This window comes from Meriones unguiculatus, chromosome 5, assembly GCF_030254825.1.
Source record: "Meriones unguiculatus strain TT.TT164.6M chromosome 5, Bangor_MerUng_6.1, whole genome shotgun sequence".
Taxonomy (NCBI): Eukaryota; Metazoa; Chordata; class Mammalia; order Rodentia; family Muridae; genus Meriones; species Meriones unguiculatus.
The window spans coordinates 130,440,644-130,572,142 of NC_083353.1; the positions used below are offsets into that span (position 1 = coordinate 130,440,644).

At 48.9% G+C, this 131,499-nt stretch overlaps 1 protein-coding gene across 9 annotated transcripts; it reads right to left on the bottom strand.

Annotated features, from left to right (window-relative positions):
- Positions 1-43,988: 43,988 nt before the first annotated feature.
- On the bottom strand, positions 43,989-114,532 carry Bcat1 (branched chain amino acid transaminase 1). Of its 9 annotated transcripts, XM_060384470.1 has the most exons (13): positions 94,054-94,442; positions 93,908-93,976; positions 93,533-93,585; positions 89,522-89,681; positions 87,678-87,878; positions 75,827-75,937; positions 73,877-73,996; positions 66,191-66,354; positions 63,702-63,844; positions 58,500-58,585; positions 56,983-57,123; positions 55,020-55,094; positions 43,989-51,126 (listed from the first exon to the last, which is right to left on the bottom strand). In XM_060384470.1, the coding sequence occupies exons 4-13, from the start codon at positions 89,546-89,548 to the stop codon at positions 51,085-51,087; spliced, it is 1,110 nt and encodes a 369-aa protein (XP_060240453.1). In that variant the 5' UTR covers positions 89,549-89,681; positions 93,533-93,585; positions 93,908-93,976; positions 94,054-94,442; the 3' UTR covers positions 43,989-51,084. The 9 variants fall into 9 exon arrangements, with proteins under 9 accessions (XP_060240453.1, XP_060240455.1, XP_060240454.1 ...); XM_060384472.1 differs by lacking the exons at positions 89,522-89,681; positions 94,054-94,442 and adding an exon at positions 94,461-94,475; XM_060384471.1 differs by lacking the exon at positions 89,522-89,681.
- Between the last annotated feature and the right edge of the window lie 16,967 nt (positions 114,533-131,499).

The window sequence follows — 131,499 nt, forward strand, 5'->3', positions numbered from 1 at the left end:
AATCATAACGGCCCTCTTTGGCCCTTCTGGGGCCATCAGGCTGTTGCCTCTCCACCACGCACAAGTTTAACAGGTCACAAGAATTGTACCCTGGAAATCTTAAGCAGTTTTCTCATTATGTTTTTACCTTTCATGGCTATCAAAGTATCTTTTGGGTACCTATTCATCCTGCTACAAAATCGTACCCAAATGCAAGCTCCCCAGCTCTAAGAAAAATATAATATAATGGGGAAAAGCACACATATGGGGTAATATCTGCAGATTAGACATTACTGTGGAAGCGGTGTCCCAGAAGCCCCTAATACCCAACGCTTTCTGTAGATTAAGCTGCTCTAACGGCCCTGCTGCTCCTATCTGCAATTATCCACCCCCTCACAGAGGCCTGAAAGCCGGCGTGAGGCATCTTCCAGGCCCAGATCTGCATACCTTAATTACGGAACCAATTCGGGACACGGTTTGTTCCAACGCTTTTAAAGGCCTTCCCTAGATTATAAGAACACGTCTAATTCAGGATTGTTTTCTCCTGTGCTTGGAGACTCGCAGACTTGAATGCAGGCTGCCGCAATGGCTCCCGGGAGAGCCCAGTTACACCACAGTCTGCTGGGGGCCTTGAGGGTTTTGTTACAGACTGACCTAAAACCAGAATTATTAGTCCCCGGAGCTGGGCTTGTGGCAGAAGCACAGCCTCTATGAGCCCCAGCTCTGACGAGGCGACTATAGTGATTTAGCAGCGGGGAACTGAAAACCAGCGATTTGTGGAATGCCCGTCAATCTCAGGCCAGAGTGCCTTAAAGAACTGCAGCGGGTTCTGTGAGACCACCTTGGCATTCCAGAGAGCTCAGTGGACATCCCTGAACCAAATGAGGGAAAGGGGGACCCACCTGTATGGGCCGCCCATGCCAGCCACAGCTGACGCTAAAGTTATCAAATCCCCCTGGGTCCCAGCCTTGGTAGAGGCCTTAATCTGATCCAGTTGTAAGAGATTGTCCCAAGCAAGAAGCTATTGCTTTCCCAAGGAGGCCATGGCTGAGCTGAGAATCCATCAGGGTCCGGTGCACTCCCGTGACAGGGTTAGTGCCTTCATAGCTGCAGAAAACCCAGGCATCATCTTTACACACCTGCTACGTCAGACCAGTTAGCATTCTGGGAAGTCAGTAGTGTCCATTGTAGCGAACATCAAAAGGGTAGCGTCCGCATGAAGGCAGCCATAGGACTGCTCTTGATAATCACGGCGCTTGTTTTGGTGAAGTACCCAGTCAGCTTCAAGAACAAAGGATGGAGAGCCAGAATGGAGTAGGGACTTACCTGAGGAAACAGGTGATGGAGGCAGAAGGTGGCAGATGTCCCAAACGGGCTTCCGTGGCTCCAGCGCCCATCCTTCTGTTCTGTGGAACAAGTGCGCAGACTCTCCCGAAGTTAATCCCTTCAGTCTATATGACTTCGAGGCCTCAGTTAACTTCTTCTTCACCCATAGAGCTTAATCAACATCTTTCTCCCGTGTATAGTCCACACCTGACGTTCTCATAGGAGAAGGATTCGCACTGAGCACGGTGGCCGCACCAGCCGGGGTCTCTAAGGGACCTTACATTGTTGACTGGGTCCAACGATGGCTGTTTTCACCCCTGTGAGGCTATGAACCCGACAGCTCTGCCGTCCACAAACAGGAGGGCACAGCCGGCCCAAGCTGAGGCTGAAGGTTTTCCCGGGAGCCACTGCTCTTCAGTCAGAGGCCGGAAGCAGCTGGGTTCTGCTCTCAGCAAAGGAATGTGGCAACAGAGGCAGAAGCAGTTACAGAGTGAAGAAACTCAGGAGGACACTGAAGAACAAGGCAAAAGCAAGGCTTTTGTTTCCGGCTGCCTAGAAGCTGCTGCCCACGTTTAGGGTGGGTCTGCCCACTTCAAATCACCTTTACAGGTGTAGCCAGTATCTGAGCTTTGAGCTAATGACAGATTCAGTCAAGTGGATAGTCAAGAGCGACCATCACAGTGGCTTACACCTGTTATTCCAGCACGGGGGAGGCTGAGGCAGGAGAATTGCCATGGGTTACATAGCATGCACCAAGTTAGTCAGAGCTATAAGACAAGAACAAGCGCACACAATCAGTGTCTACTAAGATCAGCTGTGGACGCCCACGTGCCTGTGAATCCATTCGTGTAAGGGAAGGTCGACTCTGACTTCACATCAGCCTGTTGAGACTCAGCAGATCTTAACTGCGTTCTCACAGCACTGTCCTGCAGTGTGTCCAGGATTCCCCTTCCTAAGCTCCTTAGAATGAATTCTTTCCCACGATAGATAAGAGACTCATGTAACCTTTAAAAATGGGAGAAGGGGCTGGAGAGATGGCTCAGCCATTAAGAGCACTTTCTGCTCTTCCAGAAGACCTGGATGAAGTTCACAGCACCCACATGAGGAGGCCCACAGCTGCCAGTAACACCAGTCCCAGGGTATCCGACACTGCTCTCTGGCCATTCGCAATCATCTGTAGTTGTGTGCACATCCCCACACACAAAGACAAACAGTTAAAGATACCCATACCCACACACCCATACACTCAGTCTCCAAGTGAGGTCCCTGGCAAAGGAAGCAAGGACTCTCTCTGGCATAAACTTAGTGGCAGGCTCTCTGATCACCTCCCCCCGTGGGGTGCAGCCTTGCCAGGCCACAGAGGAAGAAGATGCAACCAATCCTGATGAGGCCTGATAGGCTAGGTTCATATAGAAGGGGAGGAAGACCTCCCTTATCAGGGGACTAGGGGAGGGACATAGAAGAAGAGGAAGGGAGGGTGAGATTGGGAGGGGCCGAGGGAGGGACCACAGCCAAGATACAAGTTGAATAAATTGTAATAAATGATAATAATTAAAAAAAAATCCGAGATGGAGGCATGTGGTGAGTTCCTGCCACAGAAACCAGAGTTCAGCATTCAGACTCCCCCTTGGGACTGAGGCTCCTGTTCTGTTGCCCATCTCCATGGCGAGCTTTGGTTACCCTTGCGTATTGGTAGAGACCTTCTCCACCAGTCATTATGAGCCACAGTAACTGCCGAGGTTACACACCTTCCAGAAAGCACCCGTTTGCCAGGGCACATCTGTGCGCCTTGCCTCACTTAGACTTGACATCCTGGGCCTCCTGGGGAACTCCCACTGTAGTTCAGCCTGCCCTTTGCTGACTCCTCCCTCCCCTTCTTGCAGCTCAGCGTCCAGAGAAGCATCTACAGTGGGAGACATTTCCTGAGGAAGTGCCTCCGAGTGGGCATCACGTTGAACCAAGGAGCCTATTGTACTTGGGTGCAATTTAGCAAACCAGTGGGTTTACTGGGGTTGCTTACAAAGTGGAGAGGGGGATAACAGGGGTGTGGGTGAGGGGTTGTAAGAATGACTTGAAGGCAGCTCAACAGGGTGGGCTGCCCCCCTCCTTCGTAGTCCTCTATAGCTCTATGGATTAGAAGCATCAGAGAGAGAGCATCTGCAGCTAGAGAGATGGATCAGCAGTCAAGGGCACCAGCTGCTCTTGTAGAGGATCAAGGTTTGGTCCCAGCAGCCACATGGAGGCTCACAACTGTCCATAACTCCAGTTCCAGGGGATCCCACACCCTGTTCTTGTGAGGGAGCCTTAAAGTAGGCACAGAACACACCCAGACACCAAACCATCAGCACAAAGGAGATTTGTTACCCTGGAAGTGGGGGGACAGGGCTGCCTCTGGGTTGGTAAAGGCAGACAGCAGGTGGTTTTGTTGGGTTTTTAAGGAGAGGAAGGAGAAGTGCATGTTAGGCTGGTAAGTCCTGACGGGACCCGTCAGCCAGGGTAGCCAAACATGAATTTCAATTGCTGGGTCCTGTTAGAGAGCCCTTCACTTCTGACCTCCAAGGGCACTGAGCACACGTGATGCACACACATACAAGCACGCGAAACACCCATGCACATAAAATAAGTAACTATTTAAAAACAGAGACACATAAGCTTAGTGATCTTGACTTGAACAAACCAACTATAACATTTTTTCCTGTAAAACAATTGAACAAATTCATTTTATTGGTATGATGTAGCACATTTATTGATTTGAATCTAATGAACCATCATTGAATTCCTGGGGGAAATCCTATTTGAATGTGAATGATTTGTCAATGTGCTACTGGATTTGATTCCTGAATGAAGATTTTCACGTCAACTTCCATCAAGTACACTGAGCTATAAATTTCTATAGGTCCTTTTTTTTTTTTTCCTTTTGGTTGTTTGTCTGTGTAGCTTTGGTTGTCTTGGACTCACTTTGTAGAGCAGGTTGGCCTCAAACTCACAAAGATCTGGCTGCCTCTGCCCCCCGAGTGCTGGGATTAAAGGTGTGTGCCACCAATATCTGTTTTATGCTATCCCCTTAACCTTGTTTTGGCATGAAGGAGAAAGTGGCTGTCCAGAGTTTGGAGGAATTTTACCCTCTTTTGTTGTTCGGAATAACATAAGGAGAAATGTTGTTAGGGAATGCTTTAGCTGTTCTTCAGCACTCAACATTGACACCACCTGGTTCTAAACTTTCCTTAATAAGAAAATTTTTGTTACTTTTTCGATTTCATACCACACAGTTCTGTTAGATGATTCGTTCTTGGTGAGGTGTGTGTGTGTGTGTGTGTGTGTGTGTGTGTGTGTGTGTGTTTATAATTTCTGTTTTTCTCGATTATGAAACTTGTGCTGCAGCTGTTTCAGGTGGCAGCTAACTGTCCTGCCGGTTTCTGTGTGAGCTGTTATGCCTGCACTCACCGCTGCTTCTGTGTGGCTAAGGTTTCTCTCCCTTCAGCTATTCTAGCTAAGGGTGCTCTCTGTTTTCTCTAACCTTGCTGAATAACCAATGCTTCGGCTCACTCATGTTTAAGCTGTAGTTCCCATTCCACTGACTTATGTGATTATCTTTCTTTTTCCCCCTCTACTAGTTTTTGAGTTCAACTGACAGTTTAGTTGCTTCAAAATGTTCTATATTTTTATACAGCCATTGATTCATATAAACTTTTTTTAAACCTTAGCTGTATCCAATAGCATTGGTAGATAGAGTATTTTCTAGAAAATGCTGTTTCTTTTTTTTTTTCTTCCTTGGTCCATTGAGTGTTCAAAAACCAGTGGTTTCATTACAGTGTTTTCCTCATTGCTTATTTCCAACTGTATCACATTCTAAGTGGAAAGATACTTGACATGATTTAGGTTTTGTCCCCTCTATGGATGTACCCTGTAGAATGTTCCGTGTGATGATTAGAAGAATGTACACTGGATAGCTCTCAGCTGGGAGGCTCTGTGCCTGTTTAAGATCTATTTTGTGTAAGATGAAATTTCACTCTGCTGTTTCTTTGTGGCCTGTCCGTCTAGATAATCTGTCATTGTCTAAAGGGTGTGTTAAGATTCTTAGCTGTTCTAGTATAGGGCATATCTATCTCTTTGGGTCTGTTATTACTTTGCCCTATGTATTTAGTTCCTCAAATATTGGGTTCATATATGCTTAGAATTGCTATTTCTTGCTAACTATTTCTTACTAAATTGGTAACTTTGTTATTATATTGCAACCTCTTATCTGTTTTTACTCTTTAGACACACAATCTATTTTATTGATGTTAATATGATAATCATGCGTTCTTTACTTTCATGTTATATATCTTTAAAGGTCCAGGAAGTTTTTTGTAACATATAGTTGGGTGTTATTATTTATACATTTAGTCATTCTATGTTTTTTAATTGAGGAATTTGATCCATTTATGTTTAAGGTAATTATTGACAGTAAAGGTCTTATAATCAACCTATGTAACTTGGTTTTCTAATAGTGTTTCTCCCCTTCTCTTACAGTTTTTCTTAGTGGGTGTTTGTTCTCTTCATACTCTTTCCTGTGCTGTTCCCTTATGCACTGATGTCTGCCTTTTTTAGTTCACGGTCATTCTTCAGCATTGCTGGGGAAAAGACGGAATAGAGGCATGCTTTCTCAGCTTTCATATTTTCTGGGGAAGTCTCTGTCTTGCCTTCCTTTCTAAGGGATTTTTTTTTTTAATACAATGCTTTTGGCCAATTTTTGCAATTCTTTGTCCTGAAAATGATCTCTGACTCCTTCTCTGCCCATCATGTTTCTCCCGAGGGTGTGGTTATGTGTGCCCACAGGCTGCCTTTTTTCCATTGAAGCCTTGAAGCCTTTCTTCATATTACTCACCCATGAGAGCTTGATTAGAAGATGACTTAGGACAGACTTAACTGAGTTGAAACTGTCTGGTGACCTTTGACCATCCTCTACTTGGATATGTATGTATGTTTTTGTTGTTTTGGTTTTGGTTTTGGTTTTGGGTTTTTTTTTTTTTTGTATCATTTCTTTGGAAATGCATACTAGCCCTTGGGAATCCTCAAGTCAATCCTAAACCCTAATAACCTCAGTATTTGCTTCTTGGATAGTGTTTCCCCATTCCCATAAGCTTCCTTCACACCTTTTCAGTTTTTTCCTAACCTGTGTATTTTCAAAGCCTGCACTAATTCTCATGTTTGCTTTATCTTACATATATACCATAGAGGCCATTCTTAAATTCACTGAGAAAATTTTCAGCTCAAGAATTTACATTCCATTGTTTTTATTATTGTTTTCATGTCTTCACTGACTTTTTCTGTTCGATTCATGAAACAGTGGGAATTTTTCTCATAGAGGAGAGACTGCACACTCTCCAGCCTTGAGGCTGGGAACAACAATTACATCCCTTAGAAAATGACCATTAGGGCCACCAGGAAAGTTTGGGGGCGGGGCCTGGCTGCTGGAGCTCCACAGGTGGGGGCCTGACCACTTCCTTCCTTGAGGGTTTACAAAGGGAACAAAGTTTACAAAGGGAGCACATGGCAGGGAAATAACTTGAGAGTGAAAAATGTAGGAATGATTTTATTTTACTAATCCTTTCTACCCACTCCCAGGACTACATAGAAGCTGACCACAGTGGAGGCCACACTACAGGCTCCGTAGAAGTCCACAACAGCAGGTGGGCCTGGGGAGAGTTTGCCCAGTTCAGTTCATTTCCTCACTTATTTTGAGACTCATCAGGACGTATGCTGCCAGAAGGGTCAGCCCAGCTCTCAGGGTAAACACCATGGCAGATTGATTTAGCCACCTGGGTAGCTGTGGCTCTCTTGAGTTGTCATTAATTAACATTAAGCTAATTTCCTTTGAAAGGGAATATTCTGACTGCAGAGACATCCATGTGGCACAGAATGCCTCTGCCCTGCTCTGAAGAAGCTCAGTGGTCTCTGTCTAATGACTGGCCTGAGGATGAAAACTGTGTTATGGGTGTGGGGCTGCAGACGGAGCTCGGTTGGTCCAGTGCTTGCCTGGCATGAATGAAGGCCTGGGCTCATCTCAACACTGCATAAAGCAGACATGGTGCACAGACCTGAGGTCCTAGTACCTGATAGGTAGAGGCAAGAAGATCAGGAGTCCAAACCCAAGGTCATTCTCAGCCGCATCGTAAGTCCGAGTCTTGCCTGTCCAAAAGGAAGAAAGAGTGTGGTATATGAGCTGAACCCAAATCAGGCAAATCTACTGCTTTTTTGGTCTTTCCCAGGCTGCTCCCAGGCCCTCGGGAAACATGAGGTTATAGTCAGCATTTACTCACTGTGATCACTGTTTCCAAGGTGGAACTCAAGAAAGGGGGCAAAGCCATGGCCAGGCTGTCAGCCTTCCACCATGGAAGTGGGAGGGGATCATGTGGCCCTGGCAGAACGCTTTAAGAGTCCACTTGCTGTGGGAGAGAGGCACGGTCCTCAGTGGTGTGAGCCCTGGTCGGTTAGACGTTCTTGCTCAAGTCAATAACCCTTACTGGTGCCAGTGTGAGCACCCGAATTAAATGCAGTGGCCACAGTCAACAAAAGACATGAAACAGAGGAGGGCGTGGTGGGAATACAGCAGAAGGAGCAAGGGGAAAGGGGGGGGTGAATGGAAGGGGCGTGATCAAAGTACTCTGTGTGTGGATCTGCGTGTATAATTGTGAAAGAATAATTTTAATGGGCTAGAAAATAAAATCAAAGAGTAATAAAAATAGGAAGAAAAAAGGGAAGGGAAGAGATGAGGAGGAGGGAGAAGAAGAGTGTCTAGGGAGGGGAGGGGAGGAAGGGGAGACAACTGGTTGCTGGTTTCTGACTCCTCTTTTCCATTGGCAGGTAAAATGTGTGCATTTGCCCCGGGCAGCACAGTGTTCATATGTGCATAAGGACGTGACCGAGCAGCACAGGCCTCACCTCACGGGGTTTTCATTTCCATGGTGAGAACACTCTGCCACTCTTCTGAGCATTTTCCAAGAGAATGTGCTATAAGCTATGGTCGCCATTTTGCACAGTAAGCCTTTCAATTCCCATGTTCAGCTTTCACCATGCGATAGAAAAATCATCCCACACCTATGTGCTAGATTCTGAATGGCCACTCCCCCGTGAGTACAGTAATGTATATTTGTAAGTGAAGGCCTCCTCCAAGTTAAGGAGACAGGAATGAGGGCCACCAAGCATGAGGGTGTAGGTTGTCACACACACACACACAGAGAGAGAGAGAGAGAGAGAGAGAGAGAGAAACTGCACAACAGCTGTGCTATTTAGACAAGGTTCCCACACTCATCCTCCCTGGCTCAGATTTCGTTTTGTTTGAAGATGGAAGACAAATAAACAACCCCCTCTATCAAAAGCAATGAGGAAGTCACAGTTTACAGTGTTTTCTCTTTAAAGATCTGGTATCATCATTTTTATCCTGTCTATGGCCTGCAATGCCCCCACTGCCCATGTCCTCTGCCTGTGGAGGACTTTGGTGACCTAGATCCATTCTTTTATTCTGGGGTCACAGAAGCAGCTAAAGGAACAGTGTATGAGCACATGGCCTAAGCTCTGTGGTGAACTAGTGCTGGGGGGAAGAGGAGCTCCCCACTCCCCTGGGCCCAAATAGTATGATTTCATAACAAGAAAAAGCATGACCTTATAGGCATTCTTATCTCCCTGTTCCTTCTAGCCATCCCTGGGTTTGCTGGAAGAGAGGTAGAAATACAGGAAATGCCACTGACTCCCACCCTGCTTTATAGTCTGCTGTTTTTAGCTTATACATAAAAACATAAAAATTATTTGTATAAAATGTATATATGAAACATAAAAATGCAGAGCCAGGTGCCAGTTTGAAATGCGCGCACCTCTGTTCTCACTTCATCTTTGTTACCATAAATGCCCCGAGAAAAGCAACGTACTAGAGGAAGGGCAGGTTTGCTTTATCATTCCGGTTACAACCCATGTTTCAAGTCAAGATTACAAGCAGCCAGTCACCTCACACCCACAGCCAAGAACAGTAAGAAACCGATGCACGCACACGGCCTGCCGATTGCCACCCCAGCTTTCTCCTGTCCTCTGTACTTCAGGACCCAGGCCTTGTCCAGGAAATGGTGCTTGCATAATAGCCTGGATTTTCCTGTATCAATTAACAACCAATACCATCCCCTACAGGCGTGCCTGGCACAGGCCAAGCCAATCTAGGTAGTCCCTCATTCAGGCTCTTCCTATATGACTCTAAGTTGTAGCAAGCAGACATATAAAACTAGCTACCACCCTGTATAATTCTTAATTAGGTTGAGCAGATCACATCCTTCTCTTTAGTTATCATTTCCTTGTGAGAAAAGCTTTTACACTCCTTTCTTCCAGCTCACTGAAATACACATTACAATCTTTTCATCTGTAGTCACCCTAGTGTGCTCAAGCATACCCAGACTTCTGCCTCCTGTGTGACTATAAGGTGATACTTGTAGCTTGCCTTCTCCCTAGCCCTCCCTCCTATTCTCCCGCCTTCTGGTGACCACCAGTCCACTCTCAGAGTCTGTGAGAGCATCCTCTTCAGATTCCACAGGCCACACCATGTGGTACATGTCTGTATTGTTCTTTGCTTGGATTTTTTCACTTATTGTGATGACCTTCTCTTCCAGCCATGTTGTAAGATCTTTTTTGTGGCTGAACAGTATTCACATACACACACACACATACATACACATCACATTCTATAGATGTTAATCAGTTAATGGACACTTGGATAGTTTCCATTTCTTTGCATCTATCAACATACTGGATGATGAGGCAGGCGGTTGTATTTTATGCAGATCTGTGGGGAAATTATTTTGATATGTCTTTCCAATAAAAATTTTAAATCAATAAAACTCTACCTTTCTAGGCTCCTATAGCTTGGGGTGGGGTTGGGGGACTGGTTAATCTTTACCTTTGTGGCCACATGGCAGGGCTTCCTCGAGTCCAGAGTCAAGTTCACAGCATAACACAGCAGTCTTGTCTCTGTGGCTGCACACTAACTGTGAATGTGCATACAAGAAGCTAGAGCAATGGGAATCTTCCAAATAGAAATATAGGAAAGTGCAAGAAAAGGTGGAAAGAGGGAAAGGGGTAGAAAAAAAGCAGGAAGGAAGAAGGAAGGGAATGGCAAGGGAGGAAGGAGGAAGGGAAGAGGAGGAGGCACTATGGAAGGAAGGAGAGGAAATGGACGGGAAAAGGACAGAGGAAGGACAGAAGAAAAGGTAGGAAGGAGAAAATGATACAAAGCAAAGGGAAAAAAGAAGGACAGAAGAAAGAAAGAAGGAAAGAAGGAAGGATGGCAGGAAGGCAGGCTATGGTAGCTGGAATAAAAATTTCATTTGCTGTGAAGATTACATGCCGCCACTTAGCCCGGAAAGTATGGCAATGCTGGGTGGGCACTAGCCCACAGGCCCCACAGGTCTGAGGCCTGTCCAGTAGCCTACCAGGTACACTGGGTCAGTTTTTACCTTGACAACCTAGCAAAAGCTCAAGGTCAATTTTTTTCTCTCTGACAAATTCTGGTGTGTGGAGCATTCTAATGCTGTGAGCAAATGTCTACGCACCCTAAAGGATCCAACAACACCAAAACCCAACCCACATAAGTCCAGCTTGGTGTGCCCGTGAGTTTATCAGGCTTATGTGCAGGAGCAAGGGTGAGGCTGACTCAGAGCTGTGTGGTTGACTCAAAAGTAGCTCACCTTCAAACGCTCCACCTTGTCACCATGACGGCTTTAGAGGACCTGGGTAAATGGGGTTCCCTTCCATCCATCTTGTACTTCCTGTATCCTTTATTATCTCCCGACGTCCTTCAGGGCTGGGGAAAGAATGGTTGACTCCCAAATATGGGTACTGTCATCACTCCTCTTCCTTCCACTAGGAAGTGCCAAAGCTCCCTCACCGTCATTCAAGGCCCAGTCATCAATCCACCCCTGTCACCATCACTGGAGATCCACTCATTACTGCATCCCTTCATCATCTCTCCAGACCCAGTCATCACTGCATCCCTTCATCATCTCTCCAGACCCAGTCATCACTGCATCCCTTCATCATCTCTCCAGACCCAGTCATCACTGCATCTCTTCACCGTCACTAGAGACACATTCATCACTGCAGCCCTCACCATCACTCAGACCCAGTCATCACTGCATCTCTTCACCATCACTGAAGACACATTCATCATTGCATCCTCTCACCATCACTGCATCCCTCACCATCACTGGAGACCCAGGTTTCACTGCATCTCTTCACCATCACTAGAGACACATTCATCACTGCATCCCTTACCATCACTGGAGACCCAGGCTTCACTGCATCTCTTCACCATCACTAGAGACACATTCATCACTGCAGCCCTCACCATCACTCCAGACCCAGTCATCACTACGTCCCCTCATCACTGGAGACCCAGTCTTTACTTCATCTCTTCAACATCACTAAAGACACATTTATCACTGCATCCCCTCACCATCACTCTAGAACTGCTCATCATTGCATCCCATAACCATCACTTGAAGCTCAGTCATCACTGCATCCTCTCACCATCACTGGAGACCCAGTCTTCACTGCATTCCCTCACCATCACTGGAGACCCAGTCTTCACTGCATCACCTAATTGAGACACTTGGCAAAAACAAATGTGTTTCTGGATGGTGAAAGAGCATCCAGCTATGTCTTGGGCTTAGGCTCTAAGAACCTTTCTCTCACAATCTCTTAAATCAGAAAAGAGAGAGAGAGAGAGAGAGAGAGGCAGACTTTGGCCAGCTCGAGTGTGGCAAGCATGGCTGAGGCAGGCCTTGCCTTTCTCCCCATTCCCGCTGCCTTTCTAAACGCTGTTAGGTTACATTCCTAAAGCTAGCCACCAAGGTCTGTTCCTTTATTGGCCTCCTCCTCCCCTTGACAATGACTATCAAGGTCCAGCTGTCAAACTATTTAAGTCCAGTGATCAAAGGCCCCCTTTGGCTCACCTAATTAACATGCCCGATTACACACCTCATCCTAACATGGGGTTTCCCCTCGTAGCTTTATAAACTGCCATTTTACTTGTGCCCCATCTGTCCCTTCTCTATCCAGTCCTTTGTCCTCCAAGACAAATGCCCCTCCTCCCTTCCCCCTCTCCCTCGTCCTGTATCTTACTCTCTGCCCTCTGTCGCTCTGAGGGGAACAAATCTCCTTTGTGCTGAGAACTTGGTCTTGGAAGTTGTGAGGCAGCCAACACTTTTCCTTTCATGGTAAGCTTCTCCCGTATGTCACAGTAATGAATGTATACTGTCACTAAGCGCATCAAACAAGGTTTCTCTCCTGGTGGAAGCCTGAGGAGGAGAATTGATAAGAAGACCATCGAAGGGACTTACACTGAGTTAGAAGTATTCACACTTGATACACACTGTTACATGACAAAAATGAAAACAACGGTTTGTCAGTACATCTTTAAAATTAACGGGTTCTTTCAAAGTACTTTTCAATATATTCAAAATGGGGACAACAATGGTAGTCAGTATTTCACCCAGCAGATATTTCTCGAGAACCAGCTATGAACAGGTGCTGTCCAAGGCTGGAGAGGGTACTGAGCAACACAGAGTCCCTCCCCTCCTATAAGGAGCGTGTATTTTTGCGTAGGAAGACAGTCACAGTACACAGAGACTCGGTGGTCATGGAAGGTTTCAAACATAACAGCAGTTCCAAGAAAATAACACAGTCATGGGAGGTAAGAGATGATGTTGGTGTGGAAGGTTTATGGGGTTACTATGGTCAAAGATGAACCGCTCTGGGCAGAGACAAGAGAAAAGTAGGAAAATGTGTCATGAAGCAAAGCAAAGGGGACTCGGGCAGCGATCACGGGGCCTGGTGGCAAACAGAAGTGAGCAGAGTACGCTTTCTGTGGCTCTTTATGTGTTTCTGGTTGGGGAGCACTTTTTGGCCAGTAGTTCCCCCTCTGTCCCACAGTGGACACATCCTAGGACCTGGGGAGCCCCTGAAATCATGGAGACACAGCGGTCTGCCTGCTATTTCTATTCCTCAGATAGAAACAAGGTACAGGAAGAGAACAACATGGTCTTTCCCAGCTTGGCAACAAAGTACAGGGTTTATTCTCCTACTGAGAACTTTAACCTTTTCAATTAACTGAGCACTTTACAACTTTTCTTTGGCTTCCCCAAATTCCCAGTTAATTCTTGTACTTTGAGCCTCTATTGAGTAAATAATGTTAAACATTATTTACATGGCACTTATATAGCGGTTTGAGATAAAGCAGTTATTTTGAGGCAAGCTGTTTTTTTTAATTTTTCATCAATTACACTTTATTCATTTTGTATCCCCCATAAGCCCCTCCCTCCTCCCTTCCTGATCCCACCCTCCCTCCCCTTTCTGCATGCATGCGACTCCCCAAGTCCACTGATAGGGGAGGTTCTCCTCTCCTTTCTGATCTTAGTCTATCAGTTCTCATCAAAAGTGGCTGTATTGTTTGAGGCAAGCTTTTTAAGGGAGGTAAAAGCTTTGCATTCTACAGGGAAGCTTGGTAAACTCAGGAAGTAAACAATTCAAGGGTTTCAGGAAGTCCCTGAAACTGAATGGACACACTAGGTTCCTCCCACCTCAAGCAAATACAAGCAGTGAGGAATGATAAGAGACAATCTTAGATCAATCAAAAATGCCTGGAAGAGGCTCAAGCAAGCTGAGCCTGAAATAAACACCCTCCAACTTGTTGAGCTGCGTGCAGATTGTACATTGCACTCAGCTTTTGTGGGATGCCACTAATGCTAGGGTGGGCTTCAGTAACACAGATGTCTTTGAGCCAATTCTCTTCTGCAAGTAGCTCCACACCCACATTCCTTTGTGTGGCCCTCATGATTCTCATTGCTTCACCAAGTTGCATTTGTGAATTATCCTTACTTGGGGCTGCCATTGTTTCATTATCGGGGGTGAAAGGTTGTCTATTTATGTCTCCCCAGAACAGGGTCCCACAACAGCCCTACAATGGTGCCTCTGATAATTCACGTGGCCACTAAATGACTCGTGAGCGTGCAGCATACACAGCATGGAAGCCTTGAAGGGTGCGGTGCACTCACATGAGGCTTCATCACACTGCTCAGAACAGGACCTCATTTAAAACTTAAGAATGGGCGCTGGAGAGACGGCCAGTGGTTAAGAGCACCAGCTGCTTTCCCAGAGGACCCGGGTTCAATCCTCAGCACCCACGAGGCAGCTCACAGCCTTCTGTAACTGCAGTTCTGACCTCATCCGATGCCCTCTTCCAGCAACCACAGGCACCAGGCGTGCGCGAGGCGCACAGACACACATGCAGGCAAAACAACGCACACATGAAATAAAAATAAATATTTTTTAAGAACAAAACTTAGAAATTGCTTGTGCCTAGAATTCTTCATCCAATATTTTCAGGTAGCCATTGGCCACAGACAGCAGAAACTATGGAAACGGAAACCACAGCTAGGGGAATGCTGGTAACTTGGTGTGGCAACCTGAACACCTGAGAGAAAAACGTAGAGGAAGGGTTCACCTTGGCTCGGCGCATCAGAGACTTCAGTCCACAGTCCCAGCTGGAGGAGGCAGCATCATGGTGGTGGGAGCTGGCAGAGGACGGGCTCCTGGCAGACAGGAAGTCAAGGCCAGGCTGCTTATACTTGCAATGACCCTGCTTTTCCCAGCTAGACCCCCAAGGGCCCAGAACCTGCCCCAGTTCCCCCACACCCTTAGGGTGCCCAGAACCTCCCCAAATGGCACAACCACTGGAGACAGAAAGGAACCTTTCACTCCCAGACTATGAGGAATGCTGTTGGTGCACAGGTTCTTTTAGTGCTCAGGACAAGCCCTAAACTTCTGCAGGTAACACAGCCGCCGGTTCGTAATGACAAACCACATACTCCATCGAGCATCAGAGGAGACCTCTACAGGTTCTGCTATGGTCCATCATCCTCTCTGCTTGATTAAGAATGGCCATAAACCATCTGAGTTTGTGGTTCGGTGCCATGATTACCTCGCTGTTGTCCTTTGGTGGAACACAGGAGAGACAGCCTGAGGCCTGCATTCAGCAGATCTTCCCACCAGCTTCCACAGATGAACTTATCTGCCTACTAAAGCCAGACCCTGCACTTGAAGCTTGGATCCAGGGGCCCTGCAAGCAACATTCCTGCAGGATTCTCCCTCCCTCCTCCTCCTCCTTTACGTTTTCCTCTCAAGTGGATCATCTCACCAGCTGTCTCTGACCCTGTATCTTCTGAGGGTCAGATGCCCCTTTGCTCTTCTTCTGGCACATTTCAGAGAGTTGTTTACACCAGTGGTCACTGACCCCTTCCTTCCTGTCCCCCACTGTCACCTGATCAGGGTGAAGCTTTTGGGTTGCCCTAGCTATCTCTATCTCAGGACCCTTTGCTGCTCTGGCAAAAAGCCTTCTTGACTCTGCCCAAGCACTTCCTACTGTTTCCACCTAGAGCAAGCCACTATCACCCCTCATCTGAATTGCCAAGGCCTGCCACCGGGACTTCCTGCTGTTTCACTGAAGACACTCAATACAAAAGCAACAGAGATCCTTTTCAAGGGCAAAGCGAATGGCACCTGCCCTCTGCTCAGAGCCGCTCTGCAGCTCGTGTCCTGCTGAATGTTCAAGCTCTCATCGTGTCCCATGAGGACCGCACCATCTACTCTGCTCACACCCCTTCTGTCTCCTTTCTGGTTCTCTCCACCACCCCTTACCCCTGCTTTAGCCATGGTTCTACCCATCCCCTCCCCCTGCTGCTGCAGCGCAGTGTCCTCTAAGGCAGGAGATTGTTTTGTCCCTGCAGATCCCAAGGGCCTAGAGCCACGCACGCCCTGACATGGTTTGAACATGTAGTTGTTGAGTAAAGGCACCAAACCTGTGACTATAAAGTTAACTCACGAACACTTTTCTCACAAATAGACTCAAGCCTACTGTTGAATTTCTTTTTGACCACCCTGAATAGGACATCTGCTTAACCCTCTCCGACACCCAGGGAATATGACAGAAGAGGGGACAAAAGGAGTAAGAACCAGAAGATGGGGAAGAATGCTGAGGGACACTGTCTTGTGGATATAATGTGGCTGTTGCAGTGACCGACTCACCAGCAGCTCTGGCTTCCTGCCCAGGAGACACACACACTCACACACTCACACACACAGTCACACACACAGTCACACACACACACACACACACTCACACACTCACACACACACTCACACACTCTCTCACACACTCACACTCACACACACACACTCACACACACACACGCTCACACACTCACACGCTCACACACTCACACACACACACGCTCACACACTCACACACTCACACACTCACACACACACTCACACACACACACACACGAGGCTGGAGAGATAGCTCGATTGTTAGGAACACACACTACCTCACCATAGGACCATCGTTCGCTCTCCTCACCATGTCAGAAAGGTCCAAGGGAACCGAAACTCTTCTAGCCTCTGCAGCAACCTCACTCATGTGCACATGCTTACCATGTACATGCATAATTAAAGATAATTGTTTTTAAAAGCTATGAAAGAATCCTTTGAGTCAGTGCAAGCTGCCATCAGATTAAATAAGAGTTTTTAACTCTATATATCAGAGAAAATGGTTGTTTATGAAATATACAGAAATGCTTCCTTTTGAAATGTTTTGTGATTTAGTCACTGGACCAGAGGTTTCTGGGTAAATCAGGAATCTGGTGACAGAAAGATGAAGGCACACCTTGAGCCATAGGTTTGTGATAAAAACAGAGAAAGTGAAGTATTTAAAGGCCAGCCAGCCTGGGTGTAGTAGCGCACACCACTAATCCCCGCACTTCAGAAGCAGATGCTAGTGGATCTCTGTGGGTTTGAGGGCAGTCTGGTCTACAAAGCCAGTCCAGACCAGCCAGGGCTACAGAGAAGCATTCAAGGCCCAGCTACACAGCAAGTTTTACAACCAGGTCCTCATGACACACACACACACACACACACACACACACACACTTCTTTGACTTTGATTTGAAAAAAACATATGTTGTGCTAAAGTCTCATAAAAATTCTAAACTGATAATGGCAAATTTACAAGGGTTTTGCCTGGTGTTTCTTGGACTTAAAAATAGAAGTATTTCCCTTATCCTCACATAACTAAACGTCAAACATACATATTCTCAGAGACATCACACATGTCCACATGGTTTCCCCAAAACCATGAGGACGGACAAGTCTGGCTGACAGGCTATTCATCCTCCACTGAAGAAGAAACTCCCGGAGACTCCAGCCCTGGAATCGCCCTTCCTCACCTGAGCAGCCATGTGGTTGCCAGTTCAGGAGTCAAAGCCCACAGCTCTTCTGCAGTCAGCCCTTCCTTTCCTAAGCGCTTCCTAAGGCTTGCTTCCTTACCAGGAGCAAGAGTCTCCTGAGTCTTTCCACTGAGTCTGGCAAAAGGAAACCACCTGAGGCCTAACTGAAACCCCACACCTGCTTTGACCATGTTTCTAGTAAATGGAGTAAGTTCCCCTCAGGGTTAGGCATTTACTGCCCTCTAGAACAAAAGAGGTCTTCTGTGTGTCTGTGTCTCTGCCTCTCTCTGTCTCTCTCCCTCTTTCTGTCCCTCTCTCCTTCTTCTCCCTGTCTCCTCCTCACTCCCTTTTTTCTCTCACCCTCCTCCTCTTTCTTCCTTTTCCTCTCTTTCTCCCTCTCTTCCTCTCCATCTTTCCTCTCTCTCCCTCCCTCTCTCCCTCTATCTTCCCCCTTTCTCCATCTTTCTTTCCCTCTCCCTCCTCTATCTCTTCCTTTCTCCTTCTCTTTCTCTCCCTCTCTTTCTCCCTCTCCCTATCTCTCTCCTTTTCTCCCTCTCTCTCCTCTCAGTTTTTTTTTTTTCTTTTTAAGACAGCATCTCTTACAGCCCAGGCTGACCTTGAACCTCTGATCTTCCTGCCTCTCCCTTCCTCATGCTGAGAAAATGAGCATGAGCTGGTGCAGCTGGGCAAGTGTGGCAGTAAAGGGGCTCCCACAAATCCACTCTTTCATTTTAAAAAATGCAGCAGCAGAAGGTTGGTAAGCAGGGTGCAAAAGGGCTCTGGGCTATTGGGCCCCTGGGCGCCTTAGTCTATTCTTGGTTGGTTTGCTGCCTTAACTAGGGGTAAGCAGCAATCCCATATTAAAAATGCTTGATGCAGTTTGCTTCCTGTGGTAGAGAAATCTTCACTTTAAAAAACAAAAAAAGTTACCCTGGCCTAAGTTTTGAAAGTAAAATGAGTAATTGTGAATACAATTCCGCTTCAGCTCAGTTTAAAGATGCTCTTTTTATAACTGGTTTAACATTTTGAGTGATGGTGTGACATCTTTGAGAGAAGTATTTGTTTGAGTGTTGTTTGCCACCATCAGAAGAAATCCCAAGTTTCTGAACACGCGGCCGCGCTCTGCTCTGATCCTTTGTTAGCCCCGCTGCAGTCGCCGCGGTCTCCCTGTAACATATGGGATTTTATACAGTAAAGCAAAGCTGTGTTTGTTAAAAATAAAAATAAAAGTCTGCTGATTTTACGTTCTAGTTTTTATTCCATGTACGCTACACCCTGTTAGGAAAAAAAAATAACTTTACAGATCATTCTATGTTGCCCCAAATTCACAGTACAGAAGCCTCTGTATCAAGAAAGGAGCGTTAATGAGAAGGAAAGTCAGGCTACTGTTTACGCGGCCATGAATATCACAAGGCAGGACTCCATGGTTACATTTAGCTGTTTATGGAGGTGCACGCTACAGCAAAGCCCTCCTCTCCCTTCATAATGGACAGCTTTGTGCCTGGATTCTTACAGGACACAGTTGACATCTTTATCCCTCTCGGTGCCGGTTATTTCTGCATTATTTTGTGCTCTCTGGCTCACTGTATCAGAGCAGCACCTTCTGGCCAAAGAGAGACAAGGAAAATCTGTAAGGATAAATCAGCATCCCGGCACAGGGTTGTACCCAGCAGGAAAGGCAGACACGAGGAGCTGGTGGGCAAAGCTCACCAGCGATGAGAGCCTTCCCTCCCCTCCCCCGTGGATTGTTGAGAGCACTCAGTTTTAAGTGAGTTTCTTTCTCTGCAATAATGGGCAGCACCTGTATCTCTATTTTATTTATATCTTCACTAATTAGCATCTTCTGAGTGTTCTAAAGTTGTTCTTGTAGAAACAGTGGTACCAGTGAGTGAACTTGGGAGTCCCTCTTGTGGTCGTGGGCATGAGTTTCAAGCGCAGCCGTTTTCTTCCTGCCTTTCATAGCCACAGCCTTACTCCCTAAGGCCACCAGCCTTCTTCACTTTGTCCCCCCGCCACACACGGTTCCCTACCCCATATCAATGTGCTCCAGGATCAGAAAGAGACCCTGTCTCAAAAGATAGGATGGAGAGCAACGGAGGACGGCACGCAGTATCAGCCTGTGGCCTCCGCATGTACGCGTCTGTCTGTGCCTCTCTCTCTCCGCAGATACACACACACACACACACACACACACACACACACACACATACATATATACTTACATATGTAATTTCTATGCATTACTAATATCCAGTTTGGGATACTCTGACCATGACCTTGGACTTGTAATGAAGTTCTCTCACTTGCTGTGACAGTGACAAAGTTTAAAAACTGTTAGCAGCCCTTGGTTCCACAGCTCCTTGCGTAAATATTCGAGAGCATCTTGGCTCTGCAAAGGATGTCTTTCTGCACAGCCGAGGCCCTTCTTAGTTCGTCTTTCTTTTGTGTTGCATGACTTCCTCTCTTTTAGTGTTTAATTACACTAATTCAAGAAAATAGAAAACAATTAATTGTGCTCAGCTTGGCATTCTGACTCCTACCTGTACCCCAGCACTGGGAAGGCTGAGATGGGAAAATTTTATGCACTCTAGGCTAGCCTGGGCCACAGAGGAAGACCTGGCCTCAAAAGAAGAAGGTTGGAGAGAAGAAAAAAAAAAAAAAAACAGTCAGGATCAAGCGACTTGGGGTGATTCCTGAGCAATACCTCGTCTGTCCTTGTTTTCTTCTCCTCCACACAGGAGAAGGTCTCCCTCATGTTGGTCCTTTAGTGTCAGAGCAAACTTTCAAACAAGTCTTGGCTTGTGTTTCCAGGAGACAAGCTCTTTACCTGAAAGGAAGTCACATAAGGAGACAGGATGCTTCCAGAACGTGGTCTCAGAACAGAGCCTTCAGCCTTCGACCCTGAGAGCCTGTGCCTGCTCAGAGTGGAGATGTTTCCAGCTAAGACACACTCACCCTTCAGAGGTGTCCCCTTTGACTCAGGACCCAGTACGCTGGGGCTGGAGAGACGGCTCTGTGGTTAAGAGCATCCACTGATGTTCCCAAAACCACGTGGTGGCTCACAACAGCCTGTGACTTCAGCCCCATGAAATCCAACACCCTCTTCTGGCCTCCACAGGCACTGTACTACCAAACACACACACACACACACACACACACACGTTTTCAAGAGAAAATGAGTACATGAGATGCTCTTTCTGAAACGTCGGTGAGCAGAGGCAGTCATCACGTCGATGCTCACATCTCCATGGTCACCTCTTCCTCTGTCACACTGAGTTCCAGAGTAATAAGTGCTATATTATACAAAAATCCACAAATCTGAGCGATCGGCAACCCACGAAACGCGGTGAAGAGAAGAGAGTGCACACCCATGGCTCGTGTTCTTCAGCAGCAAACATAAAAACCCTTGACACACACTATTAAAACAGCATCAAGTCGCCTGTGCTAGCCCACACCTTTCATCCCAGCGCTCTGCAGGCAGAGATGTGAGGATCTCAGTGAGTTCAAGGGCAGCCTGGGCTACATCGTGAGAACCGATCTCACACCAAGAAGGAGGAGGTACCGCCTGTCCACCAGGGTCATACAAATGATGCGGCCTTTCTTGCTATCCAACACTAATGGGAATAGAGCAAATAACTTTACAGAGAAGACCTGAAGCAGCCTTTGCTGCCTTTTCTTAAACACCAAAACACACTGTTTGCACTGATCGCTCAGTCCCACTCATTTTCTGGTGCTCTGTGGCTTCATGGAGCTCAGGGATTCTGACGGCATGCAGGTCTTCACATTGTCGTATTTTGGAGAGATACAGGTGCTCTACACAGCAGACAGAAAATGAGTTTAATCCCCGAGTCTTTCATTGGTAGAGACTGTTGGGTCTCCAATGTGCTGTCAATCATCGCTACTGTCAGGCAGGTTTTCTGTGTCTCAAACAGTGGGATTTACACTCTCCCAAACAACTATTTCAACAATTTCAATGACTATCATGTGGTTCTAATTATTTTAAATTAGAAGAGCTGGCTGACAACATCAGAAACGTGGAGGCTTAGCACCATCTAATGTTCAAGAATGAAACAGCTACACGGTCAATACCAGGGCAGGGACTTCTTTCTGCATGGGTGTTTTGCCTGCATGGACATGCACACAGCATTTGTGTGCAGTGTGCATGGAAACCAAAAGATGGTGTTGGATCCCCAGAACTGCCATTACAGATGGTTGAACCCCTATGTGAGTGCTGGGAATCAAACTTTGGTCCACAGTGAAAGTATTTTTAAGAGAAGGTTTGTATTGGTTTCCTGCTACTGATATAACGAAAGTGCCATACTTTTGTGGCTTAAAACAAAACAAACTTTTTCTCTAGGTTCTGTGGATTATAAGTCTGTAAAGGGTCTCCCTGGGCTACGTTCAGGGCGTCAGCAAGATGTTCCCTCCGGGGAAGAATCTCCTTCCTCCTGAGGACACCACATTCTTCTTCACCTAAGAGCTCACATGACTGGACAGAACTGGTCCACCCAACTGGCCTGAAACTCCCCCTCATCAAGGACCTGTTTACCTATGCACCGTTTTCCTTTTCCACAAGAAATAAGCTAGCCATGGGACCCAGGGGTCAGGACACGAGTGTAGAACAGGGGCAGTGTTCTGCCTGGAGCAGAGTTTGGGAGTTACAGCAGTAATTCAAACCCCCAACCTGAGTTTGCTGGGTCCATACACGGCACTGGCGTGTTGACTTTTATGTTGTGGGGTGGGAGAGAAGATGGCTACATTTATGTTGGGGGTGGGGAAGAAGATGGCTATGCCAGTGCAATTGCAACCTTTATCATTTTGGTCACTTTAATGCTTACCCACCTAGGCTTCAGTTCGTCCCCTGTGCCTTCACTATCACCAGCGCTAGAAAGCACTTGAATGATGGTGAAGAGCTAGTGTTCTTTAAACGTCTCTTAAGACCCTCCCAGTCCAGTGGTCCATTCCAAGGGGGACAGGTCAGATCTTATCACTTTGTAGATTTAGTCATCCAGCCTCTGCCTTTGACCAACATCCATCCATCTTTGACCAACACACACACACACACACACACACACACACACGGATATACAGTCACAGTTTAATGTAATTTATTTCATTTCTGCTCTACAGAAACGCTCCCTGCCCACCTCCCACTGCCGAAAGCCCACACGGACTGAGTTATTCTTCTGTCTTTTCTTTAGTAATGCTATTTGTATATTAGCAATGGGCAATCTTCATGTTCGATACTAAATTGTAACACTGATAACAGAACATTTGTGTGTAAGCTGCTAGCTTTTGACTGCTGACTGACCACACTAGAAAGGACAGGACAGGGCTTGCTTCATTCTGTCTTCCTTCTGGTTGGCAGCTCCTAGCTGACATCGCCGATGGCTCTTACTGGTGAATTGATAACCAGCGTTCATTGCTGGGAAGTAACTAAAGAGAGAGGGTCTCTGGAGAATAGATTCCTTCTCCACATTGACTCACGGATGGGTTTAATGTTTATTTGTGAGCAAGAGGGATGGGAAAGAACAAATATTTTGGAAACTAGCAACCTTTTTTTATAATTTCTTAAAATGACTAATGAAACAAAGTTTTGAAAATACTTAAAAATTAATGTCAGGCACTCAAGATTTTCCCAAACTTCCTTTTCAAAATAACAGCCAGGGCTGGCCAGATGGCTCAGCAGGTAAACGTGCTTGCCATCCAAGCTTGACAACCTGAGTCCCGTTCTTAAAACCAGTTCTTTGTCGTTTCCTGTCTGTTGTTGTGGCAACACTGCAAACAACAGCAACTTGCAGAGGGGGAGGTCTGTCATGAGTAAACTCAGGGCAGGAACTTGAAGCAGAAGCCATGGAGGAACGCTGCCTCACAGGTTCGTGCTTGGCTGGCTTCCTTATACAGCCCAGGACTCACCTTCCCCAGGGAATGGGGCCGCCCACAGTGGGCTGGGACCTCTAATCAGTTAGCAATCAAGATAACCCAAATCTGACCTGGGTGATCCCTCCTCAGGTGACTCTAGGCTGCATTAAGGAGAAATGGGCTGGAGAGATGGCTCGTTGGCTAAGATAAATTACTGCTCTTCCAAAGGACTCAAGTTCTGTGCCTGGCACCCATGCCATGAAGCTTACCACCACATGTAACTCCAGCTCCAGAGTCTTGGCAGCCTTTTCTGACTTCCACAGGCACCAAGAACACATGAGACACACATATATATACGCAGACAAAATATCATATGCAAAGAATATCTTTTTTAATTTTAGAAGGATATGGAGAAATTATTATAGTTATATTAACAGTGACAGAGGACTTGATTCAACTCTCCAGCAAAGGCAATTTTATAAAGTTCAGCCTTTGACCCCAAATTCACTGTAGTAGTGTATTCTAAGGAAAATAATGTGAACAAAGATTGAAATAAAGCAGTGTTCATCTCGGAGCTGTTTATCATAGCAATAAAACTGGAAATAATCTATGGAATAAACTACTAGCATTCAAAATATGTTTCCTCTGTCTAATGACATTTCCTGGCCTTTCCGGTCTTAGATTTGGTTGCAGGACTGTGTTTTGGATCACTGAATAGAAACAGCAGTGACGCACACAGTTCAAGTTCCAATCCACCCAGACCCCTGAGCTAGCCTCTGTGCTTTCTGGCGCTGATGATAGTGAAGAGCAGAGGATCAGATAAAGAAACCCAGAGGCTATACTGCATGTTGTCAAAGCTAGTGAAAAGGAGTATGGCTGCCCTGCACCCAGCATGTGCAGAATGAACCCTGAACTCATTGCATGTTGTGTGAGCAAAAGATCCAGTCTTACTGGATTAAGACACTGAGCTCTGAGTGTTTGCCCAGTGCACTGCTAATGCCAACACTAAGACAGCGCTTAAATATCCAATGATGGAGAAATCAGTCCAATAAACTTAAGTGATTTTCTTGCAACTTAGATTCTCTTTGAATGAATTATTGATCAGAATCTGGGCAGTCGCCAAGCCAGAAGAAGGAAAGATCAAAGCTGTCTTTCTACCTGCTGGATCATCTTCAGCTTCAACTGCTGCTCTTGAACAAATGCAGAAGGCGTACGCGCTGCCAGCCTTGCGTGGTTTGCGCGGGGTCACGCTACCTCACACCTTTAGTTTCTCACACTACGAGAGGCAGCAGAAAAATAAACAATAATTTAAATAAGAACATGGAAATTCACCTCTGGTTAAATCATTTGAAAGTAAAATGAAGGGTTTTTTTTTTTTTTTCACTTTCATTTTTTGGGGACACACCTCCATGACATCATGTGGCCATCAGAGGACAACTGCCAGATGTCCCCTCTCTCCTTCTACCATGTGGATCCCAGAAATCAAATGTAGGTGATCAAGAGTGGCAGGAAGTGCCTTGACCCACTGAGCCGTCCCACCCGCCGCTAAGATGGGTGACTGACCACACTAGAAAGGACAAGGACAGGGCTTGCTTCATTCTGTCTTCCTTCTGGTTGACAATCGTAACATTGTCACGATTTTGCTGTGAAATCATAGAAGTGTTAAGGACTGAGTAGCTCAATCACTCCATGGCCTTCTGTCCCAGCCCTGTCCCTCAGAGGTCACTTTTCTATTTAGACACACTGGATTGTGAGCACTCAATGAATCTAGGATAAGAAGCCACTTAGAGTTCTTGTGTCTTCTTGTCTGTCTTGACTGGCTTATGACACATAAATGGAGAGAAAGCTGGCAGGATGTTGGGCTGAGAGGTGCCAACTGCCCAATGGCTAGGCCCTGTGCACAGCACATTAGTGACTGATTGTCACAACAGCCCCACTGGGAGGATTTGTCAAGAGACAAGTTGAATGTGCTGCCATGCACACTCAGGGTGGTGAGGAATCAGACTCGGGCTCTCTGCACACTGGTCAAGCATCTAGAAATGACCTTCATTCCCAGCACACAGAACCTGTCTTGCTGGGTTGTTTCTGGGCATAGAGAAAGCTCTCAACAAACTCAACCACGTCCGCATCGGCTGGGTGTCCGAGCTGGAGACCCCACACACCTACGTTAGCCTGTAACCATGGATAGGCTCTGATGCTTCCAGCTCTTCTCTGACCAATGGGCATCAAATGATGCGTTAAAGCTGGGCGCGACCACACATGGCTGCAATCCCAGTGCTTGGGAGGTGGAGGCAGGAGAACTCGGAGTCCAAGGCCATCCTCAGCTACCCAGCAAGTCTAAAGCCATCACGGCCTACATGAGAACCTATCAGGAATAAAACAAAACAATCACAAAAAATAAGTTCTAATGCATCCCTCCAAAATTATAACACAAACATTCCTCAGCAAACTTATCCACTGTGTTTGTCGTAGATATAATACTGGAAAATGAGTTTGCACTTTCTGTGAGGAGAAAACATAAAATAGCAGTATCATTCTAGTAAACGAGAGCTTGGCCTTCATTGTGTTAAGTCTGAGTAATGGATGAGCCATGATTGGGTGGCAGAGTGTGTGGTTAAAATGTTGGTGAGGGTAGCTGTGCGTGCTGGCTGGATTGGGCTGCTCCCACCAGTGCAACAACATCCCAGAAGCTGGGCAGTTTATAAGAAGGAAAGAGGTTTATCTGGTAAAGGTTTCAGAGGCTGACATCCTCCAGAATCATACGTGAGCTCTTCTGAAAGGTTTGCCAAGCGGGCCAAAGCCCTCGTGGTGGCCAGGGCAGATCAGAACTGCAAAGATAGGGTGTGTTGCTCGGATCTTGTGCAGGAATTTGCAGCTGAATTGCTCGAAGTGAAGTTTCCAGAGAATTTCCCCAGCTCTGTTAGACGTCTGACAAGGCCGATTTAACCAGTTGTGAAAAGCTGGAATGTTGCATATTGTGAGCCCAAACTACCTTGTGCTCACCGCCCCTCTGTGAGCCTCCTTGTGCCTCCCAGGGGACCCCTTTACACACTTCTAGCTTCTGCAGACCGAAGGCTGCTGGACTCTCGAGACCTGCAGCAGAGATTGCCTTATTGGGCTGTACTGCGCCTACCTAAGGTTTCTGCCATCATGTTTAAAAAGAGGCTAGAGAGATGGCTCAGTGGTTCAGAGCTTGCATTGCTCTGCAGAGCACCATGGTTCTGTTCACACACACACACACACACACACACACACACTTAAAAATAAAATAAGAAACCTTTAAAAAATAGATGAAAGTGTCTTTGTTAATGTTACATAACTTAATGAAACTGTTACGACGCTGAACGAACAGGGTGTTTGGGGTTGTCTGAGTCTGTGTTCTGGACTGCGGTCCCTGCTATTTGACTCCAAACAATATCTTATTCCCTTTGAGGTACAAGCTGTGTTTTCATGTCAGCGACTACAAAGAGCATATATATATGACAGCCACCCCCAACCCCAGCACCTGCGATGTCATCTCCCCCTTCTGAGACCAGGCCAGCCTCTTCCTGGAACAAGCCCAGGAAAAGAAGGGTCATCCTGGCCCGGGATGGCCTCTGTTTCCCACAAGAAGTGTTGCGTGATCGTTTTCAGTCACTCTCCTTCCCTTACACAGCTTACCCCCAGCAAACCACAAATGTCCCTAAACCCAGCTCAGCACCCGCTTCCTGGAAACTGCACATAAATCACTTCGCAGCGTTCTTAACTAACTGGCAGAAATTAGGTCAGGGGCTATTTATTAAATTAGTCCCTTATAAAAATGAAATTGAACAATTCAACGTGACGGTGTGCCTTCCTCAAACTTTAAATGTAAGATCGCCCTACAGATAATTCCTCACTTCTCTGCTAAGCAGACACTACGATGAGCACATAAATCAGTGTTCCGGGATCCGCTATGAAATGTCAGCAAAGAAGCTGCACAGCTCCTGTGCACAGACACAAACTGAAATTGATGGCAGTGTGGCTCATCCCTCTGCTTCAACCACTGATTCTTACAGATGATCTTCAGGTAGGTTCAGTCACAAAGCTGGGCGGCTTCGGGGGCTGGAAGGGTGCTCAGTGGTTATGGCTGTGGAAAGTTGTTGTAGAGGCCCCGTTCCCTTCTCAGAACCGAAGCTGAGCTGCTCTAACTTCCTCTCACTGCAGAGCTGGGGGAGCTGGTGCCCGCTTCTGACCTCTGCACTCACACACACACACACACACACACACACACACACACACACACAACTTTAAAAAAAACAGGGGCTGGAGAGATGGTTCAGAGGCTGAGGTGCTCTTCCAGAGGGCCCAAGTTCTGTTCCCAGCATCCATGTAACATGACTCACAACCACCAGTTCCAGGGCATCTGTTGCTGCCAGTGTCTCAAATCTATGAACACCTGCAAACACAGACATGGCCCACACTCACATACAGACACACACACACACACACACACACACACACACAGTCACACACCTAAGCATAATTTAAAATAATAAAAATAAATATTCAAAATAAAAAAATAATTCACAAAGACCAGCAGCTTCCTCCACACAAGAAAGGAAGGATGCAGAAGTCAAGATTGGTCTGTCAATGGAGGCTGTTGGGATATTGTTTTCATACTGATATAGACTCATTGAAGGAAACTGGATAATATTTGCATGGCATTTGGGGGAGTTGTTTTGTTTTTTAAACGTCTGATTGATTCTTTGTGAGTTTCACATCATGTGCTTCAGTCCTGCTCGTCTTCCTGTCCCTCACATCCACCCATTGTTTCTGCAACCTCCCCCACAAAATACACACACACACGCGCGCGCGCACACACACACACACACAGACAAAGCATAAAAAAACATCCCATCTCAGAAGCTGTAGTGTGTCAGTGCGTCCCACAGTATACCCCTCTGTGCACACATCTTCCTCTGTTGACATCTTTGCAAACCTTCACTTGCAAAAGTTCATAACAATGAGTCATTGGCCTGGATCGAGGTCTCTGGCTTGTGTGATAGCATCAATATTGGATTCTCATTGTGACTCCTCCTGGTTAGCCTGTTGTTGGCTTGTGCCATGGAGATCCCGCAGCTTTGGACTTTTACACATCCCAACTGTTAGCAGATGATACAGATGTTGGGGTGGGCCAGCTCAGAGCTCTGGATCTAGGCCTGTATGGCAGCTGAGCTGCTCAGCCTGCTGGCTCTCCTGTGTACTGCCAAGGTGAGTTCTCCATCTCTGCTCAGGCTAGTCCACCCAATGCCTCGATGGGCAAGAGGCAGGGTCAGCGCTTCTGCTCTCATGCCCTAGGGGCAGGCTCACCCACACCCAAGCCTCCAGAGCCAGCTCCACTGTTCTGTCCAAGTGCTGCAGCCTGAGAGGGGCTGGACCGGCTCTCCTCCTCTCACACCCTTGGGTCTGGTTCACCCATGCCTTTTCCATCCCTGCCAGCTCCACTGTGTTGCCCAGGCAAGTTGCAGGGCCCACTCTCCCAAATATTACAGACAGTGAGTGGGCAGGGCTAGCTCTCCTGCTCTCATGCCCTCGAAGCCAGCTCTCCTAACTGCTGGAGGTGGCAAGGGGAGAGGGCATCACCCCTACACTGAGGCTACCTCTAAGTGTTGGGGCCAGGTATCTTGTATTCTCTCTCTTGGGGCCAGTTCACTGCGCCATCTCCAGTATGGCCCACTCCACTATGCTGTCCAGATGAGGTGCAGGGTTGCTCTCCTGGGTGCTGCAGCGAGTGAGGGACAGGGATAGCTAGCTCTCCTGCTCTCAGGACCCTGTGGGCAGCTCTCCCACACTCCAGCTCTGTGGGTTGGATCACCCACACTCCTACCACCAGGGCCGCCTCCACTGTGCTGCATAGGCGAGACACAGGGCCTGCTCTTCACAGGTGAAAGGTGGAGCCAGTTCTGCAGAGCCCCCGGACATCCATATGTCCTGGTGGGACATCCTGGTGGCTTCCCCAATCAGGGGTATCCCCATGTTCTCTGTGGTAACACAAGCCTTGGACATTGGCCTCTGCCACTGTGTAGCCACAGACCCAGGCATGGCCCTCAATGGCAGCTCAGGCAGAGATCTCACCATGGCCCTGCCTGCTGGGACTGGCCACTCTCTCTACTCTCCACTCTCATGTTCCATCTCTCTTCATAATGCTTAAGCTGCTCTATCTCTCTTTATCCCCCATCTGTCCACCACACTTTCACACACTGTGTGGCTTCTGATGAAGGCTGGCCACATGGCTGGCAGGCCCCTGGGTCTTCCCACCATGCTGTGTGGTATGGCAATAGGCAGGTGCCTACAGCCTGCCTGTGCTGTGTCTGTGGGTGCAGTGGCTATCTGCAGGTCTCTGTGTGGTGGTAAAGTGGCTCTGTGTGTCTACAGCCTGCTGTGCTATGGGGCAGAGGGCAGCTCTGTGGGCATCTTTCCCTGCCTGCACTGCCCAGCATGGCGAAGCACAGGTCTCTGTCTTTGACCTCCTGTGCTGTGCTGACTGGATTTGATTTTTATATGTCCTATGCATAAAGTAGCCAAGCCAGGCATTAAGCTAGGATAAACAACAGACTGCCATCTGCTCTGCCCCTGGCTGATGTAAGAACAAGGTGTCTCTTTGCCCACTGGTGGGGGGGGAGCTTAATTAAGTATATTGGAACCGTTCGTATTGTCTCAAACAGAAAGATGTAGCAGAGTTCATTCGGAGCTTACAATACCTGTAAGGGTCAAAAGAACAAAGGCCGAAAGTGCAGCCGTCGGGGCAGAAGGAAGCATTAGCACCGCAGGATGGCGCCTACCATCCCAGGGGCCAGCAGAAGTACCACATGCCCACGGAAGCCCCGTGAGCCACCTCAGCTGCCACCGGAGAGTGCTGGCTCTCCCCGTGGACCATCCAGGGCTCACGGAAATGAAGGAAGGCCATCGGTCAGACTCAGACTCGGAAAGAGGTTGCAATCCCAAAGACTTTCTTCTCTCCTTACAAAAGGTGGGAGGAGAGGGGACAGGGGCAGCACGGAACTGTCAACAGACAGTCCAGGATGCCGGGGTGTGGGTGTGGAGGCCAGGGGAGACATCAGCTCCCCGGGAGCTAGAGTTACAGGTGGTTGTGAGCCGCCAGCATGAGTTCTGGGGACAGAAAATGGGTCCTCTGCAAGTGGTGAGTGCGCTCCCACACTGAGCTCTCTCTCTAAAGCTCTTAATTTTTAAACTTTTGTAACAACTTGAAAGTCAACGAAGCAATAAAAAGTGTACATGAGGATGAGATTCTAGGTTGGGGATCAAAGTGCCTAACTCGTACCTACAGGGGAAAGTGTGTGTCGGTGCTCAAATCTTTGACTCCCCACACAAGAAAAACTGCAGAGTTTCTAAGCAGACTGGAGAAGCATAGTGTTAGGTCCAAGAGTCACTGAAGAGAGACCCCAGACTCAAGTAGTATGCCAAAGCAAGGAGCATTTATTCTGCAGAAATTTACCAGCATGCCGGGGCCACCACTCCTTAGAATGGGGCCCTGCAATGAGCACATAGGCTCAATTTAAAGGCAATTGGGGAGATTTCCAGAAGGAGTGAGGTAGCCTTTCATTTGATTGGTTGACTAAGGAGATATGGGGGATTTCGGATTGGCTAAACATTTAGAAACTTTCCAGAGCTGCTGAGGTCTTTTCCTTACGTTTGCTGTAACATTGTACTCAGCTCAAGCCCATGTGTTAACCTTTAACCTGATTGGCTGCCTGCGACCTGCAGGTTTTAGTCAGATTAGGCAAACAGATTGGGGCCTTCTGGGCGTCTCTCAGAGACTTTGGAGTTATCAGACCGCTCACACAGCTCCTTTGCACTTGATCGTTGCTTCTTTCCAAGGAGATGGGTGATGTTACTGTCCTTAGTCACGCTGCCCTTGCTTCTGCTCTAAATGTGAAGTATTTTTGAATCAATGAGAAGTGTGTGTGGGCCTGTCAGTCACCTGTACAGAAAAGTACTCCTGCAGATGCTGTGACTTCAAGAAACACAATACACCCAAATGCTTGTTCAGCGGCTGAGAGGGAGGTTCTCGACAGGACATGGAATAGAGTAAAGGCCCCTGCTCCCCCACGCATCAGATTCTCACAGCTGAGCCCCAGTTTCTGAGTTCTGCTTCAGTGCCGTAACTATTTTCCCGTCTTTCCTACTTTCTTTTCTCTCACGTTGACCTAAATTCTGGTCAGGAAAACATCTTGAGAGAGAAGAGCACACATTACTTCTTCCAGGCCGTTAGGCTGGTCTAATAGGTGACCATTCATTCCCTAGACACTCAGAAATGCACCCATCATCTGAAAGAGCTAGAAGGCTGGACAATCGGGATATTTCCAAGCAGACCCGAGTACGTGGGCAAACGTTCACAAACGGGGTCACTGACTGCCTCTGCTGAAGTGGATGGAAAAGGAGGTGGCCATCGCATTCACTATTTGGTCACCCAGCTCTAACCATGGCTTTTTTTCTTGCTGAGACTCCATCAGTGACCTTTATAACCCAAGGATGCCCAACCTCCATGGAGCCTGGAGCTCTACTTTATATTGGGGTTGTTAGTTCACAGAGAGAGCCCACATGTGGGCCCCCAACCATGACTAGCTGTGCACCAGGGGTCCCAGGATGCTGAGACGCTGAGACGAACGTACAGCTGGGATGAACAACCAGAGAGACTGTTTCAGAGGACAGCTTTTTTGAAATGGCGGGGCCAGCTTATGTAGCTCAAGTCAGGAGAGAGGAAGAAAAGGTCAAGGTAGGAAACCCTGTACTCACACTTGGATTCTCACTCTACCTTGGGAAGTACAGACACCTTGCTTGAGCAGGACTTCCTTCCTTCTGAGCAGGACTTCCTTTCTTCTGAGTGCCCCTTTCTCCTTGACCCTCACCCTTAAGCCCATATTAGCATATCTTCAAAACTTCCAACCCTGCTTTGTCCTAAACTGGCTAGTCCTGAAATTCTCTGTCTTAAAACCCTGAATCCTGACTTGTCCTGAGTCAATGTCCCTAAAAGTCCCAGGGGGGAGGGACACAACTCCTCAACTCCACTGGCTTCAGGTGCCAGTGTAGAGCTGTCCCCTCAGTTCTGACAATCTATAAAATTGCCCCCGATAAAAAGGAGAAATTAAGCCCTCAAGTACTCTAAATTCCCACTCCATAGTTTCCCAGAATCTTCTCCCAAAGGCTATGACATTAAATTCCTATTCCAAAGGCCGGTGTGGAGGAGGCTATCACACTGAAGCAGAGCTCTGAGTTGGCCCATCCCAAAATCTGTATCAGCTATGAATAGTTGGTGGTTGTAATATGTGAAAGGCCAGTCATGAGGATCCAAAGCTGCAGGATCTCCATGACTCAGGACAACAACAGGATAACCAGGAGAAGTCCTAGTGAAGATCCAGTACTGATGGTGTCACAGAACCCAGAGGCCTCAAGCCAGACCAATGACTAACCACAATGAACATTTGCAAGTGAAGCAATGCCAGCAATGTCTTTCAGCTCATCCTTGTAACTCTCAGACAAGCTCTCCCTCTAAGCCTGCTGGCCAAAGGTGCATCTCCCTATATCCCTTCACATACAATTATAACAGCTAATAAAGAGAAACCCCGTGATGCACTTTCACTCAGTGGAATAATTTTAGTAAATCTTGAGCCTATTGCATCAACCTGAATGTTGATATTGGTACAAACTACTTATTTGAGTAGCTTGACTTGTATTTTTATGGGTCTGAGTCTAGTCTACATATTTTTGAGAAGCTGCATATGTGATTTTAGTTCCATCACCCATAAACAGGCATGGTGGCTCACATCTGAGAAGATCAAGGAAGAAGTTCCAAGGCGGTCCTTCCCGCAAACAAACAAAACACCCAATAACATACAATATGAAAATTGAGTCCTAATGTCCTGGTGCTGAGTTCCTAATAACTTTAGTTAGTAATACTCATCAATATTGGCTCACCAGCAAATAATAATAATACAATGGGATTGCATTATGCCAATAATAAGGAATTTGAAGGGCAGGGAGGTTGCAGAATTAGCATGTACCTTCTTTTTTTTTTTTTTTTTAACTTAAAACAGCTTTGAAAATAAAATTATATTTATTTTAAACTGCTTAAGACATAGGCTCCTTGAGCTGGACCTAGCATTGACCAGCCAACATTGCCAGCTTGGGAAATCTGCAAATTTTGGTGGCAGTGTTGGCCACAGGGCTGCCTGGTATGGCAGGAGAAGAGCCGCAGAAGTCAGGCACCCAGAGGGCCGTGGGGCTGTGTGCTTCCTCCTGCATCTTCCCTGGCAGATCCATAGCAGCTGGACAGAATTAGGGCTGAACGTGGGAAGTGTCCACCAATCTGATCCACCCACAGGCCCTGTGGCATCAACCCGTGTGCTCACCTTACTGTCCCATAGACATGAATCCTTCAATGTCAAAACAACCTTCAAGGCATAGAAAGGATTTCAACAGAGCTTTTTTCTGTGTCCTTTTTGATATCTCTGGACTGGTTTAATAAATATATAAATGTGAATGTGTATGTGTCTATGTGTGTTCTCCTGTGAGAAAGCCACAAAACGAATGTTGTCTTTAATTTTCATCACAAGCAACAATAATTATTTCCAGGGGAAATAGTAGCCATGAATAGCATGGAAAATATTATGTAAACTTTTATGCTGGGCAAAAAAATAAACATTTCTTCCTGCACTTTAGAAATATTTTGTAGCTCAGGCTATCAGTGGAACCTCTGGGGACAGTGTACTCTCAGTAACAAACATATGTGTGGGGGTGGGGTGATGCCCTCTCCCCACTCCTCCCTCTCCACCTGCAGTCATTGAGAGTTGGCCCCAAGGCAGGAGAGCAGGAGAGCTAGCCCTGACCCTTTCCTGGCTGTGGCACTTGGGAGAGCGAGACCCACGCTTCGTCTGAGCAACACAGTGTATCTGGCTCTGATGAAGGCTCAGGTGAGCCAGGCCGGAGGGTGTAGGGGCAGGAGAGCTGGCCCAGCCCCTCCCAGGCTGCAGTACTTGGGAGAGTGGGCAGCACAGTGTATCTGGCTCTGATGAAGGCTCAGGTGAGCCAGGCCGGAGGGTGTAGGGGCAGGAGAGCTGGCCCAGCCCCTCCCAGGCTGCAGCACTTGGGAGAGTGGGCAGCACAGTGGAGCTGGCTCTGAAGGCTTGGGTGCAGGTAAACCTTCCCCTAGGGCATGAGAACAGGAGCACTGACCTTGCTTCCTAGCTGTGGTGGCACCGGGTGGCCTTGCCTGAGCAGTTCTGGAGAACTCCACCTGGTTGTGCCAACAAGGGACAACATGTGAACCAGGCCTGCCCCCCCCAAAAAAGTCACCAGAAACTAGTAACCCCACCCCAGGGTCACCAGGAACTAGGCCATAGGTCAACAATGACAGAAACAAAGTCATAGAATTCACTACCCAAGGAACAGCCTGAGGATAACCACAAGAATGGGACGGCATCTGTGCTGGGCAGCTCACCAACCTTGTAGTAGAACAAGTACAGGTAATTAAAAAGATGGGGTACACACACCTTGTGCTCCTTCTCTTCCTAATGGGGTGTGGTAAGGAAGGGCACATTAGTGATTGGGCTAGTTTCAGGAGACTCTGTTGGAGTTTCAGCAGAGAGCATTTCTGCCAGTTATCTGGTCCTTACTGTTTTGTCTTGAGCTATCCCAGAGTTCTGTTGCTCCACTCCTCAGCTCCATTTGGTGAACCTGGGTGGATTGTTTTTTAAGCATTATGGAGCAAAACCTACATATGGATAACTGGGCAGGAAGATCCATTTACAGATACTCTGATCCATTCTGTGCATGGCTGTATCTCTAGTCCAGGGGACCTAAGGCCAGCTCCTGGCCCCCTTAGTCACTGTGTGCCTGAGGGACTCTTTGATGCAGTCAAAATGATCATGCACATGAAATAAAAATAAAAACAATACAAATAAATAAGAGGGCAAGGATGTATCTGACCTAGAATGTGCAAGGCCCCCATCCTGTTGTAATACCTTAACCAACGCAACTTTTAGAAGAGTTTATTAGGCTTACAGTTCCTGAGGGTTCGAGTCCCAGATGGCAGAGTGGAGGTTGGAGGTGGCAGACACTGAGGCTGGAGCTGGAAGCTCGGGCTCACACCTTGAACCTCAAGCATAAAGCAGAGAGCCTTGGCTGAGAGGAGGTCGAAGCCTTCCATTCTCATAGCCCACCGCCACTGACACACTTCCTCCAGCAAGGCCACACCTCCCGAGACTCCCCCAGCAGCACAACTGCTGACCAATGTGTCGAAACTTCAGACTCTCTATGTATATATCTAGATGCATATATATACATAGATAGATAGACAGACAGACAGATAGTGGTGAGGAAGGGAAGAAGAGGAAAGAAACACAGAGAGACAGGGACAGAGAGAGACTATCTCAAGGAAGCTTTCAAAACGGAGATGAGAATTCTGAATTTGAGCTTTTGTCTCCAATATGTGAACAGAGCAACAATTTTGAGAAAGGAGCCTCACTAAGCTGACTCGTGACCCCTGACCCTGAAGCTCCTTTCTGTTTCAAACACAACTCAGAGATGTCTGCAGGTCTGCCCTGGACTCACCTTGCCTCTCTCTCTCTCTCTCTATGTGTGTGTGTGTGTCTCATGTTGACTATCTATGGTGGTTTGAATGAGATGTCTCTGCCTCAAAAACCAGGAAGACAGACTCCCAGCATTGTCTTCTGGCTTCCGTATGCACAAGTACATGCCTGCACCCTCACCCACACATGGCCCCCTTCTCCCAACAAACATGCACATTCTCTCTCTCTGCCTCAGTTTAGGTTCTAAGAAAGGTACGACACTGTAGCTGGAGAAAGGCAGCTGCGGGTTGTCCTGGCCCTGGGACGGCTCAAGCCCCTTGCTAGGTTCTCAGCCACCCAGCTGCTGCTGGCAGAGCCCTTGCACCAGCACAAGACCATGGGAGGGAGTACTAGTGAGGGATGCATGCCAACAGACGGCCTGGCTGCTGCTTGGCTGAGCATCCTGTTGATCTTTCTAATTGTGCAGCTCTGCCCTGAGGGATACAGTGGGGGAAATGACTGCACAGTATGCAAGAATTCTCTAATTGAGAGCTCCTATAATTTTCTAGGGTAATTTTTATGGACCACCATGATGCCCAGATCCTCACAGGAGACCCAAGCAGAAGGGAAGTGCCGGGAAAATGCTCAGGACAAAAGGTTACCCACTTAGGGGGACATTTCACAACCCAAACCCGAGGGTCCTCTGAGCACTGCACTGTGACCCTTTTGACAACAGAGCTGATCATTTTATCACTATGGCGTGTGCTATATACATACGTGCGCACATGCACGAGCATTTGAAAGCCAGACGCCAGCTTTTGATGTCCCCTTGATCACTCTCCACTGTATTTTTGGGACAAGGTCTCTCACTGGACCTGGTGCTTACAGATTGGCCCCAAGTTCTCCCTGCACTGGCTGGCTCTACAGATACGTGCACTGTGGCTCCATCTTCACGTGGGTCTGAACTCAGGCCATCACGCTAGTACAGCGTGTGCTCTGCCCACGGGCCATCTGCCCTGTCCCAAGTACCTTTATTCCTATCCTCATTTCTGCTTTGCAAATGATCTGGCTGCTGGGTGAGCTGTGGCTCTGTGAGGCTGAGCAGGTTCAAGTCAGTGCTTTGGGACTGACTATTCCGAGAAGTCATCATGAAAACGAGGACCATGATTTGGTCTGCCTGGGAAGGGTCTTAGAGAGAGTGTTCATCTCCAAGAGCATGAGGGAGCTTCTACTGTTGCTACTGATCTGCTAGCAAAGCTTCGCAGGGCAAGGTTTTAAATCACCTCAAAACTAATCCAGCAGGCACAGTTTTAGATTGTAGAAGAAACTCTCTAAAACAAAGATTAAATTAAATTAAACCCACACACCAGGAAACTAGTGTGACTTTCAAAGCTAAGTGGTTCTATCTCCTTAGGCCAAGTCTGAGCTCTTGCAAGCTGAGGCTTCGAGAGGAAGTTGGCAGGACAAAGCAGCGAACACCAGAGCCAGGGCAGCCCAGAGGAGGCAGGAGGCAGCCCAAATCACCACGGGCAAAGTGCTGTGGTAAATCCAGGTCGAATCAAGGCCATTTTCAGAACCTGAATTAAAGACTGGCTGGCGGGTCCAAGGCAATCATAATCAGGCAGGAGGCGGTGCTCTTGTTCCAAAGTGTCAATCGGGAGAGGAACTGGAGCCATAAAATCTGTGTGGGAATTGAAACATCCAGACTTGAAAAGGTGGGGAGTTCTGGCCCAACAGGCTGTAGTTCTGGGCATGGCATCCGTTATGAAGACCTGGGCCAGGGTGGAAATCCTGTCCGCAAGCATGGATGGACCCACATGAAGGGCCAATGAGGAGGCTCCCATTCAGCGAGATCCAGGGATTAGTCCAAGGAGATGTCAGATGCTGGATTAGCACCTCAAGGCTAACCTCATGCTCTGACACTCAGCGGTTCCTTTCCTATCAGGCAGGCCTGTCTCCAGTGAACTCTCTCACAGGGAGCAATGGAACCTGCCAGCAAGGGCTGCACTACTCCACCTGGGTAGTTCTGAGAGCACAAAGGCACAGACCAAGTGCCACATTAGCTGGCTCTATGCTGGGTGCTTAAAAGGAACGCTTGTCTGTGATTGAAAGTGTGGTGGTTTGAGTGGAAACGGCCCCCACAGTCTCATAGAGAGTGTGTCACTGGGGGAGGGCCTTGAGGTTTCAAATGCTCAAGCTAGGCCCAGTGCCTCTCTTCCTGCTGCCTGAGGAACCGAATGTAGAACTCTCAGCTCCTTCTCCAGCACTGTGTCTGCCTGCATGCCACCAAGCTTTCACCGTGGTGATAATGGACTAAGCCTCTGAGCTGTGAGCCAGCCCCAGTTAAATGCTTTCCTTTGCAGGGGTTGCTCATGGTGTCTCTTCACAGCAATAAAAAACCCTAAGACAGAGGCTTTTTTTTTTTCTGTGAAGATAGGAAACTAAATTAGACAAATTGCTAGTCTAGTGGGAGGGGCAAAGAATGGCATAAATGATTACCAATGCACACAGTAGTGGCTAACCACCACCAGAAATGGAAAGATTATCAACAGAAGGGAAATATAAAAACAAAACTGTAGGGGAATTTTAATTCAGAACATGGCTGCACTGGCAAGTGATCACATCCAAAGACCTTCTAGGTCTGTGTGATCCAGCTGGAATACAAATAGGCCTTTAATCCAGGAGGCAAGCAGTCAAGGCCAGCCTGGTATAGAGCAAGTTTCAGGTAAAGAAAAGCTTACGTCCAGGGCTGGTAAAGTTAATTTGTAGAAGGAAACACAAATGTTTAAAAGTAATGTTTAATTGAGTGGCAGAAAAAGTGACAAATCTGAGAAAGATTTGACAGAATAGGACATGCCCAATTCTCAAAAGAACAGAGAGGAAAGGAAAGCTACGTAAGGGAGCAACGCAGAAAATAAGGAAGAGGGGAGGCAGTTTTATCAGGAGAGTTTTACAGAGAGAGGTTGGTGAGAGAACAAGCTAGACACAGGGGAAGACAAGATGAGCCAGAGAATGAGAAGGAGCCAGAAGATTGGGTAAGATTGCTGGAATTAGTTTGAGGCCAAGGAGAGCAATTCAGAGGCTGAGAGAAAAGCCAGACTGAATCAGCGTGGAGAGGAGTTTGAGCCAGGACAGCTGAGTTGAGCCAGCCAGAGTTCATAAAAAGCTAGAAAGGGCGAGCATATTCAGGAGTAAGTCCCAGAGGCTGCAAACATTGCAGGCCTAGGTTAGCAGACAAAGGCAGTAAGCCTCGGGGACAACAACAGGCAAATGATCCCTTTACACAAACCCACCTGCAGACTCTGCACATCTGGCTCTAGACATTTAAATAGATCAGCAAGAAGGAACCGGGGGACAGGTGGCTCATTTGGTAGAGTCCCTGCCCAGCTCCTAAGTGCAACATAGACAGGGCATGGTGGTTCACACCTGTAATCCCAGCACTTGGGAGGGGGAGGCAGAAAGATCAGAATGTTAAGGTCACCATCAGCTTCGCATGTGAGGCCAGCTTGGGCTACATGAGACAGTAACAGTTGGTCAAGTGGGTACAGGATTCGAAAAGATGTCTCAGTGGTCAGGAGCACTTGCGGGAGACCCTCATTCAGTTCCTAGCACCCACCTGGCAGTCCACAGCCAGTAACCCCATTTCCTGGGGACCTGATGCCTTCTTCTGGCCTCCACAGTCACCTAATGCACATACATGCACATACATGTGCTGTATACATGCATACATATGTGCATGCATGCACACGTACTTACATAGGTGAGTAAATGGGTAGCACATAGAAAGGCAAGTTCAAATAATGATGGATGCTACCTAAGCTGACCTGGCAGGCACCTGGGCTGTGCACAGTGTGGATTCAGCAGGTTCCAGAACACCATAATAGTAACTATGTCTGTGGATACAGTTAAGCCATGAGAGCTTATCACCAAGATGGCTGCTTACTTGATAAAGTCCTCCTACCTCTCAGTTACACATACACACACACACACACACACACACACACACACACACACACACACCAAAACCTTTCCATCCAACTTTAAAAATTTGGGGGATGCATGTACATTCTGAAGGCATGGTATGCAGACCAGAAGAAAGACTAATAGTGTAAGAAGCTTTTCCTGACGCGGCCCTCATGAGCACTTCCCTCCTGGACACTTGAGCTTGTGGGTATGATGGCGGTGACCGTCTTTGGGGGCAGTGCAACACTAAGAGCCTTAGAACTCCCATGTCTTTTAGGTAATATTTGCCAGGAGTAAACTAGCTGAGGTACAATTTCCTGAACTGCCGAGCATGAATCAGAAGAGAATGCTCGTGTGTGGTTCTTCCTGAGGAGAAAAAATAAGTCTCAGCACAGGTGACAATGTCATCAGTCCCTGGCTCAGCCTGGGTTCCTAAGAGAAAGGTGGAAGGGATGCAGTCTGTGGCGTGCTTATCTATAATCGTTTAGACACTGAGGGTCTAAGGAGTTCAAGCAGCTCATGACTGGGAATTAAAGAGAGGCTAGTAAGTCCAGTACTCACAAAGTTCCTTTTCATTCTCCCTCCCTCTCTCTCCCTGCCTCCCTTCCTCTCTCTCCCTCTGTCTATGCCTCATGTAACCCAGCACAGCTTCAAACTTGCTGAGTAGCCAAGGGTAACGTTGAGCTCTGATCTTCCTGCCGTCACCTCCTAGTGTCAGGACCAAAGGCGAGCCCGAATTAGTTTACTTTCTATTGCTATAATAAACACCATGATAAACACCGTGACCGAAAACAATCTGAGGAGGACAGGGTGTGTTTCAGCCTACAGGTTACAATCCACCATCAAGAGGAGCCAAGGCTGGACCTCACTCAAAGCAGGAGTTGGAAACAGACGCTACAGAGGAACTCTGCCTAGGTTTGCATTCACCTTTCCTATACAGCCCCGGTCCACCAGCCTAGCATAGGCCCCCACAGGGGGCTGGGCCCACCTACATCTATTAGCAATTTTTCCAAAGGCCACTCTTCAATTCCAGCCAATTCTTCAGTTGTCAAGTTCACAGCTGAGGCTAACTGTAAAGGAAGCCCACAATCAAAATCAGCCATCATCAGACAGAGGAATCTAACAAGTGGGGGAAGCAGTTGTTTGATTCTGATGCCTCGAGTCTGTGAGCCGCAGAGGAAACCGCGCAGGCTGGAAGCTTGAGGCAGGATTTCTGTTCCCATCTAAAGGCTAAGATCATCGGACACCTGGCTGTGGTCTTAGGTCCTCCACTGGTGGGGAGAGGCCTGCCAAGCAGAGGGCCATCTGCTGTGGGCAGAGCTCACTGATCCAAACAGTAACCAAAGACCCGCCACCCCTCAACAGCCAAGGTCTTTGCCGTTACGGCCTCACAGACACACAAAGTGCCCATGACGGCTCTGCTCACGTGAGACACAGTTGACCCAGGACTGTTTCCCACTGCGATTTCTATCTCCCCTCCTCACCAATTAAGGAATGAACTCATGACCGCAAGGTCAGCCAACAGCTCTCAGCCATGCTCTTCATTATTAGCCATCAGCATGTTAGGATGCTTCCTTCTAGCTCAGAAGATGCCAGAGATTAAAGCATGAATCACCTGTTTCCCACGGTGAAGGAATCTTTAATGAGAAATGTTGACTAGATTATATAACTACCTTTAAACAAACACAGTCTAGTCCTCTTTAAACAGTTGAGCTTTGAAAATCAGTGTAGGAAACAGAGTCAGCACAGATCTGTTAAGAATGGGACAGCAAGGGGCTGGAGAGATGGCTCAACGGTTAGCACCTGCTGCTCTTGCAGAGGACCCAGGTGGGATTCTGAACATCCAAATGGCTGCTCACCACTCCAGGGGCGGAGGGCCCAATACACCTCTCAGGCCTGTGGTCCCTGCACACGCATGGTGAACAGACATACATGCAAGCAAGACACCCAGAAACCTAAAATAAAAATATTTTTTCAGTGAAAAATCAGAAAGATTATTTTTATTGCATCTTCAAAATCTCCAGCAACCATGACTTTGGGGGAGAATATCCATGGGTGTTCTAGACACAGCTAGAAAGCCAAGCAGTGCCTACATTGTAGAAAAGTGCCTACATTGTACCTACCTGACCACGAGGCTCCCGGCTCCAGGGTGCAAGTCTCCCTCTTGTCAACATCCGGTACGGAGTCAGGCTGCACAAGAAGTTGTCATGACAGGAGGCAGAGGTCTCATGTCTTAGGTAGAACCGTTGACTAGAAGACTGTGATTCAGATCATGTTGAGTCAGGCTCGCAGAGAAGTCATTACAGAAACTGGAGACTCCCTGTTTATTTTCTGTTACTTCCTTCCAGTCAATAGAGACACTTTCAGCCCCGCAGGAGACATCTGCCTCTTCTCATCTGTCACATCAGCACCTGCAAATCTGTCCCCACCCTCAGCAATGTGGGGTGTCCCTTGTCATTCTGGCGGGAGTTCGGCATTGACAGTGTCAGGGGGACAATGACCTTCCCAACTCTGGGTTGTTTCTTCTCCCTTCTTTCTTATTCCTCTCTTCCTTCAATGCTGGGGGGTTAAACCGAGGGCCCTGCCATTCCAGTCAAGTGTTCTACCACTAGGCTATGCCCCAACACGTGCAAGCAACTCTCTGACAGAGACCTTAGCAAGGGGCAAGATCTTCACAGGTCGACATGTGGAGAGGTCACTGAATGCTCAGACACATTTAAGTTCAATTTTTCAATTCATGGCAATTCTTTAAAAAAAAAAAAAGGTTTTGGCTACACCTACCTTAATTTGAATAAACCACAAAAATGCATATGTAGGGTTGGAGAGATGGCTCCCTGGTTAAGAGCGCTGGCTTCCTTTCCAGGGGACCTGGGTTTAATTCCCAGAACCCACATCACAGCTCGCAACCGCGTCACACTCCAGTCCCAGGAGTCTCGGCACCGTCTTCTCCGTGGGCGCCAGGCACACATGGTGCACAGACATGCACACAGGAAAAGCAGCCATGCACGTAAAATATTTAAAATGTACGTGTAATGGGTACATTTAGTTTTATTCTCTAAAAGGCAAGTGTTTCTGAGGGCAGTTTACTCAAGGCCTAATACAGTTAGTCATAAAGACGTGTTTATGCTCTCAGGGTCTTGACAAAACCTCTCTCCCTTTGTGAAGGTTTTGTTTGTATAGTCTGTAGCCACACGCTGGTATACTGATGGTCAGGGAGGTGCACTCACCATGGCAGTAAATGTAAAAACACCACCGACTCTGACTTCACTGCTACATACCAAACAAAAGCAAAGGCAGGGAAAGAGGGATCGGTTTTGACTCAGTCTGAGGAGACCCACTCTTTGAGGCGGGAAGTCTTCGTGGCCAGCCAATGGCTGCAGGCGGCTCCATGATGGCAAGATGTCCAGGCTGGAGTCCACATGCTGGCAGGACAGTAAGCAAAGCAATGGGAATGCCTTCCTTCAGCAGGCGTCATCCATTTTGTGTCCAGGAGTCTCAGGCACGAGGCGCTGCCCCCAGATTTCACTCAGGTCGACATGTGAAACTGACCACCACAGCAGCCATCTTCAGGTCTAACACTGAGAAGACAGGAACAAAATGCCACAGCCGGGGGGAGGGGGGATGGCTGCTTTACTCATTTATCCGTGCGTGTGCTTGGCGTGCTGAGAGCATCCTATGGCGCACGCAGAGGTCAGAGGAAAGCTTGTGGGGGTCAGCTCTGTCCTTCAGCCAGGTCGTCCGGCTGGGTGGCCAGCTGCGCTTTCACCCCGAGCCGTCTCAGCAGCCCGGGATGGCTTTCAAGTACCCATTTTACCTCCACTTGAGGTGGAAACGTCTAGACTCCCTCTGGTTGTGTGGTTTCAGGTCTCCAGGGCCCTTAACCCTCAGCTCTTGGCGCTGCTGTGGATTAAAGGCACCTGCTCCATTAACCGTAACCACTGACCAAGAACCTTGAGACACGACAAAAATGCTAACAAGGCGGCACAGATTCACGACACTAGACAATTGGTATGCCCTTCGGTTGCTTTATTGGTGACAGAAAAGTGTACATAGTCACAGATGTGAAGAACTGCCAACAGTGAAGAACTTATCTATTGCCAGCAGAACACAACCACCCACAGTGGGTCCTTCGCACACACAGCCTGCCTCACGCCAGACAGCTGCGGAGCAGCAAAGCCACTTCTGAGTGCTTGTGCTTCTACAAACCCTCAGAAGAATGAGGTAGTTTCCTTTACCCAGGGACCTCCCACATGGCCGTCTTTACACTGCAGTCCTTCCCACCATCTTCCCCAAGCTCCAGCCTCCATTGCAGCATCTTTCCTTCGGCCTACTCAAGGACTGAGGAAGCTGGGCCTTGCAGTTATGTGGCTCCCCAATACAGATACAGGAGGGCTGGCTAAGACACTATTGTTCACGCATAACCTCTGACGTCAAGACGTACTTACTTATCTGCTCTCAGCCAACAAGCCAAAGGGCACAGACTCTGTGCCTGTGTGGCTCAGGCCTCCTCTCGTAGTTGCAGCTGCAGATATGCTGTGGGAGCATTGCCTGCGGGACAGCAGCAAAGATCTGCCAGCGTGCAGCTGTTGGCAAGGTTAATCTTGAGATGGTCTGGCTATGCTTCTAAGTCCGAAGACTGAATTCGCAGCCTCCGCCCCAGCGATCTTAGTGTTTGCAGCTCATTCATTAAGTTGGAAAGCGAGTACCAATCTGTCATCCAGGCTATACTGGATCTCAGGCTGTACCTCAGGCAGGCCTCGAAATCATAGGAAGCCTCCTGCCTCGTCTGCCCTTTGAGAGACCTGATTTTTAGCCTGTGGAGAACTGGAGGAAGCTCTGAGGTCCTAGGGATTGAAGAGCTGTCTCTACCTTGTTCCTGCCCCTGAGACTACCAACCACACCCATGAGTCCAGCCGGCAGGAGCAGCAGCCTGGCACATATCGTGGTTGTAAGCTACATGATTTCCAAGCTGTTGCTCTTCACCTAGGAAAGGGAGCAGTGGTGTACCGTTCTCCCAAGGAGGAAAAGCCACAGACCCCATCTCACTGATCACCTCGCCTTAAGGCTTCTGAATCTGAGAGTATAAGGACTGAGGACCAGATGCAACAGAGCTCACACTGTGGCACTCTTCCAGACTGGACATAGTACTAAAGGGCAACATGACCCTTAAGTGATAGACTCAAAACTTAGTGCCAGCCTCTGGTGGGACCGGCCACTGGAGCGGCTCCCTGGTCACCCCAACTGTGCCTGGCACTGACCCTGAAGGCTGAAGGTCCCAGGGCCCAGCAGAATGAGGAGGCTCCTGGGAACGACATAAAGATAGTCTGTGCCCCCAGGAGACTCCCCTATTCTCCTCACCATCTCCGTTTGCCTTTCTCTTGTTTTTGTTCAGTGCCAGCTGCTGGGTATCATTACCACGTGGCAGAGGCCATGCAGCTGTGTCTGTCTGCGCACCAGGCCTTAACTCATCCCCACGCCCCGGCTTCCACCAACCCCTGGGATCTCTGTGGGCTTCCACCAACTCCTGGGATCAACAGTTTCGGTTGAAACTGAACGCTAACTGCTGTAGTTTAAGAGCTCGGACATCAGCGCCACCACCGTATGAAATGGGCATCTTCAGGTGAGTGGCCTGGAATCTTAAAACTCAGTAGTTCTAAAGCCTGTGCTGGTTTCTATGACTGAATTTCATGCTTTCCTTTTTATTCCCTCCACAAACAAACAAACAGAACAAAAAAAACTGGGTCTTCCTATGCAGCCCTGGCTAGCCCAGATCTCACTATGTAGTCCAGGCTGGCCTCAAATGCAGAGCTCCACCTGGGTCTGCCTTCTGAGTGCTGGGACTGAAAGCATGTGACATGCCCACCACACCTGGCCTAAATTTCAAATTTTTGTCACTTATTAAAGCAAGTAGGACCCCATGGAAATATTACCCACAAACACTACCACAGTTCTGCTAAGCTTCATGACCAACCTTTCCAACTTGCACAGCTTTCCTTTACTAAGGATGAAAGGCCCTTGATTCTACCCTGGCCTTTAAAAGGAGCTTTTCAACAATGATTAAAATAAGAAGAAAAAAACCCTTTTATATTATTGTAGATGGCTTTTTTTCTTGTATTCAAATCTTCAAACTGAAACTGGGCCTGGTGCCTATCACCCCAGCTATTTGAGAAACTGAGGCAGGAAAACTGAAAAATCAAAGGCCAGCCTTGGTTATAGAGTGCACATTTGGGCATCCAAGTGAGATGATGCAAGCAAATCAAATGGAAAGGAAAGAGGGAGACGCAGCTCAGAGGCTCCGTTCAACTGCAGCACTGGGGGAAACAAACCTCCAACTGAAAATAGTGGCTATGTGAAAATCTCTCAAGCGGCTGGCCTGCCTCTTTAAGCTAGGAGTTTCACCAGCTCCCTCCACAGCACATAACCATACAGTATAAATGTTTCTCTGTCTTTGCGTCTTTCAAGTTCATCGTGCTTTGAGCTGATCGAGATGAGCAGACTCAGATGTTATCCTAGATACAGCTGATAACCCAACACTGCCTCAGAAGAAAGTGCGGCTGACAGACTCGCTGGCGAGTGACAGCGAGCCTGGGAATCCACACAGGATGGGAAGTCTTCAGGTCTAACTTCCGGAGCAGCCGAGGAAAACAAAACCAGCAAGGACTTCCTTAGAAGGAATGAGGGAATGTGACTGCAGAGAGCTGTGCTCTCCTGAGCCTACGTCACTTGTCTAAAGTCCGTTCCGGTTATCAGCCCCCACACCCCGCGAGGTAAGGTCTATGCTGCTTATTGTCTGTGAGTGCTCTGTCCTTGTGGGCTGTGTGGGGTGTGCATTTCGGATGTTCGATCAGGTGTACCAAACAAACAATAATCCTCATGACCTCTGTCCAGTCACAAAAGAAACCTGAAGCCCTTTGCTTCTTTAGGGGTGGAGACACGTGGAACACAGAAAGCCGAACAAATTCTACCTGTGCCAAAACAGTGACAGTTGCCATCATGTGTCCGTGAAATTGCTCACTGGCACCACTGTCACATCTGCCTACTCAAAAGAAACCCGCTTAACAAGGAACAGTTCGTTGATCTTATTTGGGTCAGGGCATGAAACACAGGGTCTCTCAAAGTCTTGGGCCTTGATGTTGAGAGGACCAGGCCTGAACAGCACCCCCCCCCCAAAAAAGTCACTAGTCCCAGGAACTATGCCATAGGTCACCAATTCCATAAACAAGACCATAAAATCCACTACCCAAGGAAGAGCCTGGAGGTAACCCCAAAAATGGGAAGGCATCTTATCTCAGGGTGGGGCATCTGGGCTGGGCAGCCCACTGACCTAACATTCCTGTGGTCTACAGATGGCTCCCTCAATGTTAGTTCATTAGCCAATCACTTTGTAACAAGCTTGCCCTTGCTGAATGCCACCCAATCGTGTAATTGCTAAGCTGGAATTTCCAGAACCTTGCTGAAACCCTAAATAAAAAACCCTCTCTCCCTGACCTCAGGGATCTACACTCCAGAACCGCTGTGTCAGTAATAGTGTGGGCCAGAGCTCAAGCTTGTAATAAAAACCTGCTGTGTTTGCCTTGGATCAGCTCCCTGGTGGTCTTCAGGATAAAGACCCTACTGTGTTTGCCTTGGATCTCCCTGGTGGTCTTCAGGATAAAGACCCTACTGTGTTTGCATTGGGCCGGCTCCCTGGTAGTCTTCAGGATAAAAACCCTACTGTGTTTGCCTTGGACCGGCTCCCTGGTGGTCTTCAGGATAAAGACCCTACTGTGTTTGCATTGGGCCGGCTCCCTGGTGGTCCTCGGGTCGAAACTTGGGCATTACAATGTGAGCAGTGTTGCTCTCAACAGTTTAGAAAGCACAGTCCAATGGAAATGAGCAACTGTTGTCTTCCGAGAAGCTATCTGCCTCAGTCACAGGATTAAACTGAACAACACAATTTTAAAGGAAGGACATGGGACTCTATGAAGAGCACAGAGCTAGAAAGGCCAAGAAAGGAACCCACAGGGCAGCTTCGTACTTCAGTTGACTTTCCTAAAGCAAACTGAAAGCACGGAATTGACACAAAGTCTTCCCCATGCTACTGCCTAGCCTGTGCTCAAAACTGTCTTCATGAGCCCCGGAGTGCTCAGCACAGGGAAGACACCTTGTTTAGATGTGTTGTTACCAAGCAACAGCCTAATGCAGGAAGGGTTTTGTGCCAGAGCTAACACTGCCTCCCCACACGATTTGTTTCTTTTAAGATGATTTCATGTCTCTGTGTGTGTGTGTGTGTGTGTGTAGGGGGGCCTGAGTATGTCTGTGCACCACATGCACACAGCCACCCCTAAAGGCCAGAAGGTATCAAACCCTCTGGAACTGGAATTAAGACAGTGTGAGCTGCCGGGGGGCGGGGGGGGGTACGAGGAACTGAACCACAGAGTGGCTACCAGAGCAGCAGTGCCCTGACCACCGAACCATGTCCCCAGCCCTGCTCGAGCTTGGTTCCTACATCAGGAAAGAGTATGGCTCCCTGACAGCGTTTTTCAGCCCCTTCCTCCACGGCTTTGTGATTTTGCAAACGCAGGCTGTCGCTTACATGTGTCCTGCCTGCTTGGCTGGACAGCTCCAGACCAAGGCTGCTTCGCATGTGCCCTTAGTAGGACCCTTGATAAAGTGACTCTGACAACCACATTTCCATCGGCAAACAGCCAGGGCTCAGACTCTCTCTACCTTTTGAACTCCTGGCCTTCGCAAGTGTTCTGGGGAGATCTGACAAACGAGGGAAAAGAGAAAATATACAAAATAAGTTCCTCATCTTAAGCTCCCAGCTGTTTAGTTCCGTTTACACTGACTCGCGTGTGACTTGCTGAATCTCATTTGATCAACCCAATTACACATTAAATAATTGCAGTCAATTATGCAAATATCAGCAATAATATTAATTTGTTGATTGTGCGCAGCAGATTAGCTTTACATGTTCCTAACGCTACACCGTCTTGTGCTTTAAATGATCAATTAGTGTTAGGATAAGTGAATCTTGAAGAGCGGGTAATTGCCTGGTGACAATCCAACCCTCATGCCGTGTTACGCTGCTGCAATTAAACAAGTAACGGACAAGGAAAGAACAACCAAAGATGCTTCTTTTATGCCTATAAATAAGTCATTGCAAAGGTCAATTTCCTGTTCTGTTACTTCAGTACGAATGGCAGCTGGGGCTCTGGGTCAGGCTTCCGGTTTTCACAAACCATGTGTCCCTCCTTCCTTCCCTCTTAACTGAGCCTGCTGGAAAGCTTAACAGGTTTTGAGGTGAGAGGTCATGTGTGCTTTCTAACCATCACAAAGTGGCTCTCAGTTTAATAATCCATCTTAGGTAGACTCAGGGCAGTCAAGGCATCTCCCTTCTCATAGGCCTCAGCCTGGCCATTCTGTGCTTGACAGCTGATACACCTGAAGGTCTACCCCAGACCTGTGCTGAACGTGAGATCAAAGGGCATAGGGAAGACACAAGCATCCGAGGCCACTCGCAGGGGGGCTCCGGAGGAGCTGGAGACACCTCCACCCAAGATTTCAATCAGCAAGGAGAGCGCCCTTGGACATATTCTACCATCTCTGCTCATATCCTCCAATTTTCTTACTGTCTCTGTCTAAAAAAACCAGCTAAAACTTTTGGAATGGAATGGAAGTGCCGTGGGCATGGCTGTCTTGAGGGCTGTCCCTGTGGGGTGGAGTTTGTACAACCCTCTCCCACAGGACTGTGAAGAGACACGTTTCCTCAGTTAAGATGAAAGCTACTGCAACCGAGGAACCAAAGCACAAAGTACAGTGGCAGAGAGGTGGCCGTCCAAGGCTGAGTGCTTCCTGTCAAGACAGGGCTTTTCCCTGGATAAACTGGGAAAGGAAAGGGCTTCTCACTCACAGCTCCTAGACAAGAAAAACACTGTCTGGAATTATTCTGTTACCTAGCCAGGTGCTCATTCATTGCTCACTCAAGAGAAGGGTACACAGTGCAGATTAAGATCAAAATCCAGAGTTCATCTCCCTCGCTCCCCTTTATTTGGCATTTAATGCATAGTGTCTGCCATTTTCATGTGGTTGGTATTTTATCAATTCTTCCCGAGACAATCATTTCAATTCCAAGATAATCTTAACACACAAGAGCATTTTTCCAACTGACCGTGCTGTAGAGTCCATGACAAGAAAGATGGCATGAGAAAGACTGCCAGAATCAGGCAGGGTCTCAAAAGAGTGGAGGGTCTTCCAGAAGGGTCTCAGTGTGGAGGGACACACTTCTATTTCACTCCTACAGTAAACAAATACTGGATACTACTATATGCTGGGCTTCGAGAAGATGAAGATCTAGAAGGCACAGGACCCCTAGACTCATAGCAGCCAGTTCAGTGTGTAAGAAGGGCGGGGAGACAACACGCTTGAGCCTCAGACAGCACTAGGCGAGACTGGGAGAGAACATGACCCCAGGAGGGGACAGGTTCACCTTAGCATGGACTCGGGGACCCACAAGAGCATGGAGAAAAGAAATCCAGGTGACCAAAGGTTTGATTCAAAGACAAAAATAAATCAAGGTAGACAGTGCACTTCTGTCATCCCAGCATTCAGAAGGATGAGTGAGACAAGACTGCCTTGAGTCTGAGACCAGCCTGGGCAGACTTAAGGGAATACCAGGCTAGCCAGGGCTACACAGGAAACCCAAATCTGCCCCCCCCAAAGAAACCTCACCAGCAACAGTGACAAAGAGCATAGCTCTGAGGATACCAATGACCACAGGGACACTGCCCAGGGCATCTCCTGTGGCCCTTCCAGCGGGTACAGGCATCTCATCAGCTGGGGAACTGCTTCTCCTGCTATGGAGCAGACATGTGGATCTGGTATAGGGTTAGGGAAGGCGTTCTTCATCACTATCTTTCCGGGAAAGGTACAGTAAGCAAATTACCATGTTGACAGGTGACATTTGACATTGGCAATTTTCTGTGGCTCAAGGAGAAACCTCAACTTGGTAACACGTGAACAATGCAACTGCAATAGGCAAAATCACTAACAGGCGGTCGGTCGCGGGTCACGGGCTGAAGTCTGTCTTCTGGGGCACACCACCGACACCCTGAGCTTTTCCATCAGGGCAACTCGACTGTCCAGTCGCTCTCAACCCTTCCATACTACAACAAAGGCAGAAACACACATTTCAGTCTCAGACTTCAGCAGACCCTCACAGACCCCACCTCTGCCGAAGCACAAGCGGCTCGGCAGCTAAGAGCGCGCACTGACCTTCCAGAGGACCTGGGTTCAGTCAGCTCTGGCGTCTGCTCACAAGCGCACATACCCTCACTCCTGTCAAGCAAGTGTGTCAACACATCCCTGTAGTCCCAGCACTTGGGAGGTGAAGGCAGGAGGGAGCTACAGGAGTTTAAGGCTAGCCTGGGCTACATCAAGGAAGTGGAAGTGCCCTTAGTATGAACCAGTAGCTGCCTTTTCCTATTCCATGGACAAGAGCTCACCCTTCACAGTGGTGCCCGAGGCCGGGTCCCAGCCGCCGTGAGCTGGCATAGTGGTGTCAGTACCCATCTTGTTAGGAACACATGGAAGGTGGCCTTGGGAGAATTTGAGGATGGCAGCGATGTATTGTCAGTTGAGTTTCCTTCGACGGCTCCAGTGTGAAGACTTTGTCCCCAGGGTGGTGCTACTGAGCGATGTCAGGACTTAGGGTGTGGGCCTTGGTCCTTGGTTCATGGGGCTATTGCCTTGAAATGAACAGATGGACCCCCTAGGCTACATGGGAACCTGCCACCTGCCAATTTCAGAGACCACGCCAAAGTCAAGTCTCTAATACTGTGAGCTAGACAAAGCTTATTATAAAAACACAATTATTTTTATTATAAATTACAAGCCTTAAGTATTTTAATAATAGGAAGCTCATCAATGGCACGTCATTCAAAACATCTTTCCCGACTCTTCTTAGACTATGTAAACACACAAGAGCAGCACAGGATTTGCTTTCCAAAATAATTATCATGGCGTCTCATTTCCTTCTTTCAACAAAGAAACCTCACTGCTTTTATACGCCACCCTAGACCCTGTGCTGAACCCCAAGGGACATAAAGAGAAGCAAAACACTCCAGCATTCAAAGGGCTCTAAGCGAGACCAAAGTATGGCTGGTTACGATGGAACGTCACACTTCAGGTAGCTCAAGGGCACAGAGGGCATGGCTCACGTGCCCTAAAGGAGCCCTGTGAGGTTCAGGGCCAGCCTGGTCTACAAAGTCAGAGTCTGTCCCAAAACCAAGCCCAACGAAAAAAGTTCCTATGAGAGATGAACTACACTACAGAAGGCCTGCCGTGACCCTACAGTGCAACCAGGTTGTAGGAGGTAAAGTCAAGGAACAAAGAGCATTTGGAGGAGAGGCCACCTGTAGAGCGGAAGAGTAGGATGGGCAGAAACCGAGGAGCAGCCAGCATTGCAGAGTTTATCTCTGCTTACGTAAAAACCCAGGAGTGCTTTCCTTGTAGACCATAGAGAGAAAAAATGGGCAGGGGTGGAGGCTGGATAACAATGAGAAAACAGCCTTTTATTAGAATTACGACCCTTGCAGGAAGGACCCTACAGTAACCTAGCACCCAGGGACCACTGTGGGGAATTAGCCACAGGGGACAAGCACCTAACCCAGCAGACTTTAAGTCAAATCTGAGGTTTCGAAAATTCCCCCTGGGTCATACTGGCAAGAGCCTGGGATTTTCTTTCCCTTTGTGGTTAATCTTGTCTGTGGCTCTGTGGAGCACGTTACAGGGAAACAGCATGCTTCCTTCCATGTAACACTCAAAGAGAGCAAATGTCAAACATGAGGTAACATCAGACTTTTTTCTTTCTCAGTAATTACCAAAATCATTTTTTCTTGGAAACAGGCAAGCTAGTCGCTTGGCTAACAGCACCAATTTGCCATCTTGTAAGAGGATAATTTGGAGACTTGAAGACACAAGCATAATAATTGAGGGGGAAAGATGTGGTTTTGATTATCGGTGGAAGGCCCTGTGGCTTAACAATTTGGGGTGCACAGGGTGTGCATGCTCTGTGGCTCCGAGTGAGCGCCTGTGTCTGTGCTCACGGCCTCTTTGACTCTGTTGGATTTGGGGGGCTTTTTTTTGTTGTTTGTTTTAAAGGCAGGCTCTCTTGTAGCCTCGGCTGTCCCCAAACTTGCAATGCATCCGATGCCCATGACCTTCAGGCTTCCTCTCTCCACCCCCAAGTGCTGAACTGTAGACACACGCCTGCAACATCCCCGGAGTGCAGCGCACCCCAGGGCTTCGTGTGCGTAGGGAAAACGCTCTAGCAGCCAAGCTACGTCACAGCCCTGACGTTGGATCTAGTGTCAAAAGGATGTAAAGAAGGCAAGAGGGGAAAGTTCTGGTTTTCCCCAAATGTTCTACCACGTGTATCTTTTTTTTTTTTTTTTTACATTTCTGCATTGTGTGTCTGCACCTGTTGTACGTGCATAGGCGTGTCTGTGTGTGTGGACCCATGTATATGTAGACACACCTATGTGCAAGTGCGTGGAGAGTCCTAAGGTTGATGCTCTCCCACCTCACTCACAGAAGTAGGGCGGCTCAGCCGAACCCAGAGCTCTCGGCTGTGGCTGGCCTTACTAGCCAGCTTGCTCTAGGGATCCCTGGATTTCAGAAGCTGGAATTGCAGGTGGGTTGACATGCCAGTCAGCTCTTACACAGGGTTCCGGGGCCCTGAACTCCGTGGGCAGCAAGCATTCTAACCAGTCATCCTCTGCATCTTTTCTATTTCAGCCTTTTATTATTTTTAAACTCACTCTGTAGCCTGGTGGACCTAAACCCCCTATGTAGACCAGGCTGGCCTGGAACTCAGAGACCTCTCCCCAACAAACCTCCCAAGTGCTGGGATTAAAGGTGCGCTCCACTTCACCAAGTTTCTTACCAAAATTTCTTTATGGAAAGGAGCTCACTGGTGTAAAACAACAAATAACTGTTCTCTTTCTTTCTTTCTTTAACTTGGTTTTGGCTTTTTGCGACAGGGTGTCATGCAGCCCAGGCTGGCTTGGAAGTTCATTTAATGGAGGGCAGCCTCCAGTCCTCCTGAGCGCCAGCTGTGATGAGATTACAAGTGTGACCAGCAGTCTGGTTTGGGGGGGAGAGGACTGACCCAAGACTCTATGCCCAGTAAGCAAGGATTCCACCAGCTGAGCTACATCCCCGGCCTGAGAAACTCGTGACATGAGAGCAGGCGGATTGTTATATAGAAAAGGTGGGTAACAAAATTATGTTCAAATACAACCATCTTGTTGGGAAATAATAAGGAAAAGTGTAAATGCTTATAAAATATTTAAGTTTTAACAGTAATTATATCCCAGTTCTGGGTCCATAGATAAATTTAACTCCTGCCTTTCTTCCCACCGGTTCTGGGTACTGAGACTTGACCTGACCTGACCCCTCCACAGGTGAGGTGAGCTCAGCGCCACTGTATTCCAGCACTGTCTACTGTTCGTAATATACTTTCCGCTCTTACAACAGAATGTTCTGCTCTCAAACCCAAACTCTAAGTATAAAATCTCCATTGGTTGTGGAAGGCTAGATGACTGGAGGTCCTTACAAGTACCTGTCTCCCCCAGTCTTCTTCCTTAGGTTTAAATTACTTATCTTAATTGCGCTGTCTCTTCCCCATGTGCTCACATGGACTGGTCTAACACATGGATGAAGAACTGCTGTATTTAGCACTACCTGAGGGCTCTTGCTGGACCGAAACCTGAGCCCCAAGGAGGTGGTGTTTTTGTAATATTTTGTTTTTTATTTTATGTCTATGGGTGTTTTGCCTACATGTATGTATGTATGTATGTATGTATGTGCACCATATTGTGCAGTGCCTGAGGCACACGGAAAAGGGCAGTAGATCTCCTGGAGCCAGAGCTGTGAAATGGTTAAGGGGGGAGGCAGTGGAAAATGAACCCAGGTCCTTTTCAAGAGCAGCAAATGCTCTTAACCTCTGAGCCATCTCCCCAGCTGTCCCCCAACCGCAGGTGGTAAAAATGGCTACCTGGATGTCAGCCAGCTTCCCCAAGATGCGGCCTGCAAGCTTGGGGCCGTTCTCCATGGTTGGAATGTGCAGCATCTGCGGGAGAAGGGGGAGAGGAGTTTGAGGGTGTGGCTCGAGGGGTGGTCACAGGAAGACCTGCGACATCGGCAAATCCCCTCACACCACGAGAGGCACCCCAACAGCACCGTCATCACGACACCCCCTAACGTGAGTCTCTTCTACTCTGAATCTGAATAGAAACCAGTCAGTCAATGACAACTTATTCAGTTCCTACCAACTCAGCCGAAGGCACAGGTTTGGATGCCATTCTTCAGGGTGGCTTAAGGAATTCAGAAGAATGGAAGATGAGCTCCACCCAGGATTCTAAGAATCCACGGGATGAAGAATTGGCCTCTGTTGAACCTTCTTGTAAGAAACCTGACCTCAAAGATATTTTGCAACAAACGAAAGCGAGTCATTTCAAAGGGATAAATTAAAGCAAATCTCTTCTTCTTCTACAGATGGGGCTTCTGAACCTGCATCTGGGGCACGGCACGCACCTCCATGGGCCACAGCTCCCATGGGAAGGCGAGGTTAAATTCCGGCCTGGTTTGCATCTGAGCCGTGCCCATGCATGTCCTGCTGGAGGGCTGGCTTTTGATGCTTTGATCTTGGTAGATAGCTCATATTCTCAAACGCTCTTCTTATTATGCCTTTTAATATAATAGGATAATTAGGATCCCGCTGGGCTCTGAATGCCTCCCAGAAGCGTTTAAGGGAAGGATTAAAAAAAAGCTAACCTTGGTAAACTTTTTATTTCTAGAGTGGATAGCAATTGGATTTTGGTTACTAAAATGGACCAATAACATACCTAGATATTGCCATAAAATACTCAGACTAGTCCCTTACAATCTTCCCTTCCTCTCTTTGCTTTTCTCTATCCCTCTCTGGCACACATGCCTCCCTTCTCCCCTGTCTCTCTGTCACATCGACATAAAACCAGGTAGTTCTCTCCCTCCCTATGATAATCTGCACATGAAACTATATCAGTAACCACCCTTGCAAACCAAATAACAGTAATAATAATAATAATAATAAAATGATAATACCAATCAGCTGAGATTATAAGGCTGAATTCATAAATCAGAGAAATTTATATTTAAGTCATCAGAAGCAGTTAGTTTCATAGGAATAACACCTACACACCTACAGAATAGTGCCTGCACAGTTACACACTGCCTACACGCCTGGAGGGTCTACACACATAAAATGTATAGATGCCTGTGAAATGGTTCCTGTATCTTTACATTATAAAGGCAGAGGCTGACAAATGGGCACGAGGACTGGATTTTTCAATGAAAGGAAAAGCTCTCCAGCTGTCAAAATAATGTATACATAATAATGCACAAGCAAAGCTGGGTAAATGGGAGCTGGACGGATGGCTCAGTGGTCACGGCAGCAGATGAAAGAACTGAATCCTCACGGGCATTCTGAGTACCAATGGCTGCCAGGGCACTGAAGCCAGCGCATCCCTGCAGCATTCCCCAGCGGGCTGGCAGAGCAGGTGAGTGTGCATGCCTCCATTCTGACTGAATCGGACTTGCTTGCCAAGGGCAAGGCCGACCGGCTAACATGGCTGAGCTCTCACTAAAGCACCAGGAAGATGGAAGTGCTGTGTGGACATAGGGCCATGCAGCTCAGATTTCCTCCCATACTGCGACTTCCTTAAATTGCAGGGAAATGTTTATGTTTTTAAAGTTCTACTCGTTCATTTGCTCATTCATCGTGCGCATCGGGAGGGCGCGGCCAAGCACACGAGGAGAGGTAAGCTTTCCAAGTGGCTTCTTCCTTTCTGCTCGGTGGGCCCCAGGGACAGACACTCAAGCTCCCAGCCTGGACGGCCAATGTCTTCACCATTGTACCACATTCCCTGCCCTGGGCGAAAGGGCTAGACCTTGCTACCACATGAAGTGACTTGTCTTACCTGGCCCTTGTACAGAATGTCTGACACTGGGCAGACGACGCAGGCTGTCCCTGAGCCAAACATCTCCTTCACCCTGTTCCCCTCCAGGGCAGCAATCAGGTCGTCCATGGGGAGCTGTCTCTCAGACACCTTGAACTCACCCTATTTGGAATATTAAAAGAGAAAGAGGAGGAGGAGGAGGAGGAGGAGGAGGAGGAGGAGGAGGAGGAGGAGGAGAAAGGAAAGGAAAAACGAAAGTAACTATGTGTCTTTGGATCTGGCTGAAATTGGATCGTATCATAATGGTCCTCTAGAGGAAGCAGGAAAGGTCACACTGTGTGATTGACTTAACATGCTGAGAGAGAAAGGACACACTGTGTGTTGCTGTAACATGCTGAGCAGAAAAGGGCACACTGTGTGTTGCCCAGTGTACCGAGCAACCTGCTTTCAAATCGCCTCTTTCACAAATGAAGTCACCAAGGTGTTCGCCATGGATTGGCGGCCTGGGTTATCGTGGATAAGGTCTCAGAAGCTGACTCATTCTAAGAGCTGCTTAATGCATCTTTTATGATAAAGGACAACAGCTTATTTCAGCACACATCAGTACGACAGCTACCACTTAGCATGTACCCACCACGTGCAGGGGTCTTTAATGCTGAAGAGATTATCTTTATTACTTTATAGTTGAGGGGACTTGGGTTCCCCAAGGCCAAACAGCTGGTGAGCACTGGGAACTCAATTTGAACTAAGCCTGATCTTATTGCCTTTGAAATTGAGAAAAATCATAAACTGAGCTCCTAAAGCTGACACAGTCACTATTTCTTGGGAGCCAATGTTTTGACTTTATATGAGAAATTACGCCGAGAGCTGTTGTGATTTTGTTCAAAAGTAAATTATTAAACAAGTAGGTTCCAGAAAATCAGTGACCATTACTGAACACAGTTGAGGCCTGATTTCTGAAGAGAAAAACAGGAAAATAACCCCTCCTGCAAATCAACAGAACGGTGCTTACTTGGCTCATCCTTTTCCTTGGACTTGTTCCCCTGTCTGGCAAGTTGTGGTGACCACAGCGCCTCTTGGCATTTTGTCTGGTTCAACAAAGCTTTGAAACAGACTGCAGTTAAGGAGTCAAGAAAGCCCTCCCTGGATAGCCTCGTTTCCACGTTTGGAGCCGGAGGCGTGGGAGCTGCCCGCCCTCACCTTACCGCCAGATCTTCGGCACTCGTTCTCTTAATAAACCGAGTTGCTGAGTTTCATCAGGCTGCCTTTCCTACTGTAAATGTATTTGGGACAGGGAAAGCTGATGAAATTAAATCAACAGTTTGCAGTGCCATGCCCGATATGCCAGCCAACGGACAGTTGGGCTTTGCCTACTCTGGACTTGGTAGGATTATTTAGCTCATTGCCTCAGTTTTCAGACTCTTCCAGAGAAACTGTTGGTCTGCTCCAAAATAACGTGTGTGGGGGGATGTGGGGAGTGTGGGGGGATGTGAGGAGTAGGTGTGTGAGTGCATGTGTGGTTCAGATCAGGCACCCACCCATTGCTGTGCCAGCTCCAGGATGCTCTGCCTCGTCACTCCTGGGAGAATGATGCCATCTAGCGGAGGCGTCGCCAGCTCTTCTTCTGTTGATTAGAACCAGAAACATTTGCAAGGTTTCACTCGCTAGACAAGTCACAGCAAACCACTCCTCACAGCCCAGCTAATAACAAGCGTGTTAACAACAAGACAGTTAATTCACTGTCCCGCCCATTAGGCTTCTCACTCCATAGCCTGATACAGGAGAGGTGCTGGATGGGTAAGTACGGGGCTGCTATGGCAGGGCTGGGCTCTGTTTGCTGTAGACACGTAAGAGGCCCACGGGCGCATGTAACGCAGCTCCTCCCGGACTCCACAGACGCGGTGCTCCGAGTGCACGCTCCTCCACGCAAACACACACACAAACACACACATACGAGTTATTAAGAGTAAAACAAATCTTAAATAAGCAGATAAAGGCACGGGCTCATGAGGCTGACCACCCGAGTTCAGTCCTCAGGAATGCCCACATTAGGAGAGAAATGACTCCCACAGTTGTGCTCTAACCACGTGTGTGCCATGGCATGTACACATGTACACACACATACACTCTCTCTCACACACTCTCTCTAAGCAGATGATAGATAGATAGTAGATGGACAGACAGACAGATAGAGTAAATGTTAAAAAAAAATCATCCCAGAAAGGCAGGTTCTTGTCTAACCATCTTCCATTTATAACAGCCAGTGACTGCTGAAATGCACACTTGCTCCAGGACCCAACTTGGACGCCTGACAACTATCTACAACTCTAGTTCTGGGCATTCCAATGCCCTCTGCTGGCTGCCAGGGCACCTGCATACATACAGAGCACATACATATGCTAAGAAATGCGCGCGTGCGCACACACACACACACACACACACACACACATACACACACAAATCAAATAAATCCTAATCTAAGAAGTGAGAATTAAGAAACACTATTCAGGATGAGGATCCAAGCCAAAAGCATTCCTTAGTGGATAAAAGCTGATGAGTACTTAGAACAACACAGATAAATTTGTCCTCGGGAGCCATGTCAGCAGCGACGGATGAGGAGCCACTACCTCAGGACTGCAGAGCACGGGAGATGTGGGTGGCGAGCACTTCTCAGGGCCCGAGTTCAGATCCCAGCACCCTGCTGGACGGCCGGCTGGCTCACAGCGAGGCTGCAGGGGTGGTGTGGTGGGGCTGCAGGGGCGGCGTGGGCTTCCCTGCCAGCTGGTTTAGCCAAACCAGTAGCCATGAGCTCAGTTAAGACCTCAGGTCTCGACATACAGGGGAAGACACACTATCTCAGTCTTCCAGGCTCCGCAGCAGTGCTCCCCCACACTCCTACACAGGAGCCCACGCCACCTGCCCTTCAGGCTACACAGGTGAGCTGTGCGAAGCCCTGGGCTTGATCCTGCAGGTGAATTGGGCGTGGCCGATTTGCAAATGCAATCCTAGCACCAGGGAGCTGAAGGCAGGGTTGGGAATTCCACGTCACCCTTAGATTGGATTGGAGACTAGGGTGGGCTACAAGAAACCCTGTCTTAAACAAATCATCTTCGGTAGCCAACATCTCGGCTTCCTTCCCACCTCTGGCATCTAGCCACGTGAGCCAACAACCTTAAATCATCAGCTTACAAAGATGCTGCCCTTGTGGCCGATGACCTGTCTGTGACCTATCACCTGCTTGCAGGGGGATTCACAAAAATGCTTAAGGGGCAGCGATGTGGTAGCCATGAGGGAATTGCGCTTCTGTCTCGGGCTCCCCTGGGCCCTTATACACAGTCCAGGACTTTAGAACTAACACGCCTCCATCCTTATTTTACAGGAGAGACAAATGTGTGTTTTCCCCGGCTGGGGACAGTGAGGAAAGCCCGGATCACACACCAGGGTCAAAGCTGTGGGACCACGGCTCCTTGTCTCAGGGTGGACGTAGGATCTGCTCCATGGAGGTGAACAGAACAGAGCCGCCCATCTCTGTACGCCCCCGTCTCTGCACATGCCTGGCCCGGAGAGGTAATCAAGCGTTTGGTTTTCATGGGTTTGCGTGTTTTGCCTACTGTGTATGTGCACCACATGCATGAATTAGCCATGGAGGGCAGGAGACGGCATCGGATCCCCCAGAACTGGACTTACACGGGATGGTGGGCTGCCAGCTGAGTGCTGGGAACTCAACCTGCATCCTTTGGAAGAGCGTTGACTGCTCCTGACCGCTGAGCCATGCCCCCAGCCTCTACAAATCTCCTTTAATTTAAAATAGAAATGAATAAATGAATCCTCTTCGCTGGACTGCGGCAGACTCAGTCAGGGAGTATTCATTTTCGCAAACTCGCTTCTTAGAAAGAAGGCATCGGTTCTGGCAATGTTCCCGAGGCTACTTGTCATGTTGCAAGTGTTAATGATCTCAAAATAAAACGCATTTTGTGATGGTTCGCTAGCTAGACACAGAAATGCATGGGTGTGTGTGTGTGTGTGCGCGTGTGTGCGGTTTTCACGCTCGCACAGACCTTTCCTACAGTTAGCTCAGCTCTGAGACAACCCCGAGTGTAAACAGCAGCCTTCATGTGTGCAAAGGCTGTCATGGAAGCAAACTGAGCCTCCATCTGCAACCACCAGTCTGAGGTCCAGAGACAGAACATCTGTGGCCTGGCTCCCAGACAGAGCCACCGACATGAGGACATGTGGGTGAGAAGCCAGTTTCCTCTGTGACCACAAACACACTCACAGGAGCCAGAGCACCAGAGCGAGGGAAGGCCTCATTCCTCAGCAGATACGGGTGGGGGCTCCTGTCCTCAGGGCCTCAAGCCAGTTCTCACTGTGTGTGAGACTGCCCATCCACATGGGCAAGTGCCCCGCATCTCCTGCTGCTGGGTGCTGCTAGGCATACCTGGGTGGACGGGGTCGGGAGCGGCCAGAGAGGAAAAGCACAGTCAGCGCGGTCCCCCTCCCTCTAGCATCGCTTCAGGTGTGTGTCTATGAGAACTGCTGGGTTAAAAGCTCCAGATTCCAGCATAGATTCCGTTTTCTCCCGCTTCTAAGTACAGACAGCAGGGTTAGAAGAAGGGCGTCTGGAGAGCCTATGCCCAGGGCCAGAGGGCACAGGGCCTGCGAGCAGGCTGTTCACTCCCCCTCAGGTGGAATACAGGGCTCACCTCGCTCGGACGGGTGCACGGTGCTGCCCTCAACCTCAGCTGAAGAACCTCTTCTCTTGACAGCGAAGTAAAGCAGGTGAGAGAGAGGCCACCACAAAGCAACGTTCTTTTAAAAAGTGTTCTCCGAAGCCAAAACAGGCAGCTTGTGCCTGGAAGCATCATTTTATTCTCTCTGCGAGCATGTGTGTGCGTGCATGGTTGTGTGAGTATGTGTGTGTGCCTGTGTACATGTGTGCATACATACACGTGTGTGCGCAAGCACATGAGTAGATTTGTGCGTGTGTATGTCTGAACATATATGTGACACTGAGTGTCTTCCTCTATTGCTCTGCCACCTATTTTTGAGGCAGGGTCTCTCACTGAACCTGTAGCCCACCATCGGGGTCGCCGACTCGGTGAGCTCCCAGCATCCTCCTGTGTCCCCTTCCGAGTGCTGGTGTTATAAACATGAACAGCCAGCCACACTCCTAACTTCCTTTCCTGATTGTCAGTGTCTGTGATTACTGTGAAATAAATGACCTCAAACCATAAACGGGTCTAAAACTGTGCTCCTAAATTTCCCGTACCTATCGAAATCCTCATGGTCAGTGCAGGTCTACAGTGTCCCTTGCGTGGGGTCAGTTAGCACAACACCATATAAACTATCAACATTTCACACACCGAAGGCAGACACTGAGCATTCAGTATGCTAGAGACAGCCAGGCATGCTTATAATTACAACATTCCACACCCCGAGGCAGGAGGATTCCTTTAAGTTTGGAGCTGGCACGGGCTACAGAGTTGAACCCTGCCTCTAAAAACCAAAACCTCAAGCCAGGTATGCCATAAACCCCCACACTCCAGACATAGAGAATGAAGGATCAAAGGTGCAAAGCACAATAAGTTCCAGGTTATCTCGAGCTGTACACATGGGACCTTGTCTAAAAGAAATAAAACAGAATGTCTGAAATTTACATGTAGTGGCCGGCAGGTGTCGATAAACACGATTGACTGGCAATCTTGGGATGCACTGTGCCATATTTGATACTGGCATTGATTTACTGTGGGTATGCTCAGGCCAGGCTGCTCACGGAAGGTCTGGGGAGAACTTTCAGGGAGTGTTCTTTTCTTTCCAGCTTGTGGGTCGAGTATTAAGCTCAGGTCATCAGGCCTGGCAGAAGCGCTCTCACCCTCCAAGGCTCCTTGCAGCCCCAAGGTTGTAGGTTTTAATCAAACAGAAATGCAGAGACCCCACAGGGCTTCTGAGACGGCAGAAATGTGAGAAAGGACACCAACTCTGAGGAGAACTCTAGTGAGAGAGGTGCGGGCCAGAGGTGGAGCCCAGACAACGGCACCGAAGTAAAACAAAAGCCAAAGGTGCTACAGCCAGGCCCAGCAGAGCACGCCTGCTCCCCAGCCAGGCAGAGGGCTCAAACAAGATGGTAAGTTAGCGTGGGGTGCACTGTGAGTTAAAGCTAGCCCGGCAACTATGAGAGCCTCAAAACAAAGATACAAAGGGGGTACAGGTGCAGTTCAAGAGAGAGCTTGCCTATCATGTGGGGGGCCGAGTTCAGTTCAAGAGGGGCACGCTAATTCCCCTCCCCCCACTCAGCAGACCACAGGACATTCTACATGGTATGGAGTGCATGATCAGTGAACTAACAGAGTCTCATAACAAAGACAGAATGCTGTGACACCAGCAAATGACGAAGAAAGGAGAACAATCCCTTTTATAGAAAAAAATGTACTTATTTTATATGTATCAGTATTGTGTGTGTGTGTGTGTGTGTGTGTGTGTGTGTGTGTGCGTGTGTGCGTGCGTGTGTGTAGTACCCAAAGAGTCCAGAAGGGGGCACAAGATCCCCTAAAACTAGAGTTGCAGACAGCCGTGGGCCACCGTGTGGGTGCTCCAAATCAAACCCAGGTCCCCTGCGAGAGCAGCCCGCTCTTATGTGCTGAGCCATCTGTCTCAAGCCAAACCACAAGAATGTGAGGCCAAGCCTTGTGCGAGCTCCGCAGCAGCCGCCCTTGCTGCACCAGCTGTCGTAGAGCCATTACCTCCGTCTTCATTTATCCAGTAGAGGAAAAGGTTCATCGTGCCCACTTCAGTTATCTGGTTGTCCTTGCCGTACAGCCACAGGACCTGCTGGCAGCCGTTCTCCACCGCCTCACACTGCGCCAGGAGGGACGCCCCGTAGTTGCTGGTGAGGAAAAGAACACTCCAATTATAAACATGCCTGACCCCACACCCGCCTTCCACTCTAACAGTCTCAGGTTTTTATTCATTCATGTGACTGTGTGTGTGTGTGTGTGTGTGTGTGTGTGTGTGTGACAGACTTGAGATTAACAAGGTGGCGGCTCACGCTTGGTTAGAAGGCCTACTGACTCTCCATCTTCAGATCCTACAGAGTGACAGGAGAAAACCAACTCCCGTGACCTGGCCTCTCACCTCCATACATACACTGTGGACACACACCAGAGAAAAAGCAATTGTTCCAGCCACTGGGACAGAGGGACGATGTCAGTCGGGAGTGCTTCTCTGCCAACCTCTCTAATTGCTATAATCCACTTATAATTTTGGACAATTAGCGGTCTTCTTTACCAAACATGGGAAAGGAATACCCGGCATTGCCTCAGCCGAGGCCCCGACAAACTGACCAATTTTCTCCAAACTTTCCCCTTAAAATACTGTCCAGGGCCAGAAAATGGCTGAGCAGGTAGGGCACTTTCTGGCAAGCCTGACGACCTGAGTTTGAGCCCCAGGGCCCACATCGTGGAAGGAGGGACGAGTCCATGAGGTGCCTCCTGACCCATGTGCATGCCACGGCACACACATCCCATCCACACACAAGTGTGCAAAGAACTGTGGGGCAGATTAACAAGGATGTCAAGGAGAAATGCTGCCCTGACAGAAGAGGGAGCGGAAACAGGATTTAAGAACTAACCTGAGACTCAGGCCAGGATGTGAGGTATGAGGGAAACAAATCCTCAGGCTAATACGTCTCCACCTAATCCCAGAATGCCCCTGGATCTACGGGTCGGGAAAGGCAAAGCCACGAGAGACTGAAGTGAAGTCTGCCATGCCCAGGCTTCTTTAATGCTTCAATTGCCTACATTTTTCTCCCTCTCTCTAGCTGTTGAGTGGCTGTACATGGGAGCCCAGAGTGTCCTGGTTTTGTTATTCGCCAACACGCGATGCTAACACACGAAATGCTCAGTGAACGCACCCATGCTTTTAGCATCATCACACAACTGAGCACAGGCGTGACCCTTAAAGCCCGAGGCAGAAAACTCACCCTCATCCCCCGAATGTCAAGGTGCTCTGTTGCCACTGATGTCTCCAGGCAGCACCAAGGTTATGGCCAGGGACACTCCTGCACACAGGGAGATACACGCTGCCCCACAGGAAGGCTAAGGGCAAAGAGGCCGTCCAACTTTGAGACCGACCCTGGTGCCACAAAAGCTGGTCATACAAGGACAGAGAGAGCCTGGAAGGAGGAGGCAGTGGCCAAGTGTACAAACAATGGTGGGCCAGAGGGACAAAGGGGCCCTTTATTATTCTGTCCCAGGAGGAGGCTTTTGTACTCCACATTGGAAATCTAAACACCTACCTTTCCGGCTCCGCACATGCTCGCTGCTCATGCCAGGTTACCCTCTCTACCATCTCCCTGGTCACACATCGCAGTGCTTGAGCCCAAGGGTTAGAGAATGGTGGGAGAGGCCAAGAAACAAGAGAGAGGCTCGGAGTGCAAAGGACCCTGGTTCAGGTCTCAGCACTCACATGGCCGCCCATAACCACCTAGAAGTGCCGTTTCGGGGACCCAAGGCCCTCTTCCGGCCTCCGAGGGTTCCAGGGAAGAACATGCCTCACAGACCTTCACGCAGGCAAAGCACTCACACGTGTAAATAAAACTGTGAAGCCGACACGAGCGGCAAGGACGCCACAGGTCTCAGAAGCTGACCAAGCTCGGCCTTCCGGCTGGTTTGTGCTCACTCCACCCTCCATGCAAAGTGTGCCGGGTGCGCGTGAGATGTGAGGTGAGCAATTAAGGTGTTATTCTACTGTCTCCTCAGACCACGGGCCCTGTGAATAACGCACACATTAAATTAAAGCCTGCCTTGCTCACTGGCATTTATGGTGAAAGACAACATCCCAGCAACACAAATAGCATACACCGTGTGTGTGTGTGTGTGTGTGTGTGTGTGTGTGTGTGTGTGTGTATGTGTGTGTGTCATGTGCCTATGAAGGCCAAAAGAGGGAGTGAGATGCCAGGGAGCCGGCTGGCAGGGCAGCACCTGCCCTCAGCTGCTGGGGCGTCTCTCCAGCCCCTGTTTGAGAGGAGCCGAGCTCAGACACGCCCCGTGTCACCCCTGTCGATACCGCCTTAGAGGGGCCACAGGTAACAGCCGCTACATCTCAGCCCACAAACCGCTGCTCACTGCTGCGCATGCCACCACCGGAGGCACACAGCTGACACACACACGTCACGGCGGCACACGGCTAACACACTCACACAGCACGAGGAAGGCTGCTCACACCAACTCACCCGCCCATCTTGCAGTCCCCAGTTCCACCTTCCCAGGCTCTGATGTACTTCGGATTGGCCCACAGCGACACTGGTGTGAAGGTTCCGCTGGAAAAATAAGGTCCCACGGGGCTCAGGATCACAAAGAGCAGGGCTTTGGACGGCTTCTTGACTCCGAGAGATGGCTGAAACACAGGGAAAGCCACACCTCTGAGACTGACGAGGAGCCATCCTACAGGTCTGGATGAGGCCTGTGCCACCTCCCAGAGCTCACCCAACCCTAGTCCAGGGACACAAAGCCTTCGATGGGAAGTGCGGAAAGTGGGTGTCTAGCTTTGGGAGTGAGGGCGGGCAGGACAGGATGGGGCACAAGATGGCTCGGTGGATAAGGATGCTTGCTGTCTGAACATTTGACTAACTGAAGCCTCATCCTTGAGCCTCACATGGTGGAGAGAAGCGAGCTCTACAAGCTGTCCTCTGACCTCCACATACGCGCTACGGTGTTCACGCTCCCCTACCACCACCCTGCACACACGCAAAATAAGCAAACAATTGTGCCTTAATTTTTTTTTAAGTTTAATTTTGGTTTTCTGAGTTATGATTTTAGAGGGGAAAAAGAAGATACATGTGTCAGCTGGAGCTGCTGCTATTGCTGACAGGAAGAATGAGGAGCCTGTCTCTAACCTCCAGGACACAGCCCCCTTCCACTCTCTTCCCAGCCTGCTGGGGGCTCCAGAAATGTGGGGACTGTGAGTGGAGGGTGCGGCAAGGGAGGGGGAGGGAGAGGATATGAGGAAGTAGGCTGTGATCATGCCTGCTGGTATGGCAGGTGGTCAGCAGCAGAGGGCAGGGACAGGCAGGACGAGTACCAAAAGGAGCGCAGAGAACTCAGAGGTCACAGTACGCACAGGCAGCTGGAGAGGTCTGTCAGCAGTCACTAGCATGGGCTGTACCACGGCATGTGTGCCCACACGCACCCGCACACACCCCTGTGGGTAGCAATGTCACCTGACACGCTCCCACATCCCTCCATCAGGAGAAACAAGCACAGCTCTGAGAGCTTAGAAGAAGCTGATGAAGTGTGTGACTGAACTGAGGTGGAGAAGCTAGTCAGTGAGCAGGAAGAGCCTTTGCCTTTGGGCTGGCTTGTGTTTGTAGGGCTTTTGGATTTGTTTTGTGTTTGAGGTTCCTTTGTGTTTTCTTTTAATTGATTTATTATGTGTACAGTGTTCTGCCTGCATGAACAGCAGAAGAGGGCATCAGATCTCACTGTAGATGGTTGTGAGCAGCCATGTGGGTGCTGGGAATTGAACTCAGGACCTTTGGAAGAGCAGCCAGTGTTCTTAACCGTCTCTCCAGCCCCTTGTTTTGTTTTATGCTTTGTTTTCTCATTTGTCTGTTCTGAGACAGTCTCTCTCCATAGCCCTGGCTATCCTAGAACTCACCTCAAAGTCTGCCTCCCGAGTGCTGGCATTAAACGTGTTCCTTCTTTAACAGGAACTTTATTGAAAGTGAGGCTCCCCTCCTGGTACAAGGGGACGATCTTGAGAGCTCCCCCCATCTGAGAGGGACACTGTGTGGGGATACATGCCTGTTCCTTCCCAGCCTGACAGAACCATCTTATCTCTGAAAGTTCATTTGTCCGATGAATCAAAGAGCTGAGACCAGGTAGACAGGGAGTGGGATGGGAGGTAACCAGGAAAATCACATCTCTGGGGGGCGGAGCCACTTAAATGGCCTTGAAGCTGCAGCTGGGGTGTTTCTACTGAGCTGGAAGGGAGGGCTCAGAGGAGGGCACTATCCTGGCAGCCACACACAAGCGCCATCAGAGGCTGTGAGAGCTCAAAGAGCCCAGCATCACTAGAGCAGGTTCCCTGCAGTTGTCTCTCTCTTCCCTGTGGGCTTTTCTAGAAGCTGGTCAGGAGAGCCAACCCGCCATCATATCTGCCTTATAAACAGCCATAGAATCACCCTTTTAAAGTCCGGCACAACTCGTCAGGAGGAGGAATGTGCTAACGAAGACTAGAATTTCATAGTCCACAACCAGGAACTCACTGGGCCCCTCCTCCGAGACAGGTCGGCCTGCTCCAGGCTCTCTCCAGCACGTATGCTCTGCTCTGCTAGGTGAACTCTGTCTCTGGATTCTCCCCTTTGAGAAGAACCAGAGCAACTTTGACCAGTAGCTGCGTCTGCTTCCCCAGGGCCTCGGTGCTCAGAGTTCTCAGCCTCACCTGGCTTGCTGCCTTTTGTTAGCGATTCTCAGCTTCCTGCTAGCCACCCGCTGCCATGCTGCCCCGACCATTATAGGCTCTCCCTCTGGAGTCGTGAGCTCACATGCCCTTCCTTTGATAAGTGGCCTTGCTCATGGAGTTTTACCACAGCGGCAGAAAAGTGATCAATACAAATGATAAGGAACCCAGACACAGCGTAAATTACAGACACAACATGCTGGCTGCTTTCTAAGGGCCACATCTAGCTTTTAAATTTCTGAGTGAACTGTTTTTCTTATGTACAACCTAATAGCATTTGACACCTCACTGGGTGGGACACACACACACACACACACACACTATTTCACACAATTGTATTATACTAAAAAAGTATAATCATGAAAAAATGAAATCATTTTTTTTTCTGTACTATATGTCACCTCATTTGGACTGAGGAGGCAGATCTGTGGCGGATCCCACAAAGCCCTGTAGCTTTTCCACCATAGTACAAAAGCAAATTTCACTTTGAATCAGTTTGCCTCCTTGACCTTGACAAGGTAGTTTGCATCTGTCCCACTAGGTGGTGGCAGAGAGCACAGGCAGAGAGAAAGGTAGGCTTCAGGACCTCTAGAAAAGGCATCTCGAGCCATTTCATTCACATCCACATCCTTAGCAACAGCTAAGTTACATGATGGCATTTTTCAGTGCTGGCCAAAGCTGTGTGTAGGAATGTGACTTCGTAGTTTTTAAAACTTTAGCCAGGTCCACTCACATCTGCAAGCCTGAAGTTCCCCTGTGGAGCATGGCTTAGGAACCTTCCATCGCTTACCTGCATAGTCTGTCCATGAAAAGAACTCACTGAGGGTGAAGAGGTGGCAGGTAAGAGCACTGGCTGCTCTTTGGTTCCCAGCACCCACACTGTCTCCCAACTGTCTGTAATTCCAACCCCAGGAGACTCAGGGCCCTTTCCTGGCCTCAAGTGGGCATTGCACCCACGTGCACAGATAATACACGCAGACAAAACACTCACAGGCATAAAATAAAAATAATTAGACCGTCAAAGAACTCACTGACTTTCCTTGGGGAGCAGCCAGGGAGAAACTCTCAAAGCCACTGCAATACTAAGTGGGAGTCAATGCCACCCTGAGCTCCAAGAAGGAGCTTGGTAACAGCCCCCACACACACACACACACAAACACACGCTTGGGACCCCTGACTTATCCCCTTGCTCCAATCCTCTCTTCTACCCTGAAAAGCGACTTAGATCACAAGTTCCCATTAGGGGAGTTTTATTCTGTGATGTCAATCAAATGATAGGCAACAAAATTCTGGGATGATGAAAAGTTGTTTCTGATTAAGCAAAAGCCGTGAAATTAAGCAAGAACTAAGGATGTCAGCCACCAGTGAGGGCTTCGAGCACTTCCAACAGGTCTGTTTGTCTCCAGAACACATTTCAGGGTGGTTCTGTTTTAGATGTGAAGGACAGGGTCTCCATACGTAGCCCAGGCTAGCCTCAGACTCTGAGCAATCCTCCTGTGTCAGCCTCCCATGTACCGCGGTTACAGGAACACGCCACCACTCTTGGCTACCGCTTGGGGCAGGGGGTTGTTTCTGAGGAGAAGCTGTGAGTTTAACACACACACTAGGTACGCGTAATACCACTGCGCTAGAGCCAGCCTTCCCAGAGACAATTGGCTGGACTTTGTATTCCCCAGTAATTTAAATAAAGAATGGAAAAGGCTGTAACATTTCAGAGACCACACTGAGGCTGAAACACTAATGCTGGTGTGTGTGTGTGTGTGTGTGTGTGTGTGTGTGTGTGTGCAGGGACAGAGGAAGAGCGTTTCCTAAGCTTCACAATCGTGGGACACAGCTGTGCTCCTCACAGACTATGGCGCTTAGGTGTGGTGAGAAAGAAAGGCTACTTCACAGTGAGAATTCCTTCTTTCTGGGTCACCCCGAATTCCCTGCACGGAAAGGCTGATGTCACGGGTTGTTTGAAGGGTGGCAGAAAGGAGTCAGTGAGCTGAGAAATTTCATTAGTGTGGCCTCAGCGGCGGAGAGCAGAGGCGCACCCAGGACAATTCTGGCCAAAGCAAACAGAAGCAAAGCATAGGTGCCTGGGCCCTCGGGGCTCACGGGGGCCTCAAAGCAGCCTTTCTCTCTCACTGGAGAAAAGGCTTCGGAGTGAAAGAAGAAAATGGAGTCATGGCATAAACCTGTCATCTCAGCGCTTGGGAGGCTGAGGCAGGAGGATTAAGGGGTCAAGATAATCTTGGCGATGTAAGACTTTAAAAAAATGAAGAACTTAGGGCTGGAGAGAGGGCTCCAGGGAGTTAAGAGAGCCTGTGGCTCTTGCGGTTCCTAAGTCAAACACTGGCTCCCAGGGATTCAAAACCCTCTTCTGGTCTAAACCATCAACTGCACACATACCAAACTCACACAAGCACACACACACAGAGAATGAAAAATAAACCCTTTTAAAAAATAAAATGGAAAACAAATGGCAAGGAATCTGTAAATGAGGGGTGCTGTTATGCCCAAGGAAGGCATCTATGTGGTGCACATACAAACATGCAGACAGCAGACATATGATAACATACATATAATAACAACAGCAATAATCAACGCAGTACCCAAGACCTTCCCTGAATGCACATGCTGCTGCCTGGCCTCCTCCCATGGCTCTCACACTCTGTGTGCTGTGCTCAGCATGGTGTGCCCATTCAGCTCCCCCGCCCTCTCCACCACCTTCCACACCCCTATCGACAACTGACTCGTGCCCTCTGAAATCCATGCCGAAGCCCCGACTTTCTGCATTAATGGCTTCTCGCTGCTGTGATAAAACAAACAAAGCAGCAGGAGCAACTCCATGACAAAAAGACTGGCTCACATTTGAAGGCGCATCCGTTCTGGTGGGAAAGGGTGGCACAGGGACTGTGGAGCGTCTGGCCACGCTGTGGCACAGTCAGGAAGCAGACAGTTTCCCTTTTAAAGGGTCAAGGGCTCAAGCCCATGGGTTGGTGCCAGCCACATTCAGGACAGGTCTTTTCTGCTCAGCTAAACCTCTCCATTAACGCCCTCACAGACTCACCTAGGGTCAGTGTCTCCTGGGGGACTGCGAAAGCAGTTGGCAGCCAGTGAGGATGGACCGTCACAGCTCCGATGTGACTGTCCTAAGACACGGGGCCTTAGGCGGCACTTACATCAAGTGAGCTCTCAAAAAGTAAAGCCTCCAGCTGGACTTGGTCCTTACAAAGGAAAAAGGCCACTAAAACTCTGTTCCTTATTGGTAGACAAGGGCCAGCGAGGACTGGTTGGAAGGGAAGCCTCACCGGAAGCCAGCCACGATCAGGCTCAGATGCCCAGCTTCCAAAACACAGCAGAGTAACTGTGGCTTAAGCTACCCAGGCTGCAGGGGTTGGGGGGAGGCTTACCGACTCAATGCTTGGTCCCAGTTGGTGGCTACGTCTGGGAAGGCTGTGGAACCACCCAGGAGGGTGCAACCATTGCTGGAGGAAGTCAGTCACTGGGCTTTGAGGGTTTGTATCCTGACCCCACTTCCTCCGTTCTCAACCCCACCCCCCACCCTCCACCCCTCACCCCCAGTGTGGATGAAAATGTGACCTGCCAGCTTCCTGCTCCCGCCACTTCCCTCTGCCTGTGGCCACACCGGCCCTGCCATGGCGAACTTTCTTCCAGGACCTCACATAAGCTGAAATAAACCGTTTCCCAGGCAGCTTTTGGTCACGGTCTTTAATCACAGCAATAGAAAAGTCATGAAGTCCCGGTGGCATTGTGACAGAGCAGCCATCACACTGAACTCATCCCCCCTCCATCCAAGCTCTCCCCCCTCACACACCCCAGCCTGAGTTAGCTGCTCGTGATACCCGCCCCTCAGCATCCTGCTTATCACGTGTAGACCAACACGCGTTGCCCTCTTAGCTCTCCTGATTTCTTTCTGGTTCGATAACCAGTGAACTCTATAAACTGTAGGGCCATCTTAATCATGCACTGTGTGTGTGCCTGGTCCGTGCGGAGGCCAGGAGGGCTTTGGATTCCCTGTGACTGGAGCTATGGATGGCTGTGAGCCACCTTATGGGTGCTAGAAACTAAACGTGGGTTTTTGCAGGAGCAACAGGTGTTGTTAGTGACTAGCTTGTCAAGCATTTGCAGAAAGACGACACATTCTTAGTAAGATGGCCATAGAGGCAGCCACGGAGGCGTGCACCGGCAATTTCAAACATTTGAGAGCCTGAGGCGGGAGGATCACCGTGCAGCCAAGGCCAGCCTGGGCTACACTGTGAGTTCAGGCCCACCCAGACTACACAAGACCTTGTCATATACAAACAAAACCACCACATTTGAAGGTCACCCCAGCCTTTCACGGGCTCTGCTATTAGGTAACAACTCTGTCCTCTGGCTTCCTTTGCAGGGACTCTGAACATCATCTCTGAGAACAGTGACTCCACGCTTAGACTGACAAACACCCCCACGGACCGAGCAGAAAAGGACAAGGCAGCCTGGGTCTCTGCATGGGTGCTGAAACCCTCGGTAAAGACACCTCCCAGATGTCAGGCCTAGCAGGGCACGGAAAGCAAGAATGCCCAGGCCCAGCAGGGCACGGAGAGCAAGAATGCCACCCTGGAATTCAGGAAGACGGTGGCCTTGTCCTCACTCTCCCCAGCTCACTATCCTCAACTCCTGCAGCCAGTCTGAGAGCAAAGCTGCTTCCTGGGTTCCTGACGCGGAGTAAAGAAAGGTCTCATCCCCCCCACCCCCAGCACAGAAATGAAGCCCACTTCGACAGAATCGATGAGAGATGGATGTGGTCCTAGAGCTAACCCTCCAAAGGTCTGTGTGAGGAGAGGCACACCCCCACCCCACCCTCACCCCACCCCACCCCACCCCCGCAGGCTCAGCACTAGCATCAGCCTTGATGGGGGTAGGGGGCAAACATCACCATCATCCTTTTTCCTTCAGTTAATCCTGGGGGAATTACCTACAGTTACCAAATTGATGGTGACAAACTGTTACCGGCAAAGCCTAAAATACATGCTAACTCATTTTTTCACGTGAAAGATGGCCTCAACAATTGGGAGGATGAATGGAAACGTGAATGACACTGGGACAGGTGTGTGTGTGTGTGCGTGTGTGTGTGTTTATGTGTTTCAAAACACACCCTAAAAGCTTAACAAAGAAAAGCAGGCTGGAGACAAAGCCCAGCTAAACATGCAAGCCCCCAGCTTCAGCCTTTAGTACCGTAAAATGACATTTGGGGCGCACAAGCTGTCTCCGTGAGGATGCCAGCCCTTGCTGCCAACCCTAACTCTGCAAGCTCCATCCCACACCCCACAAAGCAGAAGGAAAGAACCAACACTCCACACACACTGAGGGCACACACGCCCACTCACACACATACATAAAATAAATAAATAATCTTAAAAGACGTTTTAAATCATAAAAACCTCCCCCCAGATAGAGAGCCGGTCCGTACCTCGGTTCCGATGAATGTGGGGCGGACGTAGAGGCTGGCGGAGGTGGAGTAGGGGACCCACTCCTGGTCTATCTGTAGAAGCCGCAGAATGCACGCTAGAAGCTCCTCCTTGTCAAACACCTGAGAAGACAGAATCCCCAGTGAGGCCGACCAAGGACGCGACACAGACTTGGGGATCAGAGAACTGACAGACGCTCAGCTTCCCCCTGTTACAGTCCCAGTCGGCTCCTGAGCAACTTTTATTTTACTCTCCTACAACGTGCAACATCAGGAAAGGCATCCGTGATAAATGCTGAGAACATGTCTGTGAATCCCTCTGGCAAAATAAAAATCATATAAGCATGAGTAATTCGTAAGAAAAAAGAAAAAGTTAGACTCCCTGAGGCTTAAAGATGGCTCAGCTTGTAAAGGGATGTGCTGCCACCTGAATTCACTCCCTAGAACCCACAGGGTACAGAGGGAGCCAAGCTGTGTTTTGAATACTTGCCTCCCTTCCCCCAAATAAACTGAGAAACAAACAAAATCAGATTTTTGAAAAAGAAATTAGATCCCTATTAACCTTACTCCCACATCAGTTATAATTACATTTTACACTCAAATGTAACAAATTATGATTTTTTAAAAAAAATGGACATCTGTGGCCTCTTATTAAAACTCCATATCAATTATAATTGGATTTTATACTCAAATCTAATGAAATATTATGACTTCTATTTTAAAATTGACATCTGTGACCTCCTATTCTCAATTGTAAATGGATATTATGATCACGTGTAACGAAATATCATGGCTTCGAAATATCATGGCTTCTATTTTAAAAATTAACGGTATTGGCTGGGTGGAGGTGGTTGGTGCACGCCTTTACTCCCAGCACTTGAGAGGCAGAGGCAGGTGGATCTCTGAGTTCAAGGCCACCCTGGGCTACAGAGTTGTTCTAGGACACAGAGAAACTGTCTTAAAAAATTAATATAGGATAGATAGATAGATAGATAGATAGATAGATAGATAGATAGATAGATAGATAGATAGATGATAGATGATAGATAGATAGATAGATAGATAGATAGATAGATAGATGACAGATAGATAGATAGATAGATAGATAGATAGATAGATAGATAGATAGATAATATATACAACTTTAAGGTTCAAAACAACTTCTTACTCAGGAAACATAAAAACACAAACCACTAAGGAAAATAAAGATAAAATTTGTGTTTGAAAGTTGAGGGCTCCTGCCTTTTCAACACAGGAAGCTGCTGCTGAGGCGCCAGTGAGGAATGGCGCCAGTGTGTGCTATGACCTGAACGATGGGCAGAAAGACGGGCAGCTGATTCCTCAGGGGACAACTCCATGCCAAAAGGTGACAGAAACGCTTTGTAAAATGGTCAAGCAGTTTCCATGGAGCCACAGGCCGGAGAGGGACACCTTCAGGACTCAGTGAGCTACACAAGGCGGAGCAGTGCCACATGCTAGCATGACCACCGTGCATGGATGTCATTACGGCTACAAAGGCAACCCATGTCACCTCGTCAGGTCTTGGGTGCAGGTGGCCAGACATGAAGTTTGATCAATCCCATGGTGCTCAGGCTAGGAAATCAAAGAAAGCTCAGCCCACTTTCCTGGCCTCCTCCTGAGTGACCTCAGACAAGCAGGTTAGGCTCCCTGGGCTGGGCTTTCATGCTCTTCTCCTACAGAGGCCCTAGAATTCACACAGTAAGATGGCTCAGCAGGTGAAGGCACTTGCCATCCACCCATGTGGCCGAGAGAACTGACTCCTGCAAGATGTCCTCTGACCTTTCATTGAAGGGTTCACGTAATTAAGGTCAGCATTCACATTCGAACGGTTCGCCTGAAAAGCAGATGCAATTATTCAGCAGTGGCTTTTTTCCTTTTGTTTTCTTTGGATTAAGGGGATGGGATGAAACTGAAGGGAACAAATGTACGTACTGGCAGAGTGCTCCTGACGGCGGAGCGGTGCATCCTGCTCATGTTGAGGTCTGGTCGGAACAGCCGGATCTTATTGTCGACTCCCCGGAAAGCCTTCAAGCCTTCGAACAGCTGAGGAAGAGAGCAAGGTCCCAGAAGGTCACTAACGACAATCTCAGTGGTCAGGCAGCTGCCCGGGGCCTCAACTTCAGATGACTCAGTTCACAAAACATGTTAGAATGACTGGACTAGGCAGGGGGGAGCAGGAGAACTGTGAGGATAGGAAGGGGGACCCCTTCATGCTGGACCTGATGGGCAAGCAGCAAGGGATGATCTAAAGTATCCTGGAAACACTTCCTCCCTCTCCTGGTCAGGAGCAAGAGAAGCTAAGCATACAGCTTCGGATAAGAAGAGAGGGAGGGGGAGGGCAGAGGGGAAAGAGGAAGAGGAGAGGGAGAAGGAAAGGAGGGGAGAGACCAACCAGCCTAGGTCCTTTCATGCATGCCAAGATTTCCTGCCAACAGAGGATGACCACATCTGGAGGGGAGCGCTCCCATCACAGCCTGGGCACAGCTGGAGGGGAGTGCTCCCATCACGGGTGAGCACATCTGGAGGAGAGTGCTCCCGTCACAGGTGACCACTGCCCTCCAGGCTCTTCCAGGACACCCTGGAAGTCCCATCTCAACACAAGGAGAATGAAGAGAGAACCTAGGGACTTGCTCAGGTTACTCGGGCACAGGGTGATGTCCTCAGAAGAGACTTCGCCCTGGATTGTCTTTATCCAGTTATCAACCTGCCGTGCTCAGTGGTCTGAGTAACCAGTTATTGGCAGAACTAGATGAGGCCTCCAGGTGTGGACATCAACAGCTTCGTGAGGGCGCAGAGTGGTTGAGCTACAGAAGATCCTGGTTGATTTCTTTTCTTTCCTTTCATTTTTCTGTTTATTTTGTGGATACAAGTGTCTGCCCACATATGTGTATGTGTGTGTGAACTGCGCACGCACAGTGGTGCAGCGGCCAGGAAATGGTGTGTGGTCTCCTAAAACGAAGCTACAGGTGGCTATGAGGCGTCATGAACCCGGGTCCTCTCCACAGGCAGAAGGTACTTCCAGCCACCCGGCTGTCTCTCCCGGCCTGCTCTCTCTTTTCCCCGGCACTGAGGTTTGAACCCAGGGCTGTGAGCATTCAGGCGTCCACTGCACCAGTGAGCCCCTCCCCCTCAAAATTCCAGTGTCCCTTCAGCAAGAGTACGATTGCTGGTAACAATGTTTCCCATCACTTTACTCGAGATGACAGAGCCATTTAATTTCTTCTTCTGCAGCATCTGCTAAATGTCCAACTCTGAATAATGCTATCATGTTCTTTAAAGCTAAAACAGTGTCGCTAACAGAAATGTGACAGGCTTGGCTCACTTTTCCCCTCAGGCTGCAGTAGTAAAGTACAGCGGGCTGAAGTGAGCTGTGACGTAGCTGCTTGGTCATCCAAAACTTTAAAATGATGTTTACTGGAAAACTGCCGTTCAGTAAAATGACGGTGGCTGGCAAGACGGCTCAGCAGAGAAACATGACTGCCTCCAAGCTTGGCTGCCTGAGTTCAATCCCCAGCACCTCAATGAGGGTGAGATGCACTCCTCTCACCTCCACAGGTACACCATGGTGATCTCATGACCTCCTTACGCACACACACACACACACACACACACACTGAAGGGGGTGGGTGAGAAGGAAAGATTTGTGAACTGAACTTCTCTGAAAACGAAACCTCTAGGCTAGAGTTGGAATGTTGCGGATCTAGAACCCAAAGAGTCCTGAGTTACTTTTCATCTCGACGGCCGTTAATGACCCACCTGTTTATAACCCAACATTTTCCTGAGTATCAAGGGGAACATCAACCAGAAGCTGGGAGGACGTCACCACAGGGCAGGATCTCTGCTTAGCTGACCTGCTGCCACGTCCCCACCAGGACATTCCTTAAGTGATCGTTCTGTGACATTTCCACAGTGGGCCGTGTGGTGACTGTTTGGCTCAGAATACCCTGCCTTTTACCCCTTTGCACAAGAGCTATGTTTCACACACCATCTACCTGCCTCTGTGTGCAAGAGTGGTCCCAGGAAAAACAGGACTCGCCTGAGAGCCTGGACAAGGACACGTATCAGAAAAGTACTGCTTCGAGACACGTGAAGGAGCACACGCTGCCCCCAGACCCCAGTGACCACACTGCACAGCTGTGACCTGCTCCCTGGGCAGGTAGGAGAGGGCCAAGGGACAGGCAGACCTGGACCCAAACCTTCCCCGTGCACGGAGGGCTTTAAAATCGCCCTCCACCATGGCCTTAGGCAAGGTCCTATGGATTTTAACCCTGAAGCCAGTGAATGCCATGAGACTTGGCCCCCACCCCACCCCCCATCCATCCAGTGCCCTGGAGCAATCATGCCGTGGACAGTTTATTGGACCGCTGTTGCCAAATGCCCCATGGTCATCACCGGGCCAGGTCAGGACGGCCGCTCAGACAGCACCCTGGCAGCCCCCTGTCTCAAGAGCCTGGGTCCCACAGAGCTGACGCATGGTGGGCTGCTTTGCTGATTTGGGGGTAAAGAGGGTGGGGTCATGTTTTCATCCTACTGTTTTCAGAGCTGCAAAACTGCAGTCTCTTCTGGGCTGCTGGGCCCCTTCCTACCTCTAAAGCTGCCTCCCTGCCCCTGTCCTTTCCCGAGGATGAGGTTCCCTCTAGAGAACCCGGCCTGACCGCTGGTAAAGCCCTGGTACCAGGCACTGAGGTTCTCTGGCTCAGCCAGGCTAAGCCCCTGGCCTGACCTGCTATTAGGCTGACGAAGCACTAGCCGAGGGGTCCAGCCATTTCCCCTTCTCGATCACAGGTTTATTCATATTCTCTCTCCTTTGCTAAGCCTCTGGCCTCCACACGTATTCACCCTAGTCAAATGTCTAATATTATCTAGTAACGCTAAGAGCAATCAGTAAAATTAAAATTTCTCTTTTCTCACAGTTCTGTTTCTCTACGCTCGCTCTCCCACATGATTTGATTGAATTATCTCTAAGATTGTACTTTCCAACTCTTAAAAATAATTTTTTTTAAATCCTCTCATTTCTTTTTCTGCTTTCCAAAAAGAAAAAAAAAATCTCAAGATAACGTTGTAAACGTATCTAAAGATTTGTAATTTACTATTGGATATAATCTTTTAGATCTAAGTTCAGACTCTTGTTTAGGCCACGTGTGTGTCTACATACATATTTCTAACGCCCATAAAAACACGGATGTTTTTAAATACCTTAAGATGACCGCAGGGCTTACAGCCTGCCGTGTCTACACCGATGTAAGGTGGCCACGTGGTAAGAAGCCACATTTATAAAACTTCTTAGTCATAATCAACTCTGTTCATTTTCTCTCCTTTTAGACTAAGAAAGCAACAAGTCTCATTGTAAATTGGTATGGACTTTTCTATAGACCCAAAGTTATATTTTTACGACATGCTATATATATACGTATATATGAATATATATAATACTATATATATACACTATATTACATTATATATAATACTATATATATACTATATTACATTATATATAATACTATATATATACTATATTACATTATATATATACTATATTACATTATATATACTATATTATATATATACTATATTACATTATATATATATACTATATTACATTATATATATACTATATTATATATATACTATATTACATTATATATATACTATATTATATATATACTATATTACATTATATATATAATACTATATATATATATACCACATTACATTATATATATAATACTATATATATATAATACTGTGTGTGTGTGTGTGTGTGTGTGTGTGTGTGTGTGTGTTTCAACCCTGGTTAAAAATAATTTTTATATGATGTTAAAATTTCAAGATTATAAGGGTCTATTCAAGCTAATTTAAAAGGTATGTCTAACTGCCTATGTCTTTACCAGTTCCTAAATGAAGGAATGAATGAATGAATGAATGCTGTTTCTCCCGTCTGTGATCAAGGTTCACCACTAGGCTTTTTGGCTAATAGGTTTGGTATAATAAATTCAAATGTAATTTCATAATTGTTTTATACTGTTCTACTACATTGTTGATTCTAAAGCTCGTAACTCAGGGTTACTAGCTAAGAGTTTTTGTCTAGTTCTGTTAAACCATGATATGATTCCAAAGATACCCTAAATTGAGATACATTAATTTTAGGGGCACTCACTTGTTTACAGTATTAAAACTTGGTCATTATGCTCTTATCTTCACTCTCAAAAAGTTTTTTAAAAACATAATCATTGCCCTAGAAGTATGTTTAGTCTTGTTTTCTAAATTATAGCCTTAGACTTTTATATGCTGTAGAGCTTTTATAAACTATGTCATACAAAAACTGTTATGCTCTCTCTTTATGGACTATGTTTATGTTTTTAAGGCTCCAACTTCACAGGGATGAAACCTAAAGTCTTAGTCTTTAATGACTGAGATTGGCTTTTTATTGATTGAGGGATTAATCATTACTTAATATTTAGATCTATTTAAAATAGACATGGTCCTCAAACAGCTACAGAATATGTATGATCACAGATCATAGCATTCTGTTTTATGTTTGCAAGGTGTGGTTTAGGGCAGATAACTAAGTACAGGCTTAGATTGTTTAACTCAAATGTGCTGGCCTTCAAATCTCCCAGAGATCTGCTGAATATGGCATTTAACGTGTTTAAACAAATTGTGACAGAGGGAGTCCCAAATCCTAGCAGTAGCTCCCCAAGGTCTCCGAGAAGAGTCGAGTACTGACAGATGACTTCAGCTCTGGACTGTGGTATGCTAACAACTGGGCAAGACTTCCCCAACTTCTCACCCTCGCTAGGGCCCAGCCTGAACTGTGGACAAACTGAACACCTGGAGAGTCATTGCTGAAAAGTGAAGTGAGGTCAGGCTCTCACATGTTCCTCCACAGAGAAAGCCTCTCGTCCTCTGTGCCTGATGGCCAGACTGTCCCTGGCCACATTGCCATGAAAACCACAGGAGCCTGACAACTGTCTAGATAATGGACTATGACTCACTAGTCGTCGCTGTCTTTTTGATAGAAACATAGATTCATTTAGACAACAATTTATCCTTCTCAGGTCTCTGATTATGTTGATGGCTAAGACAGGCGTTAAGCCTCACTCCCAGAACTGCTGCTGTCAGGTCTAGAGAGTCTGCCTCGTCACCAGACTCAAAAGGCAGGTCTCGGATGTAACCTTTTACCATTCCTTCAGCAAAAACAAATGAGCAAACACACACAAAAACCTCACTTTACAACAAACAAATGCTCACAGCAGTCTCATCTATGTCACATGATAAAGAGAAAAAAGGCCTAAAGGTACAAAAGCTTAAGTTACGAGGGTCTAAAAGGGTCTAAAAGTTTGAGGGTCTAACAAGGTGTTTTAAGGGTGATAAATACACATTATGAAGGTTGCAAGGTTTAAGGGGATTTCAGGTATGCTAAAAAGATAAAAACTCTTCATAGTTCTTCCTGCTGCTATGCTACGGTTGTATTAACTGTCCAAAGCCTTGACATTTATCACTAGAGCTCCAAGTTATTAATCTAACTTTGACAAAAACATTCTACTATACGATCCACTATCATGGATCCAAACTCAAGGTTTTAAGTCTCCTTTGCTTTGTCTTTTACGTATAGACTTAACAGTCGTTTTTCATTGTGCTAGACTTGTATATACCCAGTCTTATGGACAGAGGAGGAAGTGTCTCTCTCTCTCCCCTCCTTCACAAAAGGCTTCTGCCTTCCCAGAGCTCACCTTAAAGCTGTTAACACAAAGCTGTGCGCCTGCTGCCGTTTTCTACAGTACATGCACTGAAGACTACAATGGCGATGCTAACATGTCTAACGTTTATCTCCTTTGTAAACTTGAAAGGGATTCTCAGAAGCTACAGGAAATCCAGCCATATCTACCGCTCAGATCAGTTGCGCTCCAGATACGGTACTGTACCTATTACCTATCTCAGAGGATGGGATTCCTCCTCCTTTCCCTGCTTTTGGGACTCCCCTTTCTGGCTACCTGCCCGCCACATTCCTGCACCCAACACCGGCTGACTGGTGCGTCTTCCCTTCTGATCGGCGTAAATGCTCTCTAGCGACCTACATCCTTACCTAGGACCTTGGGTTCCATGGGTGAGATCTTCCCTCTACTAACATAGTTTCACTTCCTTCCCCTCTGCGTCTATGGAAACCTAGCGCTAGGTAGGTGTCCGCCACAGGCAACTGGGCCTTGGTCTCTGACCAACACTCATGAGCTGGTGGAATTGGTTGTGCCAATCTCCTGAGTCAAACCTTGTCCTTGGCATGTCTCAGACAGGCCACTGACCTTCCCAGTGGGTACAGCCCATTCATCTGTTCCTCCAAGCTTCCCATCGGGTTCTCTTCTGGGGAATTTTAGAGTGCCCGCATTAAGGGCTTCCAAGCTTACATGCCTCTGCAACCAAACTTGGCCTCAATGTCCCTTAGATGACAAATTACTACCAGTGACTGGGTAAACAGAGAATCCCATATTCAAGTTTTTTTTTTTCTTCTTCGCTCCAAACCTTCCCTCTGCTCCCTCTCCCTAAAGTTTCAAATGTACACCCAAAAGAATTTTTCTTTGTAACCTACTTAACTTTGTCTTCTTCCCATATGTATGTTCCAGTACCCTGCCAGGTGTTTCCTAGCCCCAACACAGCGCCAAAGCAGCTACCCACAGGTGCTCCAATCCAACCTCGCCAGACCTACACTCTCTCAGCCATAGATATTCTCACAGATCCTGGATAGCAACAAGACAGCCTGCTCTTCCTGGGCTTGGCCAACATTTCAGCCTTTTGGTCTCCCTATCGCCAACCCAGTGTCAGCAGGAAGTAGACAAAGATGATTAATTTATTCCCCCATTATCCATTTATCAACAAAAGGCTGGAATGGTGTGCTTCAGGCCTGGGACAAACAGGTCCAGGTTCTCCCAGCATTCCTTGGTTCTTATCTACTGCAATGCAAGGCTGACAAACCCCACCCTCAGCCCTGAACTTCCCAGGGCAGAGGCTTCCCCTCCTCCTCACCATGTAATCTGGACATTTTGGTGCTCTTGCTTCCCCCCCACACGCCCTTGCATGGCAACCAAGAGCTGCTCCCAACGAACCTACATTTATACACTTTAACTTGCCTTGCATGAGCAGTCCAATGTCCTCATTCCTGTCTCACCACTCCTCCTTACTCACTCTTTTTTTTTTTTTTAATTATAGGAAAGGGAAGAAATGTTAGTTCACAAGCCAATGCACTAGCCCACTCCTAGGTTGCCTAGCAACCTGTGATGCCATCACATGCCGATGCCAAGTGCCAGGTGTGTGGCAGATATGGCTCGGCTGTGCACCAGACATGAAAGGGCCAACCTGCCACATCGTCTCTCCTGCACTTTCTCTGCCTCGGTGTCTCTCCCCTTCGCTCCTGAACTTTTCTCGGGGTGCGGGAGGCACCATGCTCCTCTTTCTCTTTTCCTAACCTCTCCTACTGACTGTAGTTTTCTCTCTCTCTCTCTCTCTCTCTCCATTCCAGATCTGTTGACTGCATGGCATTTTTAAAATATCTCATAATACGTCCTGCCCAAGTGGGCCCAAGCCACTGTCTGTCTCAGTAGGGACCCTGCACAGCAGCATGGGCATTTACAGACAAGAGTGCAGCTCTCAAACCCAGAGCTTCATGTGTGATAACGGAGCATTCTATAAGGACCTAGCTGTGTCCCTCCCACAATCCAGCTCTTTATTTCCCCTTTTATTGAAAATAGTTTTTTTCTCACATACTATATCTTGATTACAGTTTCTCCTCCTTCTACTCCTCCCAGCACCCCTCACCTTCCTTCCTGTCTCTCATTAGAAAAGAAAGTCTTCTAAGCAATAGTAATATAATAAAATATAACAAGATGAAACAAAAACTAACATCAGAATTGGACAAAGTATCAGTAACAAAGTAACAGAGTAAACAGAAGGAAAAGAGCCCAAGAGAAGGCACAGGATCAGAGACCCACTCATTTGCAACCCAGGACCAAACTGGAAGCCTGGTGCAACCCCTGCAGGCCCTGTGCTGCTGTCTCAGTCTCCGTGAGTTCACACCAGCTTTGCTCGCGATGATTTAGAGGACCTCCTTTTTCTAGTGTCCTCCACTGGCTCTGGGTGAGTAGAGAGGGTAGAGGTCAGGGGTTCCCTGAGCTCTGAGGGGTGATTTGATGGAGACATTCCATTTAGGGCCTGGGTGTTCCAAGCACTCTCAGTTTTTACACATTGTCTGCCTGTTCCCATCTGCTACAGGGGAAGCTTCTCAGATGGCAGGTGAGCAAGGCGCTGCTCTGTGAGTATAGCAGAATGTCATTGGGGTCATTTTATTTGGCGTTTGGTTTTACCCTAGGCCTCCGGGCTGTCGAGGGTTCGTGGCCACACAGGCAGTGTCAGGTCCGATCTGGTTTTTCGAGGAGATATTCCTGATAACACAGTCTAGCCATCAAGCCACGGGAAGGACTGCTGCGTTTCACGGGCTCACTAATAATACGGAGAAGCTTGTGGCTTGTGGCTTTGCTCTGTGGCAGAATAACTGTAATTTGAGGCTATTTTTGGTTTTGCTTGTGTTTTCAGGCTAGAGGTGGGACGTGGGGCTTTATTCAAGGCAAGTGTTCAACACTGAACTTCATCCCATACCTAACTTTTTTTTTCTGTGATCCCAGCATTCGGAGGGCTGAGCCAGGAGGATTGCCATGGAGCCAGCCTCTAAGAATAGTAACATGAAAGGGCCAAACTGAAATTTCAGTTGATCTACTCCAAAACCCAAAATTTTTAAATCTCAGAAATAACCTTAATTCTTCCTCATCCACTTCTTAAAGGCCAGCAGCTCCCAGAAGGCGGTGCTATGCATTTGAACTACACAGCCTCAAAAATCAATGATAATCAGAAACCAAGAGTCAGGGTCCTAAAGGCCACCAGCAGCCTTTCCTGAAAGGGAATGGCCCATTCATCTGCCCTTTGATGCAAAGAGCTTGGCATTCATATCCTAACAGCCCAGGCAACGCAGCTGGGAATGAAACTAAGAACCCTAAATCCCGATGGCCATGGCAGTGTATCCCTGTAATCCTCGTACCTGGGAGGTGAAGGCTGGAGAACCGTGAGTTCAAGGCCAGTTTCAGATATACCATGAACTGGAAGCTAGCCTGGGCTATATGAGATCCTGTCCTAGAAAGCAAAACAAAGTACCAAGGAGCCATTTGGTAGTCTTCTAGAACAAAGGCCACCCCTGGGTCAAGGGTCACACAATGCACACTGTATTGGTGAAGTGTGGCTGACCCTAGGGTCAAGGCTGGCCCCTCCCACTTCAGACTCAAGAGTGCTTACTCCAAGCGTCCTCCAAGCCTGGAGCAGGCAGACAACCCCACCCTGACAGAGAGGGGGAAAAAAACAAAAACAGCAAAGACACCGTGTCCTTGAGAAGAGCTGGGAAGTAAAACATCTCTAACAGCCTCACCACTGTTTATCCCACACAAACATGCCTGCGGTGGGAATCCCAAGCCAGAGGCTGGTTCAAGGAGAGATCAGGCTGCTTCCAGCCGGGAACCCCAGCCTGTCTGCTCCCCTGACCACCTCTCTACACAACTACCAGCCAGGCCCAACCCTGCTGAGCACCCCAGATCACACAGGTCTGGAGCATTCAGGGTGGTCTGACCACAGGTACCTCCCAGGCCTTCCTACTGGGTGCTGTGACCCATTTAGTGACAATTTAACAACACGACTTCAGCTTGTCTTCTCAATGGGGGACAGCCCCGACGCTCCGAGCCCCAACCTGAGGACACTTCACCATTCGTCAACCGAGTCTCTGTAGACTTTGTAGTCTTTGTAGCTAGAATGCTTGCTATCCATTCTTTTACTCTGTGCTTGCTGCATACTTAGTCACTCATTTGGAAGACAGAACCTGGCCCAGCCTTTGGACGCACCAGACAGCTCCCTGCAGAAGTTGTCTGTGCTCTCCCTCAGCACCACGCACGCTCTGCAGCAGCAGTTCTCAGCCTCTTAGCTGCTGGCTGTAAACCTCTGGGGGGAGGGAGGGGCCTAACGACCCTTTCATAGGAGTCTCCTATCAGATATCCTGCGAATCGCGTGCTTATGTTGATCATGACAGTAGCAAAATTACAGTTCTGAAGCAGCAACGAAGTGACTTTACAGCTGGGGGTCACCACACCGTGAAGAAGTGCGAAGGGTCACAGCATTAGGATGGTTGAGAACCACAGCTCCAAGGCCTCAGCGGACTGCCTGACTGCACACTTTCAAGGACACAGAGCCTCCACGGGGTGGGCAAGATGGCTCTTCACGGTATGATGAGCTGAGTTCAAACACAGAGACCCACTTAAGGGCAGCTCAGTTCCCCCAAGTTATCCCCTAATGTTCACACAGATACAGGGCGTACATCACCCCAACAACAAGTAAACGAATACAAAATATTTAAAGATGCCATCGCTACCGATCATAAACAAAGGTATTAAGTCATAAATGACATAAAGGTGTTAGTCATAAATCATTATGACAAGTTCCATAAGCCTCCAGGGAGCAACTGAGACAGAACTTGAGCTCTGTTCCCCTGGTGCTTCTACGCCCTGATTTCTTTTTTATTTGAAACATTTGCTCTTTTCTGTTTTAAAGCTTTTTAATGTGCGTGTGTGTGTGCATATCTGTTCATGAGTGTGCGCTTCCCCAGAGCCATGAAGAGCGCATCTGATCCCCTTGCAGCTGGAGTTGTGTGCTGCCTGATGTGGGCGCCGAGAACGGAACTCAGGGCCTCTGCAAGAGCAACCAGTGCTCTTAACCACTAAGTCATCTCCCAGCCCCTGATTCCCACTTCAGATCATTGAATGGGTGATTTCCAAGTTACGATGGAAAATCTGAACTCTGACCACAAATAACTAAATAAGAATGGTCTAGATATAAAGGACAAGCTCTGTAAAAAACCACTGTGTTGGAATTCAGTTTTCAGAAGTGATTATTTTACCATTGCTATTGATGTTTTGCCTACGGTCATTTTTTTTCAGTCCCTTAGTAGATCACTGTTTATTTTTAGCACCTTCAAAATTCTGGAAGAAGCCGTCCTTTGTGTGAAAACAGAGTAAAATGAAATGATCTGGGGCAATGTTCTATGGACCGGGTAAACTATACCAGCAGATGAACCAAGAAATGGATTCTCCAGACACGCAAGCATGAAGGAGCACACTCAATTCCATCCCATAAGCAAGACCACAGGCTGGCGTGAGAAAGCAGTGAGCCTGGACATCCCATCTTATGACCCTTCTCAATCATGCAAGGTCTGAGAAAAAAAAGGGGGGACTTAATAAAGTACCAATACTCACACTTTGGGATTCCCTGAGGTATCATTCTGTGGCCTGGGCTGACCCAGAAAGAACTACACAGTCTAGGCTAGCCTTGAACCTTCTACCCAGCCCCGCCAAATGCTGAGATCACAGTCATGGCCACACTTGGACTTCTAATTTCCCTAACCATCCTTTTAATAGGTTCTAAGTTAATATACACACACACCCACACACCACACACCACACACCATACACACACACACCACACACACACACACACACACACACACACTTTTTTTTTTACTAGCAATTTAGATAAACCAATAAAACCTGCAAAACTAGTCCTTAGACTTATCCTCAATCCATTTGGCAGCAGAAGTTTGAAGACGTTTACGACAACCTCCAGTGAAGACAGCAGGGCCTGTCCCACCCCAGAGAAGCCTGCAAACCGGGGAGTGACTTACAGCCCGGGGCGGCTCCCAAGAACTCACCTCCACGGAATAGTGCAGAACCGAAGCAGCAGGATGTATGGACAGGTTTTCAAAAGGCCTAATGTGAGGCTTCTCCCATCCCGACACGGAGGACCACTCCACCGTCAGCATGTGGTCGGTAAACGAGGTTCCGAACACCAGCGAGCTGGGCTCAGGCTTTTCCTTTAAGACGGTGGCTGGTGTGATGATGAGGTCTTTGGCCTGGAGAGGAAAAAGGAGCACTGTGAAGGGGGAGTGACTGGAGCCCACACTGTACTGGCTAGATGGTCCAAAGGCCCAAACATGAATGGCATCCGCCAAGGCTGACACGAACTAGCCCAGAGTTTAACACTAGGGTGTCTGAGAACTTGCTTCAGCTGGGGTGAGGCCCTGGGGTTGACCCCACTACCACTGAGAGATAGGTAGGCAGGAGGTTCACAACCTTGCCAAAAGAAAACAATCTCAAACAACAACCCAGACACAACACTGTGACATGGTGAGAACCTAATAGGCCAAGCCTGTGCTAGGAGTTCAGCCACGCGGTCAAACATCTCCGCAGCAGGGCTGGCAGGATGGATCCGCTGGTGACGGCACCGGCCACTAAGCCGGAAAACCTGAGCTTGATCCCTGAGACCCACACGGTGGATGGAGAGAGCTGAGAACTGATGCCCTCGCGTTGTCCTCTGACCTTTACACAAGCACAGTGGCACGCCCCCCCAAGTAAATAACTGTAATTAAAAAAAACAAATAAACAAAAACAACACGTTGGAGCTGGAGAGCTGGCTCAGTGGAAACAAGCACTTGTTGCCCTTGCAGAGGATCCAGGTTTGAGTCCCAGCACCCACAGAGTAGTTCATAACCATTCATAAATCCACAGTTCCCGGGGATGGGACGCTGGCTTCCTGCCCTCCACATGCACCAATAAAATGAATCTAAATCCCTGTACTCGGGAGGCTGAAAGAGAGCCACAAATGTGAGGCCAGCCTGGGCTACAGAGCAAGTACCAGGACAGCTGAGGTAGCAAGGCTAACTCACCAACCTCAGCAACGACTTTGGTTCTAATGCAGTGAGAAGCCAGCTTCGGGGATGGGCCAACACGAGAGAGGTGGGAAATGATTGGGGAAGGGGAGGGTCTGCGCCCCAGTCCCACCAGACTCGACAGATGGTTCAGAAAGGGGCAGCCTCCAGACCTCACTGCAGTGGAGGGTCTTCAAGGCTGAGCCCTGGCTGCTCCGTCTCCCCAGGCCTTCCAGGCACAGGTCTCCTCCAGATGCAGATGCCCGGCAGAGATGGACACAGCAAAGAAGCACTCTCCTCTGAGGATGGCCGAGGAGAATGGAGCCTCACATACAAACCCTCTGTTCTGGGGAGAGGAGACTGTAAACAAAAGCCCTGCTATTCAGTGAAGCAGAAACAAGGGCGGCAGGAAACTCAGCCTTTCTCCACAAGGCCAGTTGGGCCATCACAGACGCCCAAGGCCGCCTCAGTTCTATCACTGAGAGCAGCTACAGAACAGGAAGACAAACAAGCAAACAAAAAAACCAGCAGTGGAGATAGCTTTCGGTGTTTGTTAGTGCATGTGTGCGTGGGTGTCGGGGGCAGGGGAGGGTTCTGTCAGTTTCTTGTAGCTCAGGCTGGCTTGACAACTCTCCACAACTGAGGGTAGTCTGCGTTTTTGTCCCACCTCGACCTCCTCAGAGCTACAGGCCTGTGCCATCGCTCAGGTCTCTCTGGCACCCAGTAAGCAAGCGCTCTGCAGACTTCCATACACCACCAACCCCACCCGCAGTGTCTGACAATTGTCAGCAAAGTTACAGACAGACACACAGTTCCCGCTGAAAGGGGACACTGCATTCCAGGCGTACCTTAAACACTGCAAAGCCAATGGGCATTGGCTTTCTACATGCTTATTTATTATTGTATGTACACACACGTGATATGCACAGGTGTGGGCAAGCCACAACATCCGTGTCGGGGTCAGAGGTCAACCTTCAGGATTCGGTTCTCTCCTTCCAGCATGCGCACCTGGAAGCAAACATGAGGTGCCGGGCTCACACAGCAATCGTTTTTACCCCGAGCCATCCATGCCCTGACTTTCTTTTTACATGACGTAATCAAGGATGCGCACAGCTCTTCAAAAGACAAGGGGAACTTTCCCTCTGCCAGTCACTATAAACCAGCTCCATCTTAACCTGGAGATGACTGCACGTGATCCTTTTATCTTTACTGCACTTCCAGGCTCTACCACGCCTCTTCCTGACACGAAATGACCAGATGACAATAAACAGCTTTATAGAGCGAGGAAGGCTTCCTCTCCTCCCTTTATCCATCTCTCTCTTCCAGGCAGCTACCATGATTTACAGCTTGCCTGCCCTGATATTTTCTCCTGAACATTAATAAAACTGCCCTCAAGCTTAAAAAGACAAACTTTACCATCACTAAATTAGGAGATTTTGAAAGTAAAACTCTGGCTTTGCATCATAGAAACTGAGGGTAGCCACGTTTTCTTCTTCCTGCCTGTCGTTATTCTCCTAATATTCTTAGTGTTTTGAATTTTATTCATTTTTTTAATTTATATATTTTATGTATGAGTGCTCAATCTGCATGTACAAATGGGTGTCAGAAGAGGGCACCAAATCATGTTATAGATGGTTGTGAGGCACTATGAGGTTGCTGGGAATTGAACTCAGGACCTCTGGAAGAGCAGACAATGCTCTTAACCGCTGAGCCATCTCTCCAGCCCCTTGAATTTTATATATAAGCTTTAACTGGGGAGGCATGGTGGCTCAGGGAGTGTGTGGAATGTATCGACACTGCTGTAGGCCCAGCCCTTACTTGTTAGACAATGCCACTGCAAGCCAGCGAGAAGCACACTATCCACACCTCACCTAGTATTTTTGAGCTACTCTGTAGCTATAATGGCACTGGTCATTAGAAACAAGTCCATGCTCTGCTGGCGAAGGGAAGACAAAGAAATAAGCAGAAAACTAGATCAAAAGGTGACTAATGCTCTTAAGAATTAAAGTAACTGAGGAGAACAGGCAGGGAAGGTTGGGTGTGGCTTTGCAGAGGCCAGCCTAGCGTCTCTGAGCAGTCTCGAATGTGGAGAGCAGGATGCCTGCATACCTAGGAGTAATGCATTTCAGGAAGATGATCGAGTAGGACATAGCAAACACCCTTGTGACAGGAATACAGGGAGGAATGAGAGGACGAAAAGGGAAAAAGGTCACAGAGGTCCTATGGCTGCTGCAGCTGGGAAAGACAGGCCAGGGATGGTCCAAGATGGATGGCTACGTCCCTCCACACCAATCACATTCCAACTCTGAGACCTCTAGCTCTGTTTAGCTGAGACCATAGCTTTTGCTATCTCCTCCCCAGGAATGTCAATTGTCATGAGCTCTGCAGGCACAGGAGGCCTCATTCATCACACCACTGCAAGCACCAGCCTGTGGGAGGGACTGTCACCAGGCATCCTGCAGAGGCAAGACTCTATTTCCTAGTGACTTAGCAGTTGAACAAGCATGGCAGCTAGGGCAAGAAGATGTAGATGAGAGAATCTGAGCAATGCCGACTTTTTCCTGCATCATCAGGCTTCTCCATTTCCACACCAGTGATTTTCCAGGCCTGGGCCCTCAGGCCTGTGAGCTCAGCTGGGAAAGAGCGCTTGGTTCTCAATTTATCTGCCCAGCTAAAAACCACATTTGAAACTTTTTTTCTTTTTTTTTTTTTTTTTTTTTTTGAGCAAATTATCCTACCCTTGGCCCCTTGGAGGTTCTGGGTCCATTTTGAAATGTGATCTAGATAATAGCCTTTAAATAAGTAGAGAGCACACACATACACAAAATAAGTGAACAAACAAATATAAAAACATTTTAATTTAAAAGGGGAGAACACTTTTTGGCTTGATGCCCATGATGAGAAGGCGCCTGAGCACTTTCCACACTGGAAACAACTAAACTTGCCCAGAGCCTTGTCTGCAGCGGCTCTGCAGTGAGCTCCTGCACTGCTTTCTGCGTCACTGGGAAAGAGCCCCTGCTTTTTACGGATCCTCTCTGAGAACACAAGGTCTGAAGACACAGCTTTGGCCTCAGTCAGGGGAATCCAGGATGCTGAGAGCTCATCTCTTTTCACGAGGACCCTGGAGTCCATAGTAAAACTCAGAGGCAATAAAGCAGCCCCATAAAAGAACAAGGGGAGGGGAGCTAGAGAGATGGCTCAACCAGCCAGGAGTGCAGGCTGTTCTTCCAGAGGACCCAGGTTCGATTCCCAGCCCCCGTGTCAAGGGGCTCACAACCATCTGTACCTGCACTTCCAGAGGATCCAATGGATCTAGTCTCCAAGGGCCCTCACATACGTGTGCACTGACTTACACACACAATTAAAAATAAATCTTTAGAAAAATAATGAGGTGGCTGGAGAGATGGCTCAGCAGTTAAGAGCACTGACTGCTCTTCCAGAGGACCCAGGTTCAATTCCCAGAACCCACATGGCAACTCACAACTGTCTGTAACTCAGATATACATGCAGGCAAAACACCAATGCGCATAAGATAAAAATAAATAAATTACTTCAAAAGAGAGAAAAAGAAAAGAAAGAAGCGAGGAAAAGGGCCTGCAGGGAGGGTGAAGTGCACAAGCCTGGCCGACTGCTTGCTCCTTCCACAGAGCCAAGTCGTGGAGGGAAAGGGGGAACAGGTCCTCCGCACGCCCTCAGACACCCACACCACGCAACACTCCCGCAATAATAACAAATACATGGAAAAAGTTTAAATGAAAAAAAAAAAAGATTTAGATTTTTTTTTTAAGATAACTGTTTTCTGGGACTAGGTAGAAAATCTCACCCTCACTTTAACCGGGACCCCTCACAGTGGGAAAGATCAGGGCCTAGGAGAGACCTGGGAGGTAAAAGTAGGTCAGAAAAGAGAGACAGACAGGAATCTTCGAAGCAGGAACCCAGGCTAAGGGTGTGACTCAGTAAGAGACGCTCCTAGTTCGGCGTGTGCAAGGGCCTCGGTTCAACAGCTGGCACCTTGCAAAACCAAGATGGTGCTTCCAATAAAAACCTAGCAGTGGTCAAGCTTTGCTACTGCTATGCAGAGGGCTGTTATCAATACACACAACCAAGTATTCACTTTAGTTGTTAAATACACAATCATCACTGTAAACTCTACCTTGCCTTGAGTACTTTATATAAAAGCATAAAGTCCTTTCAGTTGAAAAACATACAATAATTTCTCTTGAGAACTTGATTTACTGAATCTCTGTCTTAGAAAGGTTTACAAGAGTCCAAGGCCAGACTGGTTTACGTGGCGTTCTAGGACAGCCAGTAGACCCCAATCTTTTCATAGCGTAGAACAGAGTCCTAGAGGTGCTCAGAGAACTGACCCCTGCCTCTACTGGCTGGTCACGTGGCTCATACATGCCAGGAAGGCTGGGTCGGAAGCTGTCGAGCAGTCTAGGGCACTACAGGGGAATGTCTTTAGCATACCAGAAATCACACAGGCGAAATCCACAAACTCCACTGTAGTATATATATTTTACTAAATCTTGGTCTAAAACACACTGCTTGTGAGCAAAAGCAATCTCGACTTCACACTGAGTGTTCCCTGTGGTACAAAACTGATGAGTCAAGTTCCGGCCCCCCCGAACTCTGCCAGGACGTGAGGTCACAGGAACATTCTGTACTATGGATGACAATTGACAGTGGGTACCAGAGCCAGGAACGTGGCAGAGCCAAGCACCCATGAAGATCTGCAACCCCGGGGGGCTGGCAGGTAAGGGTGGAGATGGGCTGTGGGGACTTCGATGCGATCTTTATCATTCTCCCTTCAATAACTCCCCCGGGAAGCATGAGTCTGAGTCATACATAAAACATACCATTCAGATGGAAAGAAAATGCAACACCGGAATGTAAATGTGCTCGATGATTCCTAAGGAGAAAAGGCATTGGGCAGAGTGAAGGAGGGAGGAGGAGGAGGAGGAGGAGGAGGAGGAGGAGCCCTCAGGTTCCTATATCTACTCTTTTCCAATAAAATGTATGATTAATAAAATAAAACAAACAGCTTACTGGTAGATAAAATTTTGTCTTACTGGCTAGCAATAATCTCAAATAACTTTTTCCCTCCCTGGCTGTAATTTAAAATTCAAGAAATCCAAGTAAACTCACCCAGTTAAAACTCCCCAGTCCCAGTCTCAGCCTGAAATGAGTTAACTCCATAACTCAACCTCCCGCCCCCACCGCCGCTGCCTTACCCTAAATGTCTCAGCCACTTCGCAGCCTCTTTCTCCGGCACACGGCGCCGAGCATCCATTACTGCAGTCCTTAAAAATAAAAATAATTGAAACTGCGTTAAGCAAAGCCAGGTCGGTGACTGCGGCGACCTGGTCAAGGGACTCACCATCACACAAGACAGAAAAGCCAAGCCCGCACTTTCCAACGCCCAGGCCTGCGCCAGCAGGAGTGACGGTCCCGGTTCCCACCCGGTCCCAGGTCTGGCTTTATATCTTCCAGCAGCTTAGGGAGGAACTCCTTAAATTCCGGGTCAGCCCAGGAGCCAGGCTTCACCAGCAACGAACAAGATGGCAATTGTCTCCCGAAAGTCCCCGTAAGTCGTCTAGACCGAGAGTTTAAGCCATTTATAGAAAGAGGAAAAAAAAAATCCCCGGAGCGCGCTCAGCCTCGTGGTCCTGTCAATCACGGGCGCACAATAGGCGGGCTGCCTCAAGGGTGAGGGGACCCTGGCTGGCTGGAACCATTCTCTCCACCCGCGGGGTCCCCGGAGCTTAGGCGCAGCCAAAACCTCACGCTTTCTGGACAAAACCTCTCGACGCTGATCGCAACGATGTGAATTAAAGATAACGCAGCTCGGAGAGAGCAGGGAACAGGCGGCGCTCAGGCAGCGGGGCGCTGGCTCGCTGAACTGGGAGGGAGGGAGGGAGGGAGGGAGGGAGGGAGGGAGGGAGGGAGGAGGGGGTCCCGCTGGCAGGGGCTGCTGCGGCCGCAAGGTTGGGGTGGTGAAGGCTTTCCCTCCTCCTCCAGTTTTCCCCTGACTCCCCGCATCCCCGGGGACGACTTCTGGATCCTCGGTGAAGGACCACGAGTCTCCCCACATCCCAGTGGCGACCCCCGAATCCCCACATGACCCCTCAGTTCCCAGTGGAGACCCCCAGGATGACCCCAGAATTCTCCGGTGGAGACACTCGCAGCCCTGGTTGGCTACTGGCGGGCACCCATGAATTATCCCCGTCCCCGTGTCCCCTCCGTGGCGACCTCCACGGCGACCCTGGGTGTCCCAATGGCAACCTCTGAGTCCTCCGTGGCAACCTCTGAGCATCCCTCACCACCCCCACCCGCGGCACCTCCTCGTGACCCATGACGCCCTGCGGTGACCCAGAACCCCATGGCACCCTCCCGCAGTGAACCCCAAGTGGGCCCCACGCGGGACGCTGGTCCCGGCGCCCCTCGCCCTTCGCCACGCGGGTACCTGGCGGGCCAGGGCTGCCGCTGCCCGAGCCGAGCAGGCCATGACGAAGCTGCGGGCGCGTGGGGACGCGCGGTACGGCGGTGACACGTGGCGCACGGCGGGTCCCACGCGCCCCGGGCTGGGCTTCGGCGGGGCGGGCAGAGGGAAGAGGGGAGAGCCCGCCGCGGGCGCCTGGCGCAGGCAGGAGCGCAGCCGCCGCAGCATCTCCGGTCGCGGTGCGAGCAGTCACGCGGGGCTGGGCACGCGCGCGAGGGCCCAGGAGCACCGGGGTCCTACTCGGGCACTCCAAAGGCCCGGCCCCCGGACGCCTCGGCGACACATTAACATCACAATGGCTCCGTCTGGGACCCCAGCAAACAGCAGGGTCTGCAGCCGCCGCAGACGGGCGTGTGCGTCCGGCCTGCCACCGACCTGCCGCGGCGGACCGCAAACCCTAAGGCCGCCTTCTACCGCTCGGCGGCGAGGTGCCTGTGACCGAGCCACCCCGCCCGCAGCCTCGGGAGCAGCCTCCGTGCGGGTTCTCTGGTTCGAACACAGCAGCGTTCCTGCTAGCGGGGTGGCCGTCGCTTTTAACCCCAGCCCTTGAGAAGCTGACGAAGGACGGTTGCTGCGAGTTCGGGACTAACCTGAGCTACAGTGAGACCCTGCCTCTGAAACAAACAAAAACTAGAGGCTGGCATTCACGACCGCAGCCCCCGCCAGCTGGCCTCCGTTTCTGCCTCCACTGTTGACTTTAATGTGGGTTCAGTAATAACAGGCCTCCATTCTTCCTGTTGCTCAGCTTCCAGACTTGTGCCCAGGGTCTTTGTATTTGCACTTCTTTTCTCAGGTAAAATGAGATTTATGTTCCTATTGTGTAGACTGTTTTTCAAACCAACAGACCGCAAAGACCTTCTGAGAACCAGGTCAACTTAACAAAACAAAACGCGGTTTTCCGAAACTGGCCGACCACAACCACAGTAAGATCTTGTAAAAACGTGTTTATGCTAAAGGGGAATGGCGAATGTTCCGATTCTGTGAAGCCTTGCTGGCTTGCAGAGGCCATGGAGGAAGGACCTCTGTGAGATGTCTCTTCCCCCGCTAATGGGACGGCAAGCTTTTCAACAGCATGACAGGGACACACAATTAATAGTAATGAGTTCTCAGGCATACTGTTTTGGCATTTTTTCCTGACAGTGGGCTTAATTGCAGTATTAAAAAGAGGAGGTAAAACTTAGAACTATTTCTGGCTTTAGTAAAGGAGAGGGAGAGGGACAGCTTTGGCACCCTCTACCCTGCTCTCTGAAACCCCTGGCCTGTTCCAAGAACTGGAAGCCTTTCTCTTGTATGTACTTCTTAACTTTTTTTTTTTTAATATTGAGTCATATTTGTGCATCGTTACTAAGGTACACTATAGTCCTGGGGATTCTTGGTCAATGTCAAGAATTTTACTCCCGCCAAAATTAATAGTGGTCACTGGGCTGACGTGGCTGATCTTGAAACAGGGAACTTGGGTGGACACCCCAAAAGCCAACAGGAACGAGTGACCCCCTCCCAAAAACGTCACCAGGAACTAGGCCATAGGTCACCAGCTACAGGAAGAAGATAATAAAATCCCCTACCCAAGGAATAGCCTGGAGGTAACGAGAATGGGAAGGCATCTTATCTCAGGATGGGGCATCTGTGCTGGGCAGCCCACCCACCTGGTAGCAGAACTTTCAGGGCACTGAAATGCCTAACATTCCTGAGGTCTAGAGATAGCTTGCTCAATGTTAGTTAGCCACAATCACCTTGTAACAAGCTTGCCCTGCTGAATGTCACCCAACTGTAACTGCTAAGCTGTAATTTCCCAAACCTCACTGTCAACCAATAAAAACCATCCTCCCCCTGATCTCCAGGCTCTATACTCTACACCACTGCATTGGTGACAGTGTGGGCCCCAGGTTGAGCTTGTAATAAAAGACCCTCTGCATTTGCATCGGGATTGGCTCCTTGGTGGTCTTTGGGGTCAGCGAGACTTGAGCATAACAAAACCTCCTGTGCCAGCATGAGTTACAGCTTATGAGTTGTTGGCCAAAGGGCCCCTGTGGAAAGCCCCAAACACCACAGGCTATGGCCACAGCTATTGGTCACTCTCCACAGCCTGATGGTAAGTCCCCTGTGCTGAAGGCACAACTTGCTCACTTATCAAACATGGGGACACGGAGCTGATGCCCGGTTGAATCTTCACGACCACAGACTAGCACGCGTGGTACTGGAAGGTACTGTGCATCCGACCTGAGGATACGAGTCATCAGTATCCTCCCTGTGTCAACCTCACTGCAAGACACACTAGTGCAAGAGCAGCCCAAGGGTGACTGTTGGACCCAAAGATCCCACAAAATGGTGGTGCTGGTGACAATGCCCGCTTAGGACTCTGACTTGACCAGGTAAATGGAAGGAAAAAAAAAAAACAAACTAAATTCAGCATTGGTTGGGAATCCCCTCTGGCAGGACCGTGGGTGCCAGGAGAGCCACTGGAATACACTTCCTCTCCCGCCTCTAACCCTGCCCTAACGCTGAGGCTTTTCCTCCTGTGCCTCTCCTTCCCTGTCCCCTTAAAGCTGGCGAGACCCCCCCTTCCCCATCCACACATACCCTACCCTGCCAAGACAGCCCAGCAGTTTGACTCCTCAAACAGCCTTCAATTAGTGGAAGCAACCAGTCACTTGTGTAGGAGGCTTAAAGGCCCACTCTAGGAGACAGAGGCCCATCCATGACGCTACTGAGGTGGCCAAAAGCCTGAGACTAGATAGGCCACAGGCCAGGAGGAAACCCTGCTGCTACTATTCTGCTGAAGGGACACAGCAGTGAAATGACTCCAAGTGACACGTCCCCATGCCCAGAGGGCAGAGTGTCACTGATCAGAGAAGCTTCCTGTGGCAGATGGGACTAACAGCTGGCCCACAGCTGGACTGTCAGCAGGTGAGAGGCTCTGCAGCACCCAGCCCTCAATGAGATACCTATTAAACCCTCCCTCAAGGCTCAGGGATCTGTGCAGAGGGGAGGTGGAAAGATTGTCAGAGCCAGAGGTGCAGGATGGCTCCTAGGAAACAGAGTCTTCCAGACACAACAGGATTGGTGCACATGTGAACCCAGAGACGGGGAACAGTCACAACACCAGGTTCAAACCAGACAGGGTCCCAGCCCTGAGACGGGGGAGGGGACGCAGCTCCCAGGCCGTACCAAGAAGCTGTTTGCGATTAATGCCTCATGGGAAAGGAAACATGGGTGACTTCCAACGGCGTGTCCAGGAGTGGTTGGCCAGCACAAGATGGACTCCGAGTTTCTGTTTTGTTTTAGTTTGTCTGTTTGGGTTTTTCTTTTTGTTGTTTTTCCTGTTTTGTTTTGTTTTGGTTCTGGTTAAAGAGAGAGAGAATATGAAGCAGGCTGGGCAAGGTGGTGGGGAGGATCTGGGAGGAGTTGGGAGAAGGAAAAGAATATGACCAAAATGATATATGAAAAAATTCAATAAAATTAATAAAAATAAAATAGACTGTCTGTGGAAGGAAGAAGAGGCCAAGGGCACACTGTTCATTGGTCTCTCTTCCTGGCTGTGGCTACAGTGTGCCCAGCTGCGTGTGCCCAGCTACGTGTGGTCAGCTACTTCTGATGCCAAGACTTCCCCTCCACCTACAGCTAAAATAACCCTTTCTCCCCTTATGTTGCTTTCCAAACAATGATAACACTAAGTTATGAAAATGTACGTACAGCTGTGACTGTGACTACAGGTATCGTTGGAGGCCAGAAGAGGGCATCAGATCTCCTGAGGCTGGAGTTAAGGTCAGTTACAAACTGCCCACTGTGGGTGCTGGGAACCAAACTCAGGTCCTCTGCAAGAGCGGTGTGCGATCTTCAGGCTCACTGAATCCTTCGGTTGTTTTTGTCACAGTGTTTTATCAACAGACATGCATGGCTGCCCTCAAGCGGGCGAAGAATACTGGCTGCATGGAGGCTGAAAGCAGCAGCTGATGGAGACTGAGAATATTGGGTGACTGGAAAAAAATTGTAGAAAAAACTTTTGTAAAGCTTGATCACTGATGTGAAAATTGTTTTGTTTATTTGAAATGACTGTTTATAATTTCTCACTAAACACAATACAATTAAAGGTTTAAAACAGAAAGTGGAAAATGTAGTGAGTAAAACTGATTCCTTTAAAATCACAGTTATGTCGTGTGAATATGTTTTGTTTTATTGCCATGTGAGAATCTTGAGAGGTTATAAGTGCAAGTGCCCCAACAAGGGCTGGCGTGGTTGCTGCTCCCCCTGCTACTGCACCTGCTGCTGCTGGTCCCTGCCGCTGCTTTGGCTGGTTGCTGATTGTCATTTGCTGTTTGACAGATTGCCGGTGTCTGGCTGGAGATATCCTCATGATGAAGATTAGATTTTCCCCAAGGAACTCGATATCTCTAATTAACAGGAAATAATCTCAAGAGAACTGTGCCCCTTCTCCCCTCTATCCTTCTTTCTCTCCTACCTAGTGTAGGGGAAGGGGGAGGGGAGTTGGAAGGGATACGGGTGGTCTGGAGTTAGGAAAGAAACCCAATAAAGTAGCGGAAAGCCTGACTACAGAGGTTTGTTTCACGGTATCTTTTTAAAACTGACTATACTGGCTGGCTTTGTGTCCAATGAGGCCAGCGGTATTTCATTGCCGGCCATCTTGGAGCCTAGAAACCTCCGTTTCAGACATTCTCGTCCCGATTTCCCACTTGCCCTTCCAGCTGTACATTTAGCAGCCCCTGACTCAGCACTGTCGCCCACTGTCGTAAGGACGTCAAACCCCGGACACGGCCCACCTAAGCAAGCGGTCTATCCGGCGCAAACAGGTGGGGGGACGTCCACCCATGCTAACAAGTCACACAGGAGCAGGGACTGGGGACACGGTTGCACAGTGGGTGAGCACTGGTAGCATCACGTACCACACAGCTCAGAAGCCTGGGAGAAAGGGTTCTGACTGTCTCCACAGGGAGCAACGGCTGCTTGAGAAACAATGAGCTCAGCCTGATGGAATATCATGAAATGCATTGTGGGTAGAAACCGCATCCAGAACCCCATTAATACGTGCAGCTTGGAGGCCTCAGTTTAAAGTTTTAAAAAGAGACATTTTCATATTTCTGTCATTTAACTGTAAAATGTGATTCAAACACAAACGAAACTGTGGATTTAAAAATCAGATAATGTTATGGACATTTTTGTAAATGCACTGCCTAGTTTTAGGTCAACTTGACACAAGGTAGGGTCATAGAAGAAGGGGCAACCTTAACTGTGGAAAAGCTCCATAAGATCAAGCTTAGACAAGCTTCTGTGGCATTTTCTTAATTAGTGATCAGTGGGGGAGGGCCTGGCCCATTGGGGATGGAGCCATCCCTGGGCTGGTGGTCCTGGGTTCTATAAGAAAGCAGGCTGAGCCAGCCCTGAGGAGCAAGCCAGTAAGCAGCACCTTCCATGGTCCTGTATCAGCTCCTGCCTTGGGGTTCCTGCCCTGCTTGAGTTCTGATCCCGATTTCCTGTAACAATGGAATACAATGTTTAAGTGTAAGCCAAACAAACCCTTTCCTCCCCAACTTGCTTTTGGTCATGGTGTTTCATTACAGCAATAGAAATCCGAACAGGAAAACAAATAGGTCACTGTCCATTAGATTTCACAGAGGAACAATTTTTTCCCCAGAGGAGGGCAATCTCCCTGCTTATCAATTAGTGTTATTAATAAGCCACAAGTAAAATAAAGCAGAGACATTAGGCCTCGGTCACTCCGCTTAATGCAATATTAAGAAGAGATAATTTAACAGAGTGTGTGTATGAGTATGTGGTGTGTGTCAGTGTGTGTATATCAATGTGATGCGTCTGTGTGTGTGGGATGTGTGTGGGATGTATGTGGTATGTCAGTGTGTGTTTGTGCGTATGGTATGAGTGCGTGTGTTTCAGGGTCTCTTGCATCGGAGGCTGGCCTCAGTTCTATGGAGCCAAGACTGGCCTTGAGCTCCTGACCCTCCCACCTCTGCCTCTCAAGCTCTGGGGTTAGAAGCATACCCAGGGCCTCGTGTATGCTAACCAAACACTCTACCAACTACACTGCATGCTCAGCCCCTTTCAACGGTGTTTTCACTGTTGAAGCTAAAGGCAAGTAAATCCACTGCAGGGTTAAGAACTGAGTAGAGGATAGGGTAGAGCCGAACGGGGCTCTGAGAAAACACGCGAAGCAGATGATCTGCTAATACACTGGACTAGGCTGCAGAAGGAGATGGAGATGCAGAGTAAGGGAGAGCTGTGTCCTTGACTGCTAACAGTCTGGGCTAGCGGGAGACTCCTTAAGACAGGAAAAGTAAATAAAACTCAAGAATCTCGGGAAGTTCCTGAAACTCACAAGCTCTCAACAGCCTGGGACTGGAGAAGTGCTCAGAGGTTAAGAGTGTGCATGCTCTTGCAGAAGACCCTAGGCAACACTGAGCAGCTTGCAGCTGCTTGCAACTCCTGGGGATAGGATGCCCTCTTCTGGCCCCCACAGGCAAATGCATTCTCACACACACACACACACACACACACACACACACACACACAAATATATTGTTAAGGTTCACAAGGCCAGATGAGCAATAAATTTTAAGGAAGACTTTTTCTAGCTCTATGGAGCTGCAGGGAAGTCATCACCCAGGCTGGATGGGGTGGACTCCTGTAAGCAACCCCAATAAACTCAGTGGTTCACTAAGCTAGACGAGGGTAGAATTCTCTCTCTCTCTGCTACTCTATAAGAGATGAATAGAAGAATCAGACAACAGAAGGAAACAGCCAGATTTCAGCAACTTTCACACAGAGTGGGCAGGAGGCAGGACAGGGGAAGGGCAGAGGGTAAGACAAAGAGGATGGTATGGGAATGGGAAAAAAAGAAGGAATTTCCAGGAGAGCTCAGTGGAGACATTTGGAACGACGGACTCTCCAGATGCTGTGGTCTGAGGGGATGAAGTCTGGCAGGCTACACTGATGAGACTCTGAGCCTGGCCAGAGAGTCCTCCTCCCACCCCCACCCCTGTCAGGTGACTGAAGCAATGAGCGACAGTGAGAAAAGCCTGTGGTTCGCTACTTGTCACTTCTGATCAAGTCCGCCTGCTTCTGACAGGGTATCTCGTTTAACCCACGCTGGCTGCAAACTCACTACATACCAACGTGTGGCCTTGACCTTTTAGTTCTCGTCCCTCTCCTCCCAAGTGCTGCAATTACAAGCATGCCCCACCATGCCCAGGTTGTGCCGTGTGCTGCGGGCAAACCCAGACCTTCAGACATGCTAACCTACACCACCACGAGCTTGAATCTCCGTTATCTCCTAACAGCAGCCCCTGTGATGAGAACTGCAAATCAGCTCCCAGAGAAGACGTGGCCCGCTCTTGCTTTTACATTGCTGCTATTTCCTGTACTCTGGATTTGTTCTTTCAATGTTTTAATTTGTTTGCTTTTTCTTCACAAATCTCTTAAATCCAATTGTCCCTTCTGCAAGAACAATCGATTAACACTCCATGACCTAATCTTTAAATCTCCTTACCTCAGCTCCCATAGACCTGCGCAGGGCAAGCCAGCCGGGAGGCAGGTTCACAGATGACCTGTAACGAGTCTCCTCAGAACACCGCACGAAATTCGGCACAGACACATGGCAGTCGCTGTCACTGGGGAAATGAATGTGCCAAAGGCTTCTGCTACCCCAAGCTCCTCAGGACAGACACCCGGGCCTGCTCCTCACTCCTCCTCCTGCCTGTCTCATTATTCTCAGTACTCAAAGGACAGCCTTGGCTTGGAAAGCCCCAGGCCATCTTCAAGCTCTTTTCACAGCAGTGACAGATGGACAGAGAATCAGAGTCTAAGCAGAGATTAGAGATTTCACCATGTGTTTGCAAGCACTGAAGCTCAGAACTTTGCATTTTACAAAAAACAGACTCACATTTCAAGTTCTGAGAGGTAAACATTAAGCGTAATTAAATAAGGCTTGAAAAAAAAACAGGTATTTCCTTTAACATTTTGTTTTTCACACTGACACTTGAGTAGGTACTGATTTTTTTTTTGTCTCAAACTCACAGAGACCTGCCCGCTTCTGCCTCCTGCACACCACGCTAGATGGCGCTCTGTTTTTAGAATTCACATCATAGAGCGGGTGAGGCAGTTCAGTGCCTAAGAACTCTTGATGCTCACGCAGAGAACTGGACTCTGGTTCCCAGCACCCACACAGGGGAGCTCACAACCACCTGTAACTCCAGCCCTGACGAAATCTTCTGACACCCTCTTCTTGTTGGTCTGAAGCTTGTATGTTGTTGCCTGGATACACCTAACCTTGTTGTGTGTACCTACCTGATTGGCTGATTAAGTGGCCTATAGCCGGGCAGTGCAGGATGGAGTGGGCGTGGCTAAGGTTCCCCAGCTTTGAGGACAGGAGAATCACGGGAAACAGACAGAAAGAGAGGAAGAAGGGTGTCACCAGAGGTTAGCGCGGTGGAGAATCCATGTGGGCTGGGAGAAAGGACTCCAATAACAGCGTGGAAGGCCCAGATGAAGAATACAAGCAAGTACCATGGGATTATAGATGGGAGGCAGTCCAGATAGGAATGATTAAGGTGGATGGCAGGGGCTGGGGGCTGGGAGAGGGATGATGAGGTTATTGAGACAGCATAAATAAGACATCTGCCCAGCGCAAGGTAAATAAGACAATTATAAATCTAACAGGTGTCTGTGTCTTATTATCTGTGATAGCGGGTTACATAAAACTGCCACAATAATTATAGGGCTAATAATAAATAATAAACATTATATAGTCCAACACTCACTTTTTATTTACTACAGCATCTTCCGGTCCCCACAGGTACTGCACTCTTGCACAAAACTGTGCACAGACACAAAATGGGTGTCCCAGGAGGCCCCATGATGACCACATAAAGGTACAGGGTGCTGCTCAAGCCTGGTTCTGATATAACGGCAGGAAATGCCTCTGCCAGCAAGCATTGACTCTCCTTGACGGTCCTGTAGGGCAGCCCGGCCCGGCAACCGTCGCCTGTGCTGACTGCAACGCCACTTGCTTCGCTGTTAGTGACCAGCCGCAGCTCAGCAGTCGCCTCTGGAGAAAGCTTCCGTGTGCTCTCTGCCGTGTGTTTAACACCACGGGCAAAGGCAGCTCAGCGCTAGGGTTTATTTGGCGCACATGTAGGGATCAGAGTCCATCACTGACGGAATTCAGGCAGGGCCTTCCCACGGCGGCAGTGGCTTTAGTGAGCGGGCCCTCCCACATCGATCAACAACTAAGAAAATTACCTTGGTCAAGCCTTGGCCAGCCTGAATGGGGCGTTTTCTCAGCTCAAGTTCCTTCCTCCCACATGACTCTAGTTTCTGTAAAATTGACAAAACCTAGCCAGGGCAGTAAAGTGTAAGATCTCCTCCTGCTTGCAACCCCCTGACATATTTGGGCAGGAAGGAGGAGGAATTGCACACCTTCATCTGGGCCTGGCACACCCTCTCCTATATCTTCTCTTTCTCCCCTCACATTGTACGTCATCCCCACGAGACCTGTGCTACTCAACAGTCTTGATCACTCCCTGGTTACCGTGAGGAAATACCTCACGAAAGCAGTGTAGGAGAGGAAGGGCTCACGTCAGCTCTCAGTGGAGAGCAGAGTCCAGCTGTGGTGGGGTGACATGGGGCAGGAGTGTTAAGCTGCCAGGCCTCACATTTAAACAGATCTGAGGCAGGCCTGTGAAAGCAGGGGCCATGCTGGCTTTCCCCTTCTCCCTCTGCCTCAGCCTAGGACTCCAATGCTGTGGGTTATTCACAATCAGGTGGGCCTTTCCCTCCTCCCCGGGTTAATACCCCAGATAGACGCCAGGGGTATCTACTGTTCTGGGCCCTCCTCAGTGTAATTAAGTACCCAATCAAAATTAATCAATTTCATAAACCGTAACTTCACTGCTTTGTTCAGAGACTCGAGCCCAGGGCCATAGGCTGTCTCCCACACGGGGATGCTAGCTCCTAATTGTTAAATATTTGCATCTCGGTGGGAGGAAACTAGCTAGGGGTGTATGAGAGGGGTGTCAAGAGGGGAGGGAGTGCATGGGAAAAGAAACAACACAAATAATGGGGACATTGGAGGCAAAAGGGTACAGTGGGAAAGGCGGGGACAGAGAGATGGGGGAGGACAACAAGGAGAGGCAACAGAAACAGAGTATAAAAATTCGGTAAGGAGGCCTATTGTTCTGTAGTCATTTAATAAGAGGGAAGGAAGGAGGGAAAGAAGGAAGGAAGGAAGGAGGGAAGACAGGAAGGAGGGAGGGAGGGAAGAAAGGAGGAAAGAAAGGAAGGAGGGAAAGAAGGAAAGAGGGAGGGAAGAAAGGAGGGAGGGAGGAAAGGAAGGAAGAAGGGAAGGAAAGGGAGGGAAGAAAGGAGGGAAAGAAGAAAGGAGGAAGGGAGGAAAGAAAGGAAGAAGGGAAGGAAAGAGGGAGGGAAGGAGGGAAAGAAGAAAGGAGGGAGGGAGGAAGGAGGGAAGGAAGAAAAGAAGGAAGGGAGGGAAGGAAGGAGGGAGGGAAGGAAGGAAGGAGGGAGGGAGGGAATGAAGGCAATGGGGGTGCTGAGGAGGGTGCAGTGTGGCCACTGCAAGCCTGCTATGCTCCCTGAGGTGCCCTAGTAAAAAAATACAGAGCCCAGACATGGAAGACCGCTGCATGTGGCCCCCACCACAACTTTCTGAACTGTCACTCAGGCAGGGCTTTGGGGTGACACAACTGCCTGAACCACTCCTGTTCATGAAAGTAACCCCTTGTTGTATCAACATTTTTGGGGGGAGATGTGAACAAACATCAGTCAATCCCCAACAGGGTAGCAGCCAACGACAGACCCACCAGCATGGATGGCTGGTTCGTAAAGGCTACCTCAACCATAATTTCCTACTTTCAGATCACTTCCCCCTTCAGGACTCCAAGTGAGGGTCCCGTGACCCTCCTGCTACAAGCTGCACTTGTGTCAACAGGTCCATTTCCATTACCACAGACCTGGCTACCACTGTGTTCACTGCCCAGGCAAGGTAGTCTCTGCTCTAAACAGCGTGTGGATGGCCCTGAGGAAAAGGCCACACCCCTCATCCATGACCTCCTGCCTCTCAACAGAACCCCTCCAAAAACCTCCTTAGTTCACAAGACTGGACCTGGGTGAAGTCATTTCTTTCATCCGCCATCATTCTGGCTACGAACTGCTGTGCCCTATCAGAAATGACGTAACCAGGCACCCAGCACTCCGTGCTGAGTCATTAAGCCCACTGCAAACACCAGCCTGCTGAGCGTACCCATCAAGCTTCCTGAGGCAACAGCGCCAAGGGCATGCCTGGTCCTGGCGAGCTCCTTCTAATGCCTTTGCCAGTTTGGGCAGGGAACTGTCAATCACACATCCGAAGGAGCTATGTTCATCTTTAGGGACCTTGACACTCAGGGAAAACTGGACCCCCGGCTTGCTGCAGGATATTTGATCACACTGTGAAACCCAAGATTAAGTTATTTATAAACAGGGAAAACCTGTTTCTAGCTGAGGTGCGGCTCATCCCCAGCGCACAGCTTTAACCAGAGCTTTCTGCCCGAGTAGGATTAAATAAAGTCCATGATAGGTCACGAGCAAGCAACCAGGAAGCAAACATTAAAAAACAAAAAAATAAAAAGTAAACAGAATAAGAGGATGGAAAGAGAGGATCATGGGAAGCAGAAGGGAGGGACATTCAGTTTGAGGGTTTGTTTTTTGTTTTTTGTTTTTTTTTTTGAGATGGCATGGAGAGGAAGAGCTTCCTTTCGGGGGCAAGAAGGGACGTCAGCTGAGAAGGAAGGTCAGCGGATGCTTCCTCTGCCTCTCTGAGCTTTTACCTCAGCATCTGGCTCCCGATTGGTAAAATTGAACATTTGAGATTTTGCTAAAAACAAACACTGGCTTTTGAGGGTAAGCCAGTAGAATGCAGAACTAGCATTCAGGCAAAAACATTTTTAAGAGTTAAGAGAGACAGAGAAGGCTGGGGAGGTGGAATGCTTGTCCAAGGCGCCCAGGGCTCTGGGTTCAAGTTCCAGCACTGGCAATCTTAAATGGTAATAACAGTAAAATTTGGGAGGCCAGGAAGATGGCTCAGTGGTTAACAGCACTGACGGCTCTTACCGAGGTGCAGGGTTCGTTCCCAGAAGCCCCATGATGGCCCAAAATCATTTGTAATTCTAGCTGTAGGGGATCCACTGCCCTCCTCTGCCTTTGCAGCTTCCGGCATGCACATGGAACATACACAAACATGTAAGCAAGCTACCCACACACATTTAGAGAGAGACAGACAGGCAGGCACAGAGTGAGAGAGAGACAAAGACTCAGTAAAAAAGATCCACCCAAGAACGTGATTTAGCTTCTCCCAACCACAGTCAAGCATCAGGTTCGGATTCATAGGCATCATTTTAACAGCTCTTACGTTACATCTCAAAGGCTTGGCAAGAAACTGCTTTTCCTTTTTCCTCCTTTTGCTCTAAAATAAATATGCAGTTTCTTTAAATTTACTTTTTAAAAAATTTATTTTTAAACAGCGTCTCATTACATAGCCCTGGCTAGCCTGGAACTCACTACATAAGCCAGGCTAGCTTCAAACCCACAATAAGCACCTGCCTCTGGCTTCTGAGGACTGGTATTTGAAGGCATGCCTTACCTTTCCCAGATAAATGATTTATGCTTGTTTTTAATTGTCTGTATATGTATGTGCCTGTGAATACAGAGCCTTCCAACACCAGGAGAGGATGCCGGGTCCCGAGTGCCAGGCTGTTGGGAGCCAGCAAACATGGGTTCTAGGAAGTAGCTCCAGTCTTCTCTAAGAGCAGTAAGTGCTACAGAGCACCGAGACCCTTTTCTTTTCTTTTCTTTCCTTTTTTTTTTTTTGATAAGTGGATGAGTGCAGTAGTTGCAACTGCTGGGATCCTGTTCCACCCTGCCTGGGAGTGAGTTCTGAGAGAAGCAGAGCTGGGAGGAAAGACAGGGATTTACGGTGGCTGATTAGAGGAGGGATCAGGACACAATCGCCTAAGTTAGTCATTCTTTCTGCCCCAGTGACCTCTGTGGCTTTCTATTTGCAGTGAATGCTTTGGTTTTCTTAGAGGGTGAAAAGCATGTGTGAAGGAGAAGAGGGAGGCCTGTCTGCCAAGATGATCCCTCCCTCAGATGTTCTCTGCCAGGCAAACCTTGGGGAGATTTAAATAAAGGCTTACCAAGGACAAAACCACAGGCTGCAGACATGGCTCAGTGCAAAAGGACATTTCTGCCAAGCCTAACGACCTGAACTTGATCTCCCAAACCCACGGGGTGCTGGAAGGGAACTGACACCCCCCCACACACAAGTCAGACTACGTGTGAATTATAGACACATAGACACACACACAATAAACGAATGTTCTCTCTTTAGAATCACATTTTAAAGACCTGGTTTGGCTTCATTTTTATTTTACTTTAAGACAAGGTCTCACTATGTAGCCCTGACTGAAGCCTAGAAACTGGTCAGAGTGTTCAACCAACACACTGACTGGAAGGAAACCAAAAGACAAATTCAGGACACTAAAGGGCTTTCAGGAGAGCTCGGTCATGGCAGCAAGAGGTGTGTATTTGTAGATAGTAGAGGACAGGCAGAATTACAGTGGGGTGTGGGGAAAGGGGCCTGTCTTCTCTTGGCATAGAGGATAAATTATTTCTTCCTGGCACCAGAGTTCCAGCCTAAATCGGGATAGTTCTCTAAAGATCAAGCAGAGGGCATTTTTCTTTTTTCTTCTCTTTTCCTTCTTTCTTTCTTTCCTTCCTCCTTCTCTCCCTCCCGCCCTCCCTCCCTCCCTCCTTCAGATTATAATACACCGTTTCCCCCTTCTCTTTCTTCCCTGCAAACCATCACCCATGAAGCAGATGGGCCTGCAGCCGACACCACAGCGCCTTCCACATTTCCACATGGTGTCTCTGGAAGGTCAGGACTAGTTTTGAAATGCCTAAACTCCTTCTGACTTCTGCCTCAGTGTGGCGGCCCGGGAAGTGCCTTGGGTGGGATTACAAGATTACCAGCTAAATCCAGGAGCCACTGTGCTTGCACAAGAGACAGCTGGTGAGAGGCCTAAGCGATCAGGAGGGAGAAATGCCTTCAGCAAACGTCGACTGCTCTGAAAGCTTTGTTCCTCAGCTGCTGAGGGGCTGGGGCCGACTCAGGAGAGAGGTTACTCTCCCTCCCATGCTGCCATGATTTCCCCTGTCTGTAAGAATCCTGCCTAACCGTAAGGACTGGTGGAGTCGTGTCCTGTGTCCACCCACAGGCGTCCGCTGCCCCCGGGCTCCTGTCTTGAGTACCATGGTAACAAGCAGGACCTACTTTATAGAGATGGGGAAAATGGAGGACTTTAAGTAATCCACCTTGCGCTGTCTGACAGTCAGGATGGAGTGCCCCCATCAGGGGGACACACATTGTCTGCCCTGCCTGGGAGTGAGTTCTGAGCGAAGCAGAGCTGGGAGGAAAGACTGGGATTTACGGTGGCTGATTAGAGGAGGGATCAGGACACAATCGCCTAAGTTAGTCATTCTTTCTGCCCCAGCAACCTCTGTGGCTTTCCATTTGCAGTGAATGCTTTGGTTTTCTTAGAGGGTGAAAAGCATGTGTGAAGAAGAGAGGGAGGCCTGTCTGCCAAGATGATCCCTCCCTCAGATGTTCTCTGCCAGGCAAACCTTGGGGAGATTTAAATAAAGGCTTACCAAGGACAAAACCACAGGCTGCAGACATGGCTCAGTGCAAAAGGACATTTCTGCCAAGCCTGAACTTGATCTCCCAAACCCACAGGGTGCTGGAAGGAACTGAGCCCCTCAAGTCAGACTACATGTGAACCACAGACATACACACAGGCACACACTTGCACACTCATGTGCGAGCACACACACACACACACACACACACTCCTAACATGGAACTTTGGTGTGACTGACTCCATTTTGATTTTTTAGCCTGATCAGTCATTTCTGTTGGCTTTACCCAAAAAGCTGGAAACTGAGAAACTGATTGGCCCCCAAGCCTCTCTGTGTGGTGGTCCTCTTTGGAAAGTTGTGCAGGTTAAAGAAACTAGTTCAGTCCCACATTTTGTTGGACAGTTATGACACTGGGTGGCTGCCATGCTTACCTCTGTTCCAGGGCAGTGACTTCATCCTCTTTTAAATGCATGAAGTCGGATAACTTAGGCAGACCTACCATGCTGTTGTTTAAAGGTGAGAGCATGTGCTGTACCTCTTTAATCCCAGCAGTCAAGAGACAGGCAGATCTCTGTGAGACCAGCCTCACCTACAAAGAGAGCTCCAGGCCACACAGGGTCTCAAGGTTGGGGAGGAGCACAGGGGACCTGCACCATGATGAAGGCCTTAGATCCTAGCACTCAAGAAGCAGAGGCAGGGGGATCACTATGATCTAGAGGCCAGCCAGGTCTACATAGTGAACTCCAGGCCAGTCAGAGCAAATAGTGAGGCCCCGTCTCAAAAGACCAAACCAAACCAAACAGGTTTTGAATGTGGCTGTCAAGGTGTGTGGGGTCAGGGAGTGTTCCCTGGAGTAAGTGGGATGGAGATGTGTCCAAACCCAGAAATCTTGTCTTGAGATCGGCAGGAGGTCCAGGTAGCCTGGTAGTCAGGTTAAGCTTCCTCTCCCTTATAAGGTCTTGTCCAGAAGCACCTGGAATTTTTCCTCATGCAAATGAGGCTCCAAAAACCTTGGATTGGCCAATGATGTGCACTTACCCAGAAAGCCCCTACCCACCCCTCAAAGGTTTAAACAGCGTTTGTTCCCCCAATTAAATTAATTAAGCCGACTCGCTGAAGCTGCCTCCACACCACCCCTGAGGTCCTCCTTTCTCAGCGTCCATCAGTCAGGGTCTTGGCTAAAAGGCAGGGAAGCGGAGCCTGGACAGCAAAGGCGGTAACTTAGGGTCAGCTGAGCCCTTTTAGTAAACTGACTACCTCCTCTTTACTGGGTACTTTGCCCTAGTCCAACTCCCACAGACGCCTGGACACACAAGTGTCCCTGGGACTTCTGCTTTTTCTTGTTCTGGCCAGTGTTAGCGTGCTCCTACTCTTCCTGAGCTGTGCCTGTAAGTTCCGAGGTTCCAGGCAGCCGTGAGAGAACCCACCTGGTGCCTGTTCCCTGCGCTGTCCTTTCCTCAGCTCTTTACCACTGCTAATTAGGGTTCTAAAACTCAGGCCTCAAATGTCATACAAACACTCGCTCTTAACTACTGAGCCGCTTCTCCGCACCCTCACTTAGAATTTTTCTGGGGAAGATGCATACTGGGTCTGAAACTCTTTATATTCATTGTTGTTTTGTTGGTGATGGCCTTGTGTAGCTCAGGCTGGCCTGGAACACCTGACCCAACAGTCTTCCTCCTGCAGAAACAGTTGCAGGTAATTGTCATCTTTTAGTTGTTGTCTCTGAGGCTTACTGTCTCCGTCTGCTGACCTAGTCCTGGAGCTTCCAGCCTCCGTACAGTCTCATCTAGGCCTAGAATGTTCCCAGCCTCTGAGACTCACTGCTGAATAAGCTCACCTTTCTCGTTCTTTCTGAGCTCTGGGCTGGCTGGCTCACCTCAGCTGTTCTGGCTTAAACTCCTCTCCCAGCTGACTGATTCAATCTGGCCTCCCTCTCTGCCTCTCACTGAACTGCTCTGGTTGGCCTCAAACTAACACTGGCAATCTGTTCTAATCTTGCGGCTCCTTCTCATTCTCTGGCTCCGTCTGTCTTCACATGTATCCAGTTTGTTCTCTCTTCAACCCGTCTCTGTAAAACTCCCAGCAAACCTGCCTCTGACTTAGAGAACTCAACTGCCGTGAACCCACCTCCACTTCACTGCCTGTCAACACTTAACCAAACTGCCCGAACAGCACTGACTAGAGCTCAGAGAGCTGCTTGTCTCTGCCTCCTGGATTGAAGGCGGGTCTGTACTCCAGCCAGATAACACTGACCTGCAAGGTCTTTGGATGCGATCTCTTGCTGTACAGTCGTGTTTTGAGTGCACGTTCCTCTACGGTTCCACCACCCGCAGAGTCGAGAGCCCCTTTGACATCACGTGTCATTTGTGAAAGCTGATCTGTGTATAGTTCAGGGAGCGGAAAAGAACCACAGAGCCCGAGCTCGGTAGAGCGTAGTTGTGGCCCGGCTTAATGAGAGCCCTGGGCAGAACTGGGAAGGATGCTTGGCCTTAAACTGAGGCCACTATGCTGTGTGGCTGTCCATCTCCTGAGAACACTAGCTAGTTACCCTTTCCTGGTTGGCCAGAGCTGCACACAGGAAAGCCAGTTTCCCACTGAGGTTCCTTAAATGTTCAGATGCAGCCCGGACACTCAGAGTTGAAACTTTCTTCTTTCGTCTAATTGGTTTCCCTTTCTGCTTCTAAAGAAGATGGGGCTATTTATTGCCAGTCACGTGGCACAGTTTTATCTGTTAGGAAGTGTCATACATGACAGTCTCAGTTTAAAGAAACGGTGAATCAGGAGTCCTTAATATTTTTAGTGCTACAGACATTCTTTTTTTATTCTGCTCTTTTGAGGCAGGGTCTCATGGAGCCTAGGCTGGTCTTGTACAATCTGTATAACAGATGGCCTAGAGCTTTTGAATTGTGAGAAAATTTTCATACCATCATTTCTTCCCCCAAGCTGAAGAAGATAGCTCAGTAGTTAAAAGCACTTGTTGCTCTTCCAGAGAACCAAGTTCCAGCGCCCACACCATGTTGCTCACAACCACCTGTAACTCTAGCTGTAGAGATCCAGTGGCCTCTCCGAGCCTCTCTGGGTGCGCGCACACACGAAAAACAGGCTGGCTGACCCCCCCCCCCACACACACACACACACAGTGCAGCTGAGCTTACGCCACCTGCTGGCCGCATCAGTGCTTACAGCCTGTGACTCTGCTTTTCTCCTTCCCGACCCGTTACAGATAAGCTTCGGGTTCCAGTGAGCTGAGAATAGCTCATACACCCAGACTCCCCCAAGCCTCCGCTCTAGCTCAGGGTGTCGAGGGGCTGCTGTATAGCCAAGGATGGCCCTTAACTCCCGATTCTCTCCACCCCACAAGGGCTGGGGCTACAGGTGTGTGCTGAGCATGGCTTTCAGGGACGTTTTCTAAAACTTTCCATCCTCTGTCTCTATGACTCAGAGAGCAGAGTTGGCGGCGATAACGCCCCACCCCCTCCCGACCAGGCAGCCGCCACCCCAGAGCAGCCCTCCACTGGTTCCGCCGCTCCGCGCCTGGCCGGGGGGGGGGGGGGGGGGCAGCTGGGGGCCGTAAGCCCCTCTGCCCAGCTAGCTCGCGGCCTCCGGCTTTTTCCCCGTCCACAGACCACGGAGTTTGCGAACTCACATTTTAAGGTAGTTACGCACGGAACGAGCAGCTGACTAAGAAAGAGCGAACACAATACGTGCGCGCGTATAAAGAGCACAGATGCATGAGATTTAGCAGGGTAGAGATGTAGGGGGGAGAAGAGCCACGTCCGTCGGAGGCAGGGGAAGCGCGGTGTGAGTGGAGACCCGACGGGAGGCTTCCGCGCCGTGGGGCTCGGGCAGGCAGCGGCTAAGCCCCTCCCCGCCTCCGCAGACCCTGAAACGTGGCTGCGCCCCAAAGCCCACGCTTGATTGCAGGAATCTTCCTTCCGGGAAGCTGGGTGACGGCGCGAGCGGCCGGGTACCGCGTCCCTTAGGAAAGGGCGCTTTTCAGAGAGCCAAAGCCCGGGGAAGCAGCCTGCAGGCGCCTCTGGCTGGCCTCAGGGCCAGCCCCCTCCGAGTGGCCCCAGAATGGCGCGCCCGCCCGCCGCACGCTCCCGTCCTTGGGGGATGCTGACTCCCAGAAGCTGGATCCGGGACGGGGAGCTTCGGGCAGCCGAGGGTCCGCCTCCGCCTCTGCTATGCCCAGGCAGGAGGGCACCCCTCCGCGTCCTCCGCGAACCCCGTCTCCGGCAGCTCAGGCGCAAGGGCTCGTCCTTCCTCCCTCCTCGGGAGCGTGTGGGACAGGCCCCGCGGCGTCCCCCGAAGCTGGGGACCGTGCGCGCAGACCCCAGGCACGAGCCCGCGTGGGAGCATCTGCGGGCGGAGGCGAGGCCGGGGGCCCCACGCTTGGTGGCCGGGGACAGAGAACAAAGCAAGCTGGTCCTTCCATCCTCCCGTCTCTGCCCGGGACGTCCCAGGGAGGTGGCTGCATCCCAGCCTGAACTGAGGAGCCACTTACCTTCATCGCCCGTGGCCCGCGTCGTGGCTCCAGCTCCTGGCTGCGGATCTGGGTCTCCTCCCGCGTTGGCGGCGGCACGGCGACACGTGGCGCTCAGGGTCCTGAAGCGGGGAGGCTGGAGAGCCCGGCGCGCTCTGCCACAGATTGCATCAGCGACCGCCCCTCAGCGAGCTGCAGCCGGCCTCCCGCTCACTCCAGGGCCGCGGACGCAAGGATGAGCGGGAACTTTTATCCCTGGAGGGGAGGTGGCAGGGAAAGGTCTGATAGCATCATTGCTTTATTTCCTCCCAGCTCCCGGCCGAGAGGCCCGGTTCCTTCCCTCGCCCCACCCCCACCCCTCCCCTGACCTGCGCCAGGGTGTGGTCTCATAATTTAGAAGTTTGAAGGTATATTTCTGGATAGTAAGGAACAGGCTGGGTTTTTCTAGGTCGGTTGATCCGGCTGAAATACAGACCCGCCTTTAGTCTCAGGAGACAGAGGCAAGCAGGTCTCCGAGCTCTAGTCGGTGCGGTTCAGGCACCTTGGCTGAGAGTGTGTTGAGACACGGTGCAGGGAAGGTGAGTTTCGGAGCAGTTCGGAGGCAGTTTTTACCGGGGAAGTGTTACAGACGTTGAAGAGAGAATGAGCCAGAGAACGAGAAGGAGCCAGCAGATTAGAACAGACTGCTAGAGTTAGTTTACGGCGAAGCGGAGCTACTCTGTGAGAAACTGAGAGAAGCCAGGTGGAATCGCTCAGCTGGGAGAGGGGTTTGAGCAACAGCTGAGTTGAATCAGGCAGCCGGCGTTCAGAAAGAGCTAGAAAGGGTGAGTTTATTAAGCTTTTTAAGTCTCAAGCTGAAAACATTCTAGGCCTAGATTAGATTGTACAGAGGCTGGAAGCTTCCAGGACCAGGCCTTTGCAGACAGAGGCAGTGAGCCTCAGAGATGACAGTTAAATCAGGTGAATAAAAGTGACAGTCCACTGTGGAGGACAGGGACACTCACAGGACTGTGCTCTCTCCTCCCACCGTTTGGCACTGCGGTGGCTCTCAGGCAGCATGGCCAGTTTCTTAGTTTGCATCCTCTGATGTACACACGCAGAACTTTTCTGATGTGACCTTGCTCCATCACCTGGTCACTTCCTTCTGCTCTCCACAGGCAGGCCATGGAGGCTGTGTTTCTGAGCCTCACCTCAGGTAGAATCCCACCTCCCTCTGAGGATCTGCGAACTTTCTTTTTAGTAATTCTAAGCAGAAGTCTTTGCTGGGAAATGCTCATTCCTAACTCCCTGGAAGAGAACAGGCTTTGTCCAGGGCTGCCTGTTTCCCTGATTAAAAGAAGAAAAGGGGAGGAAAAGTTTTCTTCCTTTTCTTTTTCTTTTCTGGTGCATGGAATAGAACTGACCATGCAAACAGATGACAATTATCCATCTGACAAACGTACCGAGACACCTTTGTACCCAACACAACAACACCGTTCCCTTCATGAGACTGTAGTGTAGACAGGCTGAAGCTCGAGCACCAAGTGATGACTGTAGGAATGCCTGGGTGACCGTGCAGATGATGGAGCTTTAATCCCCGCAAGAAGAAACGAGGGCAAGGTGCTGTGGCCTCTCTGTGGTCCTGGCTACTCCAGAGGCTGACGCACACACAGAGACATACCCACATACACACACCACACATGCATACAACACACATAGACACCACACACACATAACACATGCACACAGATATACACAAACACACACCACATATACACACAAACATAGGCACACACCGTACACACACCACAAAAGCAGTTGTTCTGTCTACTGAGGACAAACTTTGGCAATGTCCCACAGTTTGAAGAGAAGCTGGTGTTCTGTCACCAGCCTGAATCAGTTCAGTATTTCTTCCGGGTCAGCTGAGATTTTCTAGGCGTGGGATACAGTTCAGGTGGTAGAGAGTCTACCTACCCGGCACCAAGCCCTGAGTCCAGCCCCTAGGTGGCCAGGGTGGTGGGGAGAAAACAAGGAAGAAAGCGAGAGAGAGAGAGAGAGAGAGAGAGAGAGAGAGAGAGAGAGAGAGGGGAGAGAGAAGGAAAAGTTTGTAAAATTGTAGTTGAAATGGTTGGTAGTTACAAAGTAAAAACCGTTGATCACACTGTTTGCTGGTTTGTTTGTTTTGAGGCAGGGTCTCACTGTGTGGCCCTACCTGGCCTAGGACTCACTGAGATGTGCTGCCCCCACCCCCAAGCTCGGAGACTAACGGTATGTGCCACCTCCTGCATCACATCCTTTAGCTGAGTTATACGTGTTTGAGGTCAGGCCACGCCCACTCTGAGTTACTCCGTGCTGCACTAAGCAGCGTTTTGTTCTTTCAGGTGGTGTATTGCCCTGGGAGACACCATCTACAAGCAACTTTCGATTCCATTCTGAGGGAGGAAGGCTGTGCTGGGTAGATCAGAAACAGTACCATCTGCCAGGAGCCCGGCTCATTACATTATCGCTGCTAGTGATCGGGTCCTGGGCAGGAAAGTTCAGAGAGAGCAGTGGTGCGTTCGGTCATGACTAGAGAAGGAAAGCTACTGAAAAATTCCACTCACCACTCACAGGGAAGGGGGGCCATTCATTTCGCTTCATTGTCTGGTTCTCACAATGTAGAAAATTTCAAACCCGTATCTTCTTCTAGGGTTTCCTATAAAGCAGGCGTTCGTTTATTTTCACCCCAGGTTCAACCCTGGGAACTCAGTCTTGCTGCTTCCTGTGGCTCAGTGGTTACTTGTCCCTGCAGCCCCTCCAGGGACCCTGAGTTCAGTTCCCAGTGTCCACATCAGGCGGCCCACAACTGCTACAACTCCACCACAGGAGATGCTATGTCCTGGTCTGGCCTCCTTCAGTATCAACACACATGTAACATACACTCACACAGACACACATGCACACAAGTAAAAATAAAATTAAAAAGAATACTTCCAGTATGACATGGATTTAGTGAGTTCAGCCTTTCTGCACAAGTTCTGCCCAGATGTCCTGTAAAACTGGCTTCACTGTGTCACAGAGGTTTGCTGCCTCTGGATCATCTCTCCCACCCAGGGCCCCTAACACCACAAACACAGAAGGACCACGCTTAAGGAATCGTGTGGAACCAGAGCCATGGTGACCCCCCCCATCTTCCTCTCTCCTAAATACTTCAATAATCTTTGGGAAAATGTCCTCACACATGTTCAGACACAGGGCAGTGGAAGATGAGGGTGTTTACAATTCCTTCATGTGCATACATGTGTATGTAAGATCATGTATGTATGGAGGTCAGAGGTCAGCCCCTGGTGGTGTTCCTCAGTGGCTGTGTGTGGTGTTTTGAATCTGGATGGCCCCCATATGCTTATATATCTGAATGCTTAGTCATCAAGCCATGGCACTATTTGGAAGGAGTAGGATTAGGAGGTGTGGCCTTGTTAGAGGAGGTGTGTCCCTGGGCTTTGAGGTCTTAAAAGCTCGAGCCAGGCCCAGTCAGTCTGTCTGTCTGTCTCTCTGTCTCTCTCTCCCCCTCCAACAGATGAGGATGTAGCTCTCAGCTCCTGCTCCGGTGCCATGCCTGCTGCCATGCTCCGTGCCATGGCGGTAATGGACTGACCTTCTGATACTGTGAACTTTATTTCATTAGAGTTGCCTTGGTCATGATGTCTCCTCGGGTTTTGAGATAAGGCCTTGCACTGATCCAGATCCCTCCCCCAAGGGCCTTCTGTCCCCGCTTCCCCATCACTGAGATCGTGAGCATGTGCACCACATCCAGATTGTTCTGCGTTCTGGGGATAAACCCGGGTCCCGGCACTTATACGTCAAGCATGCTATCAACTCTGCCATCTCCCCAGACCCTTCTGCCTGTCATGAACTCATCCCTTTCTTCTTGTGCCCCCCAAATGCTCACAGTGTACTCACCACCCCATATCTAGCCTTGATTCCACTCCTTGGCATTCTAGGCATACAGCCTCTTGTCCGGTAAGTCCCCAAAGCCGCACGAGATCCCAGGTTCCCAGCAGCCCCCTCAGGTCCAACTCCAAAGCCAAGCAGAACCTTCCCTGCTAAGCCCTCTCTCTGAGGACATCTTTGTAGATTAACATCTCTGTAGATTACCTCAGTCATCATTAAGGCAGGCTAAACACACAGGCTGAGGACACAGTAGGATAAGAGTCTTAAGCGGCTTCAGGTGTTGTTGTTAGCTCTTGCCGTGAGGTCCAGCAAAGCTCCTAGTCTGTCAGAATGTAGGGGATATTTTCATAGGGGCATCAACACAGACGTCCTTCTGAGAGTCAAGCTGCACACTGCTGCTGGCTTATGCCTGCATGGACAGCATTTGAAGAGGAGGGAGAGGTCTGAGCCGCTCTGCCTGCTTCTAGCGAGGTCTCCCCAGTCAGAGGAGCGCAGGAGCGTATCCTTCTATTCCCCTGCTGCCCCAGGTCCCCTCACTGGTCAGACCTTCTCCCTGGCTTACTCTCTGCTCTTAATCTCCCCTGACCCAGTCCACCAGGCCCAGTGGCTGAGTAATCTTCCTAGACTTTTGTCCTGATCAGATTTTCTGCTGCTTTTCAAAAGCATAAGCTGTGCTGGCCGCAGTGAAGCAGAGCTCTGGTCCCTCGGTGGACAGCAGAGACACTCCCTCTTCTCAAGTGACTCCAGAGTGTGTCAAGCTGACAATAAAAACTACCCAAGACACCCTCCTTCTTGAACATTCATTCTGCAAGCACAGAGCGCGGCTGTGGGTAGGTGTGGTCCCCTAGTGACCCCTCTGGTGCCCCACCATTCCTTCACTAAAGCTCCGGCCTTTAGTTGTTCCTCCTCCAGTTTCCTCTCTGTCAACCTTTCATCCTGTGTCCTTTAGCATTTTTCTCTCTTTCGTCCCTAATGATCTCCATGGGAAATGGATTCAGCATCGGCTAATTTCACTATTTATCTATCAAGAGGCCTATTCTTAAAAAAGCTTCTTTTATCTTTAATTACCTGTGTGTGTGTTTGCGTGTGAGCATGCGTACACATCCTGGGGTGGCCAGAAGAAGCCTGTGATTGTCTCACCTGAGTTGCAATCCCAGTGCTTTGGGAGGTGGGGATGAGAGACTCCCTGGAAGGCCTCAGGTGGCCTATGCGGCAGAGAACGGGAAAGAGATGCCACCTCAGAACAAGAATGATGGTGAAGACTGGCACTCTGAGGTCGTCTACCGACTCCACAGGTAGTTTACTTTCAAGTTGTGGGCAGGGAGAAGGCCCCAAGGCAAGAACGCTTGCTGTGCACGCATGAAGGCATGAGCTCCAGTCCCCAGTCCCCGTTCGAAAGGCTGAGTACAGATGTGTGTGCATCTGCAACCTCAGTGTGGTGGAGGCATGGAGACAGGAGGATTGCTGAAGCTTGCTAACTACAGTTCTACTTGCAGGCTCAGGGAGAGACCTTGTTTTAAGGTGGAGAGCTGCTTGTTTGTCAAGCTGCTTAACAAAGCAGCGAAAAACATGTTTTCACCCTGAGACAGAGAAAAGAGGAAGTTTCAACAAGTTCCTTAAAACTTGTTTGTGTGACCTTTGACCACATCTGCTCCAGGGAAGTAGTTTTAGAAAACAAGTTTGGCAGTTCCACAAACTTCTTTCTTGTACTGATGTGAGTTGTTTTTGCTTTGCCTATAAAAAGGAATTATGGTATAAATGCATGCTGCAGTCTTACTGACAGCCCTCTCCAGCTGATCCCGTGTGCAGTGTGACTTTGCTTTAATAATTTCAGTCCTCACTCCCTACCAGGAACTGCTCAGCTCTGCCTGCGGACTCAGGCAGTGGAGCAATAGAGCACACAGCACCCTCCGCTGGCCTCCAAACACACACACTCACCTGTGCACTGACTTCACTGTTAATTGGCATTATACAATTTCAGGTTGATTCACTTAATCTATAACTCTGAAGGCACCAGCCAGCCTACCGTGAACACAGACTCCAGGGGTGAGAGGGCTTTGACACCACCCCTTCCCAGTCAGCACCTACTGCAAGGCTTTCTGCCCTCCTAGCCCGAGGCCAACAAGTAGATATTAGGCAGTAAAACTGGCTTTTACTGGCAATACTGCTGTTTACTTACATAATTTTTTTAAAAAGCCAAAGTCTTTTGAAAAGTAGTCCCCTGTGTGTGTGTGTGTGTACAATGCCCATGAAGGCCAGAAGAAGGCATCGGATTGCCTGGAGCTAGAATTATAGGCAGCCCACCCACCTAGAGTGGAGGCTGGGAACTGAACTTGTGTTTCTGCAAAAGCAGTACAGGTTCTTAACTACCAAGCCACATCCCCAGCTCTTCGCTTCACTTTTTTGTGTCTTTGAGACAAGGTCTCTCTGCATATCCCTGGCTTCCTGTAACCTGTCTTTTTAAACTTCTTACAGACACATTGTATGTGCAAGATTAATGAATTCTGAGACTAATATAATAAAAATCTATAAACTCACAAGGCAAATATACAAATGGTACAGACTTTTAAATCAATGGTTGATTTAAAATCTATTGTTGTTTTGGAGACAGGGTCTCTCTGCGTAGCCTTGGCTGTCCCAGACTGTCTTTGTAGACCAGACTGGCCTTGAACTCACAGAGATCTGCCTGAGTCTGCCTTGCTGAGTACTGGGATTAAAGGCGTGTGCCACCATTCGATGCAAAAGTGTGTGTGTGTGTGTGTGTGTGTGCGTGTGTGTGCAGGAGTGTCCCTATGAGTGAGTGCAGGAGCCATCCAAACCAAAGGCCTTGCATCCCTTGGAGCTTGAGTTACAGATGTCGGAAGTTACTGAGCACAGCAGGAACTCCTCCTCTGAGGAGCAGCCTTAACCGAGGATCCAGCTCTCCAGCCCCTAGGCCCTGTTTCATCCTCAGTCTTCTGCCCTCATCAAAAGCAGGCTCTGGCTGGGTATGGCAGTGCAGGCCTGTGAAGCTAGAGGCTTGGAGTCTCAGGCAGCAGAATTCCAAGTGTGAGGCCCAGCCCCGGCAATATACCAAGATTCTATTTTTAAAAATCCAAAACAAAACAACCCAGTTACACTAGAATAAAACTGTGTGAGTTTTGAAACTTAAATATCTCCACAAAAATATTTTCAAATTATGACACAATTTATCATCATCATCATCATCCACAACTGAGCACAGGATAATGGATCACAAAATTGAGGGGAAGATGAATTTCTGAGGCTTATACTGTGCAGCAACATTGAGTTTTAACTAGTGACCACTAGAGGGCACTACTGACCCGTATTTTCACACCATCCAGTGTTTTACTGGGTTTCAACAGTGTCTGACTTTTGACCAATCTACATTGCAATGTGGTTTTCATGGTCTCCAATTTCTTCTGGATTTCTATGTATGTATCTCTTCATGTACTTCAGCTGTCATATTGCCAAGGTTGACATATTTGTGTTTACAAGGGCATGAGGTACCAGGATCACAGACCCTAGAGAGATTACATGGGATAGTCTCTAGAGAAATGAATTTGGCAACTGGTAAAAGTTTCATGGTGAAGTTAGGTGTGGCAGCTTATACCTATAGCCCAAAACTTGTTCTGAGGCAGGAGGATTGCTGTGAGTTTGAGGCCAACTTGGACTACATATCGAGAGCCTCCATCAAAGAAACCAACCCGCAAACACTACTGGAAACAGCTCAGAGTTACCATGCTGTAGTGCTTACTTCAAATTCATGAGGTCCCCAGTTCAAACTCCAGCACAGGAGAGAAGAAAGTCACAGTGAAGCTAATGAGCCAGCTGGACACCTGTAACTGGAGCACAGAGGCTGAGGAAGAGAGTTCAAGGCTAACCTAGACTATGTAAAGTTGACAGCCACCCAGGGTATGAGAGAGAAAGACAGACAGGGCAGAGACAGACAAACAGAGACAGACAGAGACAGAACAGGGACAGGACAAAGACAGAGAGCCAGGACAGAGACAGACACAGAGAGAACAAACTCAGAATGTCTCAGACAAGCCTTGTGTACACTGGTGGTATGTGGTTAGGAGGAGGAGAGGCCAGGGTCCGTGCTGCCATGCTGATGTCCATGACCTGTTCTGCTAAGGAAGCTTCTTTTGCAGTACGATGACTGTGGACTCATGACTGAGAATGAGGGACATTGAAGGCTTCTGTGATGCGACCCCCCCCCCCCAATCTCACCAATAAAAAAGAAGCAGTCCAGAGAGGAGCTACTGAAGAGACTCCTTAAAGTGTGTTCTAGGAGGCTGATGTGCAGCTCTCCACAACTGATGGCTGGAGGAGTGGGAGGGACTCAGTTCTCCTAAGGGGCTGGCCACTGAAACTTTGGTCATGCTCTAGTGACTATATGGGCAACAGAAATTGGACTTCATGTATTTTTTTTTCTCTTTGGGGGGAGGACACAAGGATGGGAGGGTGGGCCTAGGAGGAATGGGAAATAGGTGTTATGAGTTGCACTGTATGAAATCCCCAAACAACTAACAAAAATATTATGTCAAGGAAAAAACAAAGCAAAACATAACACATGTGAGAACACCAAAAAGAAAAAAGAAGGGTAAAGGGGAGGAAGAGGAGGAGTAGGAGGAGAAGGAGGAAAAGGAATAAGAGGAGGAGCAAGAGGAGGAGAAGGAGGTGGAGAAAGAGGAGGAGAAGGAGGAGGATGAAGAGGAGGAGGAGGAAGAGGAGCATGGTAACTCAAATTTGTAATCCTTGTCCTTTAGGAGTCAGAGGCAGGAGGATCAGGAGTTCAGGATCATTCTCAGTGACATAGCCCAGGCTCGAGAGATCTTGCTCAAAAAAACATAAAGGAAGAAGGAAAGGAGGGAGAGAGGCAGGGAGAGAAGGAAGGAAGCGAGGGAGGGGAGAAGAGGAGAGGAAGAAAGAAAGGAGAGGTGGCCTAGTGGGTAGGTGCTTGCTGTCTTACAGAGGATTTGAACTCAGGGCCTACCACCCATGTCACAAGACTCAGAGCGGCCTACAAATCCGGCTTCAAGGGATTTGATACTCTCTTCTGGCCATGGACACCTGCACAAATGTGGCATACACAGAGAAGAAAGAAAGAAAGAAAGAAAGAAAGAAAGAAAGAAAGAAAGAAAGAAAGAAAGAAAGAAAGAAAGAAAGAAAGAAATAGCTCTACCATGAGGCACAATTTAACTAGGCGAAGATAAGTTGCTGCTGGTCCCGCATTCTTCATCTCTGCTGGGATTTACAGCCAACCTCTGCCTTTCTGCCGTTCAGAGAAACCTGTGTGAATGCTCATTTGGAGCAGGGAGGCCCTCTCATTTGTCAGTCAAGCGATAAGGTCTAGCAGGTTTGCAATGGTTATTTTGGCTCTTCCCAGTTTCCTTTCTGCCTGGGAGGTGGGGGTGAGTTATCTCTGGCTGTTGCTGGCTTCTGTCTCTGATGAATGAAAGCTGGTGACAATCCTGGACGTTAGAATCGCCCACCAGAACAAGTCCAGGGAGATGGACCTGCTGATGGCTCGTTTCTTCTGCGCTGACTGCCAGAGGGGAGGAGCCAGTATGTGCCTGAGTCAGCAGAGTTCCAGAAAGACCACCCAAACACCTTCACTGGGCCAGGGGTGTGTCTTGGTGGCCAGGTGGCAGCTTAGATGCTTGAGGACTGGACTGGCTTGCCTGCACTACAGAAACCGGTGTGGACATGCACATCTGTGATCCCAGCACTCAGGAATGGAGGCAGGAGGGTCAGGGGTTCACAAAGCCATTGTCGACGAGCAGCAAGTTTGAGGCCATGCCTGGGCTACACAGTGAGTTCAAAGGCAACCTAGGCTTCAGAAGACTCTGCTGCAAAGGCGAACCACCGTGGTCATCTCAATGGGAGGCACTTTGTGTAATAAAATAATAATAATAATAACATTAGAAGAAAGCTTGCAGGGGGCTGGAAAGATGGCTCCGAAGTTAAGAGCACTGTCCGCACTTCCAGAGGTCCTGAGTTCTACTCCTGGAAACCCACATGGTGGCTCACAACCGTCTATACTGGCAACTGGTGCCCCCTTCTGACATACAGGTGTAAATGCACATAGAATAAAATGCACACAAAATAAAAATGCACATAAAATAAAATTAAATAGATTAAAATACCCAGCTATCCTTGAAGATTTGGGCTTTTTAAGAAGAACACCTGTGTTTCATCAAAGGTGCAAGCCTGATGAAACTGCTGCTTCAGCCCCTGAGCTTGCACCCCGAATCCTGGCTTGCTTCTCCTTGCTTTGGGGGTAGGTTTTGTGCGCTCTGGTTGTGAATCTCTCAGCAGAGTGTAATTTTCCTTGAGGAACGAACGGGCGATGAAGGATGCGTGCATGCATTTCTGGATCTATCTGGACTCCACCCACCAAATCAGCAGCAGCCACCCACCCTGTGCCCCTCCTGCCAGCAGGGTGTGATTCAGGATGCTGAGCTGGGTTCCTCTCCCCGGGCAGCAACTTCATTCCTGTGCCTGATCAGTTACTGCTTTAGCTGTTGCACAATTTATAACCCATGTCTTCCCAACCAGACAAGGAAGGGACACACACACACACACACACACACACCAACTCAGATCTATATTGTCTTAGGAAATTTCAAAATGGTTTCCACCACTGTGCCTGGAGCTTCCTGTGGCATTGCCCGGACCACAGCAGTGGGTTCACTTCCCAGCACTTCCTAATCCATGGTGCATCATGAGTTTGAGGCCAACCTGGGCTATCACATGAGACCCTGTCAGAGGAGGAGAAGGAGGGGACTCTTCCACCCTTCTAAATGAAGTAAGGATATTCAGGTGAGGTTTATGCTGGTCTAATCTGGCATCCATGTGATTTTACATGCACGCATGCACGCACGCACGCACGGCTTCCTCCTCAGCCTGCCTGTGATAAGAACCAAGACAGGTGAGGCTGGTCCCACCTTGTCTTTCGCTCCACCCACCGCCCCCCTTGCCAGCAGGAATGATGTAGCATCGGTGAGCTTCACCTGCCTGATCCCTCCGCAGGTTTCCAGCCTCTCCTGTGAGGAAGATGGTTCTTGGCCGGGGGTGGGGGGTGGGGTAGTCTGGTGAAACCCAGTGGTGAGGCTTCCCCAGGACATTGTTCAACCTCAGCCAGCCCTGAGTGTGGTTACCTGAGTGGAGAAAGTGCTCTCTCCTCAGGGGAAACCTCCCCACAGGCTGCCTTCTCCCTGCCTCAGCCTCAAAAGACCTGTGGAAAAGATGCTGACCAGCATTGCCAGTGTAAGTTCGAAGCTCGGTGGAGATCATGGAAATATGGAGCAAAACTGGACAAGAAAAGCGACGAAAACAGATACGGAGCTGATGGATAGTGTTCCAGAAGTCCCATCTTCACTAAGGGCGAATAGTCAGACTCCCTCCCTTTCCCTCTCCTTCCCTTCTTTCCTTCCTTCCTTCACTCCTTATTGACACAGGATCACTCTCTGTAACCCTGGCTAGCCTCCACTCACAGCAATCCTCCTGCCCCACTCAGCCTCCCAAGCGCTAACATTACAGACATGTGCCACCACACTTAGCTCTAGAATTGTCTTCAAACAGAGTTCCAGAATAGCCAAGACCACACAGAGAAACCCTGTCTTGGAAAAACAAACAGTAGGGGCTAGAGAGACGGCTCAGAAGAGCACCAGCTGCTTTTCCGAAGGTCCTGACTTCAATTCCCAGCACCCACATGACGGCTCACAACCATCTGTAATGAGATTGGGTGCCCTCTTCTGGCCTGTAGGTGCACATGCAGGCAGAACGGTCTACACATAATAAGTAAATCTTTAAAAAAAAAAAAGTTCTGACTTTGGGCGTAGCAACAATGTGTTTGCATGCGCAGTGCACAGTAACACAGACACAGCTGAGGTTTTCGTGCCCTCCTGAACCCAGTGTGCCCTCAGGCCCCTTCTGAGTGACGCCCTCTGGACTTCCGCTCACTACATTTGGCTCACAAAACAAGGCCCTCAGTACACTTGACTTCCAAACAGGAAGTCATCATCAATCTGCGAGTGACCCCGAGCTATCTGGGGTATACTTAATCAAAATATCATTCTGAAATTTCGTTTGTGCACCGTGGACTCGATCTGGGGAGTTTGTGGAGAGACCAGGAGTCCTAGGGAACAGGTGTTTTGATCACCATCATGCCCCCAGTGTCTGCAGCGTTCTGTGTGATTGAGGTGTTTAAGAAATACTACCTGACTGCCTATGGGAATAGTCTCTAGAGGGTTATAACTCAAGGCTCATAGAATGCAACTGATGCTCTGAGAAAAGCGGGTTCTGAGGTCCGGGGCAACCTCTCAGTGGTTAAGAACAAGACTGCCCTTGCGGAGGGCCTGATTCCCAGCAGCCACTTGCCAGCCCCAAACCACCTGGATCCCTAGTCCCTGGGGTCCAGCGTCCTCTTGTCACACTTCCAAACACGTGGCACACAAACATGCTCAGCTCCCCCTGCCACACACACACAACGGTTCTTCACATCGAGAGTCCAACAAATGGACCATCTTTGTACGCAAATGAAAAGTAAAAGGTGAGAGAACTTTTTTTGTTTCCTGTGTAGGAGTTTGCCTGCATATGTGAGCACCACATGTGTGCCGGGTATCTAGTGGGGTCAGGGAGGTTGTCAGATCCCTCGGAATGAAAGACAGCCGTGAGCCACCACACGGGCACTAGGAACCGAACCTGGGTCCTCTGCAAGAGCAGCCAGTGTCGTTGAACTCTGAGCGGTCCTCCAGCCCAGGTTTCTTTTTAGAATAACTCTAACAGGGTTATGTGGCGCACTCTTTAATCCCAGCACTCGGGGCTCAGAGGCAGGCGGATCTCTGTGAGCGTGAAGCAGGTCTAGTTTCCATAGAGAGTGCCAGACGAGCTGGGGCTAAACACTGCAAGCAACAAGCAATTCACTCTAAGCTTCTCACTTTCTAGCAGCACCTTTTTCACAGGTAGCTACCGGCACACAGTTGTATTTTTTCTTTGTTTTGTTAGAACAGTCTCCTGTGTCCCCAGTTTGCCTTGAGTTTGATACAAAGCCAAACACAGCACTGAACTTCTCCCTGACTCCACCTGTGTGGGGAGGGCTGGGGTTCTAGGGGTCTGTCGGCACACCCAGCCCAGGTTTGTGGTTCTCAGTGGTGTGGAGGATGCAGCAAGGCTCTTGTGCCGGGATCTGAAGCTAAAGAGAACATTGGGGCTAACCAGCAGAGAAAGGACAGGTCTCAGGCCACAGGGGAAGCAGCTCACCTTGTGAACGCTTCATCATGCCAGCTCCTGTGAGCCCCACCTCAGTCCTGCTGTATTAGAACAAATCAAGCTAACCCCAGGAAGCTTTGTCACTGCCACGCAAGTGTCTTAAGTGTCTCGCTGCAAGAACTGGTCCATCAGTGCCAGGGAGTGATTAGCTGAGCCACAGAACCGCAGAAGACAGAGAAACCGGATTGCAAAAGCCAATGGAAGTCTTGTCCAACACTCTATGGACAGAATGTGACCTATGAAGTAAGGGCTTTTATCACAGCTGAACAGAGCCCACATCAGTGTTGGGTGGTGACAGGCAGCAGGGCGTCCAGGGTCTCTTCTGGGGTTCCTGTTAGTCTCATGCCGTTGTGACAGACAGCTGGGGGCCCAGGGTCTGTTCAGGGGCCCCTGTTAGCCTCATCCCAAATCCACTGCAGTTATGTGGCTCTAGAGGAGAAAAACAGCCAGTTTAATAGAGACCACAGCTGAGGAGGTGGCCCATCTCTGAAATACGCTTGGAATGACATAACTGCTCTAACGCGCTCCTTCTGAGGCACTTGCACTGCCAATGCGCTCTGTTCACAGGTGTCTTCTCAACCCCACTTTACCTCTTTCTTTCCTCTCAGAATTTCATCTGAAAGTAGCTGGAAAGGACGGTCCCAGCAGCTGCAGAGAAAGTCTTGGGACCTGATGATTACAGGTGATGTGTGTGGTTGTAGGTTATCAGTGCTGCCATAATGTATGGGCATACACACACACACACACACACACACACACACACACAATATTTGTTTCATGGCTTTTGAAAGAGATGGCCCAGTGGTTAAGAGGGCTTGCTGCCCTTTTAGAAGATGGGGGTTTGGTTCCCAGCACCCATGTTGGGCAGCTCACAACCACTTGTAACTCCAGCTCCAAGGGACTTGATGCCCTCATTTGTCCTCATTGGACACCTGTACGTGTGTATATGCACACACAAATAAAAACAAAATAAGTCTTAAAAAATTCCATGACAAAACAAATCTCAGAAGAAGCCAGAAAGGTTTGAGCCCAGAACCTTTGCACTAATTCTAGAATTTGAATGAAATAACGTGTCTAAAACACATTGGGATCAAATGGTCAGCCTTAGACATAATCTTGTGGGTGACAGCATGCAAGTTCAGAGGCGGCCACTCTCTAATGGTGGCTATTGTTGGGCCCTTCATTGGCTGGGTTGTGGCTGTCAGGTTGGATGAAGAGAGAGGGCCTGCACTCTGACACCTCCCAAGCCTTTCCAGGTGTGTATCAGGCCTCACCCAAGCCAAGGAAATCCCCTGCCATTCAGGATGCTCCATTCCGCTTTCAAGATTTATTCACCAGGCTGGGGTGTGGCTTAGTGGTGGATGGCTTGCCTCGAGTGTGGAAGGCCCTGGGTTTGATCCCCAACAGTGTACAATGAAACCATGCATCCCACCCCATTTCGAATCCAGTTCCACAGATTACTAAGCCCCAGTCCAGCAGCTCTGACAGCCCCCAGCCTGAAAACGAGAAAGACTTTGGGGAGATGCTGAGGAAAGTGACCGCCACTCATGCCCCTGGGCTGGACTTGCTCTTCTCCATTTCCTGCCCTGCAACTGTGTCCCCAAGAATGTCCACCACCTCTCAGCCCAGCTCTCCTCAGGACGGCGTGTACCCGGCTGCTCTGATGAGTTCTGAACACTCCTCACAGCAGAGATCATGGAGCCCCCAGGTCTGGCATCTTTGAAGTCTCGGCCTGACGTAGGGGGACGCTGCCCCAGTGAGGACTTAGATGGCAGCTGTACTGCTTGCTCTTCCGGTCCCTCAGGCCTTGGCTGTAATCGCAGCTCGGGGAGGAACAGTACCATTTTCCACTCCTCAGGACTGCGTGGTGGGAAAACTACGTCTGGATGATGATGGTAAACAACCGTGCTTTAAAATACTTGCTCTAGCCAGGTGTGCTGGTGCACATCTCTCACCTCAGCTCTCGGGAGACAGAGGCAGGTGGATCTCTTGAGTTCGAGGTCAGCCTGGTCTAGATACCAAATTCCAGGGCAGCCAGAACTAAATAAGAAGAGAGCCTGACTCAAAAAAGAAAATATTTGCTGGGTGGTGGTGCCACACACCCTTAACCCCGGCACTCAGGAGGCAGAGGCAGGAGGATCGATATGAGTTTGAGACCAGCCTGGTCTACAAAGCGAGTTCCAGGGCAGCCAGGGCTGCACAGAAAAACTCTGTCTCACCCTCCCCCTAAATGCTTCATATCTACTTTTTAGTATACCTGAAATAAAAACAAAAGAAAAACAAACAACCTCCGTGCATCTGGATGGAGGCACTTGTTCCCTTCTTGGCTTTTTATTTTCTGTTTTTCAGGTTGGCAACAGTATCTTCGTATTATGCCTTCACCTTTGCTTCCCTCCCCAATCCCATTTTTAAATATTTTCATGTTTTTGGCTTTTTGTTTTGTCTTGTTTTGTTTGCATAGGTGTTTCCCCCCCTTGTATGTGTGTTTACCACAAATGTGTGGTGGCTGTGAAGGTCAGAGGGGGGATTGGATCCCTGGGAACTGGAGTTACAGGTGTTGGCTATAGGTTGTGAGCCACCGTGTGTGTGCTGGGCTGGAACTCAGGTCCGCTGCAAGAGAAGCCAGTGCTCTAACCATGGAGCCATCCCTCTGTCATGTCTGTCTCAAGTGTGTGTCTTTCTCACCTTTTTAAAGAAAGCCTGTTTTTTGTGCACATTCACATAACACCTGAAGGCAAATTCTAAGCTGCATTTGCAGCCACAACCTCGTGGCATTCCTCAACAAGCTGAAGCACAGGCCCCTCAGACCTAATCTCTGCAAGCGTTCCCCTGAGACATCCCTTTAGCCTTTTCTTCTGCGTAACAGCAAAACAGACACGTAAAAGAATGTAAACTCTAGCCAGGCATGGGTGTGCACGCCTGTTATCCCGGCACCTGGGGAGGCAGAGACAGGCAGATCTCTAGTCTGAGGCCAGCCTGGTCTACAAAGCAAGTCTAGGACAGCCGGGGCTACACAGAGAAACCCTTCCTCAAAAACACACAAACAAACAAAAAAAGAATGTAAACTCTGGCAGGGATGTAGCTCAATGGTGGCCTCGAGGCCTTGGGTTCAAACCCTGCACCCCACACAGGCGTTCCACTGCAGGAGCCAAGGAAACAGACCATGAAGGAGGTTCGCTCGGCAGTCTGGGATTTAGAGAGCTCCTTCTAGGCTGCCTGCAGTCCCGTGTGTTAACAGGCCCTCAGAAGCAAAACTGCACAGCGTAGCAATCATCTTCTGTAGCTCATTCCACGTTCTCTCCACCTTCCTTTCCTTTACAGTTTTCTTTTAATGTGTGCTTGTGTTTTACCCAAATGTGTGTCTGTGCGCCACTCATGCCTGCTGCCTGCAGAGGGAAGAAGGGACGTCAGACACCCAGGACCTGGGTAGAGTGCCGTGCACCACCATGTGGGTGCTGGGAACTGAGCTCAAATCCTCTGGAAGAATAACGAATGCCCATACCACTAAGCCACCTCTCCAGCCCCCTCTGTTTTCTTAAAATCCCTTTTCTATTACACTTGTCATTCGGCAATACGTTTTAATAGGGCAAGGCTATAAACCCCGCCCCTCCGGGGGTTTCCCTTGCTTTGTTTAATTTTGAGGGGCAGAATCTCTCTATGTAGCCCTGACTAGCGTGGAGCTTACTCTGTAGACCAGCTGGCCTCTAATTCACAGAGATCTACCTCTCTCTGCCTCCTGAATCTGGGACTAAAGATGTGTGCTTCAGTCTAGCCTCTCTCTCTCTCTCTCTCTCTCTCTCTCTCTGTGTGTGTGTGTGTGTGTGTGTGTGTGTAGCTAGAGCTTGAACCCAGGGCCCCACGTATGCCAGGCAGACGCTGTACAATGGAGCTGCTCCCAACCCCAAAATCCATTGAACATATCAGTCTTATGA

Excerpts from the sequence above, each read along its gene's own strand:
- Bcat1 (XM_021654195.2), bottom strand. The coding sequence starts at position 95,343 with ATGCTGCGGCGGCTGCGCTCCTGCCTGCGCCAGGCGCCCGCGGCGGGC. Across the intron at positions 73,997-75,826 it reads CCGTCAGGAGCACTCTGCCA|GTGTTTGACAAGGAGGAGCT; the intron begins GTACGTACATTT and ends CTGTCTTCTCAG. Across the intron at positions 66,355-73,876 it reads CCACATTCATCGGAACCGAG|CCATCTCTCGGAGTCAAGAA; the intron begins GTACGGACCGGC and ends CCTGTGTTTCAG.